A 143,000-nucleotide genomic window follows, 5' to 3' on the forward strand; every position below is an offset into this window, starting at 1 on the left:
CCATTTCTCCATGGTCCAGTTCCGATACTCACGTGTCCATTGTAGGCCCTTTCAGCAGTAGACAGTGGTCAGCATGGGCACTCTGGCTGGTCTAAGGGGGTGGTCCGATGGTGGTGGTCCAATTCCAGGCACCCCATTCAGGTGAGCCATGCTCATGACCCAGTTGCTGGTTCACCGGTTGCCCTTCCTTGGACCACTTTTGGTGGGTACTAGCGACTGCATACCTCAAACACTCCTCAAGATGGGCTAAAATCTTAGATATACTTTGTAAAATTGAATAGTATGCATATAAAAATATGCATATAAAATTTAATAGTATGTATTTTTTTGAATTTGAGGTTTCGTATGCGCTTCATTTGATGGACTTTGAGGCTTAGTTCTATGGACTGTAAGGTTTTGTTTCAACTTCGTTCTATAGACTGTGAGGTTTTGATTTAGTTTCATTCTATGGACACTAGACTGAGTCTGAGGACTGGCTGGAAGGTGTCCTTGAGGCGATAAGTGATGTTGTGTACCTAAATCCAAGGTATACTTCCTATCAACTCAGACGATTACCAGTAACTAGGAAGGTTGAGGGGGCAATTACAACCCCACAGACACTTCCCCAAATTGCATTGTCGAGTCCCCGACAACAAGGGGATTGAAAAGGAAGTATCCCCTATTTATATATAAGGTCCTATAGCAGGACGAAAACTTTGCAGCTGTTGACTGAATAATACTACACGCTTTTTAGAACCATTGGAGTGCTGTGGGATTTCTTCTACATATATATATATATGTGTGTGTCCCCTTTTTTTATATATATATATATATATATATATATATATATATATATATATATATATATATATGTATATGTAAATGTGTATATATATATATTTATATAATGTCCCATGAGCCAGTGCTGTGGAGACATGGTCATGAGTAACCGTTCCACAAATAAAGCAAGAGAATTAGTTATTGTCCTGCTTTGAATGGAACCGAAGGAGACAGGAGATACTGATTTGATCTCCTGTCTCTACTTTAAATTTCCCGCGCGCACGGCCATTCTCTCGCATGTGGCAGCGCTCTCATGCACGCGGCAGCGCTCTCGCGCTCATGGGTCGGCCGGTAACGTCATATCACCGCGCCGACCCATGTTAGCCGGGGCGAGCGCCACCCGTCGCTACGAGCATACCTCACCACTCCACCAACGCCAACTCACCTGTCCTGCCTCCTGTCTCCTGCCTTGCGGACCTCCAGCTCCTCTTCACTCCGGCTCCTGCCTCTTGTTCCTAGTCCTCACCGCTCCACCAACGGACCTCTCCTGCTCCCCGGCTGCATCCCTCACCGCTACCGCTAAATATCACCTCTTTCCCCCTACACAATGAAATATTTAACCCTTACCTCCCCCTACACAATGAACATACCCATTAACCCTTCCAACCCTCACATTACCTGCACATGCCCTGGTTAACAGTTATATGTAGGAGGGAGTGGGACAGAAATAGTGAGTATGTATGTATTGTAGGGCAATGTATATATGTATGTTTAGGTAAGTGGGCGGTGGTATACATTAGGATTGTTTATACTGTGCCACGTGTAGTGTCAGAGTATTCAATACATATTAAGTTATTATGTGTATTGAGATACACTGATACTATACTGTGATTATTTACTGTGTTTGGTGTTTTTTATATCTAAGAGTGATTACTGTTTGTAATAATAAATATTACCTTTTATTTACTAGGGAATTGTGTTCCCTTACTTAGTAGCAAAGCAAGTAGACTAATGTTAATACAGGAAAAAGGTAGGGGAACTAGGCATAACCCTAGTGACCCTGATATAAAAGAGGTAGAAGTAGTGGGCGACACTAGCCAGTGAACCCCGCTGATACACCCCCTCCCCCTTTACAGTAGCTGTATGAGAAAGAGTTGTATTTTTCAATGGCGCTTAGATGTAACAAAACATTTTTTGGGAGGGTAGGGTGCAAAAAAAACAACAATTATGCCATTGTTATTTGCGTGTTCCCCCCCTCGTTGTTTACAAGTTGACTTTATTCTAACGGTTGGTAATAATATGGCGATACCAAATAAGTATAGTTTTTTAACTTTTTAGTACTTGCAGAATAAAAAGGTTTTAAGTGAAAAAAAAAAGTCATATTTGCGTCGCCACATTCCGAGACCCATAACTTCTTTATATTTCTGTCGATGTCGCCATATGATGGCTTTCTCGAAGGAAGCGTGGTGGTCTTTATTGGTACATATTTTGGGTACATTTAATTTCTTGCTGAATTTTTAATAAAATGTTTTTGTATACATAGTATTCCAAAGCATTATTGCCTGCCAATATTATACTGTATAACTATTTATTTATTTGGACAATGAATGACACTATCTGCGCAATGTCCTCATTATTTTTTTACGTAAGTTTTATTGGAGTTTACAAATACAAATTTGTAAACATGCTTTGACATACTTCCCAAGCAGAATATTGCCGTAATACAAAATCACTTAAAAAGGTACTTTCATGTACAATATTCCAGAGACAAGCGAGTTAATAATAACAAGGTTATATGCATAAATGGGTTTAGAGAGCCGTAGTGCATATATTCATGAGTACACAATTTGTTAATCTGACAATAGGAAAACATAAGAGAAAAATTCCTATTCTCATAGACACAATAAAAATGTGACAATATTATATAACTACACTCTAATATACCATACATAATCCCAATATTTCCGACTGCATTTTTTGTAAGAAATATACAGTATGACGTTTTCCAGCTATAAGACGTCATAATTATTCCCATATTTAAGATATGACAAAAGGTTATACAAGGACAGCAGCACTCGGAAACTGGAGAGGAGACCTCCAGCTCACCTTACACACTCCAGTGTGGTGTGGATTATGGATGGCGCTCGGATCCTCGTGTCGGCACACGGCAGGCTAGCAAGAGAGGAAGGAAGAAGGTAGGATCCAGCGCTGGATGCAATTAAAACGGAATTTCTGTTCCAAGTTTGATGGAAATAGATTAAAAGGAAGTCCAGTTGCATGTAGTCCTGGGTAAGTGAGAAGTGGAGGTGCGTGTCCTCGGGGCCTACGCGTTTCGGACGACTACCGCGTCCTTAAACTTGGCTGTAGTGGTTTTTGAAATGAGCGCGCTGTCAGATTTATACTTGGTCAGCTGATTTATGCGTGTCATCGTCTGTATTGCTTTGGAACGCAAACCGGAAATGATCCATTCAATACTCAGTCAGCTGTGTATTGATGCGTGTCATCATCTATTTTGCGTTGGAACGCAAACCGGAAATGGTCATGAAATCCTGTGTATTCTGTCGGATCTCATCCGTAAGTAATAAGGTTGTTCCAAAACCTTATCTATCTGGACCAATAGGATTGAGTGATATGTTTAATCTGTTTATGATGAGTACTGTATGTTGATAGTAATTGTGTTTTGATTTAATTGTAACGTTTCAGATTTTTGAGTGGGTATATGGTACTCACGATGTCCGGCTTGAATATGTATCCAAGGTCTGAACGGTCTCCCAGAAACCATCATGAACGTTCATATTGGCCGTAAGTAATACTGGATCACTAATTCTACTCATGTACCAAATACATTATGTATAATATGGTTGTATTTATTTGTTGTTTGTAACGAAAACTGGGGGCCTTATCACGATGGTCATGTTAGATTGTCATATCATATATGGGTGGTAATGAAAGTTAAATTGTGACTGGTATTGTTACAAGACTGGTGTATGTTGCCTAATAATGAAGTATATATGAAGACCTGTTAATATGTGACAGCGCGATCTGTATAGAGGATGAGGATTGTGTGGGGAATGTGTAGGAAGGACACAACTGAATCTCTATGGGGATTGGGAACAAGAAATGAGACAACAAGACTGGGTGGTGTGTAGATAAAAAGTGTGCATGACAAAAAGCATATGTTATGCATGCATCACTTGGTGGACTTGTACCTTGATTGACTTTATATAGTTAGTTCAATTTTGGTTTTAGTGAGTCTTAACTCTATCTTGAAAGTTATGCTCATATATAACTGATAATACTTGTATGTATAATGATTGTATTAGTGACTGGTAATATATGTATGCATAATGACTGCTTAGTATAGATACATTAGTTCTTTTCTTAAGTTTAAGCCTTTTGGGTACCTTGTATTAAGTCTGTATATCCAGTATGCTTCCCTAAGATGGGTTTTGTGTTTTATGTCACCTCCCCGTTTGCAGGGATGAATTTTTTCTATGGCATAGCAGCAAAAAAATTTAGTGGATCTATGATGTTGGGAAATAAAATGCTTGGCAGCATTTGATATGTTTAGAATATTTTCATTTCTGATATAGCTGAGGTGTTCCAGAATTCTTACTTTAAACTTCCGATTAGTGCAGCCTACGTATTTTAAATTACATTCAGTGCACTCTATGATGTAAATGACAGCTTCAGAATTGCAGTTAATATAATTTTGAATATTGAAACTGTCTTTTTTTGTGGAGTCACTGAAAGTTTTGGTGATCTGGACAAAGGAGCACACTTTGCATGGGTGCTGCCCACATTTGTAGAAGCCCATAGTCTCTAACCATGTTGTTTTTGGTTTTTCATTGGCAGTAAATAACGATGGAGACAAAGCAGTACCTAAGGAGGAGGCTTTCCTTGCCACTATTCTGCATCCTCCGGACAACACCGTGCGTAGAGTATCATCTTCCATGAGAATAGGTAAGTAATCAGTTACTATTTTTTTGATTTGTATGAACTGATTACTCTGTTGTAGGATCAACGTTGGTTGGTTGTCCATCGATTGAGTATTGTATGTCGAGTTTGCTGTTTTGCTATGGTGACCTAGAAGTTGAGGTCTGGTTTTTTTGGTCATGATGTTGCTGGCCCGGTTGAGTGACCATTTGGGATAGCCTCTTTCTTGGAGTCTTGTTTTAATTACTTCTTGTTCCATTTCAAATTGTTTTTGTGATGTGCAGTTTCTTTTAGCACGGTGCATTTCTCCCACCGGTATGGCTTTGATAGTGTGCTTGGTATGATTGCTGTTCGCATGTAGTAAATTGTTAGTTGCCGTGGGTTTTCGGTGTGTTTTGGTCGAGATGTTTTGGCCATTGACACCTTTAAGTTCCAGATCCAAGAAGATGATGTTGGTGACATCAAAGTGGTACGTAAATTTAAGATTGCAGTCATTGTTGTTAAGAAATTGCGCGAACTTGGGGATAATGTTGGTGTCCTCTTTCCAGATAATCAATATATCGTCGATATATCTACCATACCATTCTATACAGTGGCTATATGTGTTTTCTGTCGAAAAGATGTAAAATTGTTCCCACCATGCCATGACTAAGTTAGCTATCGAGGGGGAGAATTTTGCCCCCATGGATACGCCTTTAAGCTGTAAATAGTATTTTGAATCAAATTGAAAATAGTTATGTGTTAGGAGAAAATTGAGTACCTCAAGTATGTACAATTGGAAGTTTACATCATATGTACTGTGTTTGGTGAGATGATATTCAAGGGCAACATGGGCGATTCGGTGCGGGATTGATGTATATAGTGACACGACGTCACATGTGAGCCAACTGTATTTTTTATCCCAACGTTTGTTATATAATAGATTTAGGACATGTTTGGTGTCTCTAAGAAAGCCAGGTGTAGTTTGTGCCAATGGTTGTAACAATGTGTCTAACCATTCTGAGAGTCTCTCTAAGATCGATCCAATGCCTGAGACAATCGGTCTCATTGGTGGAGGGAATATCTGTTTGTGAATTTTCGGAAGTGCATGGATGATTGGGGTGATTGGTTGGTCGATGTAAATAAAGTCCATTTGTTTTTGGTTGATGAACCCACCCTGAAGGCCATCATTGAGTAGTTTTTTCATTGACAATTTGATTATTTCTACTGGGTTTTTATCCAATTTTTTATAGGTGGTTTCATCCGACAGCATGTTTAAAATGGAATGTTTATAATCTTCTTTATTTAATACTGTGACATTGCCCCCTTTGTCTGACATTTTTATGATTAATTGTTTGTTTTCTTGTAATGATTTTGCTGCTTCTTTAAGTTTGATCGACATGTTCTTTATCGGACGTTGTCCTTTGAGGTTGTCAGCAAGATGGTGAAGTTCTTTTTCAATGACCATTTGGAACCGATCCATAGAATCTGTGCGTGAGCTGGTAGGATAAAATTTGGGGTTTGATGTTTTGAAATTGAGAGCTGTAGTCACTGTTTGATTTGGCGTTTCATTTCTCATATGATCAAGGCTTACTATCGTTGTAAGTTCTTCAAATGAAAAATTCGATGACTGAGACACCAATTCGGGCAATGATAGTGCCTGTCTTTCAATATCTATAGTTGAGGATGATGATAATATCCTAGAATCTTCTGGTTTTGGTTCGTGTTGGAGAAAAAAATGCTTTTTGACTGTCAAATTGCGAATGAATTTATTAATATCAAGTATAGTATTAAAGAGGTTAATGTTTTTTTTGGGGGCATAGTTTAGGCCTAAAGATAAGACCTCATTTTGTTCAGCAGTTAGAGGTATGGAGGAAAGATTGGTGACATTGGTGATTAATGTTGTTGGAATTTCCTTGAACGGAGGCGGCGGTTTTGTTCTGTATTTGATCGACTTGTGTTTTCTGCCGCCCCTCCTTCCCCGTTTTTTGACTGGAACAAATTGTTGTCTGATCTGAAATTTGCGTGGGGACGTGTTCGAATGTTTTCGTCCTCTGAGAAACCATCTGCAGACTCTGGTTCTGTGGAGCTAAAACTGACTCTGTTCGGTAGGTCCCTAAATTGTTTGTGAGTCTGGTTTCTTCTTTTTAGTATTGGTCTCGGTCTGTTGTAGTTCCTTATTTTGTGGCTCCAATTGTAAACTTCGTTGCATGAATAATCTTTGATGTCTCTTTGAAATTTGTTTTTCTTTATGTCTGCAATAGCGTGATCGAGTTTGTCAGTAGCAGATGACGTCCTGGTATAGAGGAGAGTGAAAGAAGGTGAGTTTGAAAAAACTTCCAATGATTTCTTTATGTCCGAAATATTGGTGTCCAATTCTTTTAGTTTGAGTTCCTCCTGTTTTGTAATTAGTTTCATTAAATTTAGCGAGCATGTTGATAGAATCTCATTCCAATCCTTTAAAAAGTCCTCTGTATAGATGAAGCTGGGTGTTTTGCGTAACCGTAACCCTCTGGGTATCATGTCCTTTGCAATATAGTTTTTTAGCGTGGTGAGATCCCACCAGATTTTTGCTTGTTGTGCTAAGTTTTTTTCTAGTTTATGAAACAGATCTTCCATGTCTTGGTTTTCTTCTGTATGGTTGTCATAGTTGCCGAACACTTTTTCAGCCAGTTCTATACGAGAAGCTTGAGTATCATGGGTCATAGTTACTTTGAGGCAAATCAAATATGGCTTGAACTGATCAAGGTAAAGTGCAATGTGCAAGTGAGTTAAAATCAGAGTATGCTTTATAGGTCAACCGGCTTGTTATATAACAATATTTACTTGCATTAATAATACTAGTATTTACTTGTAGATTAGTTGTGGCCACTTTCTCTAAGTAGCTGGCATGTAACACTTCACTTATCACAACACCCGCATGAGTTAGGACTTGTATTTGGACGTATGTCCGGACTTACTAGTGTTCTTCCTAGAACAACTAGTATTAAGGGAGCTCGAGAGGTATGAGTGACCGAACTTGCAGACAAATGGAAACTGGGGAGGAGACCTCCAGCTCACCTTACACACTCCAGTGTGGTGTGGATTATGGATGGCGCTCGGATCCTCGTGTCGGCACACGGCAGGCTAGCAAGAGAGGAAGGAAGAAGGTAGGATCCAGCGCTGGATGCAATTAAAACGGAATTTCTGTTCCAAGTTTGATGGAAATAGATTAAAAGGAAGTCCAGTTGCATGTAGTCCTGGGTAAGTGAGAAGTGGAGGTGCGTGTCCTCGGGGCCTACGCGTTTCGGACGACTACCGCGTCCTTAAACTTGGCTGTAGTGGTTTTTGAAATGAGCGCGCTGTCAGATTTATACTTGGTCAGCTGATTTATGCGTGTCATCGTCTGTATTGCTTTGGAACGCAAACCGGAAATTATCCATTCAATACTCAGTCAGCTGTGTATTGATGCGTGTCATCATCTATTTTGCGTTGGAACGCAAACCGGAAATGGTCATGAAATCCTGTGTATTCTGTCGGATCTCATCCGTAAGTAATAAGGTTGTTCCAAAACCTTATCTATCTGGACCAATAGGATTGAGTGATATGTTTAATCTGTTTATGATGAGTACTGTATGTTGATAGTAATTGTGTTTTGATTTAATTGTAACGTTTCAGATTTTTGAGTGGGTATATGGTACTCACGATGTCCGGCTTGAATATGTATCCAAGGTCTGAACGGTCTCCCAGAAACCATCATGAACGTTCATATTGGCCGTAAGTAATACTGGATCACTAATTCTACTCATGTACCAAATACATTATGTATAATATGGTTGTATTTATTTGTTGTTTGTAACGAAAACTGGGGGCCTTATCACGATGGTCATGTTAGATTGTCATATCATATATGGGTGGTAATGAAAGTTAAATTGTGACTGGTATTGTTACAAGACTGGTGTATGTTGCCTAATAATGAAGTATATATGAAGACCTGTTAATATGTGACAGCGCGATCTGTATAGAGGATGAGGATTGTGTGGGGAATGTGTAGGAAGGACACAACTGAATCTCTATGGGGATTGGGAACAAGAAATGAGACAACAAGACTGGGTGGTGTGTAGATAAAAAGTGTGCATGACAAAAAGCATATGTTATGCATGCATCACTTGGTGGACTTGTACCTTGATTGACTTTATATAGTTAGTTCAATTTTGGTTTTAGTGAGTCTTAACTCTATCTTGAAAGTTATGCTCATATATAACTGATAATACTTGTATGTATAATGATTGTATTAGTGACTGGTAATATATGTATGCATAATGACTGCTTAGTATAGATACATTAGTTCTTTTCTTAAGTTTAAGCCTTTTGGGTACCTTGTATTAAGTCTGTATATCCAGTATGCTTCCCTAAGATGGGTTTTGTGTTTCGCGCTGTCACATATTAACAGGTCTTCATATATACTTCATTATTAGGCAACATACACCAGTCTTGTAACAATACCAGTCACAATTTAACTTTCATTACCACCCATATATGATATGACAATCTAACATGACCATCGTGATAAGGCCCCCAGTTTTCGTTACAAACAACAAATAAATACAACCATATTATACATAATGTATTTGGTACATGAGTAGAATTAGTGATCCAGTATTACTTACGGCCAATATGAACGTTCATGATGGTTTCTGGGAGACCGTTCAGACCTTGGATACATATTCAAGCCGGACATCGTGAGTACCATATACCCACTCAAAAATCTGAAACGTTACAATTAAATCAAAACACAATTACTATCAACATACAGTACTCATCATAAACAGATTAAACATATCACTCAATCCTATTGGTCCAGATAGATAAGGTTTTGGAACAACCTTATTACTTACGGATGAGATCCGACAGAATACACAGGATTTCATGACCATTTCCGGTTTGCGTTCCAACGCAAAATAGATGATGACACGCATCAATACACAGCTGACTGAGTATTGAATGGATCATTTCCGGTTTGCGTTCCAAAGCAATACAGACGATGACACGCATAAATCAGCTGACCAAGTATAAATCTGACAGCGCGCTCATTTCAAAAACCACTACAGCCAAGTTTAAGGACGCGGTAGTCGTCCGAAACGCGTAGGCCCCGAGGACACGCACCTCCACTTCTCACTTACCCAGGACTACATGCAACTGGACTTCCTTTTAATCTATTTCCATCAAACTTGGAACAGAAATTCCGTTTTAATTGCATCCAGCGCTGGATCCTACCTTCTTCCTTCCTCTCTTGACAGCAGCACTCCTTGTGCAGTGGGATAAAGGTGAATAGATCGCTATAGTTTACTTATAGATAATAGGACAGCTATAGATAAATCCTCAGGTTGCACTGTTTGATAATTTCTTAGAACAAGATAATATTTTTGCAATTTTTACCTAACAAACAATCTAAATTACAAAATCATGATATTAGGGTCTGTTCACATTAGCGTTGCTTTTCCATTCATGGGTTCCGTTGTAGCTTTCCATCCGAGGAACCCATGAACGGAAAGCCAAACGTAAAATAAGGCTCACGTTTGCATTACCTCTTTGACTTTTGGCAGTGTTAGGATGTTGTGTGTGGCGTTGCCTGGATCTGTAGAAGAGCTGCATCTGCTAAAGTGAAGCAGAGAGTGGGAAGAAGTGAGTAATATCAATCGTTATCTATTGAATAAATCCAATAGATGATGGTCGATTAAAATAAAAACTGCCGATGTAGTTTGGTGGGATGGGATTCAATACTGTAGCAACTGAGTCAGTATGAGTGATGCAGGCTTATTCCAATTAACTCAAGTAGAAAAATAGTTTCACCGAAAACTGATTTAGACTCTTGCTATGCAACGGCCCCAGTGGGATCTGTAGTGATAGAATCAGCAAGAAAAAAAGTAGGTAAAAGACTGACAAATGGAATGAAACACATAGGAAACTGGTTGGAGATTTCATTATAAGTGGCCTATATTGTACATGATGTGATCGGCGCTGTAATGTAGATTACAGCAGTGTTTTTTATTTAGAAAAACAATCATTTTTGACTGAGTTATGACCTATATTATCTTTATGCTAATGAGTTTCTCAATGGACAACTGGGCGTGTTTTACTTTTTGACCAAGTGGGCGTTGTGGAGAGAAGTGTATGACTTTCCGACGCGGCTTCCGGCCATATGTTCAACGAAGCGAAGGCGCAAGGAAGAGGAGCGTAGACCAGTGGAGGCGGCGGCAGGAGCAGGTAATTTATGTTCGTGTATGTGATGTGTGTATTATGTTCGTGTATGTTCGTGTGATACTGTCTGCTGAGCCCTGTATCTAATCCTCCTAGCACTATGCAGTCGCCTCAGAAAAAGGCGGCACACAGTGTAGGAGGTTTGAAGACATTCAAACCCTTCCTTCTCCCGGCAGTAGCCAGAAGAAGAGAGGAGGGATTGTGTGAGGACACTAGAGGAGAGTCTGTCCACCCCAAATTTTCAGCATAAAACAATGAGGTTGCTTTACCGCAGTGACCATGCTGCAATTTCGGGAACTGCTCCCTCTAGTGGCCAGCACATGGAAATGTTATAAATTAGAATCTAATTTATAATATTTCCTGACTTGTGAAAAAATTAAAAAAATTAAAACAATGTGTAATCACTTAAATACTAATTGTTTAACTGAAAAAAATAATAATAATTTATAGCGACACATTCCCTTTAATGACACCTATAATCTGTACAATTCCATTTAAATAATGTGGTTACATAAGTGTGAGCACCCTCTTATAATTGGGGATGTGGTTGTATTCAGAATTAGCCAATCACATTTAAGCTCATGTTAAATAGTAGTCAGTACACAGCTGCCATTATTGAAAGTGAGTCTAAATAACCCCATATAAAGTTCAGCTGTTCTATTAGGATTTTCCTGACATTTTCTTTGTTGCATGTGACAGCAAAAGCCATGGTCCGTAAAGAGCTTACAACACATCAAAGGGATCTGATTGTTGAATTGCAGATGCAGTAAAATGCAGATACATTATAATGCAGATACAACACTTTGTCTGTGTTCTTGATTTCTTTATTAAATCAAGTCATATATGTCTGTCCAGGGTTGTAACTATAGGGGTGCAGTGATAGCAGTTGCATCTGGGCCTTCTCACCCGGGAGGGCCTTTGGTCCGCACTGCCACATAAGCAGACACCAGTATTATAAATGACCCATGGTAGGTGGGCGGCCTGCTACAGATTCTGCATTGAAACCCAAGAGCTTCAAATCACGTTTCTGTGTTTGTCATACCATAGACAAACAAGTTATCCAGCCGCTGTGCTCCGATGTTTCCTGTATAAAGGTTAGCAATTATTTGCATGTCCTATTATTAGTGACAGGGATTGATGAAGTACTGCATCAGATTAACTGGCTTCCAGTAACCTGAACATCTAGATTTGGAATGGGTCGGACCAGAGAGCAAAAGAAAAGCAGCCAATAAGTGTACAGCATATATGGGAACGCCTATAAGACTGTTTGAAAAGCATTCCAGGTGACGGCCTCACAACGTTAGTTAATAGAATTGCCAATTGTGCAAGTCTTTTATCAAGACAATGGGTGGCTACTTTGAAGAATCAAAAATATAAGATAGCTTTGACTTTTTTTGTATCAATTTTTAGTCACGGCATAACTTCACTTTGTATTATTTCATAGTTTTATCATTTTATAATTTTGAAAAGTGTAAAACTAAAGAAAAGCTTTCTAGGAGTAGGTATGCCCAAGCGTTCACCAATCTATGGTGGCATTGTTAGATTTCCTTCTGTGTACGTGATTTCACCTTGCTAATATACTAGTTATATTGCATGTTATTTATATCTTATCTTTTGACAAAGCCTTTGATGTCATGAGACATTAATGATTAGTCTTGTTTTATTACCGAAAAATCTGCTAATCATACCATTTATATTTTTGTTGTGTTCTTGCAGTAAATATATCTTGATATTAGTTATTAATTTTCAGTGATTTACAAGAAACATGTCACTTTGAAAGTCCATACGCATGTAAAACTTAATATACAAAGCCCCCCACACTACGTGGTTCAGTATTTCTATATGGGATAAGTGCAAACACAGGTTTTATTTTTAAAGAGAGGTTTCCAAGAGTGTTGGTGCCCACGACAATAATGAATGGAGAGAGCAGTGCACATGCGCGCCCACCTCTCTATTCATTTTCTGCCTGCATGCTGCGACCACATCCCCAGGCGTGTTGTGGGTTGGCTGAACCCAGTTCTGGAGGTAGGTTCAGGCCCCAGACCTGGGACCCGAATCTATCAGACATTTATGGCATATCCGGTGGATATGCCCTAAATGTTTACGTTGGGAATACTCCTTTAACCCCTTAATGACCGGGCCTGAAAAGACCTTAATGACCAAGCCAGATTTGTTAAATCTGGTATGTCTGACTTTATCAGAGAATAACTCTGCGAAAGTTTTGAATATCCAAGTAATTCTGACATTGTTTTTTCGTCACATGTTGTACTTTATTTTAGTGGTAAAAGTAGACTGATACGATTTGCGGAAATTAATGAAAAAATAGAAACACCTTAAGGTATTTATCTAGGGGTGTAGTGAGTATTTTGACCCCACAGTTTTTTGCTAAATGTAATGCATTGCAGGTGAAATAAAAAAAAAAAAACACTTTTTATATAAAAGTATCACTTTGAAGACCAATTTCTTTGTAAAGCGACCATCAGAATGAAGAAACACACCCCAAAATCTATCACCCTGTTTCTCCTGTTTTCAAAAATGCCCACATTGTGACCCTAATGCGTTGCCTGGACACACGGCAGGGCCCGAAAGGAAGGGAGCAACCGGAGGCATTCAGGTCTCATTTTTGCTTGAAAATGTTTTAGGCCCCACTGTACATTTGGAGAGGTTTTGAACTACCAGAACGATAGAAACTCCCCATAAACGACCCCATTTAGAAAACTAGACACCTTAAGGTATTTATCTAGGGGTGTAGTGAGTATTTTGACCCCACAGTTTTTTGCTAAATTGAATGTGTAGCGGGTGAAATAAAAAAACAAAACACTTTTTATATAAAAGTATCACTTTGAAGACCGATTTCTTTGTAAAGCGACCATCAGAATGAAGCAACACACCCCAAAATCTATCACCCTGTTTCTCCTGTTTTCAACAATGCCCACATTGTGACCCTAATGCGTTGCCTGGACACACGGCAGGGCCTAAAAGGAAGGGAGCAACCGGAGGCATTCAGGTCTCATATTTTGCTTGAAAATGTTTTAGGCCCCACTGTACATTTGGAGAGGTTTTGAACTACCAGAACGATAGAAACTCCCCATAAACGACCCCATTTAGAAAACTAGACCCCTTAAGGTATTTATCTAGGGCTGTAGTGAGTATTTTGACCCCACAGTTTTTTGCTAAATTGAATGTGTAGCGGGTGAAATAAAAAAACAAAACACTTTTTATATAAAAGTATCACTTTGAAGACCGATTTCTTTGTAAAGTGACCATCAGAATGAAGAAACACACCCCAAAATCTATCACCCTGTTTCTCCTGTTTTCAAAAATGCCCACATTGTGACCCTAATGCGTTCCAGGGCCCGAAAGGGAGGTAGCACCCGAAGACTTTCAGGACACACATTTTGCTTGAAAATGTTTCAGGTCCCATTACACATTTATAGAGGCACTGAGCTGCCAAAAAGATAGAAACTCCCCATAAATGACCCCATTTTGAAAACTAGACCGCTTAAGGTATTCATCTAGGTGTGTACTAAGTACACAGTTTTCGCAGGAATTAATGCAAAGCAGGTGTAAAGAAAATTTTATTTCACTTTTTTTCACAAATGTGTCATTTTAAGGTCAGATTTCTTGTACAGAGGACATGAGAATGAAGAAACACCCCCCAAAATGTATCACCCTGTTTCTCCTGTGTTCAAAAATATCCCCATTGTGGCCCTAATGTGTTTCCTGGACACACGGCAGGACCCAAAAAGAAGGGAGCACCCGGAGGCTTTCAGGACACACATTTTGCTTTGAAAATGGGAGGATTCTACTTTTCTAGATTGAGAAATAGATGTCCCTAACAGTTTCTACACCCTATGACTATGTCGTGCTAAGAGAGCAGATGTCCTGAAATCATGTCAGTCCATAGACATTATGTATATCAACCCGCTCTGATATATAGTAAGTTAGAGTGGGAAAATGTATTAAACTGTTGGCGGAAAAAGGCAATATATCCAAAAAAAAGGAGGAAGAATGTATCCAGCTATGTGGAAAACTAGAGCATGTTCACAGGATGAAAGAAAATTTGTAGGGCTGTAATGACTTTATTATTCAAATTGACTGGTCATACAACGTCTCTTTAGCTCCATCAATCCCTATATAAGGGACGAATGTGCCAAGTGACGCGGTACACCATAACAAGCCCCTGCCCGGCAAGGTAGGAACCGCCATGTGCACAAAACAACCAATCACCTGTAGAATATATAAAGGGGCAGTGTCCCACACCGTATGTATGGATACAGTAAAGGACCACTACTCCCCAAATTAATGTCGCTATTTCTAGAAGTATTGTCGGGTGTAAGAGGTCCACCAAAAACCCGAACAAAACTGTAATAAAGCCCATAGTGTATTGATAAGGACAAAACAGGGACTTATGCATAGACCAGGGTTGGAAGGACAAGCGGAACAATAATATCGTGACTCACTTCGCTGTCCTCGTTTGCTGCAGACCCGACACCGTTTTTTGGGGTATTTTTGGTTAGCTGTTGAAGGGATGGGGTGTAAAAAATGTTTTTCAACAAGTCGGTGTACATCCTCTGACTCATGGACTACTCTCTGGTCTGCAGATTGAAATAGGAGATCTTCAATCACTTTCTCCTGAAATTCAAAGAATGTCGCCCTGCCCGCTGATTTTTTGTACAGGACAAATGCGTTCTGCATCGCAACCTGAATTTGTTATAGCCGATGACACACACAGGCTTTTGTCTATCTGCAGAGGCCCCACGTTCTCTAATAGTTGCTGTTGCACTTGAATGGACAGTGCTGATCATGTAGACGTCCTTGCGGTCACGAAATTTATGCCTCGTTTTACGTCTGAAAATAGGGCTACAATACGTCGGCAAACATCTGCCCATTCATTTGAATGGGTTTGCCGACGTACTGTGCAGACAACCTGTCATTTACGCGTCGTCGTTTGAAAGCTGTCAAACGACGACGCGTAAAAATACAGCCTCGTCAAAAGAAGTGCAGGACACTTCTTTGGACGTTTTTGGAGCCGTTTTCTCATAGACTCCAATGAAAACAGCTCCAAAAACGGACGTAAAAAATGCAGCGAAAACCGTGAGTTGCTCAAAAAACGTCTGAAAATCAGGGGCTGTTTTCCCTTGAAAACAGCTCCGTATTTTCAGACGTTTTTGGTCACTACGTGTGCACATACCCTAAAAGCTCAACTTCAGATGCAGAATCCGTATCTGAGCATAGCATCTGATAGGCTTCCTCAACGCTGTATCTTCTGGCAGCCATAATGATAATACAGTCTAAACCGCAAATAATAAATGGAACTAGCGGTTTTTTTTTATCAACTAAGGCCTCATGCACACGACCGTAAAAACACCCGTTATTGCGGGTCGTAATTACGACCCGCAATAACGGGCTCATAGACTTCTGTTACCCACGGGTACCTTCCCGTTTTCTCACGGGAAGGTGCCCGTGCCGTTAAAAAAATAGAACATGTTCTATTTTTCTATTTTACGGGCCGTGCTGCTATACTTTATAATGAAAGCACGGCTCGCAAAAGCGGCCGGCTGCCCGCGGCCGGCCGTGCCCGGCCGTGCTCGTAATTACGAGTCGTAATTACGAGCACGGTCGTGTGCATGAAGCCTAATCAACTAAGAACACTAATAGAATTAAACTTTTTTTTTTTTTTTTATTGTTTTTTTTAAGTTTTTTTTTTTTTCAAACCTAAACCTAAACCCTACGCCTAACACAAACCGTAAACCCAAGCCCAGAACAGCACCCTACGCCGTCTAAGGCCCCATGCACACAAACGTGTTTTTGCGGCCGCAATTCCCCCGAAAATCCACGGGAGAATTGCGGCCCCATTCTTTTCTATGGGGCCATGCACACGACCGTAGTTTTTGCGGTCCTTGCACGGCCCGGGAGCCCGGACCGCAGAAAGAACGGGCATGTCTTATTACGGCCCTGTTCTGCGGTCCGGGCTCATTGAAAACAATGGTGGCGGCCATGTGCATGTCCCGCGATTTGCGGGCGGCCTGCGGCTGACAGTCCGCAGCCGGCCGACCCGAAAATCACGGCCGTGCACACGGCTACGGTCGTGTGCATGAGGCCTAACAGCGTACACGCCGTCTAACAGCGTACCCTAAAAAGAAAGTAGTTTATAGTACGATTCTTAGTATATACAGTAAATATATTTATATTTATATATATATGTATATACTATATACTATAAAATACTGAAAAAAATTTGTTTTTTTTTAATAAACTGTGTGTGAGGAACAAGTGATTTTGTGTGGGGACACTGACACACTTGTATCTGTTTCTCTCCACAGCTAGAACAGTGAGGAGAAACAGATACATGTTTTTACTTTTATTTTACAGTAGTGATCACTATGATTGGATCTCATAGTGATCACAAAAGATCAGGAACCAATACTATTGGCTACTGATCACTGCTCTAAGAACAGAGCTGCTAGCAACAGCTCGTTCTTAGAGCAGGAGCTGTCATTTAGACACTTCCGGCGGCTCTGTACGCAGTAACAGCATGTGACCGCTGTGATTGGCTGTCACAGCGGTCACATGCTGTTACGACGAAATCGGCAGGTCCTGATGGCTGCACTAAGGGTATGTGCACACACACTAATTACGTCCGTAATTTACGGACGTATTTCGGCCGCAAGTACCGGACCGAACACAGTGCAGGGAGCCGGGCTCCTAGCATCATAGTTATATACGATGCTAGGAGTCCCTGCCTCTCTGCAGGACAACTGTCCCGTACTGTCATCATGTTTTCAGTACGGGACAGTAGTTCCATGGAGAGGCAGGGACTCCTAGCATCGTACATATGATGCTAGGAGCCTGGCTCCCTGCACTGAGTTCGGTCCACTACTTGCGGCCGAAATACGTCCGTCAATTACGGACGTAATTAGTGTGTGTGCACATACCCTAAGAACCAGACCTGTTACTTACAGCCGGTTTTTAGTGCAGATGTCACCAGGGTGCCGTTAAACCCCCTCTACTCCATACACTGCATAGTGGGTGTGCTGTAGACTGAGTACATGCACCGCCTGACGTCAAAAGACGTTGGGTGGTCGTTAAGGGGTTAAATCAGACATTGATCTCAGTTATAAAGCAACACGTGAACACAAAGCTGCACCTTCATTATATCAAAAAGTACTGTATCTTTATTGAAAAACATCACTTAAACATTAATTTGTGCACAGACTACTGATTAAAACCATTTAAAACGCACATAAGCGTGCACAAATACGGTCCCGACTATTGATAGAGTCAAGAGGCTATTCACATAGCTTGAATTCAATTTCACAGACTACAGGCAGGGCCGGTTTTAGGCAAACTGCGGCCCTGCGTAAAATTACAAGAGGGGCCTCAAATTTTAAAATAATGTACCAACAACATAGTCACATTCAGTCAATTTGGTCAATGAACACAAATATAAATTTGGTATCGCTGCAATTGTATTGAACCACAGAAAAAAGTTAACATGTAATTTTTACCGCACGGTGAACAACGTAAAAACAAATCCCCCTCCCCCCAAGAAATGAAGGAATTGCTGTTTTTTTCACATTCCACCCCACAAAGAATTTTTCCCCAGTTTCCCAGTACATTATAGGGTACAATAAATAGTGCCATGGAAACCTACAACTCATCTCACAAAAAACAAGCCCTCATACAGCTATATTGATGGAAATATAAAAAAGTTATAGCTTTTGGAATGCAGGGAGGAAAAAACATAAGTGAAAATCCAAAAAATGTCTGCAGAGGGAAAGGGTTAATCAGGTCCCCTATTCACACTCACTGGTCTACAGAACACCCACTTCTTCTCTTCCATTACTTCACTTTGGCTGCATAGTATTATTGCACCAATATATATTAATAAATGTATTATTCATTATTTATTAATGATATAGAGGATGGGATTAATAGCACTATTTCTATATTTGCAGATGACACCAAGCTATGTAATATAGTTCAGTCTATGGAAGATGTTCGATAATTGCAAGCTGATTTGAACACACTAAGTGTTTGGGCGTCCACTTGGCAAATGAAGTTTAATGTAGATAAATGTAAAGTTATGCACCTGAATACGAACAAGAAGGATCTGGGTGTACTTGTAAATCATAAACTAAATAACAGCATGCAATGTCAATCAGCTGCTTCAAAGGCCAGCAAGATATTGTCGTGTATTAAAAGAGGCATGGACTCGCGGGACAGGGATGTAATATTACCACTTTACAAAGCATTAGTAAGGCCTCATCTAGAATATGCAGTTCAGTTCTGGGCTCCAGTTCACAGAAAGGATGCCCTGGAGTTGGAAAAAATACAAAGAAGAGCAACGCAGCTACTAAGGGGCATGGAGAATCTAAGTTCTGATGAAAGATGACTAAGGGGGGACATGATTAACTTATATAAATATATTAATGACACATACAAAAAATATGGTGAAATCCTGTTCCATGTAAAACCCCCTCAAAAAACAAGGGGGCACTCCCTCCGTCTGGAAAAAGAAAGGTTCAACCTGCAGAGGCGACAAGCCTTCTTTACTGTGAGAACTGTGAATCTATGGAATAGCCTACTGCAGGAGCTGGTCATAGCAGGGACAGCAGATGGCTTTAAAAAAGGCTTAGATAATTTCCTAGAACAAAAAAATATTAACTCCTATGTGTAGAAATTTTTCCCATCCCTTGGTTGAACTTGATGGACGTGTCTTTTTTCAACCGTACTAACTATGTAAGGGCCTGTTCACATCACCGTTCGTTTTACGTTCCGGGGTTCCGTCTGAGGTTTCCATCGGATGAACCCCACAACGGAAAGTCAAACTGAAACCACAGCTTCCGTTTCCGTCACTATTGGTATCAATGGTGACGGAAACATCTAATGGTTTCCGTTCGTCACCATTCCGGCAGGTTTCCGTTTTTCCGACGGAATCAATAGCGTAGTCGACTCCGCTATTGATTCCGTCGTTAAAACGGAAACCTGCAGGAATGGTGACGAACGGAAGCATTACCAATGTTTCCGTCACCATTAATATCAATGGTGACTGAAACGAAAGCTGTGGTTTCAGTTTGACTTTCCGTTGCGGGGTTCACCCGACGGAACCCCGGAACGGAAAGCCAACATATGCCACAATATCAGAATTTAAAAAAAAAATCAAACCCTACACCAGACAACTGCTGCAGCCAGGCCATATAGCATTTAAAGGGGGTTGTACGGGCACATACTACTAATGACCTATTCACAGGATAGGTCATCAGTATATGATCGTGGCCTGCCTCTGGGCATCGGATGTTATGCACTGTACGCAGAGTTCAGAGCCGGAAGCAGTTGGCTCCATACACTGCATAGTGGGTGTGCTGCATAACTGCAAATCTGCTCTTATTCACTTAAAGGGAAGGTGTCATGATTTATTTATTTTTTATTATTATTATATTGCTTTTAATAAAATATAAACAAACATTTTATTTATTAGTGTTGTGACTTTAAAATTTTTACTGTGTTCTTACTTTTACTTCTCTATCGGGGCTGGCATTTTTTTTTTCATCGATTAACGACACATACAGAGATGGAATACGGCACATACAACCCCATAGAGAATGCGAACGGGAGCCGTTCCATTCTCAGAAGCATACGCCGTCTGTGTGGGAACGGCGCATGCGCCACTCCCACACAGACCAAAATGAAACGCGGCGCCATTTTCACGTGGACCGGAAGCCGCTGCCGGACAGTAAGATGACGACTTCCAGCCGCGGCTTCCCGGCTATATGTTCAACGAAGCGAAGGCGCGTAGAACAGCGGAGGCGGTGGCGGCAGGAGCAGGTAATTTATGTTCGTGTATGTGATGTGTGTATTATGTTCGTGTGATACTGTCTGCTGAGCCCTGTATCTAATCCTCCTACACTGTGCAGTCGCTCAGAAAATGGCAGCACACAGTGTAGGAGGTTTGAAGACCTTCAAACCCCTCATTCTCTTGGCACTAGCCAGAAGAAGGGAGGGGGGATTGTGTGAGGACACTAGAGGAGAGTGTGTCCACCCCAAATTTACCACAGTGACCATGCTGCAACTTTAGGAGCTGCTCCCTCTAGTGACCAGCACATGGAAATGTTATAAATTAATCTAATTTATAATATTTTCTGACTTGTGAAAAAATTAAAACAATGTGTAATCACTCAAATACTAATTCTTTAACTGAAAAAAAAACAAAAAACATTTCTAGCGACACATTACCTTTAAATACTGCAGCTCAGCTGCTATTCTGTGACTCGAGCCATCTGCTGTGCCGGGAGGCAGCCAGAGCAGCTGATTGGTGCGGGGTCCAGGTGTCGGACCCCCACTGATCATATAATGATGACCTATCCCATGGACAAACCCATTAAAGGCTATGTACACCTTCGAAAGCAATTTATTTATTTATTTTCTACTAAAAGGCCAATCAGTGTGTTTTGTGCAACTTTATAATTCGTTTTTACTAAAAATTATTTTTATTTTTTGAGATACAGCTGCTTTGTATCCTGTATACAGAGCAGCTGTATCATGCGCTAAAACCTGAATTCATCGGGTCCATGGGACTCACGGGTTCCATTTCAGTGGGTCCTGCGTGTCCCGATCACAGGACCCGCTGATGCCGAATCAGTCAGTCCCGCGGACCTGGAAAGTAGAAATAATTTTTAATAAAAACGAACTATACAGTTGCACCAATCACACTGATTGACCTTTTTATTTAAAAAAAATTACTTTCAAAGGTTTACATAGCCTTAGGCCTCGTTCACATCAGTGTCGGTTTCACGTGGGGTTCGTGGACCCACTGGGCCGTACCGCCTTGGCGGTATGGCAGCTGGCCAACAGGGCGCAGGTCAAAGTCTATAGTTCGTATAGTGTACCTGTGGCAGCTCAGACAGTAGCAACGCAGGCTCGGCTGGGACTAGGCAGCGGGTAGACGTCATGCGTGGAGTAGCAGGACAGGCGTGGAATGCAGCACAGCACGACTACAGCACAGCACCGCACTTGACCAGGATAGCACGGGATACAGGCTACAGGATACAGGAAACACTGGGAACTGGAAAACACTGGGAGATCATTTGCTTAGACAAACTAGGATACGACAAACAACACTCAGGCATCGAAGCAAGGGTCTGGGCCCCTCTTATAGTCCAGGGCACTCATGGGATGATTAAACATTAAAGTCCAGTGAGCGCGCTGCCCCTTTAAGAGCGGGCACGAGCGCGCGCACCCTATGGGACCCGGCCGAGGTGAGTGGAAGTGAGCGCTGGCGTGTCCTGAGGAGGAGACTGGGGACAGTGCTCGCAGACCCATAGCTGCGGCCATCAGGAGGAGAGTGAACCTGACGACCCGCAGTCACAGACATGACAGTATCCCCCTTCTTACGCCCCTTCTTCTTGGGGCCAGAACGAGAGAGAAACTTCTTCAGAAGGGTAGAAGCATTGAGGTTCTCTGGCTCCCAGTACCTCTCTTCCGGACCAAACCCCCTCCAATGCACCAAATAAAAAAGTATTTTCTCTCACTCTCTTGGCGTCCAAGATCTCCTTAACCTCGAAGGTGTCTGAAGGGCCGCTGGAGGCAACCGCTAGGCTAGGAGTCTTGGTAAAGTGGTTCAGAACCACTGGTTTCAGGAGAGAAACATGGAAGGAGTTGGGGAACCTGAGGGTAGGAGGCAGCCGAAGCTTGTAGGCGACAGGGTTGATCTGCTGCAGGATCTTGAAGAGTCCGAGGAACATGGGAGCAAATTTGTACGACGGCACCCTCAGTCGAATATTCCTGGAGGACAGCCAGACCTTCGTGCCAGGAAGAAACTGAGGAGGTTCTCCTCTCCTTGTGTCCGTCTTCCGTTTCATGCGGTCGACTGCCAGCAGGATGGAGGATCGAGTCTGCTGCCAGATCTGCAGAAAGTCCCTAAAAGCTGTGTCAGCAGCTGGTGCCTCGGACGTATCAGGCAACGGGAGAGGAATTTGTGGGTGTTGGCTATAGACAATGAACAACGGTGTCTTCAGTGTGGACTCGCTAGTGTGATTATTGTAAGAGAATTCAGCCCACGGGAGCAACTGCACCCAGTCATCATGCTGCTTGGAGATGAAGTGGCGTAATTAGTTCTCCAAGATCTGATTGATCCTCTCGACCTAACCATTGGACTGAGGATGGTAGGCCAAGGAAAAGTCCAACTTTACACCTAGGAGTCCGCAGAGGGCTCTCCAGAACTTCGAGGTGAACTGAACCCCCCAATCAGACACAATATGCTGCGGCAAGCCGTGCAGGCGGAAGATGTGTTGGATGAACAGCTTGGCCAGTTGAGGAACAGAAGGAAGACCGGTCAGAGGAATGAAGTGGGCCATCTTCAAAAATTGATCCACCACCTCCCAGACAGTACTGCATGCAGCAGAGACAGGCAGGTCAGTGATAAAGTCCACAGCTATATGCTGCCAGGGAGCATCGGGCACAGGTAATGGCTGGAGCAGGCCAGCTGGTCTGGGGTGAGCGAACTTGTTAGCTGCACACACAGAGCAGGAAGAAACAAAGTTCAAAATGTCCTTTTCAGGTCAATCAGATCCCGGGTCTTACGGGTCCCCGCGTGACCTGCCAGTCTAGAGGAGTGTCCCCAGCGGAGGATTCTCCCTAGGTCAGCCAGGCGCAAAAAAATCCTCCCTGGAGGAATGTCCCCAACTTGCAGGGGATTGACAGAGACAATGCAAGACGGATCAATAACGTTCTGGGGAATTTCCATGGTGTCTTCTGTCTCAAAAGACCTGGACAAGGCATCGGCCCTCACATTCTTGTCGGCCGGGCAATAATGGAGCTCAGACTGGAACCTGGTAAAGAACAGCGACCACCTGGCCTGACGAGGGTTCAGTCGTTGGGCCGTCTGAAGAAAGGTTAGGTTCTTGTGGTCCGTAAAAATTAGGATGGGATGAGCTGCGCCCTCTAGTAGATGTCTCCACTCCTCCAGGGCCAATTTGATGGCCAGTAACTCCCGATCCCCAATCAAGTAGTTGCGTTCTGCGGAAGAGAAGAGCTTAGAGAATTATCCACATACCCTTGACTTGCCCTTGGAACTTCTCTGGAACCGGAGTGCATCAACACCGACAGAGGATGCGTCCACCTCCAACGAGAAATGTAGAGAAACGTCTGAATGATGGAGGATAGAGGCTGACGTTAAGGTGCTCTTCAGGCTATTGAACGCGGACTCTGCCTCAGGAGTCCACACCTTGGCGTTCATGCCCTTCTTAGTGAGGTCAGAGATAGGAGATGTCAGTGAGGAGAGGTTTGGAATAAACTGTCTGTAAAAATGAGCGAATCCCAGAAAGCGCTGTATGGCCCTCAAGCCTTGAGGGCGTGACCATTCCAGGACGTACTTTACCTTTTCAGGATCCATCTTGAGACCTCTATTCGAGACAATGTAGCGCATGAAGGGTAGAACATCCTTTTCAAACACGCACTTCTCCAACTTGGCGTACAGACGATTCTCTCTTAACCGCAGCAAAACTTGATGGACATGTCTCTGATGAGTCATAGGATCTGGAGAAAAAATCAAGATGTCATCAAGATAGACCACAACACAAACATAGAGGATGTCATTAACGAACTCCTGGAAGACCGCGAGAGAATTACACAGGCCAAAGGGCATTACTAAGTACTCATAGTGTCCATCATGGGTGTTAAATGCAGTCTTCCATTCGTCACGCTGGCGAATCCGGATTAGGCGGTAACCCCAAGCAGGTCTAGTTTGGAAAAAGTCTTGGCACCACGTATACGATCGAACAAATCAGAGATCAGTGTCAACAGATACTTATTTTTCACCATGATTTGGTTGAGGCCCCGGTAGTCAATACAAGGACGCAGGGAGCTATCCTTCTTTTTGACAAAGAAGAAACCGGCTCCTGCCAGGGAGGAAGACTTCAATATAACGCCCCTCTCCAAGTTCTCTTTAACATAGGCGGACATGGACAGAGTCTCTGGCAAGGAGAGAGGATATTGTCACGAAGCTGGATGTGGACCCACTGGGCCGTACCGCGTAGCAGGATGGCAGCTGGCCAAACAGGTAAAGTACAGAGTCTATAGTCCAGAAAGGGTACCTGTGGCAACTCGGACAGTAGCAAGGCAGGTTCGGCTGAGACCCAGCAGAAGGTAGACATCAGGCGTGGAGTAGCGGAAAACGACAACAGCTTCAGCACGGCACTAGACCAGGACAGCACGGGATACAGGATACACTTGGGAACTGGAAGACACTAGGGGACCATTAGCAAGACAAACTTTGGGTAACGAACAACGCTCAGGCAAAGAACAAGAGGGCAGAGCCCTTTTTATAGTCCAGTGGCCTTCTGGGCTTGATTGCAGACTTCCTGCCATTATGCACGCATTGGCCCTTTAAGACTGTGCACGCACGGGCGCGCACACCCACTGGAGACAGTCACGATACCAGGAAGTGAGTGTCGGCGCCTCACAGGGGGAAGATGCTGCAGGGAACTCACATGTCCATGGCCGCGGTCGTCGAGGGGTAAGTAAAAACGACGGGCTGCGGCCATAGATGTTACAGATATATCCTACCACGGGGAAGGGATGCACAAGGGATCAGCTCGATAGGACAGTCATACGCCTGGTGTCGGGGCAGCATCTCCGCCTCCCTTTTGCTGAAGCCGTCCAAAAATGCAGCATAATGACCAGGCAATCCTGCCAATGACCGAGGTAGAAGAGGCTGAGCCGAACGAATCTGCACCAGGCAACGGCTGTGACACTCGGGCCCCACTGGAGAACCTCTCCAGAGTTCCAGTCCAGGACTGGGGCATGTAGTCGGAGCCAAGGCAGGCCCAGCAGCACAGGGTTAACGGCCTTGGATAGGACATAGAAAGATAGAAGTTCGGAGTGGAGAGCTCCTACTTGGAGCCTCAGTGGCTTGGTCACAGCTATAACTGGGTCTGGCAGAGGTAGTCCATTTACCAATGCAACCATCAACTCTCTCTCCAGAGGGGTAGTGGGTAATTGAAGAAGGTCCACCAGGTCTCTACAAATAAAATTAGCCGTGGATCCAGAGTCCAGATACGCAGAGACTTGATGCGTTTTCTCACCGGACACTATGGTCACAGGTATGGACAACTTAGACGGGAGTCCTTCTTTGCCCAAGGTTGTCTTTCCTACCAACCCTAGGCTTTGGAGCTTTTGGGGACACAGATGCACAAGATGGCATCCGAGGCCGCAATAAAGACAGGGTCCCGAAGTGCGTCTGCGTTGACTTTCCTGGGTAGATAGTTTACATTGGTCCATCCTCACAGACTCCTTAGGAGGATCGGCATCTGAGGACGGCAGGGGTTGCTGCAAGGTAGGGACCATACTAGGAAGAGCTCCCTCCCGACTAACCTCTTGGAGCTGTTCTCGGAGCCTTCTATCAATCCGGGCAGCCAGAAGGGGTTGTTAAAATTAGAGTCGGTTCGCAGAACCGGGTGGAGCGGGAAACCAGATCCGGTCCCCTGCATTCAATTGTATTCGCGTCCTTAGGGGGCGACTATATATGACTATATAGGGGGCACTAACTACAGGGGAGGACTATATAGGTGGCACCAACTACAGGAGAGCAATATATAGGGGACAATAACTACAGGAGAGCACTATATTGGGGACAATAACTAAAGGGGAAGACTATATAGAGGGCACGAATTACAGCGCAGGACTATATAGGGGGCACTAACTATAGAGGAGGACTATATAGGTGGCACTAACTACAGGGAACGCTACTATCTACAGAGGACACTATGGGGAGCACTATCTATGGGGGGCTCTATGAGAGACACTATAGGGGCTTTTACACTGGGCAACTATCGTGCAGACCAGCATTCTTAGAATGCTCGTTGCCGATAATTGCCCTGTGTAAATAGGGCAGCGATCAGCAGATGAACAAGCAAATGTTCGATAATCTGCTGATCGAAATCGTCTTAAAAAAGTAAAATATTATTGTTGTCGGCAGCACATCTCCTTGTGTAAACAGGGAGATGCGCTGACGACATGATGGTAATGTATGGGGAAGAGTGTTCGGAGTAATGACCGCTCGTCCCCATCCATAGCTACTTGTGACAGGAGCAAACGAGCGCCTATCAACGATGTATCGTTGATCAGCGCTCGCTGCATCAGCCGAATATTGGCCGGTGTAAAAAGCTCTGTGTGTGGTGTATTATTTTACAGTGTTTGACGCAATTTTATTCATGGACATAGTATATAGTATTATTATATTCAGGAGCGCAGTGTATGGTACTATTATATTCAGCACAGTGTGTAGCACTATTATGTTCAGGAGTACAGGTTATAGTACTATTATATTCAGGAGCACAGTGTATAGTATTATTATATTTAGGAGCACAGTGTATAGTACTATTATATTCAAGAGCACAGTGTATAGTACTATTATATTCAGGGGCACAGTGTATAGTACTATTATATTCAGGGGCACAGTGTATAGTACTATTATATTCAGGAGCACATTGTATAGTACTATTATATTCAAGAGGACAGTGTATAGTACTATTATATTCAGCACAGTGTATAGTACTATTATATTTAGGAGTACAGTGTATAATACTATTATATTCAGGAGTACAGTGTATAATACTATTATATTCAGGAGTACAGTGTATAGTACTATTATATTCAGGAGTACAGTGTATAATACTATTATATTCAGGAGTACAGTGTATAGTACTATTATATTCAGGGGCACAGTGTATAATACTATTATATTCAGGAGCACAGTGTATAGTACTATTATATTCAAGAGCACAGTGTATAGTACTATTATATTCAGGAGTAAAGTATATAGTATTGTTATATTATGGAGCACCGTTTATGATACTATTATATTCATGAGTACAGTGTATAATACTATTATATTCAGGAGCGCAGTGTATAGTACTATTATATTCAGGAGTACAGTGTATAGCACTATTATATTTAGGAGCACAGAGTATAGTACTATTATATTCAGGGCACAGTGTATGATACTATTATATATAGGAGCTTAGAGTGCGGCACCATGAGAATTTTATCTTCGTTTATAGGTGCGGAAATGTTGGAAAAGTGAGAAGATGAAGCGGCAAACTGCAGAAATGTGTCGTGGCTGGGAGAAGTCATCATAGAGGACCAAAGAAAAGAGAAAAAGAACGGCTCCAATATGAGAAGTCGTCACCGGCGAGTCACTAAATGTAAATGTTTATTCTCCCTGTGACTGATCAGTACTATCGTTCTTTTTTTGTGAAACAACAACTCCCAGCATATCCTTACCATCATTCTGGCTATACTGGGAGCTGTAGTTTTATGCTGTACAAACTAATATGACAGTGCATAAACTGAATTTTCAAATGATCTCTGTACTGAGCTGCATTTGTGCTTGTACTGTATTTATATCCTGAGCTTTGTTCTGATGCTGTATATATGTACTGAGCTTTGTTCTGGAGTTATATACATCATAACAACCAAGCGCACTACATATAAACACCACCAAAGAGAAGCTCATAACATATATGCAACCCCCTAACCAAGTTCAGTACATATATACAACACCAGAACCAAGCTCAGTACATATATACAGCACCAGAACAAAGCTCAGTACATATATACAGCACCAGAACAAAGTTCCGTACATATATACAGCACCAGAACTAAGCTCCGTACATATATACAGCACCAGAACAAAGCTCAGTACATATATACACCAGAACCAAGCTCAGTACATATATACACCAGAACCAAGCTCAGTACATATATACTCACCAGAACCAAGCTCAGTACATATATACAGCAGTAGAACCAAGCTCAGCACATATATACTCACCAGAACCGAGCTCAGTACATATATACAGCACCAGAACCAAGCTCAGTACATATATACAGCACCAGAACAAAGCTCAGTACATATATACTTACCAGAACCTAGCTCAGTACATATATACAGCACCAGAACAAAACTCAATACATAAATACAATACCAAAACCAAGCTCAGTACATAAATACAGTACTGAGCTTGATTCTAGTGCTGTATATTTGTACTGAGCTTTGTTCTGGTGCTGTATTTATGTACGGAGCTTTGTGCTTTGTTGTGGTGCTATATATATATGCACTGAGCTTAGTTCTGGTGCTGTATTAATATGCTGAGCTTTGTTTTGGTACTGTATATATGTACTGAGCTTGGTTCTGGTGCTGTATTTATATGCTGAGCTTTGTTTTGGTACTGTATATATGTACTGAGCTTGGTACTGGTGCTGTATTTATATGCTGAGCTTGATTCTGGTGCACTTTATATATACTGAGCTTGGTTCTGGTGTTGTATATATGCACTGAGCTTGGTTCTGGTGTTGTATTTATGTAGTTGGCTTGGTTCTGGTGCTGTATATATGTGCTGAACTTGGTTCTGGTGTAGTATATATGTACTGAGCTTTGTTCTGGTGTTGTATGTATTTACTTGGCTTGGTTCTGGTGCTGTATATATGTACTGAGCTTTGTTCTGGTGCTGTATATATGTACTGAGCTTTGTTCTGGTGTTGTATGTATTTACTTGGCTTGGTTCTGGTGTTGTATTTATGTAGTTGGCTTGGTTCTGGTGCTGTATATATGTGCTGAACTTGGTTCTGGTGTAGTATATATGTACTGAGCTTTGTTCTGGTGTTGTATGTATTTACTTGGCTTGGTTCTGGTGCTGTATATATGTACTGAGCTTTGTTCTGGTGCAGTATATATATGTACTGAGCTTTGTTCTGGTGTTGTATGTATTTACTTGGCTTGTTCTGGTGCTGTATATATGTACTGAGCTTGGTTCTGGTGCAGTATATATGTACTGAGCTTTGTTCTGGTGTTGTATTTATGTACTTGGCTTGGTTCTGGTGCTGTATATATGTACCGAGCTTGGTTGTGGTGCTATATATATGTACTGAGATTGCTCCTGGCACCGTATCTGTGCATTAGATGGGAGAGTTGTCGCGGCTTACTGCACACGCCGCACTATCCTCCACCCTTCTCACAGTCCACAGCCGAACTAAATGGGCTGAGCACACTTAGGATATTGAATGTGAGCTTATAGGTTTATACGTAATGGGCGAGTTTAATATAATGAGCGTCGGTAGGTAGGTAGGTAGGTATGTATGTATGTATGTACGCTTATGTAATTATATGAATATTGTGGAAATCCACACTAAAACATTCTGGACAGGGAATTTCTTTATTTAAAGTCCACTTTAATATAGGGCGTATTTGGAATATTGATATTTTTTTATTTTATTATTAGAATAATATATCACATATATCTTTATCCGCAAAACAGGGAACCTGTTGTTAAAATTTTTAATCCCACCCCTGTGTGGCACTATATACAAGGGGGGGAGCGCTGTGTGACCCTATATACAGGGATGGAGCGATGTGTATGGTGCTATTATATTTAGGGGGACAGTGTGTGGCACCATGATAATTTCATCTTCGTTTATGGGTGTGGAAATGTTGGAAAAGTGAGTCGAAGACATCCGAGTGGCAAATTCTGCGGAAATGGATCATTGCCAGGAGAAGTCGTCATGAACTCTGGACCGAATGGAGGAGGAAAAAAAACAACAAGGATCTGGGACATCGTCATCTGCATTAATCACTAGATTTATAGAGAATCTGTCACCTCTCCTGACATGTTTATTATAGGAAATCCACGTATTTAACAAAAAGTCTTTGTGCAGTCCAGGACTGATAGACAAATGCGTGGTACCATTCCCATTGTCAGGAGGTTGGGGACTGTCAGTATGTAGGGATACAGCCCTTTGACAAGGGGAAACGTAACACCCATTTGTTAATGCTTGCACAAAAAGGTACTGTTTACAATAGTTAGGGTATGTGCACACACACTAATTACGTCCGTAATTGACGGACGTATTTCGGCCGCAAGTCCCGGACCGAACACAGTGCAGGAAGCCAGGCTCCTAGCATCATAGTTATGTACGATGCTAGGAGTCCCTGCCTCTCTGCAGGACAACTGTCCCGTACTGTAATCATGTTTTCAGTACGGGACAGCAGTTCCACGGAGTAGCAGGGACTCCTAGCATCGTACATAAGTATGATGCTAGGAGCCCGGCTCTCTGCACTGAGTTCGGTCCGGTACTTGCTGCCGAAATACGTCCGTCAATTACGGACGTAATTAGTGTGTGTGCACATACCCTTACGGCGCGGCAGGGCGGCGGTGGTGAAAGGGGGCCCAAGTTTGAGTAACAGCCCAGGGCCTATGGTCTACTTAATCCGCCACTGTATGAATGCAGCACACTGCCATAGAATATTATCTCTAGGCTCTGATTTATTTATTTTATGGTCTAAGGGAGTTCTGGCATTTGTTTCTGAGCAATGAGGAGGTACATATAATATGTGTGTATGATATGTGTATGATACACACATCTATTATATAACTGAGAAGGACGTGGTTTCCTTAGCTCACATAGAGCTCCACCCACAGCCCAACTGCCAGTTAGCTCCGTCCACAGCCTGAGGCCCCAGGCACACGACCGTAAAAAACCTCAGTTTTTGCGGACGGCAATTGCGGCCCGCAAAAACGGACCCATTCACTTTCATTGAACGCGGACACCTTTCCGTAGCAAATAATTAAGTCACTGTGGTTGTAATATATGGTCATGATATGGTGCCATTATTTGGCCCTTGCATACTCTGTAACCATAGAGTAAACAGTTGAAGCCGATAAATAAAAAGGGCGATGAAAACAGTGAGAGAGTCGACTGAGGGTATGTTCACACGCTAGACTAAAAAAGTCTGAAAATATGGAGCTGTTTTCAAAGGGAAAAAGGCTCATGATTTTCAGACGTTTTTGAAGCCACTCGCGATTTTCACTGCGTTTTTTACGGCCGTTTTTGGAGCGGTTTTTAATAGAGTCTATGAAAAACAGCTCAAAAAACTTCCCAAGAAGTGACCTGCACCTCTTTTTCGTGGCCGTTTTTCAAAACGGCCGTGTAAAAAAACGGCTCGTCGGAACAGAACGCCGTTTTTCCCATTGAAATCAGATGTTTGGAGGCGTTCTGCTTCAGATTTTTCGGCCGTTTTTTGGGCGTTTACGGGCCAAAAAATGGCCGAAAGTAGGCCGTGTGCACATACCCTAAAGGTAATATATGTATATTGGATGTTAAGACCTGGTAACAGGTCCTCTTTAAATGATAACATTCTGTCTTCAGCTGCCACTAGGGGGCATTCACTGCATACATATTTATACAGCTTGCATTGAACTCAATAATAAAATCAGTATGCAGGGACGATAGAAATTTTTCATTTGAATCAATATTTTCTTCTGAACTGATTAGAGGGGAGTTTTCCAGTCACTAGTTTTTCCCCAATCCTAAATTTGCCTATGCCCCTACTAAAATCCGGCATCAGTGCTTTACACTGAAGCTGCTATCATGGCTCCTCCAGGAGCGGAATCCCCAACCAGAGCATTGCCGACGCTCTTGCCGGGGATTCCGCTCCTAGAGGGAGCCCCTGTCTAGGAGCAGAATTTCCCCAGAGCGTTGCGGACGCTCTGGCCGGGGATTCCACTCCTGGTAGAAGCCATATATGGACATTGACAATAGGGGGCTCCTCCTGAAGCAGAATCCCCGGCAAGATCGTTGCCGACGATTTGGTCGGTGATTCCGCTCCTGGAGGAGACCCTGCCGTCACAACACTCACATGCCACTCCTAGAACGAGCCCCAATACAGGGAAGGGGGTTGTAGCGCTATCTACAGGGGGCGTGTGTCACACTATCTACAAGGGAGGTTGTATGCCAGTATCTTCAAGGGGATGTGCATGGCACTATCTACAAGGAGATGTGTAGCACTATCTACAGAGGGCACTGTGGCATTATCTAAAGAGGACACTGGCATTATCTACAGAGGACACTGTATATATGGGGGCACAAACTGGGGGCCTAACTTCTATATGGGGACATAGGGGGCCTAACTTTTATATGGGGGCACAAACTTGGGGCCTAACTTCTATATGGGGGCACAAACCGCTGTTTTCTGACGTTTTACTGCCGCCGTGAGATCACCTGCAAAGGGGCCCACTAAGCCTGTGTCGCCCAAGGGCCCACATACACCTGGAGTCGGCCCTGCCCCTACTGTAAATTATAGGAATATTAGAAGTCGCCAAGGATTTCTGTGTCCATATAAAAGCACGAGTCTGTAGACTGACTGCATTTATAAAGCTCACGGTACTCCAGAGTGACTTCCAATATTCTTTATAATTTATAGATGCCAGTTCATTATTCCTTATAATACACACCTCAGCTTCTGCAGAACTTCTTTCTAAAAGGGGAACTTCCTGTCCACCATACGAAACATCCTCATCCTTTTCAAAAAGGCCTGCATTATGTATTATAATAGATTATTCAACAACTATGTTAAAGAGGCTCTGTCACCAGATGATCAAATCCCTATCTCCTATTGCATGTGATCGGCGCTGCAATGTAGAGAACAGTAACATTTTTGTTTTTTTTAAAACTTTCATTTTTGGCCAAGTTATGAGATTCCAACAAGCCGCACGTAATCTCGCGAGATTACGAGGTAAACGAGATATTGTTTCCCTTGCTGGAAATCTCACAGAAAGGATTCAGAAGTGTTAGAATTCTGAATACACATGGACGTCCAGGCTGGAGGTTATGTGTATTCATTATCAGGACACTTGTGTATGTGGCTGCACATCGTTCTAGTAAGAACACTATGTGCTGTGTAAATGAATAGAGAGGAGTGCATGATGCTGATTGGTCACTGATTCGTCAGCATCATACACTTCTCTCCAAAACGCCCAGTTAGTAAAACAAGTAAACACGCCCAGTTAAAAACACAATACACGCCCAGTTGGACATACAAATAAAAACACGTCCAGTTGTCCATTTCAAAGCTCATTTGCATATATATATAAAATTGCTCATAACTTGGCCAAAAATGAACGTTTTTCAAAAAAACAAAAAAACTTTACTGTTATCTACATTGCAGCGCCGATTACATGCAATAGGAGATAGGGATTTGAGAATCTGGTGACAGAGCCTCTTTAAGGGCATTTCATGATTGGTAGTTTCAAGTGATCAAAACTTTAAAAAAAATGTATTCAAATTCTATTTAAAAATTTTTTATTCTGCCCTCCACTGGGGAGATATGGCATTAGTCTGTTCCTCTCAAGAAACTACAAGGAATAAATACAGCTCTAACAAGCTAGAGGATATACCTGTCCACAGGGAGGTGAAGCATCTGGAACCAGCTCAATCGGGTAGTCATAAGAGCGTTGTGCGGGAAGCATCTCAGTCTCCTTCTTGCTGAAGATGTCCGCAAACGGAGTATAATGAGTGGGTAATGCCATTAATGAAGCAGAGGAGTGTGAACTGGCAGCGAGGGGAGACATTTGGGGCCCCATTGGAGAATTTCTCCGGAACTACAGTCAAGGACTGGGGCATGTAGCCGGAGCCAAGGCAGACCCAGCAACCCAGTCATGCCTGTATGACTTGTGACGTCGTCAAGGTCTTGGGTTGACCAGCGGGGTCCATGGCCTAAAAGTATTGTCACAATCCATGGGTATGTGGACCCACTAGGCCGCACTGCCGTAGCGGAGTAGCAGCTGGCCAAACAACAGTATACACAGTCTATGCAAAGGCCTAGTACAAGAGTACCTGTAATAGTCCAGACAATAGCAGAGGCTTAGGCACAGATGGAACTTGACGCTAGATATCGCAAAACGTGGCGGATGATACCAGGCATTGCAGATGAAGCCAGACATGGCGTATGATAGCAGGCGTGGCAGATGGCACAACACGACTCCAACACTAGAAAGGGTACAGGAACAAACCGCACGGGATACAGGCAGCAGGGCATTGGAACAGGATACGACTAAGGGACCATTCGCAAGACTAACATGGGAATACACATCAACACTCAGGAAAGGAGTGAAAGGGTAGAGCCCTTTTTATAGTCCAGGGTGATCTGGAGATGATTTTGTAATTACTCGTGCGCACGCTGACCCTTTAAGGCTGGGCAGGAGCGCACGCTTTAGAGGTTCGTGCAGAGCCGGGCGGATGAGAGCACTGGCGTCTCCTGGGAGGGAGATGCCGGCCTGTACACGGAGGTCTGCGGTCGGGGGGGGGGGGGGTAAGTGACAGTGACGGTCCGCTGACGTTACATATAGCCCATACCAATTACCAATTCTACCTACCTGCCGCACTAGCGAACTTGTGGAGGCAATGGTGGAGCTGTAGAGGAGCATGACCTGCACATCTCATACAGGAATGTGTTCTCCATGCAGAAACACATTCAGTATTCTAAAATAGATGCTTCTACACAGAGGAGAGCACTTCTACGCTACTCATCCAGGACATGTTCTTCTTCAGCTCCAGTGTCAGCATGGGAAAGCAGAATAAGAATAACATTGTATATGAGAACGTTACACCCTATCCAGATTCCTGCCACTGGGCCACCAATTTCTTACTTATAGGGATATTCCTAACTTTTACATTAATGACACATCTACAGAATATGCCATAAATGTCTGATACATACGGGTCCCAGGTAACCTGCATCCAGGTGAAGAATGTATGGAGAGGTGGCAACGCAGTTCTCTCCATTTATTTCTATGGTAGTTACAGAAACAGCCCAGCAACACTTGCAACACTAATCCTGGGAATTAAGGGGCCGCAGCACGTGAATGGAGTGGTGCCGCAGTTCCCTGCAGAGTTAGGGGCCAGGAGCATCACTGTGCATGGAAGAACAGTAAAGGGGCTGCATCTCTAATCTAGCACTACAGCCCCTTCATTCTCAGGATCGGTGGGAGTACCAGTAGTCGTACAACAACCACCGATCAGAAACAGATGGCATATCCTAGCGATATGCCATCACTTTCTGTATTGAGAATAACCCTTTAATAACCAAACAGCACTAAACTATGAGAGAATACAGAGAATAGGTGCCAATACGCAGTTAGGATATTAACAGACTGACACAATAGGTGGAACAATATAGTGAATTTATTAATGCAGATCTGTTGATCAGAGCCAAAATAGAGATATTTCAGGAGTAAAGTGGGACAGACTCAAGGAACTATTTCTCCAAGAGAGTAAGAGCTCGTCCACACAGCGGAATTGCTGCGTATTTTCCCTCCGGAAATGCAGACAGAAAATACACAGTAGAATACAGTAGCAGCAAAGTGGTGAGATTTACCAAATCTCAACCCACACTCTGCCTAAAATTTCCAAACAGAAATTGACTTGCAGTTCATATTTCTCGTACCGCAGCATTTCAATTTCTGCTGCGGAAATTGGACTGAATTGCTGCGGTTTTCAGAGGAGATATCACCATCTCCCAGCATTGAGAAAAACGCAGCAAAATACGCATAATTTTCTGCAGTAGAAAACGCAGGAAATGGTGTGATTTTCCACAGCGGAAAGTCTGCTACTTTCTGCAGAATTGCTGCTTAAATTTTCTGCAGTAATTCCGCTACGTGTGGACAAGCCCTTAAACTAAAATCCTTAGCTCCGAAGTTTATTATACCCCTCGAATAACTAAATATTTATACTTTTCATATTTTTACTAGTAATATATTAGAATGATGTATGCATCTTAATAGTATCGGTTTTACAGACAACTTTGTACCCAATTATTTTTGCGATCCTTCATTCTTAATGGTTTATCATCTACTTCTGTGATATTGGATATGAATATAATTTATTATTGCATAGCTGTGTTTTGGAGATCTCCAATAGTTTGTTTTTGTGGGTTTTCCTGTCTGATTTAGGTCATATTTATTGGGACAGATTCTGGTGTAATTTACAAGTAAGGAATCTAATACAGCAAATGGACATATCAAAATAAATATTTATCATCATAGTTGCCAAAATTTCAAAACGTTTTTGGGAGACAATCTCATGAACCGGACCACATATGGGGTGGGTTATATGCCATTTTGCTGCAGAAGGGGCGTTTGTCAGTTTTTCGGGTGTTCCTGGGTGGAACAGGGCGGCGCTTACATTTTCCACAATTTGCTTTTCAATTGTAGGTAAGTTTGCCTCCTGTGTGAGTCTTCTTGATAATACAAGATTTTTACACTAATTATATATAGGAGTGTTTTTAGAATTTCTACAAATTTACTTGAACAAGACATAACCATCTTATGTAGAATAGAGCTTGAAGACCGAATACATAAAAAGCCCACACACTACGGAGTTTGACCAGAACAGTTGGGGGTCAGTTAAACCATGATGTGCTATCCAAAAGTTGTAGAGGAAAGAAATATAGTAAGAGTCGTTTAATGTGAAACCGGATAGTCCAGAATTATTTTTTTTAGAAAAACGTACACAAATCCTCATGTTACTTCATCTACTAAAGCTTTTCGTGGATATTTACAACCTAGTATTACATGATCACCCATTGGTTTTTTAAGCCACTCGCGATTTTCGCTGCGTTTTCTAGTCAATGAAAAACTGCTCCAAAAACATCCCAAGAAGTGACCTGCACTTGTTTCGCGGCCATTTTTTTTTTACGCGGCCGTTTTTCAAAACAGTCGCATAAAAAAACGGCCCGTCGGAACGGAACTCCGTTTTTCCCTATGAAATCAATGGGCAGATGTTTGGAGGTGTTGTGCCCCTGATTTTTCGGCCGTTTACGGCCCAAAAAACGGCCATGTGAACATACCCTTATACCACATTGTGCAGGTGTCGTCTGTTTCCTCTAAAATAACAGGTAATTACTGGGGGAGGGTTCAGTAGTCAGACCCTTCCAAGATCACATGATCACCAAGCGGGCTGCATTTCCCGTCATGAGCTTGGGATCCAATACTCCCCACTACAATACAGACGCACCAGGCAACTTTCACTAGTCCAGCATTTTTTTGCTAATCTGGCTCCTTAAAGGATTATGTTCTGGAATATTGGATTGTCGCTGTATTTACTAAAGGGGGTTAGGAATAGGAAAAGCTGAGTAAGACGAGTAGAGTGGCAGCAGAGATATATTTGTACAAATACTCACATGTCCAGATCACGATAGAAGCTGGGGTCGCTTGGTATTAGGGGTAACTGCAGGTAACCTGCTTGTATTACAGGGGCCATTTTTACAGGAAAGCACAGTGCCTTACTGCTACATTATTGTGTTTTCTCCTGTGCTACAAAACATCTAGAACATATCAGTGACACAATGTGTTATATTCAACTCTATACATTCCAAAATTAAAGGCCAGTTTTAATAAATTGTGAGAATAAAATAGTAAAATTCCTTTAGTACGACACCTGATATTCAGATTCAAATGTGTGAATAAAGCCTTAAAGTCTAAAGCAAGAAGCTTTAGTGTACCTCCAGAAATAGATCATTTAATTGCATATATAGCAATTCTCCAACACAATGTCAGTATGAGAGTGACTGCCTTTAGTCGTGTTACTTGTGGATAATATGAACTCAATCAGCAGATTCGGGCTGTGAATGTGATACAGACTACATACTATTGTAGAACAGCCTGTACTCTGCTGATGGGCTTACAGGGAAGATTTAGGAAACTTGCCCCCATGTCTATATAGTGGTCAATATATGGGTTCTATACGTGTGTATATATATGAAATATGCTTTTGTAGACCTGTAAACCATAATGGTAAATTCTTGGAATGTAAACAGTTTTAAAACCATCAGAATTTGTCCTCCCATTTCTTTTAGACATCAATGTGTATTCCGTGCTTCTTGGTCATCATTTCTCTCGTTCCAGTTAGGTACATGACAAGTGAGCATAGATTGGGCAACGAGGCAGTTATTGCCACATAAAGCCAATATGGAAGTGGACCAGTCTTTCCAAATGGGCACAGCCAGAGCCCATGGCGAATTCCATCGCGGACGTGATGGGAAGTCCAAGATATAAATAACATCCAAGGCAAGAAACACCAGGAGTCCTTCAACCTCAGGAGCTGCATAAGGAACTTTAGGGCAAGAGCCAGAATAGGAATCAATGTTGAACAGTGGAGAGGAGGGCGGTGGGGGAGGTGTAGAGCAGCCTATGGACAGGAAACAAACAAAAAAGTAACATTAGTAACTACAATTTAAATACAGGATATGAAATAAAAGGTATCATTGTAACTACCATGTTGTTATCTTACCACATGTTGTAAGGTAAAGCCTAACTCTAGGAACTGACTGCACTTGTCACCCTCTTCCCCATTTCCTACACACAAGGGTACAGGAAGCTGCGATATAGGGAGTAGTCTGACATTGTCCTCATAATGAAATGCTTGCGGTATTGGCTCTGGAAGGTAAAAAGAGCACAGCTCCAGGGGGTGAAACCCAGCTGCTATGATCATAGCTCCCAACCGTCCTGAATCCAGCGGGACAGTCCCAGTTTTTCACCGCTGTCCCGGGCGGTCTGAGCAATGTCCCGCCCTGCCCCGGACCCTCCCTGGTGCCAGCCACGCCCCCCCCTGCAACGACGCTGCCTGCGCAGCAGTCTGCCTGGAGCGAGGGAGCAGAGTGTAGCAGACACACCGGAGCGGAGCACTGCAGAGGAGAAGAAGCCACAGGACAGTGGGGAGTACAAGGTCTAAACAATCCAGTGCCTGGGAACACTAGCGTTTCGAAAATCATCAAATAAATGACATTATTTTATGATTTTAGAAACTCGTGTCTCCAGGCACATTTTTTTGCGGCTCCCACGAGGGACTACAGTAACTTCACTGGCAGGAGAAGGAGAAAAGTAATAATAATGGTAATTTAAAAAAAAACACATTTCTCCATTAAACATCTATCTATCTCATACCTCCCAACCGTCCCGGATTCAGAGGGATAGTCCCGGATACTGCGCGGTGTCCCGCTGTCCCGTCCCACTGTCAAACGAATTCTGAAGCAGGGAACCATCAGCTCCATGCTTCAGAATTAGTTCATAGCGGAGGAGCAGAGGGAGCTCCTCTGCTCGCCGAAGACTCCCCGGACACAGCGCTACTTTAAGCGCTGTGCTCAGAGGAAGCCCTTGACGGTACGGCCCATTTATGAGAGGAATCACCACCCAGAGTCGGCAACAGGGATTCCGCTCAAGTATTAGCCACTAACGTCACTGTCCATATATGGACAGTACCGTCCAGGGCTTCCCCGAGCACAGCGCTTAAAGTAGCGCTGTGTCCGGGGAGTCTTCAGCGAGCGGAGGAGCTCCCTCTGCTCCTCCGCTATGAACTAATTCTGAAGCAGGGAGCTGAAAATTAGCGGCTACTCCTTGAGCGGAATCCCCATTGCAGATGAGCTGGCCGAGGATTCAGCTCCAAGAGGAAATCCCTGAGGTCACTGTCCATATATGGACATTGACGTCAGTGGCTCCTCCTGGAGCGGAATCCCCTGCCAGAGTCGGCAATGGTGATTCGCTCAAGGGAGTAGCCACTGACGTCACTACACATATATGGACAGTGACATCAGGGTTTCCCTCTAAGAGCGGAATCCCCGGCCTATGCCTAGAGGGAGTCCGAATGGCGCCATCTACAGGGTGGGGGTAGCGCTATCTACAGGGGGTGGCACTATCAACATGGAAGCCGTGGCACTATCTACATGGGCACTGTGGCACTATCGAAGGGCATTGGCACTTTATATATGGGCACTGGCACTACGGGCAGCTTTGGGGGTATTATACTGTATAAGGGCAGCTATGGGAGCATTTTACTGTATGGGGCATCTGTATGGGCATTTTACTGTACGGGGCAGCTATGGAGCATTATGCTGCATAGGGCATTATGCTGTATGGGGGCATCTGTGTGGGCATTATACAGAATGGGAGAATCTATGTTGGCATTATACTGTATGAGGGCATTTGTGTTGGCCTTATACTGTATGGTGGCAGCAAGAGGGCAATATACTGTGGCACTACCTACATGGGCACTGTGTCACTATCTGCAAGGGCACTGGCACAAGGGGCAGCTTTGGGGGGTATTATACTGTATAAGGGCAGCTATGGGGGCATTATGCTGTATGGGGAATTTCGGCAAATTACATCTGAAACCACTGCGTGTGAACATACCCTAATACCAGACACTATCAGGGTGGCGCTGTTTCTGGGAAAATAAGCACGGTTTTTCAAAATCTTTTTTTTCCTTTTTGTTTGCCGCACTTTTTGTGCTCTCCTCCAGCTGTGACGTCTCCAATACATGTTTGGACATTAGAGCCAACGCCTTATGGTCTTCTAGATGCAGGTTCACTGTCTTATGTGGGACTTTCAGAAATTTCGGAATATACTTCACGTCATAGAAAACTTTAAAGACAATATTGGCCTTCCGCATAACCTGCTGGTTTACAGCTATAATATTTATCTCTACATAACAAAAAAACAAAAAGCCCACTTTTCCCCTGATGCAGTTACTGTACCGAAATTAATTCGATATCCGTTCTGGCAAGATACACATACAATTTTCTTCTTTGAACCGGTCCTCTGTTTCTATGGAAACCACCCACACGGCGCATCAATAGGCTGCTGCTTTCCTTTTGCTACAAACGCTTAATTAACATTTAACCTCTTCTCTGCCTGACCCCGGTAAAAAGCAGGTTGAGATCTTTTATTCGCAGTACGTGGCCAATCTACCATCATTACATCTTTTATAGGAGCAGAAAGCGGAGATATATGGTAAATATATTGTTTTCTCATCCGCTTGCTCTGGCGCCTGGTATATATTTTACCAAGTACAATCTTATAAGCAGCAAGAAACACGCTTTAAAACGAAGAAGCCAGCACAGGGAGCATGCAAAACTTGGGGTATCACCATTTCAGGCTTGGGGTTTTTCAAGACTTAAGTGACCTGGAATGAAAAGGCCTTAATGACCAGCAACATTTTTCTGGTTTTGCCTCAGCAGCCATAACTTTTTAATTTTTCAGCGACGTGGCTGTAGGGGGGAGTAGAAAAAAACAATTCACTGTCGAAGTTATACAATTTATTTTTACGGCGTGAATATAGGAAAAAGCTATTTTTGGTATGTTTATTTTATTTTTATCCCATTCACTTTTCACACTGAATAACCTGTTAAATGAATTCTTCCGGTTATTACGGTCGTGCAGGTTTTTTGTTTTTTTGTAATGTATGGCAATAAAATATATATTTTATGCAAAATAATGACTTTTGGGGACTTTAATTTATTTATGGTTAAATTTTTTTTCACCATTATGGGGTAACTTTATTTACAAATTTTATACTTATAATGGATTAGCATACTACTGTATGCTAATACATTACACTGTGTCACGATGACAGAGTGCGCCCAAACAGCAGGCAAACTGAACAGACAGCCCTGGGGTCCTTTCTAGGTCCCCAGGGCTGACTGCAGAGGGATTCCCCGATCTTCGATCACTTCACCGACTTCCAGTGATGCGGTCAAACAAAGGTGATCCCTTTGATCTTGCCGCAGTCACGGACTGCAGCGATCAGAGATAAACAGCTGGGGTCCGAATGTTTTCTGATCCCAGCTGTATTTAGCAGGCTGCTCTAAGATTAGAAGCTGTAAATTACAGCTCCTGCTTAGAGGATGAGCGCTCATCAGACTCATCTATAGCAACGCCAAAAGACGTCACTGTAGACGAAGTACCTGCACCACCTGCCGTCAAAAGATGTGGGCATTCGTTAAGGGCTTAAAGGCTACGTACACCTTTATAGGCATTTATAAAGAAAATGTAAATCAATGTTTTATTTCACTTCAATGTGGTCAAAAATAGCTGGATCCTGCGTGTCAGAGACAAGCAGGACCAGCGCCCACCAATGCCGTCAGTCCCGCTGACCTGAGGGATTTGCCTGTGACCACAAGATACAGCTTCTATGTATAAAAGATGAATAAAGGCTGTATTTCAGAAAAACGAAAAACTTTTTTTTGTTTAAATAAAACCCAATGCAAACTTGTTTCAAATAAAAACACACACAGACAGAAACAAAAAAAAACAAAAACGTTTTAACGTGTACCTAAATTTTCAGTTGACTTTTTAGGATAAACGGTCATATGTGTGTACATGAGGAACAACACTGTTTCTGGTCATTATATGACTTGTATTCTGCATTATTTTGCAATTGTCCCCTCTGCAGGCGCTCTCTCTAATTCTCGGTTGTTTGTGAGCTAGCGGGCGGAGCCTAACTGCTATTATGTCTTTCATACACAGCACACAGAAAAGGAGAGCAGGATTCTCCCCTTCGATCACACACACATGCATTATATATATATATATATATATATATATATAGAGATAGATAGATACGGGGTATATTATAAAGCTGCAGAAGAATGAAGATTATAAAGCAGTAATAAGTGTAGCTGAGAATCCAACACTAGGGTGAAAAATAACACCTATCAGAAGCTGCAGCACGTTGTGTCTGTCTCTCTCATTCTGCTCCTGCTCCCCTCCCCATAAACTTCTATGGGCAGGTAGTGAAGAGACACACCCCCACCTTCTGTAGTCTGCCTCCTCTGCTCTGTAACTAGGGACAGACTTTGCTTGACAACAGGGGGGCGGAGAGCAGATTACAGGAAAGGAGACACCTAGTGGCAGTAACTTTCCACAGAATTTGCAAGGATAAAACAACTAAATTTTAGCAGTAAGTAAATTACAAAGTTGATCTATATCAAGCATACTATTAGATTGCCATAAGAGGTTTGAAAAGTTAGTGTCCATTTAAGGAATTAATCTGGCTGCAGAAGGTTATAAAATAAAAATAAAAAGAAACTATTCAGCTGCTAAATCACAGCTTCTTATATGGCTTATGACTGGCTGCAGCAGTCACAAAAGATGTAAAAAGACTTAAAAAAACAAAGACCGATGGGGACCACCTGAGCATTGGCACTGGAGAGGTGGGAGATAACAGGTGAGTAGAGTTTATTTATTTTTTTTATAACATATCCTGCAGCCAAATTAATTTTGTACAAGTCTCAGACAATTTCCTCATTGAAATCCACACGTAGCGAAAGAAAACCGCCAACGATTTTGCCAGACGTTTGTGACTTTATCTACTACATGCGCATGGGGTTTTAAAAACTTCACTCACATGTATTGTACTGTTCTTTTTCTGTGGATTTGTGGTGCAGAATCCGCACTGAAAATCCACCAAGTTTGTGCTTGGCTTAAGGGTATACCAATCTTCAGCCCCTCTCTAGCTATTGTCTAATTCCCTGTTTGGTCAAACCACAGCTAGACGACAATCGCGTGTCTATTGGAGCAGACGGATAGTCCCCCCTGATGTCCGCCATCAAGTGAAACCGGGCTCCTATGGATGGATTTCAACAAGTCCAATCCTAATGGTTTCCATACAATAAGCAACAGTAGAGGTGTCTGGCAGCCATTTATCCATCTCTCTCCCTAGTATATGCTTTAAAATCAATCAGGCATGTTTATAAGGAGTGGGGGATGCATTGTTCAACTGACAGCTATCTTATGTCTATGGCTAGTTTGCCAGTGTGCAGATTAGGGAATGCCTTGGCACAGCTGGCTGCTCATGGGAATATATTTAGGGGTAAATTCTAATTTAGCTTCTGAGGGTTAATTATCAGTGGCATTGCTAGCACAGGGCCTCCGGGGCGGAAGCCACAGACTTTTGGTCCTGTCCCCCAAATCCCCAGGTGACCGCCACATTCAATTGTATCTGCGTCAAAAATGGAGTACTATGGCTTCACCATTCACTAGGCCACATTAGGCCTGCAGTCTATAAGATGCTGGGACTCAATTCCTGCGCAATCCTGCTTGATGATGGAACTGCATCGCGCCGGTCTACGCGAGGGACCCGTCTCTGTGTCTCATAGGCTGAAAGGGTAACGTGGTTGAGGAGGCCTGTTTGCTTTGGGAACGGGTCTAGGTGAGCACAAGTTTTTTTTATTTGTTTGGGGGGTCACCATCTACAGGGGGCACTGTGTGGCACTATTGACAAGGTGGGGGTTTGGCACCATATACAGGAAGGCACTATGTGCGGCACTATCTATAGGGGGACGGTGACACTATTTACAGGGTGCACTGTGCGAGACAATATCTTTGCTTGGGGCCCGAGACATATCTTTGCTTGGGTGTAAGTACAAGGAGTACTGGCCTATCATGTGTAATACTGTCTGTTGAGCTGATGTATCTAAGCCTATCATGTGTGATATTGTCTGCTGAGGCACTGTATCTAATCTTATATGTGATACTGTTTGCAGAGCTGCTGTAGCTAATCCGATCATGTCTGATACGATCTGCAGAGATGATGTATCTAATTCTATCTAGTGGTGTAGCTACGGGGGTCGTAGCCTTAGGCTGGATTCACACGAGCATGTTCGGTCCGTGAAGGACGGAACGTATTTCGGCCGCAAGTCCCGGACGGAACACACTGCAGGGAGCCGGGCTCCTAGCATCATAGTTATGTATGACGCTAGGAGTCCCTGCCTCTCCGTGGAACTACTGTCCTGTACTGAAAACATGATTACTGTACGGGACAGTTGTCCCGCAGCGAGGCAGGGACTCCTAGCGTCGTACATAACTATCATGCTAGGAGCCCAGCTCCCTGCAGTGTGTTCAGTCCGGGACGTCGGTCCGTAAAGGACGGAACGTATTTCGGCCGGATCATACTCGTGTGAATCCAGCCTTATAAATATGCTGTCTCCGAGAGATGATGATGATGATAGATAGAAAATTTTTTGGTGGGGGGCAAAAATGTGTATTGGGGCAACGCCACTGGTTATGATATAAAGCTACATGTAATGTATACATGCTACATAAATAAAATATTAAAATTTGTCTGGGGTGATTACATTATGTAAATAATACAAGATGTCAATGCGCTCCCGGTCTGCCCACTTAGGAGGCAAAAAAGCTTCATGAATTATTTTCACAGAGACTTGGGATTCAGCGTGCTTTCTATGTGGTGAATTATTTTATTTCTTTGTTACAAGTACAGACAACTTTAACAAGGTCAAACAAACGCTCAAAGCTCAACGGTTGTTCAGTGGCAACCAAATATGTATCATAGCTCCGGTGCCGAGACTATGCCAGCGGCACTTTTATTATGGCCTCCCCACGGAGGTAAACAACCTCTATTACTACATTATAGGCTTGTTATGTGTACTGGTGAGAAATAAAAGCACAAACAACATCATTCACACAATGATGGGACAGAGATGAAGCAGTAACAGCGGGTCCCTATACGGCACTGTCAAAATCATGACTGAGCCAATAAAGAGAACCTTACAGCAAACAAGCCATTATACTGTAGATATTGTAAGCCCGCAACAGGAAAATAACTGGAGGGGGTATATATATTTCACTCAGTTTATTAAGATGGGTGAGATAAAAGGAATCTAGGAAACCTGATCTTTGCTGAGTTTTGTCAAAGAGACCCTTTCACCTGTGCAGATTGTAATAGCCGGGCTTCACAAACACTGTCTCACTTTACATTTTTTTCCTATCTTCCTCCATTATTTACATATCGGTGCCGTTATATTTGGCGCCCGATATGTAAATAAGCGCCTGAACTGTCAATGGGGCGTTTCTATCTAAATGGTAAGGGGGCGTGAGGTCTTCTCTCGGACACTGTCCAATCAGCTACGGACAGTGTCAGGGCGGCTTGTGCCGTGTTCCCTCCCGCGAGAACACACACAGACTGGTGGTTCTGCAGAGAGCGCTCTCTCTGCGTGTGTCCTCGCGGGAGGGAACGCAGCGCAAGCCGCCCTGACACTGTCTGTAACGGATTGGACAGTGTCCGAGAGAAGAGCTCACGCCCCATTGACAGTTCAGGGGCTTATTTACATATCGGGCGCCAAATATAACAGCACCAATATGAAAATAACAGAGGAAGATAGGAAAAAACGTAAAGTGAGACAGTGTTTGTGAAGCCCGGCTATTACATGCTGCACTCAGCTGCACATGTATGGGCAGGTGAAAGGTTCTCTTTAAATGTATGTTCTGGGACTGGATTTCTATGGAATCGCAGAGGGACCTGTCACTCCTTCCCCACTCCAGTACAGGCGTTACCCCTAGCCCAGTTACTTCACGTGAAGCTACTGGGATTGTTACTGGTCCATAAATGCTCTGCAGTTAGTGCAGAGAGGGTCAGAGCCTGGGAATCCACACAAGGATAGTGTGGAAAGCCTGATCCAAGGAACACTGAACTCATGGTTTATAATAGGTGGGGAAAGCTGCTGTTTAGTAAGTGCCCAGACTAGGAAGGTATTAGTTTTGTTTATATGCTGCACGTCTTGTATGCTGGATAAGCACCGGTTTATTTTTTAACTACAATTAACCAAGTTAGAACTTTAAACCTGAACAGTTTCTACATTTTTATTGCAAACCGCAACCCTCCATGTGCACGGATCCTGACAATATATATTCTAGATTGCCATAGTAATGGACTTACATAACCTACATACAATACATAATAGGCTGTGGCTGTTATGGCAGCTCGGCAATTTACGTCAGTGCCATAGACTTTGAATAGAGCTGCATGTCCGACCTGCACTCCATTTATTGTCACCTGGCAGCGGACTTGCGGCTGGGGGGAGGAAGGGGGACACAGGAACCCTATTCTGGCAATTGGTGGGGGTCCCAGTGGCCAGACGACCAACGGTCTAACAGTTTTTAAATAATTTGTTATGACCCTAATACCCCTTTAACCCTAACTAGGCTATTCATTTACATGAAGCGGGGGCAGGAAAAGGTTAATTTTACTGTAAAGGCCATAGTATCATTTATTCTGTACTTAAACATAACGTGACACGTAAAATATATTACCTTTCCCTAGTGACACCAGGATAACGCTGTGGTACGAGATGCAAACTAAATACTCAGCGATCAATCAGAACAGTAATTTGCAGATTAGTAATTAAGAATAGCGTGCCCTTGTGTAAACGAGCGTTCTTTACCAGCGCAGAATTCTGGCACATCCGTCTGTATGATAGTGTTCCCCATTTATCGGATGACTGAAACGTTACTCTCTATAGCGCTGAACCACATAATATTAATGACAACCTTATGTGGTGCCAGTGAGAACACTGCTTGGAAACCGGTAAAAAAAAAAAATCAATGAATACAAATACTTGTATATCAGGTCATTTAAACTCACAAGTGTCAAATTTCTATGGGCATCATAAAGAAAATTCAGGCAGGGAAACACAAGGTCTCCCCTTTTGTCCCTCTTTCCAAACTGCAGCAATACTAAAACACTGCTCTACTGCGGAAACCACTTCCCACTGCGTATTCATATGTACTACTGATTCATAAATTTTTTTATTCTACTGATAGTGACACTTATTTTTTTTTACATTTTGTGCATTTTACTATTGACACTAGGGGAGTTAGAGATAGATGTAGAGAAGTATCGAGAAATGGCAGCGTATTATGCCTATGTATAACAATATGCAAAAGGCATCCAGCAGTATTCCCTAACCGGCGTTTCTAATACACAACCCTGAAGTCTATACTAAAAATCTGGGCTGCCTGTGTAAAAGGCCCGACAGCGAATGTTCTCCCACAAGTGCATATGAGGTATATCAGGAGGAAAATAATGTTGAGTCGAAGACTACGTTCACATGGAACCATTTATTTTGTGGTTGTGGCCTCTGCAGTAATCTACAGCAGCAGCCGCACAATGTTACATTATTCAGAAAAATCTGTTTTTGCCCAGGTTGTGAGGTTGTGGCATACCTCACAACTTTTGAATTCGGAAAAGAGGGACATTTTTAAGCCACGCCCCCTAACCACGACCAATATCCCGCATCAGCACATCAAATCACGGCCAGATCCTTCTTCAAATAACAAGATCATATTCTCACTGCGGATCTCTAGACTTACAAAAAAAAACTATGGATATCAGCAATATTATGGGTCAGGTTATATCATCTATATGTTACTTTTCCTAACTTGGGTATAATATTTGCTCATCATGGCAGCAGCAGCGGCAGGACAAACCAAAAGGCTGAGAACAATGAAAGTCAAGAGGGAGACCCTGTGGTGGATGACTTTTCAATTGACAGGTAGCAGAGTTACATGATGGGGATTTTTTTTTTTTTCAGTTTTGTAACTGTGCTACAGGTCAATGGAAAAATCATCCACCAGCCCCCCTGTACATAGCTCCACACACAGCCCCCCTGTACATAGCGCCTCGCACAGCCCCCATGTGGATTGCTCCACACACAGCTCCCCCTGTAGATAGCGCCACACACATCTCCCCCTGTACACAGCGCCACACACAGCTTCCTCTGTACATAGCGCCACACACAGCTCCCTCTGTACAGCTCCCTCTGTACATAGCGCCACACACGGCTCCCTCTGTAGAAAGCGCCACACACAGTCCCTCTGTAGAAAGTGCCACACACAGCCCCCTCTTTTTTTCAGTTGTGTAACTGTGCTACAGGTCAATGGAAAAATCATCCACCAGCACCCCTGTACATAGCTCCACACACAGACCCCCTGTACATAGCGCCACACACAGCCCCCATGTAGATTGCTCCACACACAGCCCCCGTTGTACATAGCGCCACACACAGCCCCCTCTTGTACATAGCGCCACACACAGCCCCTCCCTCCTTGTACATAGTGGCACACAACCAACCTCCCCCTTTGTACATAGTGCCACACAACCCCCTTATACTTTGTGCCACAATGCCGCCAGAGCGGAGAGCGGTAGAGGTAGCCTACTGCTGCCACTCTCCGCTCTGCTTTGCTTTGACGTCACTCACCGTCAGAAGAAGGCAGGCGGTCTTGCAGCGGCGTTCTCACTGGTGTTGATGCCGGCCCGGGAGTGGACCAGTCCAGTCACCTGACCGGTCATCTGACCGGTGAGGTCAGATGACAGGTCAGGTGACTGGACTGGTCCACTCCCGGGCTGGCATCGATCCCAGTTAGAAAACCACCGCAAGACTCCTGCCTTCTTCTGATGCTGATCGCTGCTGCAGTCTTCTGGCATGCAGGGCGCCTGTCAGCAGCGATCAGCTATTTTGATACAGCTGCAGCGCGCAGCGGGACATTTTGCAGACCGCCTCGGACGGCGGGACATCGGTGAGAAACCGGGACTGTCCCGTCGGATCCGGGACGGTTTGGAGCTATGGTTGTGGTGAGATTTTGAATGCAATATGTCAATGAGTGTTTGAAGTATCTAATTTCCTTGTGTGTCACTTTGGGCACAGCACAGTGGAGAAACTGCAGCAAAGTGTGGACACGGCCTATGTGAGAATCCCCCCCAATTACCACTACGTGATGATAGAATGGGGCAGCATATTTTGGATTACACAATACCTTTCACATCATTGAGTTCTCAGTGCAGAGTCAGTATTTCGCTTTTTCTGTGATGCTTTACATAATTCAGAACATTGGAATCTCAAGGACAACTGGAAGTCACACTCGCAAGTTACTTTCCGCAAGGCTTCTCTATTAAATATTCAGCAGCTATGAGGAAGGATGACCTATTTTTGGCGACTGAACATTCAGTGTTTCCATTGCTGCAAACACGCTAAAACTATGACACTCATTCTATAAGAATGGATAACCCCCACCCTGGAGAATAGTAAAGCGCATCTGTCACGGAACCGACTTCATTGTTTTAGGGAATTCATAAGCCGTCTTGCTATCCACCCCTGATGTTATTGGGGGAAACAGAAAGGTTATTAGTTTGGTATGTGAAAGGTGGCCAAGTAGTTTTCCGGACTTCTTACTGGCTAAGTGGGCCCATGTGAGGGTTTCTTTTGTCTGTTCAGATTCATTCAGTCTTGTAGATACCTTATCTGGTGAAAGATGCTCTTAAATAGAAATCTAACATAGAATCATCTTCAGACGCGGAACAGTGACATTTCAGAAGATGTTAACAATGAGAGTCAATTGAAAACACTGCAGTTTTCTAGATATCTGTGACTGGAAATCCCAGCTAGTGTACAATTGATGCCGATTGCATGGGAGAGTTCAAGTTACGTAAATCTTTGACCAGTTTGGACGTTCTTCTGAGCCCCGCAGCATCTTCAACCTCTCACTATGTCCAAAGGGGTTTGGGTGGTCTTTCAAAGGAGGGGGGAGGCGTTGTTTTAAACTCATAGGATCTACTAACTTATGACATGTCACCTTCTGACTGCGTGCTCAGTTAGCTAAGGCCCCAGTCACATCATGTTAAGGCACCACGTTTATCTCGTACGTCGGGAAAGCTCCCGACATACAAGATAAAGGTATCCATAGGGCTCCATTATCCCCACGGAGACCAAAAGATTGTCCTTTTGGCCTCCGTCGGGATGGTATACGTCGGTATACCTTTTTTTTGAAGGATGGAGTAGCGTAGTAGACTACACTATTCCATCCTGAAGGATCCCGCAGAAAAGACGTATACCACACAGTGCACGTTTTCTTTTAATGGGAGCCTATAGGTGACAGATGCCACTGTATGGCATCCGCCAGAGGTATACGTTAAATGTATACCTCGGGGAGCTCCCGACATCACTGTCCATATAGGGATAGTGAAGTCAGGAGCTTCCACAGTGTTGGAGTCCCCAGGCAGAGCTCTATTAAATGGCTCCGTCTGGGGCTCCGGTCCCCTGAAAACTCCTGAAGTCTGTATGGACAGTGATGTCAGGTGGAATGCTGGAGTACCCGAGCAGAGCATCAGCCGACACCCTGAACCCAGCGATAGGGAAGTCCTGAAGTCACTGACCATATATAGACAGTGTAAGTCAGGAGGAGTGCTGGACTCCTAGAGCAGAGCATCATCCGACACCCTGAACAACGAATCCAGCAATAGGGAAGTCCTGAAGTCACTGTCAATAAATGCACAATGACTTCAGTTGTTTTGCCAGTGCCGGTCCCCGGGCAATGTATCCCAATATATGCCATACAGTTGGATACGTTTGGGCCTTTTGTCTGAGGTATACGTCGGGGGTCTTTCCGACGAATACCTCCGACGGAATGCCCTAATGTGATGTGAATAGGGCTTAATATTGCTAATTTAACCCCTTATTGTGGCCTATTTTGGGCCTTCAGGATGCAGTGATTTGGTTTCTTTTTGTAACTTTTGCAGAATAGCAATCGGGGAGCCATAACGTTATTATTTTTCTACTGTATCGACAGTTTTTTTACGAGACATCTATAATTTTTCAACAGCACCATTTTGGGAGACATATAATTTGATTAATTTTTATAGATTTGTTTGGGAGGGGGAATGGAAAAACAGCAATAACGCCACGGTTATATTGGGGATTTTTTTTTATGCTCTCCAACGCGTTAACTTTATTTTTTGGGTGGTTACGGGGATACCAAATGTGTATAGTTCTTTAACATGTTTTAATACTTTTGCACAGCAAATGGATTTTTGAGACAAGAAAAATGGGTATTTGTGGTTTGTTTTTTATAAACTAACAGTTTTTTTATTTTTAGTCCAGCTAGGGGATTTAAACATGTGAACCTGCAATACTGTATGGCAATGTATTACACCAACAGACAACCTATTAGGCTCAACCTTAGACAAGGCCTAATAGGAATATGGCATGACAGCTTCTACAGAAACCCATTGTAACGTTGCTGCGGCACCAAAGGAATGAGAGAGAGAGAGCCCCCTCCCTCAGTCAAACGACTTTGGTGCTGCGGTTGCTATTGACTGCAGAATCTAAGAGGTTAAAGGGGTTATTTGGGGACGAAAAAGTATTAGCAGTATAATCACTTCAGTATGTGAGTACACATGCTAATATACATTCTGTTCCCCTGTCGCGCGGATTATGAGATTTTAATCATTTTTATAGCGCTGGCGGGGGGGCGGAAGTCTAGTGGCACAATCTTCCTTCATAACGACACGACTCTTGGTCATGTGACCAGTCCTGCTGTACTCTATGTAATCGCCGTAGTAGTACAGCCAGTACAACGGGGTTGGTTCACGTGGCGAAGAGTCGTATCGTCATCAAGGATGCAACTAGACTTCCGGTCCCCTGGCTATAAAAATATATTTAAATCTCATAATCAGCGTGACGGGGAACCGGAATGTATACTAGCAGTGTACTCACATACCGCAGTGAGTACACCACGAATACTTTGCGGTTCCCACATAACCACTTTAAACGGCTAGGATTAGAGTCATATCTCATCTTGGCCATTGTAGCAGGAGGTCGGCGTTGACCGCTCCATCCCCGCGTTGTACATGTACGGCTCTGTGTGGGAACTACCACTGCAACAGTACCTCACAGCATCTCTCCACAAAATAACAGGAACACTTTAGTAACAATGTAAAATGAATACCGAGGTGACACACCGTGTAATTGTATTGATAAATCTCCCATATGCATGCCAGTATATCTATTTTTAGGGACTTAATTATTTTCCAACACTATGCAGAGCCATACAGTTTGAACAGTGTTCTATTCCGGCTCAATGGAAATCACTGACCTGTAATGAGAAGGTACCGGCAAGGAAGAAGTGATCCAAGTCTATGACGCAGGCAAAGAATCCAGCAAGAATAACTTCACAGAAGTCACTTCTCTTCCGGAGGCCGATGACGATGGCCCACGACCACATGCCAATCACACCGTGGGTTGCATTGTCGGACAGAGCTCGAAGCCAATCATTTTGCTGGATGAATAGCGCTTGCTGTACTTTGTCTGCCAAAAAGCAGAAGATGCCCAATCCTAGACTGGAGGCCACGGACGCAGTGCTGAATGTCTGGAGGAGCGCATCAGCCTTCTGCAACTCTGAAGCCATTGCAACTTACAAGGCACGAAAAACCCGGGATGCAACCAGCCCATGTCAACGCTGATTCATTCTGAAAAACATGGGACACGGGATAAGTAAAGCAATTAAAGTACAGATGTTTCTATGCAGTAAAGATAGCTTTTTAAATATACATGGAACTGAACAGGTCTGCCATATTTCTAAAGCACATATGGCCAATAGTTTTCATTTTAGGAGTGTGCAAAATGTCAACCGGCCTACGTCATGTCATAGCAGTCACATATTTTAGAGGGGTTTTCTACTTGTGCCAAATTCACATAAGTCTGTGTGACAATGGTGAGAATAGAGCAACTGCCCCATTTTTGTCTATGAAAAACTGTTGGCAAAACTAAAATTTGTTATAAATATATGCAATGTCTGTCTTCTGTATACGAGGCCTGCAGCCGGCAATATTGTTACTAAGCAAATTACGGTGATATAATACTACCGCAGATTATTACACTAGTGTGAAAGAAATTAACTAACGCCACCGTTTTGTCTGATTGTTCTATACTCGATTTTAGCTTTAATATTAAATTGATGTTTAGAGAAATATGTTCCTTCTGTGTGTAAGAGAAAACTCTGCTGGATAACCCAAAAATGTCTCGACAAAAATAAGAGACGACGACTAAGGCCAAATTCAGACGAACGTGGGCAAACTTCGGTGTGAAAAACAGCCGTTTTTCACATCAGAGTTGTCCCTGTGCGGGTCCCGTTTTCACGGATCCCCATAAAGGTAACAAAATAGGACATAGTCTATCTTTAAAAGGACCCTTCACACGGTCCGTTGAAACAGCCGTGTGAACGGCCCCGTTGAAATACATGCATCCATGTGACGGCCGTTATTTTAACAGCCGTCACAAGGACGTATACTGCGGTCGTCTGAATTCGACCTTAGGGAAAACAGAGGACTTAAGACCACAGCCTCCTGTTACAGAAGACAACATGATAAGAAGAGATGGCTACATAAAATTAATATCATCCTAGATAATGAATTGCTAGAAAATATTGCAACGCTATGAAAATACTGTCAATGTAATGTCATTTTGGTTTTGCAGACGAAAGAGAAAATATTGTAACGGATATGTAAACGTCCAGTTTAAAAGTACTATATGTAACGTCTATGGCCACGGCCCGTCATTTTGACTTTAACCTCGACGGCCGTGGCCATTGACATCCTACTTGTGTGCAGTGTCGTCCTTCTGTGAGGCGCCGGCACTCACTTCCGGACGGTCTCTGGAGGGTGCGCACGGCCTTAAAGGGCCAGTGCGCGCATATTGCAGGAAGTCTGCAATCTAGCCTAGGATGCCCTGTGCTATAAAATCGGCTCTGCCCTCTTGCTCTTTGCCAGAGCGTTGTTTGTTACCCGTAGTTTGTCGTGCTAATGGTTTACCAGTGTTTTCCAGTTTCCCAGTGTACCTTGTTCCTGTTTCCGTGTTACCAAGTTCTAGTGCCGTGATGTTGCCGTGTCGTTGCTGCGGTCTATGCCTGTTTGCTACGCCTCACCTGACGTCTTCCCGCCGCCTGGTCCCAGACGTGCCTGCCTTGCTGCTGTCTACGTTGCCTCAGGTATCCTCACTGAACTATTGAACTCTGTACTTTACCTGTTTGGCCAGCTGCCATCCCGCTACGCGGTACGGCCCAGTGGGTCCACACCCCGCATAGTGACACGATATAAGCTTCCTTCTATTGTATGGAGAGGAGCATTGGCCATTTCCTTCCATGCAAAATGACACGTATGTCATTTCTCCGTAAAGCCTCTTGATTAAGCAAATAAATATACATGAATCTGGAGCAACTGTAGTGATACAATACTATTTCTCCTAAGGCTGGATTCACACAGCGCAGCGTGCCGCGACTTTGAAAATCGAGGCAAAAAAAAACCTCATTTTGACCGTGACGTGAATACCCAGTCTAATCCAGAGAGGATATACATCGCAGATGCAGCATTGAAGAGTGGATTAACAGCCTCACAATTAACCACAATCTATAATGAATGAGTAATAAACCAAAACAGTAATGTGAACGATAGGAAAAAAACACAAGACAAAAGGAAATGTTCCTTCTGAAGATCGAAAATAGGAGAAAGAACTCAACACATCCCTGAGTCATTGTGCTGCTAATGGAAGTGGAAGCCGGAATGACTCCCTCACCTGTAAGTAATAAGTACTATTGTATAGAGCCATTTCTATAGGTCAGCCATACATGTGATGGGCTCATCATTCTCTAAGACTATACCACAAGATCTAGTAAATGATCAAGAGTGGAATGTCTATCAAAACATTTTAGCATTTGAAACATATAAGTTTGATTCCTGAGCACTTAAATCTTGCACATACGATACATCTGGATAAATTTTTTTTAGTTATTCCATTAAAACATTACATATCTTGTAGTGAACCTGGATTACAGTCCAGAGCTGCATTCATAATTCTGCAGGCCTCGGAACTCAAATCACTCTTTTAGACCAGACTCATACTGTATGAGAGAAATTTATCAAAACTTGCACAAGGGAATGCCCACAAGCATTAATCAGATTCCCCCTTTCATTTTTTTTTAAATGCCCTTTGTAAAATGAAAGCGGCATCCTGATTGCCACCTATGGGCAACTGTTTCAGTTTTTTCTTGCACCAGTTCGGATAGTTCCCCCTCATTGTCGATGCAGAACTTGTTCTGATGATTTGGCTTCTGGGAAGTGAATTTATAAAAGGAACTGTAAATCTAAAGCATGAAGTACTTCTGGTCTCACAGCTGAGCTGTTAGGGGTGTGTCTGACAACAAGCTTGTTGACTGTTTCCAATGACAAACAGCAGAATTGTGAATGGAGCTCTGGACAGTAATGCAGGCTATAATTCAGCATAAGTTAAGGAATGTATTTCCAAAGTTAGGCCCTCTGCACACGACCATGCCCATAATCACGGTCTGTGATTACAGGCACGGCCGGCCGCGGACAGCCATCCGAATTTGCGGACTGTGCTCTCATATAAAAAGTATAGGAGCACGGTCCGTAAAAAGCAAAAAAAAACACGACATGTCCTATATTTTGCAGAGCCTTTCTACGGCACAGACACCTTCTCATAAATATACGGGAAGGTGTGCATGGGCAAAAGAAATTAATGGGTCCGTAATTACGGATTAATTCTACGGTCGTGTGCATGGGGCCAACTTATTATATAGATTATGTGTGAATATACACTGTAAATTGGTGTTATAATGTTTTACTGAAGTGGGCACGGGTAGGATCTGAAGTATTACAGCGATGAGGTAGAGGTAAGAAGCCAAGATGGAAGTGAATACATAGCAGATTATTATTATTGGTAGCTAGTGGCTTATATAGACATAAAATCAAGACAAAGAGATTTTTTTTACTTCTAGGACACTCATTCAGATCTATTGTGGGGCCCTGAGCAATGATGACATCAGCACATGACATCACATCCTGCATTGCCTTACATTGGTTTGCAAACAGGGAAAACAGCCTGACACTACAACAGAACAGGACCTTAGTCCTACCGAATGCCCCATGGTTGTGGCATCGCTGAAAGAGTTGTAGACCACACAAGTGACCATGCAGCCCAAATACTACCGGAGCTACTATATCAAGCCACTGCCTCTCTGCTGGGTCCTCACCGAACATTAATGGAGGAGATTTGTGTATTGTGACTGTCCTCACTACGGAATGGCGCAGGTTATGTCTGGTCTGCACCAACTCGCTCTATTTTCCATGCATGAATAAAAAGTATTATTAGCCAGCCTGACACTGACCAGTTTATTGGATATTATAGGTTTCTGTATTACACAGCCTCATGCCGGATATTGTATGGATCCGTAACGGAGCACAGCGTACTCCCGCATGCATCATTTTCTGTGCTTATAGGGGAACATACGGTGCCTGACAGGGTTACCATACGTGGGCACACACAGTACCTACAGGTCAGTAAAACCACTTTGCCTGTGCATGATGTCAATCAATTCAAACTATTCACTGCACTTGTGGCTGTCGCAATTCCGGTCAGCACTACTCTATACAGAGAATACAGGCTGCCATAAACAGCATCTATTTCTGACAGCAGGGATTGCTGGGCAGTTACAGGGAAAATGAGAGAGAACACCCACAATGACATTTTAAGACCTGAATGTCAATGTCACCCATCCCCCTCATAGGCAACTAACTATCTGGGAGGCAGGGAAGTAATTTTGCCCTGCCATGCCAACTGCACAGATGTCTTCATTGAACGGGGTCTGTAAGGTGGAGGTATATAAGGATCACATCTACATAACTTCATACAATGCAAATCGCACGCAATCACATGACTTCTATGGGGAGGATTTAAAAGTTGCACGACCAAAAATCGTGATCGTGAGTCATAAATGTGATCGCGCATCTCAAGCTGCTCAGCACTGCGGATAGCTCAGCTCAGCATTATTATTTTCTATTTTTTCTTGCATTGATATTGAAGACATCTCTTGGCACTTGAAATTAAATTAGCGACCTTGGGGACCGTGATCATTATAAAGATAACAAGCAACCTGTGGATCCTCAGACCAATACAAGTCCCCGGATAAGATTCTGAACATGGCATGCTGGGATCTGTAGCTCTACACCAGACAGGTTGTATTTTCCTGACTAAAAGCTACAATGGCGAAATTGCTTCTTACCTCCACCCCTCCATAGGACAGCGCCCCCCGCAGTCTGGATGCAGAGGTCGCTTTGACACCAGACAACAAGCGGCTCCGGTGACTGTGCTCAAACCACTGCAGGGAACGTCAGTACACTTTGCACCTGCCCGGCTCTTCCGGGACTCGCAGCTGTAAACGCTGAGGGGGCTGGTCTAAAAAACAGACAGTCATTGGCTGCAGTTGCTTTACTCTACCGTGTGATTGGCTAAGACGCACCAGTTCCCATCTCCACGCCCATGCCCGGAACGTCACTGCAGAACGCAGCTGTCAATCATAGTGATTCACAGAGTATAGATAGCAGTGGTATAGGCTGGTACCGGAGTATACCATCAAAATGTCATAAATCATCTCATATTCTGACGAGTTATTCTGCACCTGCCGAGCAAATGTCAAACTTTTCCATAATATGTATGAACCCAGTTTCTAAAATCTTCAGTTTATAGAAGGACATGATATTAAAGGGGTTGTCCCGTCTAATATAAATAAACCTTGGCATAGTATAATAAGGTAATGCCAGATAAAAAGGCTTGTGTTTATATTTCTCACAATTTTCAAGACATCTGCTTGCTGTCAGGGACTACAAAAATCTTGTTGGCCAGAACCTGTTTCAGCCTTTTAATGTAAACAATAATACTAACCTTTATTTGTATAGTTGCAACATAATTTGTGTGTAATACAGTCCCAGGGGTGGGGTTCAACCGACTCTCCCCAACCAATTGTTAAAATAATGACCTGTTTGAAGAATCGGAGAGAAGTAGGATGCAGACCCAGTTCCCCCCTAATTTTAATTGTATCCACATCCTTAAGACACAAATTCAAAAAGTCAGGCAATAGGTACAAGGGTGACCTGCTATACTCCCTGATTCCTATTCGGTGCCTTTCTGCCATTTTTGGGGCATGTGTGGCACTATTATTTTCAGGGTGCACAGTGTAAGACACTTATAATCAGAGGGCAGTGTGCAACACTTATAATCAGGGGACACTGTGCAACATTGTTATATTCAGGGGCACAGTGTGTGACATTGTTATATTCAGGGGGCACAGTGTGTGACACTATGAGGAATTAGTAATTTCAGAAACAAAGAAAAACTCCACTCAGCGAAGACATCACCTGTGAGTCACTGGATGGAATTGTTTATTCTGCCTCTAACTGTATCTCATCAGTGCTGTAGTTGCTTATAAGGTCTGCAGAATGATGACTGGTGCTGCCATTCTTGATGTGAAACAACAACTTCCATTATTTGCTTACCATTGCTCTTTAGATTATTCTGGGAGCTGTAATTTCACATGGTACAAAATGTAAATAGCATTAAGCTTGAATTTTATACTCTATCTGTACCCTAAACTTATATAATAAGGAGGGGTGCCAAAAAGCTGTGCGATTTGCCGTGGCACACTTCATGCTTTCTCCTTCTCACAGTGCACACATGACCTTTGTCTGCTGCCTGAGATCTCGGAGTTTCAAAGCTTTCGTGTTGACACCCACACAGTATGAGAGGGGAGCATCGATAGATAGATAGATAGATATATGTAACCATGAGTCAACCGCATAATCCTTCACATGTTATTGCTCTTTAAATGGCCTTGAAATAATAAAAGGAGTGTATGAGAAAACCAGGGCCTGCACCCCCTCCTGTCCATGGGCTGTGTCTGCATATAAGTGAATAGTGCGGAGCTGCAATACCATTCACAACACATGCACAGGACTGGCGCTGTGCTCATACTCCCTTTAACCCCTTAGGGTATGTGCACACGATAAGTGGCTTTTACGTTTAAAAAGACAGACTATTTTCAGCAGAAAACAGCTGCGTCGTTTCAGACGTAAAAGCTCCTCCTCGCATTTTGCAAGGCGTCTTTGACGCCTGTAATCTTGAGCTGCTCTTCATTGACTTCAATGAAGAACGGCTCAAATTACGTTGCAAAGAAGTGTCCTGCACTTCTTTGCCGAGGCAGTCAATTTACGCGTCGTCGTTTGACAGCTGTCAAACGACGACGCGTAAATCAAATGTATGGGCAGATGTTTGCCGACGTATTGTAGCCCTATTTTCGGACGTAAAACGAGGCATAATACGCCTCGTTTACGTCTGAAAATAGGTCGTGTGAACCCAGCCTAGAGGACACACCATGTTTTGCCCTTCAGGACATAGCCAAGTTTTTCAAATCTGACATGTATCACTTTATGTGGCAATAACCTTGGAATGTTTTTATGTATCCAAATGATTCTGAGATGGTTTTCTCGTGACACAATGCACCTTCTGTTAGTGGTAAAATTTGGTCGATATATTCAGTGTTTATTTGTGAAAAACACCAAAATTCAGAGAAAATTTGCAAAAATTTGCATTTTTCTAAATTTAAATGTATCTGCTTGTAAGACAGATCGTAATACCACACAAAATAGTTACTAGTTAACATTTAGCATATGTCTACTTTAGATTGTCATCATTTTTTTTTTAACGTACTTTTATGTTTCTAGGACGTTACAAGGCTTAGAACTTTAGCAGCGATTTCTCACATTTTCAAGAGCCTACTTTTTCATGGACCAGTTCAGTTCTGAAGTGGCTTTGACGGCCTTATATATTATTAGAAAGTCCCCATAAATCGCTCCTTTATAAAAACTAGACCCCTCAAAACATTTAAAACAGCATTCAGAAAGTTTATTAACCCTTTAGGCATTTCACAGATATAAAAGCAAAGTGGAGGTGAAATTTCCAATTTTCTTTTTTTTTGCCAAAATTCATTGCTCATACATTGTTTTTATTTAACACAGAAAGTTTTACCAGTTAAACGCAACTTAATACTTATTGCCCAGATTCTGCAGTTTTTAGAAATATCCCATATGTGGCCCTAGTGTGCTAATGGACTGAAACACAGAACTCAGAAGCAAAGGCGCGCCTAGTGGATTTTGGGGCCTACTTTTTTTTTAGAATACATTTTAGGCACCACATCAGGTTTGAAGAGGTCTTATGGTGCCAAAAAAGTGACCCCATTTTGTAAACTACACCCCTCAATAAATGTATCTAGTGGTATAGTTAGCATTTTGACCCCACAGCATTTTGACCCCACAGTTTTGTTTTTTTTGGTAAACTTATTGCAATTAGTCCGTAAAAATGAAATATCTTTTTTCTGAAAAAAAAAAACATAGACATTTTTAATTTTTACAAGGAATAAATGAGGAAAAAGCACCCCAAGATTTGTAAAACATCTTCTCCCGCTTACGGCAATGCTCCACATGTGGTAATAAACTGCTGTTTGGACCCATGGCAGGGCACACAATGGAAGGAGCACCATTTGGATTTTGGGGAGCAGATTTTGCTGGAATAGTTTCAAGTGCCATGTCGTGTTTGCAACACCCTGGAGGGAGCAAAAGAGTGGAAACGTCCCACAAGTGACCCCATTTTAGAAACTACACCCCTCAAGGAATATATCTAGGGTTATAGTTTCCAGTTTGACCCCACACGGTTTTTGCAGAATTTATTGGAATTATGCCGTGAAATTGAAAATTTACATTTTTTTCTAATAAAATGTAGTTTTAGCTCAGATGTTTTCATTTTTACACTAGATAAAGGAGAAAAAGCACCCAAACATTTGTAAAGAAAACTCTTCTAAGCACAGCAATATCCCATATGTGGTAATAAACTGCTGTTTGGAACCACGGCCGGGCTTGGAAATGACGAAACGCCGTTTGACTTTTGGAGCTCAAGTTTTGCTGGAATGGTTTGCGGCACCATGTCTCATTTGCAAAGCCCCTGAGAAGCCAAAACAGTACAAACCCCGCAAAAGTGACCCCATTTGGGAAAGTACACCCCTCACGGAATTTATCTAGTGGTATAGTGAGCATTTTGACTCCGCTGTTTGTTTGCTTAAATTATTGTAATTAGGCAGTGAAAATTTAATTCTACATTCTTTCCACAAAAAGGATGATTTTTTTTTTCATTTTCACAAGGAATAGGAGGAGAAAGAGCACCCCAACAATATTGTAAAGCAATTTCTCCTGAGTACGACAATACCCCATATGTGGTAGTAAACTGCTGTTTGGACACACTGCAGGGCTCAGAGTGGCAGGAGTGCTACTTGGAATGCAGATTTTGGTTGATTGGTTTTTGGGCGCCATATCGCATTTGCAGAGCCCCTGAGGTACCAGTACAGTAGAAAACCCTGACAAGTGACTCCAATTGGAAATTACACCTCTCGGGGCATTCATCTAGGGGTGTAGTGAGCGTTTTGATCCCACAGGTGTTTCATAGATTATATTAGAATTAGGCAGTGATAACGAAAAATTATTTTTTTTCCATAAAAAAAAATGTAGTTTTGCTCCCAATGTTTTATTTTCACAAGGGGTAATAGGAGAAAAAAACAACACCACAAAATGTGTTAGCCAATTTCTTCAGAGTACGGCAATACCCCATGTGTGGCCCTAAACTGCTGTTTGGGCACATAGCAGAGCTCAAAATGGAAGGCGCGCCATTTGGCTTTTAGAGCGCAGATTTTGATGGACAGGTGTACGGATGCCATGTCACATTTGCAGAGTTCCCTTAGGTACCAGAGTAGAGTGGAATACTCTGAGAAGTGACCCCATTTTGTAAACTACACCCCTCAAGGCATTTATCATTTGCCTGGACATATGACAAGGGTTAGGGTATGTTCACACGGGCAATTTTCTGACGTTTTTCGGGCCGTAAATGCCCGAAAAATCGGACGCAGAACGTATCCAAACATCTGCCCATTTATTTCAATGGGAAAAACGTCATTCTGTTCCGACAGGCCGTTTTTTACGCAATTGAAAACAGCTCCAAAAACGGCCACGAAAATCGCGAGTGGCTTAAAAAACGTCTGAAAGTCAGGAGCTGTTTTCCCTTGAACAGCTCCCTATTTAAAGACATTTGAGTTTGCACATGAACATATCCTTAGGAGTAAAAGAGCACAATGCGCATTTGAGGTCTATTTTGGTGATCTCCACAGCATTGGCCCACACTGGCAGGGCTGAGGCAAAATAGTAAAATAAACCCCAAGGTGTGACCCCAATTTTGGAAACTGCACTCCTCAAGGTTTGTTTTTTTATTAGAAATCATTGCGCAGCGGATGGTGCAAAGTGAAATTTGCCATTTTCCACTGATATGCCATTTTAGTGCATAATATGTTGTGCAGTTTGTGCCACTGAAGACAAATATCTCAAACTGTTAAGCGGGTTCTCCCGGGTATGGCGATGCCAGATCTGTGGACGTAAACTGCTGTTTGGGTACGCTGTAGGGTTAAAAAGGGAGGGAGCGCCATTTGGCTTTTGGAGCGCAGATTTTGCTTGGTAGTTCTGTTTGGGATTTTGCTGGTATTTCAGTTTATAATGTGGGGTCATATGTAAGCTGTGCGGAGTACATCAGGCCATAATAATGCAGTAAATAAATAATAATCCGCAGATATGTGGCCAGTGTCACACTGATAAATGGCGCCCGATCTTATCCGCTTTTGGAACACTCAGCACATTTTGCATCGCCATATTCTGAGAGCCAGAACTTCTTTATTTTTTTTCTCCAGCGGAGCCGTGTGAGGGCTTATTTGTTGCGGGACAATCTGTAGATTTCATTGGTACCATGTTGGAAAAATAAGCATGGAAAAAGGTCTCCAAATAAAATTCTATTTTTCAGAGAACCATTTATCATAATAAACACAAAGCAATGATCTAGAAGATGTAAAAGTGCAGCTGAATACCGCAAGTACGTTCCCACACAAGAGACACTGAAAACATTTTCAAACGGAAAATCTGCAGCAGAATCGAAAAATAAAACATGTAATTCAGTCGCAGAAAGCAGTGCGTTTTTTGCTTCACATATTGTTGCGGAAAAGCTGCGGTTTTTTTCCCCAGCGGATTTAGTGTCTAGCATTGATTAGAGATACCAATATGTGCACCAGCGGATTTCCAGCAGTTTGTACTGCGTTTCCACTGCACAAACCACAACCAAAACAAAATGTATGCTCCCAATTAACCCCTTCAAGACCCAGCCTGTTTTGGCCTTGTGGACACAAATGATTTTTCCAAATCTGACATATTTCACTTTATGTGGTAATAACTTGGGAATGCTTTTACCTATCCAAGCGATTGAGTGTTTTCTCGTGACATATTGTACTTTAGGTTAGTGAAAAAATGTGGTCGATAAATTAAATATTTGTGGAAAAACTTCAAATTTTAGAAAAAATTTGCATTTTTCTAAATTTAAATGTATTTGCTTGTAAGACAGATAGTAATACCACACAAAATAGTTACTAGTTAACATTTCTCATATGTCTACTTTATGTTTGCATCATTTTTTGACCGTCCTTTTATTTTTCTAGGACTTTACAAGGCTTAGAACTTTATCAGCAATTTCTCATATTTTCAAGAAAGTTTCAAAAGGCCATTTTTTTCAGGGACTAGTTCAGTTCTGAAGTGGCTTTGAGGGCCTTATATATTAGAAAGTCCCAATAAATCACCCCATTTTAAAATCTGCACCCCTCAAAGTATTCAAAACCGCATTCAGAAAGTATTTGAACCCTTTAGGCGTTTCACAGGATTAAGGCAATGTAAAGGTGATATTTACAAATGAAATTTTTTCGGGCTGAAATTCATTTTTTTCTGTAACACAGAAGGTTTTTCCATACAAACGCAATCAATATTTATTGCCCAGATTCTGCAGTTTTTAGAAATATCCAACATGTGGCCCTAGACTCCTAATGGACTGAAACACCGGCCTCAGAAGCAAAGGAGCACCCAGTGGATTTTGGGGCCTCCTTTTTTTAGGAATATATTTTAGGCACCATGTCAGGTTTGAAGAGGTCTTGTGGTGCCTAAACAGTCATAACCCCCCCAAAAGTGACCCATTTTGGAAACTATACTTGAGACATTTTTTCTAGGGGTATATAGTTAGCATTTTGACCCCCAGTTTTTTTTTGCAGAATTTAGTGGAATTAGTCTGTGAAGATGAAAATCACCTTTTTTTCTGCAAAAACATAGAATTTTTTCATTTTTGCAAGGAATAAAGGAGAAAAAGCACCCCAACATTTGTAAAGCAATTTTTCCCGATTACGGCAATACCCCATATGGGGGTCATAATCTGCTGTTTGGCTACAGAGCAGAGCTCAGAAGTGAAGAAGCACCTTTTGGATTTTGGAGCGCAGATTTTGCTGGAATGGTTTTCGGTGCTATGTCAGGTTTGCAACGCCCTGGAGGGACCAAAACAGTGGAAACACCCCAAAAGTGACCCCATTTTGGAAACTATACCACTAAAGAAATTTTTCTAGGGGTATAGTTAGCATTTTGACCCCACAGCTTTTTTTTGTAGTATTTAGTGCAATTAGGCCGTGAAAATGACTATCAACATTTTTGTCCACTATAATGTTTAATTTTCACAAGGGATAAAAGAAAAAACTCCTCAACATTTGTAAAGCAATTTCTCCCAAGTACGGAAATACCCCATATGTGGTCATTAAATGGTTTTTTATTTAAAATTAATTATCCCTTTCAGGACGGATCTTTTTTTGCTTTTTCATTTTCGTTTTTCACTCCCCACCTTCCAAGAGCCATAACTTCTTTATTTTTGCATCAATATAGTAATGTGAGGGCTTATTGTTTGCGGGATGAGTTGTAGTTTCTATTGACACCATTTGAAGTACCATAAAATGTACTGGGAAACTGAAAAAAAAAATTGCGGGCTGAAATTGGAAAAAACTGATTCCGCCACTTTTTTTGGGGTTTTGTTTTTACGTCATTCACCGTGCGGTAAAAACGACAACTTTCGTTTTATTCTGCGTCTCAATAGGATTACGGTGATACCAAATTTATATAGTTTTTTTTATATTGTACTACTTTTACAAAGAAAATAATATTTGTTAAACAAAATAAATAACTGTTTTGTATCATCACATTCTGAGCCATAACTTTTTTTTGATTTTTTGGTCGATTGAGCAGTGTGAGGGCTTATTTTCGGCAGGACGAGCTGTAGCTTTTATTGGTACATACAACTTCTTGATCACTTATTAAATTTTTTTTTTTTAGAGGTAAGGTGACCAAAAAAAGTGATTTTTGCGGTTTAAATGCTTTATTTTTACGTTTACATTTTACTAAATTCTGCGGGTCGGTACGATTACAGCGATACCATATGTATATCGTTTTTTTTATGTTTTGCAGCGTTTGCACAATAAAGTTACGTCATATTCTGAGAGCCGTAACTTTTTTTTATTTTTTAGTTAAAAAAGCTATGGGAGAGCTTGTTTTTTTGCGGGACGGGTTGTAGTTTTTATTGGTACTATTTTGGGGTACCGACACAGTCACAGTCTCTGACAGTAAGTCTTCAAGGACCAGCCAGAGGCTGGTCCTCATAGGCTTCCATACATGGCAGACCCGGAGGCCGTTGTCTGGCCTCCCGATGCCATCACAAGCATCAGCAACCCCCACAATTGCATGGGAGCTGCCGAAGTGCCACAAACCCCCTAAATCGCAATCGATCGCCGCATTTAAGGTGTTAATTGCCAAAATCAGCGGCGATGACCTGCTGATCGGCAACACTGGACCTCCCGGTTCCCGATGCACACCTTGTCGCCGACAGTGTGCATCGGGAACGCCAGTGACTTCCTGTTACTCTGACAGGAAGCCAATCAGGACGAGCCGGAGGTTGGTCCTGATAGGCTTCCGTCCATGGCAGACACGGAGGCCATTGTTTAGCTTCCATTTGCCATGCTATCGGCAAACCCCGCGATTTCAGACCGGCATCTGCCGATATGCTAGAAACCCCTAAAATGCGGTGATCACAACCGATCACCGCGTTTAAGGGGTTAATTTGCCAGAATCAGAGGCAAAGGACCACTGGCCGGCAAGAGTGGAGTGTCAGCGACAGCTGACCTCCCCGTTCACACGGTCGCCGACAGTGTGCACCGGAAACAACTCAGTAACTATACGTCCTTGTACGGGAAGTAACCTCCCGCGACGACATATAGTTACTTACTCGTGCGGGTAGGGGTGCGGGTAGCGGCTATGGGCCAAACCTGCAGCATCTCCGCGCAGAACTCCGCAGAAGCGTAATTGAGTTGCACCGCAGAACACTTTTCTGTGGGTTTTTTTTCGCAGCGTGTAGCTGATATTTGCTAAACCTCATTCAGTTCACTGTAAATGCGCAGACAGACGATGTATCTTAATCCCTTCCCAACATTTGATGTATCCATATGTCACAGCCGGGTAGGGGAAAGTATGGAACAGGCTCACGGAGTGAACCCGCCCCACACGATGTGGGTGTCGGCTGTATGTTTCAGCCAACACTTCAGAGTAACGAGCGGAATCCCTCTCGTTTAACCTGTTAAATGCCACGGTCAATAGTGACTGCGGCATTTAAATAGTTGGACAGAGGGGCGACCCCCTCTAACAGCTCATCGCGCCCCTCGCAATACAAGGCCCCCAGGTCCGCCATCTTTGTGCTCCTACTAAGCTTAATAGAAGGGCTACAGGGCTTAACAGAAGACGGTCATAAAGACGATATACTGCAACACATTAGTATTGCAGTATATAGTGCAAGCGATCCAACGATCGCTGGTTAAAGTCCCCTTGGGGAACTAATAAAAAAAAATAATTAAAAAGTAAAAAAAAAAAAAAAAACCTTTTCCCCCCTAGAGCATAGTAAAAAAAATAAAAAATAAACATAATTGGTATCGCCGCATCCATAAAAGTCTGAACTATTACAATATATCATTATTTAACTCACACAGTGTACGCCGTAATTGTTTTTTTGTTTTTTTTAATTGTAAACATCAGAATCGCTATTTTTTGGTCACCTCATCTCCCACAAAAAAATGGAATAAAAAAAAAAAAATTATCAAAAAGTCGCATGTACCCCAAAATGGTATAATTAAAAACGACAGCTTATCCTGCAAAAAAATAAGCCCTCATAGCACATAAATCGACGGGAGAAAAAAAAAAAAAGTTATGGCTCTCAGAATTTAGCAACACAAAATAAATTTTATTTTTTACACTTGTTTTTTTACTTGTAAAAGTAGTAAAATATAGAAACTATATATATTTGGTATCGCCGTAATCATATTGACCCGCAGAATGAAGTTAACATGTTTTAGTTGCACAGTGAATTTTTTCCCCGTTTCCTAGTACATTATATGGCACAACAAATGGCGCTACGAAAAACTACAACTCGTCCTGCAAAAATCAAGCCCTCACTAGATCGACAGAAAAATGTAAAAAAAGTTATGGCTTTTGGAAGGTGGGGTAGGAAAAAACGAAAATTAAAAGTCAGAGGAAGGGGTTAAAGTTGATCATTTACGCATCCAGAATTTCTCCTCTAGAAATAGAAGAGAACTGAGATTAAAGTAGTTGTCTCGTTTAGAAAACCCCTTTTCATACACCCGATTAGGAAATTCTGGGTTAATAGCAGGGGGTCCACTGGTCAGTATCTCTCGACCAGAGTAGAGAGTGATTACAAAGAGCGTCTCTCGCTGTCCTGCATTACACAAACACATTGATACAGTGTAACGCTTAATTTCCCCTGTGGTGGCGCTGCAGAGAAATGGAACACTTACTGCCATAATTCCACACAGATTACAGCTGATCTCTGGGGGTCCCAGCAAGGAAAGGGTTTGTGATCTGCTTATTGGCAATAGACTTTTCTAACAAATAGAGATTGTCCAAAGAGGCGAACCCCTTTAAGGGTCAACTTGTTTTAGGCTTCAGAGCTGAAATCTCTTAGAATAATTTACTGGCATATTTTGCAGTATAGGAAGTGACAGCTTTACACCAGGCACTGTACAGTAATCTGAAAAAGGAAAACATTTTCAGTCTGCATTAAAGACAAAGCTGTTGGGCTGGGTTCGCACAGTGTGGTCAAAACGCTAAACTACGTCTCCCCAACTTTGCAATTGCAACAAAAAGCTGCAGTTTTGGCCAAAAAATACATTTTGGCCACACGATGTGAATGACAAGCTTGTTGACTGTTTGCAATAAACAACCAGCAGGATTGTGAATGCAGCTGTAGATATAAAACCATGCATTTATCTCAAGACCAGTCCAATATAAATAATGCAATATATTTACAAAGCTTCTCTACTTTTTCTGTAGATTTGAGGTTATGTACCCCCTACTGTAGAGTCAACGAAATTACATGTTTCATACAAGTTACTAATCTGTAAACTGAGGAGACTTCCAAATTCCTTAGCAGTTTATAGTAGAAGGTAGTCTATTATTCCTTCGAATACACACTTCAGCTGCTGCAGAACCTCCCCCTTCCACCCCTTTTAATCAAAAACAGGAGCTTCATATAAATCAAGGATTGGATAAGTAGGATCAGTTTATATTCAAAAGGTGTATGGTGGGTATTCCCATCTCAGGGTGTGCCTCCATACAGTGCTCGACGGGTTCCTTTGCCCTCAAAATCTAGCCAAAATGTCTCTCGGAGTTTGCCATATTATGCCCCTATCTCCAGACCGTGAAAGTTTATTCCCCCACATCATTCGAATAGTCTTAAAAAGCAAATATCTGTATGTTACCAAAATGAAAAGGCAGCTGAGGCAGACTCACTCAAAAAAGGAAAAAAGCGGCCAGGAATGACGACTCGCAAAAAGAAAACCGCTAGTAAGGTGGAAAAGTCTAAAAAAGGAGGGTGACATGAACAGCGCTATGTAAATTATTTTTCAATTTATTTTTTAATAAAATTGCCCCACCTTAGGCAGGCACCTAGCCTTGTTCTCAAACTTTGTGTAGCTAGCACATTGTCCCTGGAAAAAATTGTTCTAAGAGTTACAGTGAATAACAAAATCGCACAAATCTAAAAAAATTCTAGGGAGATAAGATGAATAAAAGGCTAGCGCTAGGGACAGGTAGGGTAACAAAAACCAATAAGGGACACCAAGAAATGTTTTATGGTATGCTCGATCCAAAGTCCAGCTCAGTGTCTCTCCCTCATGGACCGTTCTGATGATACAAATTTCATCATCATTTGGTTCACTGAACAACTTCCATGAATAGGACGGAGCACCAAAAACACACAAAAAAGTAACAGTCAACATCTTTAATAAACGTAGTTTGATATAAAAATAGTGTTTATATGAATATATAAATCTTCAGGGGAACCAATCACTATGACCGGCAGCTGTAGATAAAAGCATTTAAAGTATGCCTAACCTGTATTTATATCAACTAAAGTCCAAGGTCCTGGGGGATGGGGGACGGGAAGGGTAAATGGGTACAGGCATTTCTTTTTAAACTCTGAAGAGCACTGTTGGAATTTGTACAATGGGCACAATGAACTGGGTTCACATATAATCAGTTGTGTCCGGCCAGTTGGTTTAGCGATGACAAAGCTGTGAACTGGTCCGCAAGCAGCGTCTGTCCGGCGCACGGAGACATCGGGCATCACAACTGATGAATAAGATGCCAAAAGTGCTCCCATAGGAAAGCATGGGCTCAGTGGGCACGGGCATCGTTTCTATACCACGTCTGAGGAAAACAAAAGCGTAACACCAGACATAGGTGAAGAGGGCCTAAAAGTTGACTACAATTTGGAATCTATAAAATGTTAAATGAAGATCTGCTTGTGTCTGGACTATAAGACGGTGGGTGAGATTTACCGTGTATATTAATGTTTAATCTAATACAATTTACAGGATTTCTTACATCACCAAATTTAGAAACCACGATAAGAAAAACATCCCACAAGTAAAAATCTCCTGCCTGCCTTAAAAGTATCTGAAGAGTCCACTTGTAGCTATAGAGCACAGCCCGTAGTGTGATATAAGCCATAAAGTCATTCAGCAGAGCTGGAGGTTACACCAGGAGGATGTACGCGCCATCACGTTAGTCAGAACCTCGCGGAGAGAAAAGATCACCTTGTACGCCAGAATTCTACATGTAATTAGACACATTGACATCTCCAGCACTGCAAATATCATCTCCACCCATACAACCCCCTCCAGTGCCGGGTATAATAAACACGTTTCTCCGCAGGACTCACATCTGAAGTGATTACTTTCTAGAAGAAAGCAGGCAGTCAATATCTTGTATGGCTTTTGATGTTTTCTTCAGAATAGACTCTATATTCATTTCAGCGATGCCGTCTTGCCCGCTACCAGCATTATCTAGCCGACCAGGAAGTTTAATATCATGTCTGTGACTCTGTGTGCTGCTGCTGCTCTCCGAAAGAACTGTACGTATACGTTAAGGATAGAATGGAAAGAAAACTGAAGATAAAGTCATGTTCTCAATGGCTACAACATGAAACTAAAATCATTGCAGTAACATTGCATTACGGCTCAGTTTACACCTGGTCTGGCCACATTGTCTATGGCCGGATGGTAATGGGCACCAGTGGGAATCACTAGTGACGTGAACAAAGGGGCCCCCTGAGCATCGTGCCCCATCACCATTAGACTCGGAGATCTGCAAATGAAATATTGATGGTGCTCCGTCATAGTGTGACTGCTAGTGTTATGGGCGGGGGTCACTGCAGATTCTAAAACAAGGGGAATGGGGAGCCTCATATGAGTCACTGATTTTTAAAAAGAGGTTCTGCAGCAGTGGCAGTGCGTAATATACTGTAATGTTAAAGTGCTGCTGCGGAATACTGTACTGTACACTTACACTACTGAGCAGAACAGGACACTTCATATCAGTCTATAAGTGCATTAATAACCAACATGGAGCTCCCCCATAGGCTATGTTCACACATCATAATTTGTTGCAAATTTTTAAGCCAAAATCAGAAGTGGATCTAGGAAGGAGGGAGTATAAATTCTTCCTTTAGATTTCCTATTCCTTTTGAAACCACTTCTGGCTTTGGCTCAAAAATCTGCGATAATATCTGCACCAAAACGCGATGTGTGAACATAACGTTACGCTTCAAAAATTGTTCATTATTCTGATCACAGAACTCCAGACTGCCAACGCTTATAGTTTACAGGATGGGGTACATGTGCCCCTTGAATAAAAACACAACCTATTACCACATTGACAGGTAAAAAGCAGCTGCTATTAAAGGATACAGTTAAATCTCTGAATCTTCTCAAGTTCACGTGCCACAGCCCTAGATAAAAACAAAAACACCACACCTTTATACAAAAGAACTATAGCCATCTCGTAGTCTCTAGTGCTTCCCAAAACAAAATACATTTTGTAAAATGACCGCAAAAAAAAACCAAAATGTAAACATTTTTTTAAAAAAAAATCAGCCAGTTGTATTGATCATTTCTAACATAGGCATAAAAATACACTGGAAATTAAGTTATGCGTTTTTTTTTTCTAAATATGCAAAGGAGGCTATACTAGACAAGTGGGAGGTAACAGCAGCGATTCTCCTGAGGCGGAGCCTCCTCACAGCCGCTGTCCTATCAGCATGAAGCTGCTTCACACAGTGTGAGAGACTGAGGCTGGAGGGAAGGGGAATCACTTCAAATAGTCATATCTCCGACTGTGGACCACCAAGGACAGAGATTCCGGCGGCATATGAAAGAGATAGTAAATCGCAGCTCTATTTGTGAAACAACCAGAGATATCTCCAGTTGAAAACACAGTTGAGAATAGAAGCTGCATACTATATGATCACGCTGTGTTGTGGGCTGGGAAGAGGAGAACTGTATGACGCGGATTGGACAGGTTCATACAAAAAACCATTACACGGTCCAGAGTGAAAAGAAAGAGTCACCTCCCATTTGGCAAGTATAGCCACATTATCATATTTAGAAAATTGCTCATAAACTTTGCAAATAATAAAGGTTTTTGGGAAAAAATAAAAAAAATCACACTGTAGTTATCAGCATCATAGCACCTATTAGATTAGTTAGGAGATAGGGCATTAATAAACTAGTGACAGATCCTCTTTAAATAAAATCAGGTTTTCGCCATGGGGGGTGGGGAGGGGATTCCTGTTTTATGGTTTGTAACACATGCTGCTTTTTGATTATGTGGCGTCAAATGGGTATTAACCCCTTCCCGACATTTGACGTACATGTACGTCATGGAAAGCATTGACTTCCCGCAAAATGCCGTACATGTACGTCAAATGTTTGGCACCGGCTCAGAAACTGAGTCGGTGCCATCATCACCGGATCTCAGCTGTATCTTACAGCTGACATCCGACTGTAACGGCGGGGACCGAAATTAGCTTCGATCCCCGCCATTAACCCCTTAAGTGCAGCGCTCAAACGCGATCGCTGCACTTAAGGTGTTTGCAGCTCATCGGAGTCCCAGCAATGAAATTGCCGGGGTTCCGGTGGCTGCAATGGCAACCGGAGGCCTAATACTGGCCTCCCGGTCTGCCTAGCACCGAAGCCGGTCAAGATCCGCCCGGCGGCGGAGCCTGATCGGCTTCCGTAGCTGCCGGCAAGATGGCGCCGGGTCAGGAGCTGATCCGGCGTCATCAGCGGTGGAAGTCAGCTGTACTGTACAGCTGACATCCACCTGTAACTGCAGGAACCGGAGCTAGCTCCGATCCCTGCCATTAACCCCTTCGATGCAGCAATCGAAAGCGATTGCTGCATCGTAGCGGTTACTAGCAGATCGCCAGCCCTGACAGGCAATCGGGACTGGCGACTGCTGTTATGGCAACAGGAGACACAATGGTCTCCTGCTCTGCCATTACGGAAGCCTATTAGGCCCCGCCGGGAGGCGAAGCCTAATCGGCTTGCTGTCAGTGAATGACTGACAGATCTAATACATTGCATTACATAGGTAGTGCAATGTATTAGAAAAAAAAAAATCTAACCGTTGGACCTTCAAGTCCCCTAGTGGGACTTGAAGAAAAGTGTAAAAAAAGTATAAAAAAGTGTAAAAAAAGTGCAAAAAATAAAAGTTTGAAAACAATAAAAGTTTCAAGTAATCAAATAAAACACAATCCCCCTTTTACTCTTATCAAGTCCTTTATTATTGAGAAATAATAATAAACCATATGTATTTGGTATCGCCACGACCGTAACGACCTGAGGTATCAAAATATTGTATTATTTATTGCACGCGGTGAACAGCGTAAAAAAAACCGTAAAAAACGTTACCAGAGTTTGTTTTTCAGTCACTTTGCCCTACAAATATTAGAATAAAAAGTGATCAAAAAGTCGCACGTATCCAAAAATGGTACCTATAAAAACTATAGCTCGTCCCGCAAAAAACAAGCCCTCATACACCTCCGTCGACAAAAAAATTAAAACGTTATGGTTCTCACAACTTTGCGACAGAAAAAAAATACATTCTTTTTACAAAAGTAATTTTATTGTGAAAAAAGTTGTAAAACATAAAAAAATGCTATAAATTAGGTATCGCCAGAATCGTACTGACCCACAGAATAAAGTTAACATGTAGTTTATAACGCATGGTGAACGCTGTATAAAAAAAACGAAAAAAGCTGTGCCAGAATTGCGTTTTTTTGTTTACCTGGCATCCCAAAAAATAGGATAAAAGGTGATCAAAAAGTCACATGTACCCCAAAATGGTACCAATAATAACTACAGCTCGTCCCGCAACAAACCAGCCCTCATACCGCTACGTCTATGAAAAATAAAATTAGTTATGGCTCCAATAAGTCAGGAAATAAAAAAATATGGGGGGAACATTTCTTCAGTTTGAAGAGGCGATTTATCAAGGACCTAAAATTAGGGAACCAGGAAAGGGAGGGCCCAAACATATCCGCTGGAAGCGACGGTGCCCGTATTATACCAGGACAACACTTCCTAGCAAAATTCCCCAAACTACAAAGGTGCCGAGTGTGGACCAAAAGGGGGATAAGAAATTACACCATTTATCAGTGCGACACTGGCCTGTGCGGAAAGGATTGCTTCACAGCGTAACACACATCTATGGATTATTAATTTTTTTTCATACCACCTGACTATGCCCCTTATATACTCCGCCCCGCTTACATGTACCCCCACATTATAAAACACCAGCAATACTCAAAAAATTTAGTACCAAGCAAAATCCGCTCTCCAAAAGCCAAATGGTGCTCCCTCGGCTCTGAACCCTACAGCGTGCCCAAACAGCAGTTTCCTTCAACATATATGGCATCGTCATACCCGGGAGAACCCTTTTAACAATTTTTGAGGTGTGTGTCTCCAGTGTCATAAGCTTGGCATGACATATTTGCCACTGAATGGCATATCTAGGGAAAAATATAAATTTTTAATTTGCACCATCCGCAGTGCATTCATTTATGGAAAAGACCTGTGGGGTGAAAATGCTCACTACACCTCTTAATAAATGCCTTGAGGGGTGCAGTTTCCATAATGGGGTCACTTCTCAGGGGTTTCTTTTTATTATTTCACATCTGAGCCTCTGCAGTTGTGAACCAATACTTTGTAAATCGCCAAATTAGGCCTCCACTTCGCATGGTACTCTTCACTCCTGAGCCCTGTCATATGTCCAGGCAAAAGATTAGGGCCACACGTAGGGTGTTTCTAAAACCGGGAAACACTGCATAATAATTAGAGGGCTGTCTTGTTATGGTGGCACAAGCCGGGCACCACATATTGGCATATCTATGGAAGAAAATCCCATTTTCACTCTGCAACATCGAGTGAACACTAATTTCTACAAAACACCTGCAGGGTTAAAATGCTCACTACACCCCTTGGTAAATGCATTGAGGGGTGTCGTTTCCAAAATGGGGTCACTTCTGGGGGGTTTCCACTGTTTTGGGCCCACAGGCGCCCAGAAACCAATCCAACAACATCTGCACTCCAAATGGCGGTCCTTTCCTTCTGAGCCCTGCCGTTTGCCCAAACAGCAGTTTATGACCACATATGGGGTATTGCCGTACTCGGGAGAAATTGCTTTACAAATTTTGGGTTCTTTTTTTCCTTTATTTGTTGAGAAAATGAAAAAATTTGCGCTAAAGCTACGTCTTATTGAAGAAAAAGGACTGTTTTTATTTTCACTGCCTAATTCTAATAAATTCTATGAAACGTCTGTGGGGTCAAAATGCTTACTACACCCCTAGATGAATTCCTCAAGAGGTGTAGTTTCCTAAATGGAGTCCCTTTTTGGGCGTTTTCATTGTTTTGTCCCCTCAGGGGCTTTGCAAATGTGACATGGCCTCCGCAAACCATTCCTGCTAAATGTGATCTCAAAAAGCCAAATAGTGCTGTTTCCCTTCTAAGCCCTGCCGTGTGTCCAAACAGCCGTTTATTACCACATGTGGGGTATTGTTTTACTCGGGAGAAATTGCTTTACAAATTTTGTGGTGCTTTTTCTCCTTCAGTCCTTCTGGAAATGAGAAAAAATTAGCTAAACCTAGATTTTTTTTGAAAAAATGTAGATTATTATTTTTAGGGCCTACTTCCAATATTTTCTGCAAAAAAAGTGTGGGGTCAAATCGCTCACTATACCCCTAGATAATTTCCTCAATGGGTGTAGTCTCCAAAATGGGGTCACTTGTGGGGGGTTTCCACTGTTTTGTCCCCTCAGGGGCTTCGTAAATGTGACATGGCCTCCGCAAACCATTCCTGCTAAATGTGAACTCCAAAAGCCAAATGGCGCTCTTTCCCTTCTAAGCCCTGCCGTGTGTCCAAACAGCCGTTTATTACCACATGTGGGGTATTGTTTTACTCGGGAGAAATTGCTTTACAAATTTTGTGGTGCTTTTTCTCCTTCAGTCCTTCTGGAAATGAGAAAAAATTAGCTAAACCTAGATTTTTTTTGAAAAAATGTAGATTATTATTTTTAGGGCCTACTTCCAATATTTTCTGCAAAAAAAGTGTGGGGTCAAATCGCTCACTATACCCCTAGATAATTTCCTCAATGGGTGTAGTCTCCAAAATGGGGTCACTTGTGGGGGGTTTCCACTGTTTTGTCCCCTCAGGGGCTTCGTAAATGTGACATGGCCTCCGCAAACCATTCCTGCTAAATGTGAACTCCAAAAGCCAAATGGCGCTCTTTCCCTTCTAAGCCCTGCCGTGTCTCCAAACAACCGTTTATTACCACATGTGGGGTATTGTTTTACTCGGGAGAAATTGCTTTACAAATTTTACGGTGCTTTTTCTCCTTCAGTCCTTGTGGAAATGAGAATAAATTAGCTAAACCTACATTTTCTTTGAAAAAATTTAGATTATCATTTTCACAGCCTACTTCCAATAATTTATGCAAAAAACCTGTGGGGTCAAAACGCTCACTATACCCCTAGATAATTTCCTCAATGGGTGTAGTTTCCTAAATGGAGTCCCTTTTTGGGCGTTTTCATTGTTTTGTCCCCTCAGGGGCTTTGCAAATGTGACATGGCCTCCGCAAACCATTCCTGCTAAATGTGATCTCAAAAAGCCAAATAGTGCTGTTTCCCTTCTAAGCCCTGCCGTGTGTCCAAACAGCCGTTTATTACCACATGTGGGGTATTGTTTTACTCGGGAGAAATTGCTTTACAAATTTTGCGATGCTTTTTCTCCATTAGTCCTTGTGGAAATGAGAAAAAAAATCGCTAAACCTACATTTTCTTTGAAGAAATGTTGATTTTAATTTTCACGGCCTACTTCCAATAATTTCTGTAAAAAACCTGTGCGGTCAAAATGCTCACTACACCCCTAGATAATTTCCTTGAGGTGTCTAGTTTCCCAGATGGGGTCACTTTTGGTGGATTTTCACTGTTTTGGCACCGCAAGAGCCCTTCAAACCTGACATGGTGCCTAAAATATATTCTAACAAAAATAAGGCCCCAAAATCCACTAGGTGTTCCTTTGCTTCTGAGGCCGGTGCTTCAGTCCAGTAGCACGCTACGGCCACATGTGGGATATTTCCTAAAACTGCAGAAACTGGGCAACAAATATTGAGTTGAATTTCTCTGGTAAAACCTTCTGTGTTATAAAAAAAATTGTATTAAAAATTTATTTCTGCAAAAAAATATGAAATTTGTAAATTTCACCTCTACTTTGCTTTAATTCCTGTGAAATGTGTAAAGGGTTAAGACATTTTCTAAATGCTGTTTTGAATACTTTGAGGGGTGAAGTTTTTAAAATGGGGTGACTTTTTGGGGGTTTCTAATATATAAGGCCCTCAAAACCACTTCACAACTGAACTGGCCCCTGTAAAAATAGCCTTTTGAAATTTTCTTGAAAATGTGAGAAATTGCTGCTAAAGTTCTAAGCCTTGTGAGGTCATAGAAAAATAAAAGGATGTTCAAAAAACGATGCCAATCTAAAGTAGACATATGGGGGATGTTAATTAGCAACAATTTTGTGTGGTATTACTGCCTGTCTTACAAGCAGATACATTTAAATTGAGAAAAATGCTAATTTTTGCAATTTTTCACTATATTTTCGTGTTTTTCACAATTAAATACTGAATGTATCGACCAAATTTTACCACTATCTTAAAGTCCAATGTGTCACGAGAAAACAATCTCAGAATCGCCCGGATAGGTGAAAGCATTTCAACGTTATTACCACATAAAGTGAAACATGTCAGATTTGAAAAATGAGGCTCTGTCAGGAAGGTCAAAAGTGGCTAAAGAGGGAAGGGGTTAAAAGTTGTGGGATTTAAAAAATATATATATACCTAGTTATGTTTACTAGGAAAGCAGAGTCACAAGCCTATAGGTAGGCAGCTTTTTTATACAGGATTGTAAGAAAGCTGGGTGACAACCAACATGGCCATCATTACAGCTCCCATAGGGGTAGTCACTTGGCTTTCCAAATAACGTATCCAACTAATAAACAGATGAACAGATATTTTTGACAGAAGAGAAACATTGAGGATTTATTTTTGTTTAGGGTGGAAATGTTCAGGGCAGATACCCAATATAGAATGTAAGTGTGTATAGGGAGTCAAATAATAGTACACATTGATTAAAGTAACCCGTACATGACTGTTAAATCTGAAAAGAAAAAAACACACTTAAAAGGTAATGTGTTGCTAGAAATTATTTTCTTTTTTTTCCAGTTAAACAGTTAGTATTTAAGTGATTAAACATTGTTTTAATTTTTTCACAAGTCAGGAAATATTATAAATTAGATTCTAATTTATAACATTTCCATGTGCTGGTCACTAGATGGAGCAATTCCCAAAATTGCAGCATTGGCAATGTGGTAAAGCAACCTCATTGCTTTATGCTGCAAATTTGGTGTAGACACACACGCTCTAGTGTGCTCACACAATCCCCCCTCCCTTATCCTGGCTTGTGCCAGGAGAAGGAGGTGGTTGAATCTTCTAATCCTCCTACACTGTGCATTCGCTCAGAAAATGGCGGCACACAGTGTAGGAGGATTAGATACAGTGGTAATCAGACAGTATAACACAAACATAATACACACATCACATACACAAACATAACTTACCTGCTGCTGCCTCCATCCTACTCCTCGCGTCTTCGCTGCCTGGAACATATGTCCGGAAGCCGCGACCGGAAGTAGTCATCTTACTGTCCGGCCGCGGCTTCCGGTCCACATGAAAATGGCGCCGGATGTCGCTCTGCAGAAGACCTTCCGTTTGGACTGAGTCGGAGCGGCGCATGCGCCGTTCCCACACAGACAGCGTACACTATAGTGAATGGAACGGCTCCCGTTCGCATTCTCTATGGGGATGTATGTGCCGTATTCCATCTCTGTATATGTCGTTAATCATAGTGAAGTAAAAGTAAGAAAAAAGAAAAAACACAAAAACACAAATAACTAAAATTTATTTTAATGACATACTAAAAGCAAATTTATATAAAAAAAAAAAATTTTTCGCGACACCTTCCCGTTAACACTATTTCTCAAAGGCTATGTTCACATACAAAAATAATCTGCATTGTGACTCTGCACTATCCTTGTGCAGACTGATGAAGATTTCACGGTTTGTAATGGGGAGGATGAAATCCGCCACCTCGCTTGAGCAGAATAGAGGGGGGATGGAAAGCAGCTGATGAGCATGTGGCATAACGTTTCTTCTACCTGTCAGCCCTCCGATATCCAGAATAGCAAGCATCATGTTACCTGTTTAATAATGCCTAGGAGTCATGGGAGGGGAAATGTGACACACCGGGGGAGAGATCTGCTCATGCTGCCAGCTCTAGATCGGCAGTTCTTAATGCATCCACTAGCAATCACTGACTTCTGTTGGATCCTCATTTAACCCCTTCAAGACCCAGCCTGTTTTGGCCTTCAGGACACATATGATTTTTTCAAATCGGATGTGTGTTACTTTATGTGGTAATAACATTGGAATGCTTTTACTTATCCAAGTGATTCTGAGATTGTTTTCTCGTGACATGTTGTACTTTATGTTAGTGAAAAAATGTGGTCGATAATTTCAGTATTAATTTCGGAAAAACACCAAAATTTAGAAAAAAATTAGAATTTTTCTAAATTTAAACGTATCTGCTTGTAAAACAGATAGTAATACCACGCAAAACAGTTACTAGTTAACATTTCCCATATGTCTACTATATGTTTGCATCATTTTTTGAACGTTCTTTTATTTTTCTAGGCCGTTACAAGGCTTAGAACTTTAGCAGCAATTTCTCATATTTTTTCAGGGACCAGTTCAGTTCTGAAGTGACTTTGAGGGCGTTATATATTAGAAAATCCCTTTTTGAAAACTGCACCCCTCAAGGTATTTGAATCAGCATTCACAAAGTGTTTTAGGCGTTTCACAGGAATTCAAGCAAAGTAGAGGTGAAATTTACAAATTTTATTTTTTTTGCCGAAATTCATTTCTGAAACATTTTTTTTTGTAACAGGTTTTACCCGAGAAACGCAACTAAAAATGTATTGCCCAGATTCTGCAGATTTTAGAAATATCCCACATGAGGCCCTAGTGCGCTAATGGACTGAAGCACCGGCCTCAGAAGCAAAGGAGCACCTAGAGGATTTTGGGCCTCCTTTTTTTTAAAATATATTTTAGGCACCGTGTCCGGTTTGAAGAGGCCTTGTGTGCCAAAACAGTGGAAACAGCCCAAAAGTGACCCCATTATGGAAACTACACCCCTCGAGGAATTTATCTAGGCGTATAGTTAGCATTTTGACCACACAAGTTTTTCACTAAATATATTGGAATTAGTCTGTAAAAATAAAAATCTACTGTTTTTCTGAAAAACATAGAAATTTTTAATATTTACAAGGAATAACGAAGAAAATGCACCCCAATATTTGTAAAGCAATGTCTCCCGATTACGGCAATACCCCATATGTGGTAATAAACTGCTGATTGGACCCACAGCAAGGCAAAGAAGGGAAGGAGCGCCATTTGGATTTCGGAGCACAGATTTTGCTGGATTGGTTTTTGGTGCCATGTCGCATTTGCAACACCCATGAGGGACCAAAACGGTGGAAACCCCCAAAGTGACCCCATTTTGGAAACACCCCTCAAGGAATTTTTCTAGGGGTATAGTGAGCATTTAGACCCCACGGGTCTTTTGCAGAATTTATCAGGGTATGTTCACACGAGGGCGTCCGTAACGGCTGAAATTACGGCGATGTTTCAGCCTGAAAACATCCCCGTAATTTCAGCCGTAACGGCATGTGCAGGCGCTTGAACGCCGCGTCAATTACGGGCGTAATTAGCGCTGCTATTCATTGGAGTCAATGAATAACGGCTCCAATTACGGCCAAAGAAGTGACAGGTCACTTCTTTGACGCGGGCGTCTATTTACGCGCCGTCTTTTGACAGCGGCGCGTAAATTACGCCTCGTGTGAACAGACAAACGTCTGCCCATTGCTTTCAATGGGCAGATGTTTGTCAGCGCTATTGAGGCGCTATTTTCAGACGTAATTCGGGGCAAAAACGCCCGAATTACGTCCGTAAATAGGCCGTGTGAACATACCCTTAGAATTAGGCCGCGATTATTTTCCACAAAAATGTTGAATTTTCTCACTTTCACAAGGGATAAAGGAGAAAAAAAACACAACCAATTTTTGTAAAGCAATTTCTCCCGTGTATGGAAATACCCCACATGTGGTCATAATTTTTTTTCATTAGAAATGAATTAACCCTTTCAGGACTGATTTTTTTTTTGCTTTCTTATTTTCGTTTTTCACTCCCCGCCTTCCAAGAGCCATAACTTTTTTCTTTTTCCGTCAGTAGAGTGGTGTGAGGGCTTATTTCTTGCGTGAGGAGTTGTAGTTGACACCATTTAAAGTGCCATAAAATGTACTGGGAAACGGAAAACAAATTCTTGGCGGGCTGATCTAGGGAAAAAAGATCCGATTCCACTTTTGGGGTTTTCGTTTTTACAGTTTTCGCCGTGCATTAAAAACAAAAACTTTACTTTATTCTGCGGCTCAATACAATTACGGTGATACCAAATTGATATCGTTTTTTTTTTTAAATTATACTAATTTTACAAAAAAAAAAATCTAATTGTTAAAATAAAAATGGTTTTGTTTCACCACATTCTGAGAGCCGAAACTTTTTTATTTTTCGGTTGATTGATCAGTGGGAGGTCTTATTTTTTGCGGGACGAGTTGTAGTTTTTATTGGTACCATTTTTTGGTACATATAAAGTGATCCAAAAGTTGTATTTCATTTTTTTTTTTTTGAGAGCTAAAAAAAAACCCCCCAAAAAAACCCAGTGATTTTGGTGGTTTAAATTATTTACGTTTTTTACGGTGTTCACCGTGCGAGTTAAATAATGGTATATTGTAATAGTTCGGCCTTTTACGGACGTAGCGAATCCAATTTTGATTATTTTTTACATTACTTTAAAAGAAAAATGGGAAAAGGGAGGTTTTTTAACTTTAAACTTTTTTCTGTCTCACTACTAATAACTAATTCTTCTACACATTTTATTAGTCCCCTTAGGGGACTTGAACCAGCGATCATTGGATCGCTGGTACAATATGCTGCAATACTAATGCATTGCAGTATATGGTTATTTTTACAGGTTTCTGTAACAGCACGATCGCTGTTGCTGTCCGTTAGTCCCGGGTGTCAGCTGTAATACACAGCTGACACCAGGAGCGTATGGAGCAGGCTCAGCACGTGAGCCCGCTACCATACATCACCCCCCACACCAGGACGGGCTATTAAGTCAGTGCGCAAAGTGGTTAATGCACAGCGGATGGTGTGAATATTGCAATTTTCCACCGATATGCCATTTTAGTGCATAATATGTCGTGCCCAGTTTGTGCCACTGAAGACAAATACCTCATAACGTTAAGCGGGTTCTCCCGGGTATGGCGATGTCATATATGTGGGCGCAAACTGCTGTTTAGGCACGCTGTAGGGCTCAGAAGGGAGGGAGTGGCATTTGGTTTTTGGTGCGCAGATTTAGCTTGGTGGTAGTTCTGTTTGGGGTTTTGCTGGTATTTCAGTTTATGATGTGGTGGCATATGTAATCTGTGCGGAGTACATCAGGGCATAATAATGGGGTAAATAAATAATAATGCATAGATGTGTGGCCGATGTCGCACTGATAAATGGCGCCCGATCTTATTTGCTTTTTGAACACACTGCACATTTTGCATCGTCATATTCTGAGAGCCAGAACTTTTTTTTTTTTTCTCCACCGGAGCTGTGTGAGGGCTTATTTGTTGCGGGACAATCTGTAGTTTTCATTGGTACCATTTTGGTGTATATGCGATTTTTTGGATCACTTTTTATTCAATTTTTTTGCAAGCCGGGTGACCAAAAACAAACAATTCTGACAATGTTTTTTAGTTTATTTTTTGCAGCGTTCACCGTATGCTATAAATGACAATTTTACTTTATTTTGCGGGTCGGTCCGATTACGGCGATACAATATGTATATAGGCTTTTTTTATGTTTTGCAGCGTTTGCGCAATAATCACTTTTTTATAAAAATAATTTATTTTCTGTGTCACCATATTCTGAGAGCCATAACTTTCTTTTTTAGTCAAAAAAGCGGTGTAAGGGCTTGTTTTTTGCGGTACGGGTTGTAGTTTTTATCGGTACTATTTTCAAGTACAGGCGACTTTATCACTTTTTATTCTCTATTTTGGGAGGGGCGGTGACCAAAAATAGCGATTCTGGTGTCGTTTTTTATTGATTTTTTTTGGGGTGTTCATATAGTTTTATAGTTTTATAGTTTGGGTCGTTACGAACGCGGCGATACTAGATATGTGTACTTTTTTTAATGTGTTCATTTTTTTCCTATAATGAAAGTCTTAAAAATATATTTTTTGTTTATACAACTTATTTTTACACTTTTTTTAGAACATTTTTATAACTTTTTTTTACTTGTCCCACTAGGGGACATTTAGACTTGCAGCTTTGATCACTGCTAGAGTACGTTACACTGCACACGTAGTGTAATGTGTTCTAACTGTCATTGTGACGTGACAGGCACACCGACAGGAAGCCTCGGAGGACCGGCCAGAGGCTGCTCCTCCGAAGCTTCCGTACATGGCAACCCGGAGGTCATTGTCTGACCTCAGATTGCCACGACAAGCATCGGCAGCCCCCACAATCACTTCGTGGGGGCTGCCGATGTGCTTCAAACCCCTTAAATGCGGCGAACGCAATCTGTCGCCGCATTTATGGGGTTAATTGCCGAAATCAGCGTCGATGGTCCGCTGACTGGCAAGACTGGAGTGCCAGCTGTCGGGGACAGCTGACCACCCGGTTCCCGGACACTGTCCATTAAGACAGTGTGCGCCAGGAACTACTCCGCAACTGTACGTCCTGATGCGGGAAGCAAGCCCTCTGCAGGACTTACAGTTGCAGCGCAGCGCGTGAAGAGGTTAAAGGAGCCGGTAAGAAGGATAGAATAAAATAAAAAAAGCAAACCCACCTAAATCCCTTCACCATGTCAGCTGCTGTAGTAGTTGGTGTCAGCATTTCTCCCAGGGACTTCTCATCCAGTCGTCGGCACCAGGCCACTGCAGTTCTGATATAGCTACGGGGAGGGGGACACATTACAGAAGGCATGAGATCCTAAACTAAAACAAATATAAAAGATTGAAATTTTTAGACAGAATCTAAAGCTGCTTTTTTTGTACGGAAGATTGTCCTTCTTTGTGGACCTGCACAGTATATTTGCACGGATCCAACAAAGATCAATTCAATATTGACAATTAAGTTTACAAATTTCAAATCTACTTAAACTTCTCATATTATTTCCTCCCATTTAAAGAAAATATGTCAGCAGTTTTGAGGCCTTCATAACTGATGAAAGCGCTATATAAGGGAGGGGACGGACGGATGTTGTAACGATAAGTTTGGTCTCCGTCGAGAAATTTATATTTAATTCCTCCGGCACCAGTCGCAAGTGCCACGGATGTGGGCACATGATGTGCAAGTGCCCCTGGCTTCTCCTCACTGCCAGCTCCACCTCTCTAATCTGAGTGACGGCTCTATTGGTCTCCTGATTGGCTGCTAGACGTCCCACAGAGCAGAGAGTGGCACTTGCGATCACTGTGTGGGGGGAATCAAACGCAGATTTCATTGCATGTAACTTGCGGGACCGAGATAAAATGTTTACAATGCCCTCCTCCTCATGGCTCGGTCAGCAGTTTTGAGGCCTCATATCTGACAATTTCCCTTAAATGCTGCAGCAATTTCTGTGTCCCAATGTGGTCGGTGTTTACATTGTGGTATAAAGACGTGATGTCACTTCATATGACCGTGGCAGCCAATCACTGCTCACTGTGATTACATTAAGTCCAACACAGTGGGCCACGATTTGCAGCTGGTGTTAGTGGTCCCCACTCCATAACGAAAAAAACACGGCAGTGAATGGGAGATTTAGTATTAAAGTTATATTTGAAAGTTGGATCGTTTCATAATATAGGCACAATGCTGGAGTTTACCCCTTTACTCTTGCACTGAGGTGACCAAAAGAAAGAAAAGCACATAACAGCACAACATGTCAATCACACCTTGCATGTTCTCCAGGATCCTCCATTTCTACCAGTTTTGATGATCCATTAGGAAAGCGTAAACAGCACCAACAGAACTGCTCATGTCTGACAGCGTTGGAAGATTTCTGTAGAGTTGTGCTGTCTGGAAACTAACAACAGGGAGGAGACACTAAATAAGGATTCATGTTCTAAAAAGCATAATCACTAAATAATTGAAACGTTATACAACTTTCTAATAAATTTTATATACTAATGTTATAAGTGGAGGACCCCAGGGATCAGTACGGGGCCATTACGGTTTATCCTGTTTAGAAATGACGCAGAAGTTGGACTTCATAGCACTTTGTAGATCCGAGAAATGGAGAGAGTTCAACGTAGGGCAAACAAATAAGAGGTATGGAAGATCTCAGTTATAGAGAAAGAGTGTCAACACTAATTGTATTTACCCTTAAGATGAGACGGCTGAGGGGAGATATGTTATCTCTTTATAAAAAAGAAAATGGTTCCTATAATAGCCAAAGCGACAAGTTATCCTTTTTACCGACTTAGCAGTTAAGGGAAGAGCGGCTTAATCAAAGTTATGGAACATGCTCCTATAGGATTTGGTAGTGGCTGAAAGTGTGGATATATTTAAAGACGGCCCCAACCAAACAAAATAACTCCCCAAACACATACAATATGCCTAACTAAAGTGAAAACATGATCTAAAGAAATAGTACCATTTTTTTGTCTGTCACCTACCCCCAATCTCACGTCCGAAACACTCCCACTCTTCCGGTTTGTTGGTGAATCATGCATTACTGCCCTCTCTGCAGCCTATTTGCCACCCACAACTCCCCCGTTTGAAAGGGGCTGGCATAGGAAGAGATCAGTCCCAGAGCGAGCACCTTTTGATCACATGTTTGATGAGGCACCGACACCGCGGCAGTTACGTGGAGCTGTGTCAGCGCGTCATCATGTAGGTGAAAACAGAGGTTCAGGAACACGTGACTGCTGTTTTGGGGCAAAAAATAAAATACAGCTATATTGGTAAGCGATTTTAAATCTTCTTACAGGCTTACTAGTAAACCCCTTCAGGACTGAGCCGGTTTTGGCCTCGAGGACGAAGCAGATTTTTTCAAATCTAACGTGTGTCCCTTTATGTGGTAATAACGTGGGAATGCTTTCACCTATCCGAGTGATTCTGAGATGGTTTTCTCGTGACATATTATACTAGGTTAGGAAAAAAATTTGGGTCGATAAATTCAACATTAATTTTGAGAAAATTTGCTTTCTAAATTTAAATGTATTTGCTTGTAAGACAGTAAGTAATATTATACAAAATAGTTACTATTTCATATGTCTACTTTATGTTTGCATAATTTTTTGAACATTTTACTTTTGTAGGACGTTACAACATTTAAAACTATAGCAGCAATTTCTCATATTTTCCAAAACATTTTAAAAGGCTATTTTTTCAGGGACCAGTTCAGAAGGGGCTTATATATTAGAAAGTCCCCATAAAATCACCCCATTGTGAAAACTGGACCCCCCCCCCCCCCCTCAAAGTACCCAAAACAGCATTCTGAAAGTGTTTTAACCTCATAGGCGTTTCTCAGGAATTAAAGCAAAGTAGGGGTGAAATTTACAAATGTATTTTTTTTGCCAAAATGTATTTGTACAGTTTTTTCTGCAACACAGGAGGTTTTAACCGAGAAACACAATCAATATTTTATTGCCCAGATTCTGCAGTTTTTAGAAATATCCCACATGTGGCCCTAGTGTCCTAATGGACTGAAGCACCGGCCTCAAAGGAGGCACCTAGTGGATTTTAGGCCTTTTTTTTGGGGAACATATTTTAGACACCATGTCAGGTTTGAAGAGGTCTTGTGGTGCCAAAACAGTAAAAGAAAAAAAAAAAAGTGACCCCATTTTGGAAACGACACCCCTCAAGGAATTTATCTAGGATTATAGTTAGCATTTTGACCCCACAGTTTTTTTGCTAAAATGTATTTGAATTAGTCTGTGAAGACGAAAATTAATTATTTTCTGAAAAAACTTGGACCTTTTTACATTTTTACAAGAAATAAAGAATAAAAAGCGCCTCAACATTTGTAAGGAAATTTCTCCCGATTACAGAAATACCCAATACATGGTAATAAACTGATGTTTGGACCTACGGCAGGGCTCAGAATAGAAGGAGCATCATTTGATTTTGGAGCACTGATTTTTCTGGAATAGTTTTCAGTGCCCTGTCGCATTTGCAACACCCAAAAGGGACCAAAACAGTGGAAACACCCCAAAAGTGACCCCATTTTGGAGACACCCCTTAAGAAATTTTTCTAGGGGTATAGTGAGCATTTTGACCCCACAGGTCTTCTGCAGAATTTATTAGAATTAGGCAGTGAAACTGAAAATCAACATTATTTCCACTAAAATGTTGAATTTTTTTTATTTTCATAAAGGATAAAAAGGTGGAAATAAGCACCCCAACATCTGTAAAGCAATTTCTCCCGAGTATGGCTATACCAAACATGTGGTCATAAATGTTTTTTTTTATTTAATCAACCCTTTCCGGACTAATCCATTTTTTGCTTTTTCTTTTTCCCTTCCCCGCTTTCCAATCGCCATAACTTTTTTTTCTTTTTCGGTCAATAGAGTGGTGCGAGTGCTAATTTCTTGCGGGAGGAGTTGTTGTTTCTATTGACACCATTTAATGTACTGGGAAACTGAAAATACAATTCTTTGCAGGCAGAAATTGGAAAAAACTGCGATTCCTCCTTTGTGTTTGGGTTTTGTTTTTACGGCTTTCACCGTGCAGTAAAAACAACTAACTTAAAGTGTAGCTAAACGTTTGACAAACTTCTGACCTGTCATAGTGACATGTCGGAAGTTTGGATTGGTGGGGGTCGGACCACTGGGGGTCACTAATCACTAGAATGAAGCAGCTGAAGCGCTCGTGTGAGCACTCAGCCACCTCGTGTCTGTTCGATACATCGGCTTTCTGGAAAAAGCTGGAGTACGGTCTCATAGAGTTTCTATTGAGTCCGTAAACGATACATTAATTTCGGGAAAAAGCCAAACAGACTTATAGCGGCTGAGCGCTCACACGAGCTCTTCAGCTGCTTTGTTCTAGCGATTGGTGGGGGTCTCAGTGCTCGGACCACCACCAATCCAAACTTCTGACATGCCAGACGTTTGTCAAACGTTTAGCTACACTTGAATTTTTTTCTGCGACTCAATAAAATTACGGTGATACCAAATTTATATATATCTTTTTTTATCTATTTTACTACTTTTATGAAGGATTTTTTTTTAAAAAATTGTTTTTTGTCACCACATTCCGAGAGGCATAACTTTTATTATTTTTTGGTCGATTAAGCGCTGTGAGGGCTTATTTTTTGCGGGGCGAACTGTAGTTTTTATTGGTACCATTTTTTGGTACATACAACTTTTCTTTTTTTCTTATTCAAAATTTTTATTAAGTTTCAGAACACAAAAGTTACAAAACATAGTGGAGGGGAGACCTCCACACCTTAAATAAAAAACAAACAAGGTCAGTGGACCAAAGCAAAAACAAACAAAACACCAAAGGGAAAATCAATAATGTGCATCACATCTCAACATGCAAAAGAATGGTCGGTGTCCAACAGTAGCATGAGTAATCCTTGAGGCATAACAACAGGAGGTACAGCAAGACCACTTAATTCAAACAGAGAAGAAGAGGCACATTACCCTAGACAGGGGAAGAGAAAGTATAGAGAAAGGCCCCAAGAGAGGGAGGGATAGGAGAGGACAAGGGGATCCTGGACTCCAGTTCCGGCGTATTATGAATGAAAATCAGCAACGAGCAAAAGCCATAGTACATTTCACAGGGGCATAGGCCGACTCAGGTGACAGCCGTGAGGTAGGAAGGAGAAGAAAGAAACACTATCCAGGGAGACCATGTAGACGTGTATTTTACCACAGCTGCCGGGGAGTGAGCCACCAAGTGTTCCATTCGCTGTATCAAGGCAACTTCCCGAAACCACTCATCTAATGTTGGGGGTATGGCCGTTTTCCACCTGCGCGGGATCACTGATTTTGCCGCCTGAAGGAGATGTCTAGTTAGGGAGCTTTTATAAACTTGTATTGGCATCGGGAACATGAATAAAAGAGCTGCTTCCGGGGAGTTGGGGACAGAGACTCCAGTAACCTCCAATATCAATTTAAGTACCGCATCCCAAAAACTCCTCAACAAGAGAACTCCACCAGACATGTGACATGGAGCCTCCCGCAGCACCACAGCGCCAACATTTGTCAGGCACAGACGGATACCATTTATGAAGCGCAGCCGGGACCCTATACCATCTAGAGACAATTTTGTAGCTAGTTTCCTGGGCCCTAATGGCTCTAGAGGCTTTTTGTGAGAGGGAGAAACACCTCTTCCATTGTGCGTCAGTAAATGTAGTATGTAATTCTCTCTCCCAGGCCCCACAGAAGGAGGGGAGTTGTTGGGAACGCTGTGAAAGGAGTAATTTATATATTGTGGATATGGTATGGGTAGGTGGCTGGGAGGAGACACATAGGCGCTCAAAGTCCGTCAACCCCCTGTGAAGATGTGCGCGCTGGTTAACTGTTCCATAAAAATATGTTTTAACTGGGCATACTCATATATATGGCGAGTTAGGGGCACGGCATCGGGGTAGATGGAGGTTAGAGGGAGAAGAGAGGAAGCGGATAGGACCTGGGCAAAATACATGGGGCCGGTGGACGACCTGCCTAGGAAGGAGCGACCAGCTTTACCAGCAGGAAAGTCTGGATTATCTGTGATAGGAGTTAAAGGACCCAGAGGGTCTACAAGCGTACTTCCAGGCCCTAGGGACCTCAACGCCATGAGGGTATGGTAAACAACAAAGGAGGCTTGAGTCGGTCTATTCCCGGGCAGGATCCACGGCAGGGATGATAGGGTACTGGGACATAGTTGTTGAGCCAAACGGACCCATAATTTTGATTCACGGTTATGAAAAAAATCTAAAACCCGTGCGTGAGTTGCCGCCAGATAGTAGAGCCGACAATCCGGCAGACCAACCCCACCCGTACCCCTGGAACGAGTCAGCAGAGCCCGGCTCAAACGTGAACGACCAGTTGGCCAAATGAAGGAGCCGAAGCATCTCTGAAGCCGCAACCAATAGGAGGATGGGATAGAGATGGGGATCGTCTGCAGGAGATAAAGTAAGCGGGGGAGGAGAGACATCTTAATAATATTGATACGACCAAACCAGGAAAACTCAGTCTTATGCCAGGAATTAAGATCAGTGCGAAACTTGGCCAGTAGGGGGATAAAATTATTTGCAAACAATTGTGTAAGATCCCCGCTTATACGGGCACCCAAATATGTAATACCTCTGGAGGGCCATGAAAAGGGGAAATTACTTTGGAGAAGCGATACTAACGGCCCTGGGAGAGAAACATTTAACGCCTCTGACTTGGAGAAATTGATTTTGAAATTAGACCATGTTCCAAAACGAGACAACTCGGACATCAGTGAAGGCAGAGAGACATGAGGGTCTGTTAGATAGACCAATAGGTCATCAGCAAATGCTGAGCACTTGTATTCCTTCCCTCCAATATTAATACCCTTAATATCCGTGTTGCTCCGAATGGAGGCCATGAGGTGTTCCATAACCAGGACATACAACAGGGGGGATAGGGGACAGCCCTGTCGTGTGCCATTGTAGATAGGGAAAGGTGCCGAGAGGGAGCCATTTATTTTTATTTGGGCCGAAGGCGTGCGATACAATGCCATAATTTTTGCCAAAAGAGAGGGTCCTATTCCCACATGCCGAAGGGTTTGGTAAAGGGCAGGCCACGATATTCTGTCAAACGCCTTTTCAGCATCTAGGGACAGGATCATGAGCGGGATTCGGTTAGTCTGGGCGTGGTGAATGATATCGAAAGTTTTAAGGGTGTTGTCACGGGCCTCCCGACCAGGCACAAACCCCACCTGGTCTGGGTGGATTAGGTCAGGCAGGTATTTATTCAATCTATTGGCGAGCAATTTAGCGTAAATTTTTAGGTCTACATTGAGCAAGGAGATGGGACGATAACTGGAGCATAGTTGAGGGTCCTTACCCGGCTTAGGGATAACCACGACATGAGCCAAGGTGGAGCTAGGAGGAAACAGGACCTCCGGGGAAATAGAGTTAAAAGCTAACAACAAAAGCGGTAGCAACCGGTCCGCCAACACCTTGTAAAACTTGGCAGTGTAGCCATCCGGGCCAGGACTCTTTCCCCCAGGAAGCTCGGTTATAACCCTGAGGAGCTCCGAGGAAGTGAAATCCATATCAAGTTCCTCAGCTATCTCCCCCGACAACTGTGTGAAGGGAGATGGGAAAGAATCCCGGTCCGGCGGGTGGGAGGGTCAAGGTTGTAAAGATCAGAGAAAAAGCTATGGAAGCACTCCGCTATCTCTGGGGTCGAGTGAACAACTTGGCCAGAAGGAGCCTTAGTATTTGGGATGTGTGACTGGGCGATTCTATTTTTTAAAGCTCTGGCCAACATACGTCCGCTCTTATTGCCAAACTCGTAGAATTTACTGCGACAGACTTGGAGAGCGCGCTGCTGGGCAGAGTCCAACAGCTGTCTAGCGTCCTGTCGGGCAACCTGTAACTCCCTTAAAATCGGAAGAGACAGCGCACGCTTGTGAGCCAGTTCAAGAGCGCTAATTTTTTGGAGAGCAATTTTAAGGGAGTGGGCCCTTTCTCTTTTAAGGCGCGCCCCGTGTTTTATGAGGACTCCCCTGAGAACGCATTTAAGGGCTTCCCACCGAACCAATGGGGACGTGTCATCCTGGGCATGATCAAGTGTGAAATGTTCCACCGTTTGAAGGTACATACAACTTTTTGAATAGTCTATAAAAAAAAAAAAATTAGAGCTAAGGTGACCAAAAAAAACAGTGATTTTGGCGTTTTAAATAGATAATTTTTTACTGCGTTCACGGTGCGAGTTAAATAATGGTATATTGTAATAGTTCGGACTTTTACAGACGCAGCGATACCAAAATCGGTGTATTTTTTTTATTTTTTACATTACTTTAGAGAGAAAAAAAGAAACGGGGAAAGGGTTGGTTTTTGGACTTAAAGTTGTTAGTGAAAAAAATTAACCAAATATTAAATTTTTTATTATTATTATATGTTTTACTCATTTTATTAGTCCCCCTAGGGGTTTTGAACCAGCGATCGCTGGTACAATACATTGCAATACTAATGTAGACATATACCTCATAAAATGTTAAGTGGGTTCTCCCGGGTATGGCGATGCCATATATGTGGATGTAAACTGCTGTTTGGGCACGCTGCCTGGCTGAGAAGGGAGGGAGCGCCTTTTGGAGCGCAGATTTTGCTTGGTGGTTGTTCTGTTTAGAGTTTTTACTGGTATTTCAGTTTATAATGTGGGGGCATATGTAAGCTGTGCGGAGTACATCAGGGCATTATAAGAGGGTAGAATAATGGGGTAAATAAATAATAATTCATAGATGTGTGGCCGGTGTCACACTGATAAATGGTGCCCAATCTTATCCAGTTTTGGAACATAGAATACGGCGACACAAAATGTGGAGAGCCAGAACTTACATTTTTTCTCCACCAGAGCTGTGTGAGGGCTTATTTGTAGTTTTCATTGGTACAATTTTGGGGTACATGCGATTTTTTGAGCACTTTTTATTCCATTTTTTGACAAGCCACGTGAACAAAAACCATTAATTCTGACAATGCTTTTTATTCTTTTTTTTTTTTTCACCCTGGGCTATGACAATATTACTTTATTCTGCGGGTCGATACAATTACGACAATACCATATGTATATAGTTTATTATGTTTGGCAGCGTTTGTGCAATAAAATAATTTATTTTTTGTGTCACCATATCCCGAGAGCCATAACTTTTTTATTTTTCAGTCAAAAAAAGCGGTGTAAGGGCTTATTTTTGCGGGACAGGTTGTCGTTTTCATTGGTACTATTTTGGGGTACATGCGACTTTTTAGTCTATATTTTGGGATGACCAAAAAAGTGATTCTGGCATTGTTTTTTTACTTATTGTTTTTGCTGTGTTCACCGTGCGGGAAAAATAATGTTAAGTAGAACACAAGAGAAAGCAGGAGTCAAAAACTATTGAAAAAAATATATAAATTGCCAAAGGCATAAAAAAATACAAATTTTATTGGACAATACAAATAACAATTAAAAATAGACTACAAATCGGAAGAACTGTACATCTCCAATGGTATAGGAGGGGAACTAGGGTCACAGTAGTTGAACAAATAACAGTACAAAAAACAACTTCTATCAGTCACTTTAGGTAGTTACAATGTAGTTAATGCAAAAAGAACGAAAGTTGTCTCCAGACATATACAGTGTTACTACATATCATCAAAAACGATACTTCTAATAACAGGTAGTGAGAAAGGAACACAGTGGTAACCAGAGAAAATCTCCATATAGTCACACCTGTTATCTAAATAGACATAGGGTATATAGACTGAGCCTGTCTTGAGCACAAGCAGAAAATAAGTGTATCGATAGATATGTAGATAGTGTTACAGGTATTAAGTTTGCAGTAAAACCAGCACTAGTACTAACCCATCTAGTTCCACGGATGTAGTAACTCCCAGGTGTGGAGAGACCCCAACGCGCGTTTCGCGTGGATGGCTTTTTCAAGGGGTGTTCTTAATCATTTAGATTACACCTCTTATGTACGATAGGTCGCGGAGTCAGCTGATCGCATCAGCCAATGAAAATGGATTCGGCCGTGCGTGTCAAAAACAAGTATCGCGAGACTCCTGCATCTGAGCCGTCAAGACCCGACCACGCATGCGCGGCTCCGGAAACCGCGCACGCGCAGACGCGTACAATCGACAGTCCAGGCAAGGTCCAGCGATGACAGGGTCGACACACAGGGTTGAAAACAAGCTAAGGTAGGGAAAGGGAGGCTAAATTCATCACTAAAGAGATACCTGTACCCAAATAGGTGCTAATTACGTTATAAACAAATAGTAAGGATATCGCAGCGACTTAAATACCAGCCGTAATCTACCATATAGATATTTAGACACATCATTCATATATCATCGAAATAAATACAGTAAATAGACAAATCCAAACTACAATGAACAATGATATAGTCGGTTCAAAGAGACCCAAGTGCTCAAACATAAAAAATTAATACAATTACAAGTGTTGTATAAACCTATAATAAACTCATAATACATGAGCTACAAAATATTAGTGATGATAAGTATTAATAAATGGGACAATATAAAAGTGAAAAAGGAGAACAATAAGGAATAAATAAAATGAAAGATAAGAAATAAACGAAACACATAATCATGGTATCAAACACAAATAACAGTAGTAGGATGCTACCAATTAGAGAAATAGCAGCAATTAATGAGATACCAAAAATAGAAAATAAAAAATAATAAATATAAAAAATAAAAATTTATTTTTTTATTTATTTTATATTTATATTTATTATTTTTATTTTCTATTTTTGGTATCTCATTAATTGCTGCTATTTCTCTAATTGGTAGCATCCTACTACTGTTATTTGTGTTTGATACCATGATTATGTGTTTCGTTTATTTCTTATCTTTTATTTTATTTATTCCTTATTGTTCTCCTTTTTCACTTTTATATTGTCCCATTTATTAATACTCATCATCACTAATATTTTGTAGCTCATGTATTATGAGTTTATTATAGGTTTATACAACACTTGTAATTGTATTAATTTTTTATGTTTGAGCACTTGGGTCTCTTTGAACCGACTATATCATTGTTCATTGTAGTTTGGATTTGTCTATTTACTGTATTTATTTCGATGATATATGAATGATGTGTCTAAATATCTATATGGTAGATTACGGCTGGTATTTGAGTCGCTGCGATATCCTTACTATTTGTTTATAACGTAATTAGCACCTATTTGGGTACAGGTATCTCTTTAGTGATGAATTTAGCCTCCCTTTCCCTACCTTAGCTTGTTTTCAACCCTGTGTGTCGACCCTGTCATCGCTGGACCTTGCCTGGACTGTCGATTGTACGCGTCTGAGCGTGCGCGGTTTCCGGAGCCGCGCATGCGTGGTCGGGTCTTGACGGCTCAGATGCAGGAGTCTCGCGATACTTGTTTTTGACACGCACGGCCGAATCCATTTTCATTGGCTGATGCGATCAGCTGACTCCGCGACCTATCGTACATAAGAGGTGTAATCTAAATGATTAAGAACACCCCTTGAAAAAGCCATCCACGCGAAACGCGCGTTGGGGTCTCTCCACACCTGGGAGTTACTACATCCGTGGAACTAGATGGGTTAGTACTAGTGCTGGTTTTACTGCAAACTTAATACCTGTAACACTATCTACATATCTATCGATACACTTATTTTCTGCTTGTGCTCAAGACAGGCTCAGTCTATATACCCTATGTCTATTTAGATAACAGGTGTGACTATATGGAGATTTTCTCTGGTTACCACTGTGTTCCTTTCTCACTACCTGTTATTAGAAGTATCGTTTTTGATGATATGTAGTAACACTGTATATGTCTGGAGACAACTTTCGTTCTTTTTGCATTAACTACATTGTAACTACCTAAAGTGACTGATAGAAGTTGTTTTTTGTACTGTTATTTGTTCAACTACTGTGACCCTAGTTCCCCTCCTATACCATTGGAGATATACAGTTCTTCCGATTTGTAGTCTATTTTTAATCATGTTATTTGTATTGTCCAATAAAATTTGTATTTTTCTATGCCTTTGGCAATTTATATATTTTTTTCAATAGTTTTTGACTCCTGCTTTCTCTTGTGTTCTACTTAACATTGATTGGAGTTTCTATTGTTACTGGGGAGTCCAATAATCCGCACTTGCTGGTGACTTAGCCCACATATTTTATAGTCCCATGAGACATATGTTGGGAAAAATAATGGTCGTTTTATAGTTTGGGTCGTTACGAACGCGGTGATGCCAAATATGTGTACTTTTTTTAACGGGTTAATTTTTTCCTAATAAAAGGCTTCTTAAAGGGAAAAAAAAGCATTTTTTGTCCTTTTAACTTATAACTTTAAAAAAAATAAATAAAATGTATTATCTTTTTATTACTTGTCCCACTAGGGGACATGAAGGTTTGTAGCTATGACCGCTGCTAGAATACATCACTCTACCTACTTAGTGTAATGTATTCTAACTGTCATTGTGCCGTGACAGTCACTGACAGGAAGTCTGAGGAACAGCCGGAGGCTGGTCCACATAGGCTTCCGTACGTGGCAGCCCAGAGGCCATTATCTGGCCAACCATCAGCAGTCCCCGCAGTTTTATGTGGGGGCTGCCGATCTGCTCTAAACGCCTTAAATGCGGCGATCGCAGTCGACCGCCGCATCTAAGGGGTTAATTGCCAAATTCATCGGTGTTGGGCCGCTTATCGGCAACAGGAAATGCATGGCAGACATTCTGCACAGTTAACCGCCGCTGTGTATCGCCGCGTGACGGTTAACTCTCAAAGACTAGACATAACTGCACGTCAAGGTGCGCCAAGTTACTGCTCACCTTCACATGCAGTTATGTCAAGATGTGGGAAGGGGTTAAGGATCTCATGCATCCATTTCTTTACCTTTACATTTGTGAATTACTATTATTATTTTTTTTTTTACAATCGTGATTTACAAGATAGAAAAATACATGAAAGAACGTAAGTAGTAACTACATGAATCCCCAGCATCTTATTAGGAATAGAGTTTATTTACAAGGACGATAAAATTTTAATCCTGTAATCTGACAGTCCAAACAACCACTTAGTCCGGCCCTTTTTTCTAGCATATTAAAATATAAATATAAAAATATTCCCATCAAAGTTTAACCTACCCTTATTATAAAGTCATTATCAGTCATGATGTACAGCAGTATTATCAGGAGAGGCAATATTCTCAATGGATGGAGAAATATTTTATTAGAATTACCTCTTCATTTTTATTAAAGTTGGCGAAGTTCCATATCATGGATAGAAGCACACCATCCAAATAGCGGGCCAACACCATATTATTAGAGTACACTGCAAATCTTCCTTGGCTTGGGATGAAGGATTGCTCGAGCAGCGCAGGAAATACAGCTCTGGAGTCAGACCCAAGTCCCTAGAATAAGAAGTATACAATAAGAGAACGTGTCTGGACAGTCCCCAGTCACATCCATTTATCTCTGAGAGGTATGCATGGTGGATGGAGAAAACTGGCATGGGAACATATGGAGGACATAGCTGAAGAGATATTCCTACACTATATTATATGCCGCCAATAGCTCCTAGAGTGACCAGCTAGAAATGGCAAAGAAGGACTATTAATATTAACCCTTTGCCACCAATCATTTTTCGTTATTTCCTCCCCACCTTCCAAAGCCTAACAATTAATTTTTCCATTGACATAGCCGTATGGGGGCCTGTTTTTTTTTTTTTCCGTGAAGAGTTGTAGTTCTTCACGGGCCCATTTAATATACCATATAAAGTAATGGGAAACTACAAATATTTTCTTTGTGGGATGGAATGGAAAAAAAATACAATAAACAAACGATTCAACCATTGATTTCTTAAAAAATATTTTTTACGCCATTCACTGTGCGGTAAAAACGACGTGTTAAACTATATTCTGCAGGTCAATACGATTAGTGCAAAACCAACATTTTTATAGTTTATTTTGTGATCCACTTTCACAAAGAAAAAAAAATAATTTGTCCAAATTTTTTCTTCCTCATTACTCAAAGGGGAAAATTATAAAAGGGTTTTTTGTTTAACTTAAAGTTTTTACTAATATTAATAAAAAAACAAATAAAAAATTAACTGGTTTTTCCATTTTTTTTTTGTGTAAATGAGTCCTGCAATTTTTTTTAGGACGTTTTTTCAGAATAAACTACGTGTCGCAAAGAGGAATCTTTGGATCACAGGATTTGCAATCTGCTAAAGTCTACACAAAAAAAAAAAAAAAAATGCAGGTACTATACCAGGATTTTGAATAAAATCTTATATTTGCGCAGGTCATGTGTTTGTTTTTTTTTTTAAAACTTTTTTCCGCAAGTCGGTTTGAGCGCTCGCGGTAAAAAACAGCCTCCGCCTCCCATTGAAATCAATGGGAGGCGCTTTCAGACGTTTTTTTGGTGGGTTTGCCGATGCGGTTTCTGCGTCAAAAAAACGTGTGCCTTATTGTATCAGTATTTTGAAGACAAAACCAGTAGTGGAACAGAGAATAATAGAAAGATTTGCACCTCTTCCATGTTTTGGACGCCCTCCTGGTTTTAGCTTACAAGTACTGATGTAAAATACTGCCGTATGAAAGTGGCTTTATGTAGATATCCAATATCCGTTAGATAAACTTGAATATCAAAAAAAGTTGGATTGTTAAAATGAAATTGCCTGACAGCCTGGTCCGGCCACAATAAGGACAGAGAAGTCATCCCACATATTTACCCATTGATGTCCATAACCTTCCGGAAACGAATATATTCAGAAATAAACCTTTTCGTCTGAGCATTTTGCATGGTGGCAGGAAAATTCTTCTTTAATAAAATACATATGGAAATAACCTTTAAATCTGTCAAAAACATACCGTCTTCCAGCAACAGGTGTGAGAAAGTGGATTTATGGAAAGCTTGTGCTTGCAGCAAAATTCCAGAAACCTGGAGGGAAGGGAAAATTAAAAAAATAAATAAATAAATAAATAAATTATATATATATATATATATACATATACACATATACACACACACACTACCGTTCAAAAGTTTAGGGTCACTTAGAAATTTCCTTATTTTTGCAAGAAAAGCACAGTTTTTTTCAATGAAGATAACATTAAATTAATCAGAAATACACTCTATACATTGTTAACGTGCTAAATGACTATTCTAGCTGCAAACGTCTGGTTTTTAATGCAATATCTACATAGGTGTATAGAGGCCCATTTCCAGCAACCATCACTCCAGTTCTAATGGTACATTGTGTTTGCTAACTGTGTTAGAAGGCTAATGGATGATTAGAAAACACTTGAAAACCCTTGTGCAATTATGTTAGCACCGCTGTAAACAGTTTTGCTGTTTAGAGGAGCTATAAAACTGACCTTCCTTTGAGCTAGTTGAGAATCTGGAGCATTACATTTGTGGGTTCGATTAAACCCTCAAAATGGCTAGAAAGAGAGAGCTTTCATGTGAAACTCGACAATCTATTCTTGTTCTTAGAAATGAAGGCTATTCCATGCGAGAAATTGCCAAGAAACTGAAGATTTCCTACAACGGTGTGTACTACTCCCTTCAGAGGACAGCACACACAGGCTCTAACCAGAGTAGAAAGAGAAGTGGGAGGCCCCGTTGCACAACTGAGCAACAAGACAAGTACATTAGAGTCTCTAGTTTGAGAAATAGACGCCTCACAGGTCCTCAACTGGCAGCTTCATTAAATAGTACCCACAAAACGCCAGTGTCAACGTCTACAGTGAAGAGGCGACTCCGGGATGCTGGCCTTCAGGGCAGAGTGGCAAAGAAAAAGCCATATCGGAGACTGGCTAATAAAAGGAGAAGATTAATATGGGCAAAAGCACACAGACATTGGACAGAGAAAGATGGGAAAAAAGTGTTATGGACAGACGAGTCGAAGTTTGAGGTGTTTGGATCACACAGAAGAACATTTGTGAGACGCAGAACAACTGAAAAGATGCTGGAAGAGTGCCTGACGCCATCTGTCAAGCATGGTGGAGGTAATGTGATGGTCTGGGTTTGCTTTGGTGCTGGTAAAGTGGGAGATTTGTACAAGGTAAAAGGGATTTTGAATAAGGAAGGCTATCACTCCATTTTGCAACGCCATGCCGTACCCTGTGGACAGCGCTTGATTGGAGCCAATTTCATCCTACAACAGGACAATGACCCAAAGCACACCTCCAAATTATGCAAGAACTATTTAGGGAAGAAGCAGGCAGCTGGTATTCTATCTGTAATGGAGTGGCCAGCGCAGTCACCAGATCTCAACCCCATAGAGCTGTTGTGGGAGCAGCTTGACCGTATGGTACGCAAGAAGTGCCCATCAAGCCAATCCAACTTGTGGGAGGGGCTTCTGGAAGCATGGAGTGAAATTTCTCCCGATTACCTCAGCAAATTAACAGCTAGAATGCCAAAGGTCTGCAATGCTGTAATTGCTGCAAATGGAGCATTCTTTGACGAAAGCAAAGTTTGAAGGAGAAAATTATTATTTCAAATAAAAATCATTATTTCTAACCTTGTCAATGTCTTGACTATATTTTCTAGTCATTTTGCAACTCATTTGATAAATATAAGTGTGAGTTTTCATGGAAAACACAAGATTGTCTGTGTGACACCAAACTTTTGAACGGTAGTGTATATGTATGTATGTATGTATGTACATACATATACACAGTTGAGTCATATTATTATAACCACCTCCTGCTTTAGACGTCGGCAGCGCGTAGCCCATGAAGGAAGTAATGTGTAGGGGGCTGGCTTGATGGGTATATAAGATGTGTTCAGACAGCCTATCGCACACATCACTTGTTGCTGCCATTGTTAAAGGGGTGATATTTCATAGCTGCAAAAAAGTAATGATTATTGGCTTCAAGGCAAAGTGTGGCAGTATTTCTCAAACAGCGCAGTTTGTGAACTGTTCGCAAGCTGCTGTGGTGAAAGTGTATCGGGAGTAGACAAATGGCACCATTGGGAACAACTGAAGTGGAAACTGCTCAGCACGACGTGCCAATAACGTGAGAAGTGAACGTCGGCTACGAAGGTGCGCGATGAACGACACGCTACAGTGGAGCAGCTCACCATGAAAATCATCCAGCGGGCTAAAACAGTTCAGCGAACCCTACTGCATTTGGGGTTCCGAAGCAGACGGATGGTCACTGCTCCTATGCTAACAAAGGTGCTTCAGAAAAATTGCTTCAATTTGTATGGCCATGTCGGAATTGGACCACCGATTGGCAAAGGGTTGTCTTCTCCGATGAGTCACGTTTTCTACTTCATCGAACCAATGGAAGTTGGTGTGTTAGGTGAGAAACATCAGAGAACGAACACCCTGCATCCATTCCTGGAAGAACACAAGTTGGTGGCGGCAGCGTTATGTTCTGGGGATTTTTTTTTATGGCATTCTCTGGGCCCACTCATCCATGTGGAAGGCACTCTGAACCGATTTGGGTATGAATCCATCTTTGCAGATCACGTCCACCCATACATGCCGTTTGCCTTCCCTGGGGCAGATGGAATCTTCCAGCGAGACAATGCGACATGTCACACGGTTAGAAATGTCCGACAGTGGTTGGAAGAGCACGACCAAGACTTCCAAGTACTTCCCTGGCCCCCTAATTCACCAGACTTGAACCCAATTGGGCTTTTGTGGGACCACCTGGATCCTATTGTTCGCTCTATGGATCCTCCCCACGCACCCTGCAGCAAATGTGGGATGCACTGCAGTCGGCATGGCTCCAGATACCGGAGACATCCTACCAGCACCTTATTAAGTCACTCCCAGCCCATCTAGCTGCTGTCCGTGCTGCACACGGCAGTTACACTGGATATTAGCTGCTGGTCATAATAAAGTGGTTAATTCATCCAAGTGAATGCTACATCTCAGTCCTTACTCCAAATATATAAGTTATAGTAGAAGAATGTATAGGTTATGGATAGCATAAGAAGGTGTTGTTGTAGAAAGTTGTGTTGCAATCCAGCTTTTCTAAGTAGGGATGAAGCGATACGGGAGTAGATCATACGTCGCTGCATGGCTACGCAAATCTTCTATTCTAGAGCTCGGAAAGGCTGTGACAGCCCCTGTGAGAGCTGTAATGGTGGACATTAAGTGGTCATCCAGCTTTCACAGAAACAAATAGTTTTTGGTATATTTGAACATTTGGTTTAGCATCGGCATATGGTTCGTTTCATCAGCAGAGCCCGAATGCAGAAAAATAAGATCACACTAACCTTCTAGCCACAGATATGACCGAGCGCACAGAATACAAAGCTCGAGGCGTGTCAGGAGGGAGATCTCTTGCAGTATACAGCCGGTCTTCTATCTAATGTCATACAAAAAATATAAAATGTGTTCAAGTTAATTTAGAGGGGGTTTTCCCATCTTGAACATCTTTTATAGTATATCCACCACTGGGACCCGCACCTATCTCTAGCAAAGGGCCCCCTGACACTCGTCAGGCTCCTCCCCGGCTACTGTGACGAGGTGGTTGGAAACTATGGAAAGAGTAGCTCACCGTGCTACGCCGTTTCAATAACCCGTTCAGTTCTATGGAAGTTCCAGAAACAGATAAGAATAGCTTGCTCGGCTGTTTCGGTACTCCTGATCACTCGTCATGCAGTGGCCGGGGAGCCGGACAAGGTAGGACGGTGGCCCCATACTAGAGATAGGTGGGTGTCCCAGAGTTGGGAGCCGTATCTATCCGACACTTAGGCCTCATTCACACGGCAGGGTTTCCCGGCCGGGTGCCGGCCGTTCATAAATCGGCCGGCACCCGGCTGCATTAGGAATAATAGACCCCTAATGGGGCTATTCACACGACCGATTTTTTGACGGCCGGGAAATCCGGCCGTCAAAAAATAGGACATGCTCTATCTTTGCCCGGGTACCCGGCCCCCATAGAAGTCTATGGGGCCGGGTATTACACGGCCATCACCGGAATGTGTTCCGAGTGATGGCCGGGTTTCCCGGCGCTTGCGCTCTATCTCCTCCTCCTCACAGCGCAGAGTGCATGTGAGGAGGAGGAGTTGATGCCATTCTGACGAATGGCATCGCTTTACACGGTGTGGCAGGGCCGGGGTGTACAGCAGGTGAAAGGGAGCGCTGCGCTGGCTCCCTTCCCCTGCTTGAAAAGCACCCTGGCCCGGCGACACCTTCGATGGCGCCGCTAGCAGCTGCAGCTGCTACTACCGTAGCGACGCCACTATAGCAGAGCGGGGAGGTATCTCCCCGCTCTATGTGCTAGCCGCACTTTAGCTCCTTGAAGGAGCGGAATCCCCGTGTTTTCGGGGATTCCGCTCCTGGACAGAGCGCTTGATGTCTCTGTCCATATCTGGGCAGTGACATCAGGGGAAACTCCTGAAGCGGAATCCCCAAACACATGGGGATTCCCCTTCAGGAGTTGCCGCTGATGTCACTGTCCGGATCTGCCCGGCCCGGCACGGATGCAAAACTTTATGCAAACCGGCCGATTTTACCGGCCGGCACTCGGGCTCGGGAACGACCCGTTCGTGTGAATCCCGCCTTATGCAATATCCACAGAATACGCCATAAGTGTCTAAGATGGGAAAACCCCTTTAAGTACAAATAACCAAGATTGACAATTACATTATAGGGGTACTAGTAAGAATCACAGAAGACATAAGAGCTTGTTTAAAAGACTCATTGGTATGCAAAAACCATTTAGGATTTATTAAAGAGTTACATAGTTAAATAAAAACCATACATTTGAGATAGGCGAGCGATTATTCAGCAAGAAGGTATTTCTCCCGACTCCACCATAAACATGCAGGCTTGGTTGGGCTTGCAAGTTTATTTTGGAAAACTGTCTGCCATCAGCGGACAGCCAGGCGGTCCTCATAAACATGTGATAGCCGGCCAATATAGTGGCCAGCTGTAGACCTGGGCTACTCAACATGAACCTGGTAACTCAGAACATGGGACTCACCACCAGTGGTCGAAGTCCATGTTGCCCATTAAGAAAGTCATTAGCATAAAGCGAAAATAGGTCATAACTGTCAAAAATGATAGTTTTTCTAAATAGAAAAACAAACACTGCTGTTCTCTACATTACAGCGCCGATCACATCATGTGCAAGATAGGCCACTTATAATGTGGTGACAGAGCCTCTTTAAGTTCTCACATGTCCAGTCCTGAAAACCTTCAAAAGATTTACATACAAGTATATGAATATTTGCATTTCTTGACTTTTATACTGGCCCTTTAACATGTGGTTTGACATATCATGACTGAACCTAATACTATAAGCCATTATTACTTAGTTATATTGAATACACAGAATAATTTTAGACGGGCTTAATGTACAGAAAGGTCTCATCACCTACGTACCTGTTTAGTATCTTCCTTCATGAAGTAATGTTTGAAATATCTTCCCATGCAATCTCCCTCAGAAATAAAAACGGACCCATCACCTGGGTGAATTTCCACCAAGTTGGTCCCATCCAAAATGAATCTGATACAAATAAAATAGATGATCAAGGCTGTGGCTATATCAGAACACTACATGGCGTCCTTAGCCTGGAACAGAAATCTAACACACTGTTAACCCCTTAGTGACCAGCCTATTTTAGGCCTTAATGGCAAAGCTATTTGAAGTTTTGTATTTTAGCGCCGACACAGCTGTATAAAGTCTTGTTTTTTGCGGGACAAGTCATATTTTTTTTTAATGCCACCATCTTGGGGTACATATTTTAAAGGTTGATCAAAGTTCACATTTTTTGGGGGGGGGGGGATATAACAAAAAACAGCAATTTCGCCACACTTTTTGGCTTCCTACATTTACGCCGTTGATTGCGTGCTGTAAATAACAACTTTATTCAGCGGGTCGATACGATTCTGACGCTACCAAATTTGTATTTTATTATCTTTTACGCAATATAAACACTTTTTTTAATTTGTTTGTTTTGGGTCGCCATATTTTAAGAGCCATAACTTATTTTTCTGCTGACGCAGCTCTGAGGGTTTTTTTTTTTGGCGGGACAACTTGACGTTTTTAATGGTACCATTTTGTGTACATGCAACTATTAGATCCCTTTATTTTTTTTTAAAGCAGGATGAACATAAAACAGCAATTCTGGCATATTTTTTTACTTGATTTTTTACAGTTTGGGGTTATTATGGATTCGGCGATGCCAAATTTGTGTGACTTTTTTTGTTTTTTCATAAAGCATTTTATCAGGGGAAAAAGTGGGTTTTAATTTTATTTTTTTACACTTGTGATTTGTATTTATTAACTTTATTAAAAAAACTGAAACTTATTTTTGTAGTCCCACTAGGGGACTTCTAAAAGCGATCAAATGATCGCATAGTGAATACACTGCAATACTTCTGTGTTGCAGTGCATTATTGCCTGTCTGTGTAAAACCGACAGGCATTCACTAGAGGCAGACCTGGGGGCCTTTGTTAGGCCCCCGGCTGCTATAGAAACCATTGGCACCCCACGATCGCATCGCGGGTGTGCCGTTGTGCTGAAGAATGGTTGGTTCCCTCCTTTTAAAACCACTGACAGAAGTGTTGGAAAATCCATGAATTGTCCTAGGCCATCTGAGCATCAGAGTATGGTCCCTTGCTCGGGAGAATTTGACACAACCATTGTCTTACATGAGCTGCATTCAGAAAGGGGTTGTCCAGTTGAGAAAACCCTCTGAAAATTGAGAACCAAAGTCAAATTTTAATATATAAAAAGCAATTAACACCTACCCATATCTGGGATCTCTTGCAAAGTGTAAAATAAAAAATATAAAAAGACCATGAGTGCAATAAATAATAACTCACCTATAGAGGACGCCATTGTAGATCACCACTTTCAATGGCAATGGATTTATTACCAACATGTTTTCTTCTTCCAAAGAGAAGTTACAGAAACTCCATCTATAATAAAGCACACTGTGGTTAGGAATATGGATCGCACTTAGGACACTTTCACACTTGCGTATTTTGGATCAGTAATTGGAGGCTAAAACAAAAAAAGAAAAAAAAAAAAAAAAAAAAAAGGGGAGGAGGAAAATAGACAGCGAAAACCTCATCGTGTTTTTTTGGATCCCCTCCTGGTTTTGGCAAATACTGAGCAAAATACTGCCGTGTAAAAGTGGACTTACTCTATATTGACCGCAGATTGAATACAAGAAAGTATTTGAAAGACAGGATTAACCAGTTAGTGACCGCCAATACGCCTTTTAACGGTGGCCACTAATGGGCTTTATTCCGATGCAATAGCATTTTTACGGCGCTGCATCAGAATAAACAGAGCAGGGAGCCGTTAAATCTCCCTGTTGTCAGATACCAGAGGTAGCGGAGGGCTGGGGGCGTCCCTGCTCAAACGTGTGAGATCGATATAAGTATCGATCTCACCCGTTTAACCCCTCAGATGCGGCGCTCAATATCGTGCGCCGCATCTGAGTGGTTTTGGAGAGAGGAAGGGAGCTCCCTCTCATCCCACTGACACCCGGCGATAAGATCGCCGAGTGTCGGTGCCTCCGATGGCAGCCGGGGGGCCTAATAAAGGCCCCCAGGTCTGCCTTTAGAGAATGCCTGCTAGGTCATGCCAGAGGCACGGCCTAGCAGATGCCGGTTTGTTTTAAACGGACAGGCAGTAATACACTGCAATACAAAAGTATTGGCGTGTTTTATAATAGCGATCGGTGGATCGCATATTAAAGACCCCTAGTGGGACTAGTAAAAAAAAAAGTTTAATAAAGTTAATTTAAAAAAAACGTTTAATTTTTTTTAAAAAAATCCACTTTTTCCCCTTACAAACTGCTTAACTATTAAAAACTCAAAAAAAGTTACGCATATTTGGTAACGCCGCGTCCGTAACGACCCTGACTATAAAGCTATTACATTATTTAACCCACACGGTGAACGCCGTAAAAAATGTAATAAAAAACTATGGAAAAATTGCTGTTTTCTGTGAATCCTGACAAACAAAATGTGATAAAAAGTGATCAAAAAGTCGCATCTACTCCAAAATGGTACCAATAAAAACTACAAGTCGTCCCGAAAAAAAAAAAAGCCCTTATACAACCGCATCGGCAAAAAAATAAAAAAAAGTTATGGCTCTTCAAATATGGAGACACAAAAACAAATAATTTTGAAAAAAAAAGCATTTTTACTGTGTAAGGGTATGTTCAAACGACCAATTTTCGGCCGTTTTTCAGGCCGTAAACGCCCGAAAAATTGGAAGCAGAACGCCTCCAAACATCTGCCCATTGATTTCAATGGGAAAACGGCGTTCTGTTCCAACAGACACTTCTTGGGATGTCTTTGGAGCAGTTTTCCATAGACTATTGGAAAAAGCTCCAAAAGCGGGCGTAAAAAACGCTGCGAAAATCGCGAGTGCCACAAAAAACGTCTGAAAATCAGGAGCTGTTTTCTCTTGAAAACAGCTCTGTATTTTGAGAAGTTTTTGACTCTGCGTGTGAACATTCCCTCAAAGTAGTAAAACATACAAAATCTATATAAATTTGGTATTATTGCAATCGTAACAACCCGCTGAATAAAGTTAGTGTTATTTATTGATGCAGTTCCAACTAAAAACGTCTTTATATCATGACACCTATAAAAAGGTCCATAATAACGCTGTGCCATTGGATGGAATTGCTCCCCATCCACATTTTGAATTGGGGCGGAGTGGAAAATCTAGCTAGCTGCAAAAGAGTTTAGTGCTATAGCTACCACTAGCTTAGCACTCTTACGTCATGTTATAGGTCACATTGTCACTAACACAGCTCCTGGTCTGTAGTATACCACTATCTCCCACCCATCATTCCTCCACATCACTGATCCATTCCCAACGGCAGACCTGACGTCTTACTACGAGCAAACATTACAGACGAGCGCCTTCAGAAGAAATCTTTCCTAAAAGAGCCAAACCCAAGACAGCAGTGTATGACAGCCACAGGTTACATGGCAGATGTGGACTGGCCTATATATTAGGGTTCTTCAAAAGATTGTGAGTGTATTGCCCTGCTTCAAGGGATCCTGTAGATCCATGGATGACTGCTACCATATATAAATAGCAAAGATGCACATAACATAGAGACAGCCCATGTAGGTATTATGGGACCCCCTGCGAGATAGGGGCCCAGCCCTCGTTTGTCCCATCCCCTTTGCTATTGGCTGGGAGTACTTGTAAAGGACTCACATCTACAGAGGAATGAATTATCAAACAAGCTGACAAGGAATTGTTTGAAGGGTCATGAAAAGGGTGCGGAGAGGAAAATCCAACACTAGGTTCTAATGAGGGGTCCAGCTTGATCTTAGAGACCCTCTTCCCTCTGTGTGCCGGGATGTGATCTGACACCTACCTGTGCATGTGTCCGGCAGGACATGTTAAAGGCAACGCTCTTGGTAATACAGACACTGTTCTTTTTTCTGGGAAATCAGAGTCCGTTGTAGTCTCCAGTGTGTCCACAGGTCGCCTTAGTTCACATAGTCTATCAGACTCTCTGTGGAAGTGAAGAGCCAAGTCCATTGGGTACTGAAATGAAGGCGGACAGTCAGCCACAGAGAAGCGCTGTTCCAGCCAAGCATACTGGGTGGCGTGCTTTGTCGGACATGGCGGAGACGCCTCTTGGAGAACACAGGATGAGTATTTAGATCTGTACAGGTTTCTTTTAATCCCTGCTGCTTTGGGGTCAGTGTTCATTGTATCGTGGGCTGGCAACCCTGGCGCACAGGTGGCGTAACTGAGCTGACATAGAAACTTCACAGTGAATTCTTTCTGTAGAGCGGTCATGTACAAATGAGCATGTCCATCCAACGAGGAAACTTTTGCAATGCCGTGCTCCAGGTGGGCCACACAACCAGAATCATCCTCCAGAGACGGCCATGTAACTTCAGAGATCTCAGACAAAATAGTCTGATGAAAGAAAAATGTAAAGCGAGCTTTGAATATTCATCTAAACTTAGGAAGGGTAATGAAAAAAAAAAAAAAAAAAGTGCCTCTCTTGTTCGTAGATCATGTTCAGCATTATAGCGTGCCAATTATGATTGGGGCTGACCTGCAATATCACACACAACCTTTGGACAAGAGTGGCACTGTTTCTGGAAGAAAGCGAGCAGGTTTTATGATCTTATACAACACATTTAAAAAGGAGCTTTGGATAAACCTGTCTCATCTTACAAGCCCCTCTAACAGTAGGGTTTCCGTCTAGAACAGAAAATACAACGCAGTCCGGTTCAGTCATACAACAGATAACACCAGAGCCTGTCGGACTCCATTGACCTACCATGGAGCATAAAGCGGTCTGTCGTGGTGTGAATCGCTTCGACGGGAAAAACAGCTCTGCGTGCAGCGCTATTATTCTTGTCAAATCTGACGGAATCTGTGATAGACTGACGCGGTTGTGAACAGAGCCCAAAGGGATCAAAGCATGTGAACCTACAGTCAGTGCTTGACATGTAAACGCACGGTCAAACCAGAATACCACGCGTGCCACATGACAAGTTGCAATGATTTTGTGTAGAACCAGGGAGATTCACTAAGCTAGAATTATGGCTCAATTTGCACCCAAAAAAACAAAACAACTTGTGTACACCGTTGTGCCAGATTTATTATGCGTTTTAGACACTTTTTGCACCTCACAATACAGTTTTGAAAAGTGTCTAGAAAAGGGGAATAGCTTAAAACATGCCAAAGTTAAACAAAATTTTGAGACAAAATATTGGTCTAAAGTAAGCCAACCAAGAGGTGGTGTAAGGAAGAGAAAGGGTCTAACCGGTCTAGCAAGATGCGCCAAATTTATCATAGAGCGTGAACTACTGTGATAAATTGGGTAAATCTTCTGCCTGCGTGGTCTAGTTTAAAGGGGTTATTCAGATTTTAAAATTGTATGTAAAATCTGTAGGGAAGCCAAGAGTCAGACCCCCACCGATTTAATATTGATGGCCTATCCTAAAGAGAGTCCATCTATGTTAAAACCCTGGATAGCCCCTTTACAGCGACTCAAGTTTACGACAGCAATAATAAATCTGCCCCATTGAGTTCCTTCACGGCTCAGAACGTTATCATTGCAATACATACCACGTTTTCCTCTGAAGATACCAGGCTTGAAGGTAAAAACGGACAGCTTGAAAAAGTGTTGCGAAAGTTTAGCGCCTGAAGAACTTGCTCCTAAAGATGCATTAAAAATAAAGCTCAAACAATGCACAATTTTTGAGTAGAAGAATAAGATTGTCAACGTAGTCAGAAGTTTAGGCTTGTGAGGAGGTTTAAATGCACCGGTCAGGAGACAAACAAAGATACCAACAGAGTGAACCTAGCGGACAATACTCAGGCTTTAGGAGCCATTTACTGCATGGTCAGATGACGGTATTAGGGGAGACAATGACAGTAAGGCTGGGTTCACACGCAGTGACCAAAAACGGCTGAAAATACCGAGCTGTTTTCAAGGGAACACAGCTCCTGATCTTCAGAGGTTTTTTTTTAAGTCACTCTGGATTTGCGTGGCGTTTTTTACGGCCGTTTTTGGAGCGGTTTTCAATGGTGTCAATAAAAAACGCATCCAAAAACGTCCCAAGAAGTGTCCTGCACTTATTGAGTCATTTTACGCACCGTATTTTGATAGCGACGCGTAAAATAAGGGCTTGTGGGAACAGAACATCGTAATTCCCATTGAAAGCAATGGGCAGATGTTTGTAGGCGTATTAGGGGCGTTTTTCAGGCGTAATTCGAGGCGTTAAAATGCCCGAATTACGTCTGAAAACACTGCGTGTGAACATACCCTTATGGTTTCCTTCTCAGGGCACATGGACACCCCCCCCCCACCCTATTAACTGGAGTATTCAGCACAGACTCGCCCATAAAAGTCTATGGCGCTTCCGCAATTGCAGGCGGCTACGGATGTGCAACCATATTTTTCAGACAATAAAACCCTTACGGGCGTGTGCATGAGGCCTTCGTGTCCACTTTTAGGGTATGTTCACACGACAATGCAAAATACATCTGAAATTACAGAGCTGTTTTCAGGCGAAAACAGCTCCTGAATTTCGGATGTTTTTGCAAGTGCACGCGTTTTTCGCGGCGTCCATTACAGACGTAATTGGAGCTGTTTTTCAATGGAGTCAATGAAAAACGGCTCCAATTACGTCCTAAGAAGTGACATGCACTGCTTTGATGCGGGCGTCTTTTTACACGCCGTCTTTTGACAGCGACGCGTAAAAATACACCTCGTCTGAACAGAGCATCGTAAAACCCATTGCAAGCAATGGGCAGACGTTTGCAGGCGTAATGGAGCCGTCTTTTCAGGCGTAATTCGAGGCATAAAACGTCCAAATGACATCTGAAAACACCCTCACAGGCAACTATAGTCTTGTCTGTCGTATGCCAGGGGCAATTCAAAGAGCATCGTCCATTCAAAACCATCAATAGTAAACAAATGTTTGACAAGTCTTCTGAAAATTCCCTTCAGGTGGTTTTTTAGGCTCTGTTCACATCTTGTTTTTGATTTCTGTTGGAACGTCTAATATATTACTCAGAAGGCAGGCTATAACGTATGCCACTATATATTATAGACACACAGTGGCATACGTCGCCCATGAAGTTTCATTGTAAAAAAAAAAAGTATACGAAGTGGTATACGGTTCACCTCTGTATAGGGAGGGGCAGCAGACTACGCCTTCCTATACAATGAAAAAAATTATAAAGTAATAGTAATAAAGTTACCGGCACACACTAGCCCAGCATATGACACTTGTTTTTAGCATACGCTAAGTGCCCTATGAATACGTCCAGTGTATGCGCCAGGACACACGCTGAACGCAAGGCAGATATGAGATGTGCACAGAGCCTTAGCTGCCTGCTTTATTTGAGAAAGCCGAGTACAAACCATATGCCCTCCATTATAAGGGTATGTTCACACGGCCTATTTTCGTCTGTTTTTCGGGCCGTAACTGCCCAAAAAAAAAAAAAAAAAAAACGGAAGCAGAACGCCTCCAAACATCTGCCCATTGATTTCAATGGGGAAAAACGGCGCTCTGCTCCGGCAGGCCGTTTTTTTACGCAGCAGTTTTGAAAAACGGCCGCGAAAAAGAAGAAGTGCAGGTCACTTCTTGGGTCGTTTTTGGAGCCTTTTTCACGGACTATTGAAAACAGCTCCAAAAAAGGCCGTAAATAACGCGAGTTGCTCAAAAAACGTCTGAAAATCAGGAGCGATTTTCCAATGAAAAACAGCTCCGGGTTGTCACCCAAGTTCCCAAGACTCCTGAATGGGAAATGTGACCGGGACCTGACAGAGATCCTATTCACTTATACCGGGTCCCTCAGGTTGTTTTCCTTTACCTCGTCCATGGCTGTGCTGTTCATACGGTCACGGGGATCTTGCCACTAATACATTACAGCGCCCTTTTCAATCAACTTTATTTAGAAACGTTCAGATCAGTGGCGTAACTACCGCGGGGGCCCGTGCCGCCAGCCGACAAGCCCACCCAAATGCCCGGTGGCGCCGCTAGCAGCCGTTATGGCTGCTACAGCGGTAGCGCCGCTACTGTGGGGCCCGCGCCGCCGAGCCTTACACAGGCACTCTCATGCATGTAGGTGTCGCTAGCACCGGAGGGGGCCCCAGTGCTAGCGGCAGCCAAATACATGTATTAGCACTGAATGGCCGGGCATGTTCCGTGCCTGACCATCCAGTGCCTTACAATGACACTGATTGGCTAGCGGCGCGATGACATCATCGCGCAGCTTCCATGCTTGGAAGGTGCTGATTGGCGGGGCAAGCCATTCTGCCCCGCCAATCAGCGTCATTGGAGGACTCTCGTTCAGCTCCTGCAGACATGCTCAGAAGAGAGCATGTCTGCATCGCCAGTGAACAGCGTGGGAACGGGATCATGTGAGTATGTCAAGTTTATTTATTTTTTTCCTCATAAAAATGTGAATGGCATTTTCTATAATGGGGGGGTCTATCTACAGGGGGGTCGTCTTTATGTGGGCTATTATATATAGGGGGTCTATATGTGGGGCAGTAGCTACAGGGGGGTCTATATGTGGGGGTGTGGGCCACTATATACAGGGGGCTCTATATGTGGGCCATTATATACAGGGGGCTCTATATGTGGGCCATTATATACAGGGGGCTCTATATGTGGGGTTGTGGGCCACTATATACAGGGGGCTCTATATGTGGGCCATTATATACAGGGGGGGGTCTATATGTGGGCCACTATATACCGGGGGGGTCTATATGTGGGCCACTATATACGGGGGGGGATTATATGTGGGCCACTATCTACAGGGGGGTCTATATGTGGGGCAGTATATGTGGGACACTATACAGGGGTGGGCTATATGTAGAGCACTATCTATAGGGGAGCTATTTTTTTAGGGTACTTTCTATAGGGGTGGGCTATGTGTGGGACACTATATACAGGGTGGGCTACCTGTGGGGCACTAGCAACAGGGTGGCTATATGTAGTGCACAGTCTACAGGGGTGGGCTATATGTGGGACACTATATACAGGGGGAGCTATATGTGAGACACTATCTACAGAGGTGGGCTATACGTGGAGCACTAACTATAGGGGAAGCTATATGTAGGGCAGCACGGTGGCTCAGTGGTTAGCACTATTGCCTTGCAGCTCTGGAGTCCATATGTGGGCACTATCTACAGGGGATTCTATGTAGGTCACTATCTACAGGGGGCACGGTGTGTGTGTGTGTGTGTGTGTGTGTGTGTGTGTGTGTAAGACAGTTATATTTAGATGTGTTGAGAATTTTAACTTTGTTTACAGGTGCAGAAATGTTTTAAAAGTGAGAAGCTGAAGACATCTAAACGGAAAACTGCAGAAATGGGTCATGGCCGGGAGAAATCCATCATAGATGTCTGAACCGGAGGGAGAAGAAAAGAACTAGAATCTGAGACGTCACCGGTGAGTCACTTAATGTAAATGTTTATTCTGCCTCTAATCAGTATTGTAGTCACTGTATGATCTGCAGCGAGATGATGGTGGTATGATTTTTTTTTTTGTGAAACCGCATCTCCCAGCATATCCTTACCATTGTTCCGGCCATGCTGGGAGCTGTAGTTTTACGCCGTACAAACCTATACGCAGTGGCGTAACTACCGCTATAGCAGCCGTAGCTACTTCTACGGGGCCTGCAGCATGAGGGGACCCGTGGCACCCGCCGGCACGGCCCCCTCCCATGGCCGCAGGCTCCGCTAGCAGCCGCTATGGCTGCTACAGCGCGACGCCACTGAAGGGGTTGTTCCTACAAAAGACATGCATTCCCTATCCACAGGATAGGGGATACATGTGGGATCGCTGGGACGCCCAGCGATGAGGAGAACGGGGGACCGAAAGTCCCCCCTAAGTTCTCCATGACAAACCTCGGACTTCCGGGGTCTGTGCCGGCAGCTCCGTAGAAATGAATGGAGCGCCGGGCGCGCTTGTGCACATGCGTGACCAGCACTCCTTTCATTTTTATTGAACTGCGCAGACGCCGGAAGTACGAGGTTAGTCATGGAGAACTTCGGGGGACTTTCACACATGTATCCCCTATCCTGTGGAGCTGTATGGCGTTATCTACAGAGGGGGTCTGTACGGCGTTATCTACAGAGGGGGTCTGTACGGCGTTATCTACAGAGGGGGTCTGTACGGCGTTATCTACAGAGGGGGTCTGTACGGCGTTATCTACAGAGGGGGTCTGTACGGCGTTATCTACAGAGGGGGTCTGTACGCCGTTATCTACAGAGGGGGTCTGTACGGCGTTATCTACAGAGGGGGTCTGTACGGCGTTATCTACAGAGGGGGTCTGTACGGCGTTATCTACAGAGGGGGTCTGTACGGCGTTATCTACAGAGGGGGTCTGTACGGCGTTATCTACAGAGGGGGTCTGTACGCCGTTATCTACAGAGGGGGTCTGTACGCCGTTATCTACAGAGGGGGTCTGTACGCCGTTATCTACAGAGGGGGTCTGTACGGCGTTATCTACAGAGGGGGTCTGTACGGCGTTATCTACAGAGGGGGTCTGTACGGCGTTATCTACAGAGGGGGTCTGTACGGCGTTATCTACAGAGGGGGTCTGTATGGCGTTATCTACAGGGGGGTCTGTACGGCGTTATCTACAGAGGGGGTCTGTATGGCGTAATCTACAGAGGGGGTCTGTACGGCGTTATCTACAGAGGGGGTCTGGATGGCGTTATCTACAGAGGGGGTCTGTACGGCGTTATCTACAGAGGGGGTCTGTATGGCGTAATCTACAGAGGGGGTCTGTACGGCGTTATCTACAGAGGGGGTCTGGATGGCGTAATCTACAGAGGGGGTCTGTACGGCGTTATCTACAGAGGGGGTCTGTACGGCGTTATCTACAGGGGGGGTCTGTACGGCGTTATCTACAGGGGGGGTCTGCATGGAGTTATCTACAGGGGGGGTCTGTATGGCGTTATCTACAGGGGGGGGTCTGCATGGAGTTATCTACAGAGGGGGTCTGGATGGCGTTATCTACAGGGGGGCTGTATGGCGTTATCTACAGGGGGCTGTGTATGGTGCTATCTATAGGGGGGCGCTGTGTGGTGGAATCTATAGGGAGGCACTTCTACAAGGGGGGGGGGTTGTGTGATACCCAGCAGAGGGGGGGCCCCAGTCAAAAGTGTGCTATGGGGCCCAGTCTTTCCTAGTTACGCCCCTGGTTCAGATCTCACTTTATAACAGATTTGTGGCAAAATCTCAGGGAATGCCAGGAATAAATATGCATCTTTCCTTGTCATGTTCAGGATAAATATTTCTACCTAGTCATTCCCGATAAAATGTCAGTATAACAATGTGGAGTCATGGAGCTTTTCACCTTGCAGCTGCTCGTCACGAACTCCGTCCTATGACGTCCCCTTTCCGGCCCCTGCACTGGGTGACCTCCAGGCTGAGGCCTCTCGTACATGAACTCCGTCCCACATGGAGACAGAAAGAGCCTCGCACCATCCCAGTACTGAACCTGCACCGAATCATCCGCATACAGAGCGCAGAGAGAGGACATCCTGCACTACCGACACTGCACAGTTCAAACGGCCCGGCCACACCGAGCACCGCCCAGGAATTCGCTCATTGGCCACGGTGCAACCCAGCAAGGATTTTAAATCTCCTGATTGGATATCGGCGTCGTTGCCAAGGTGGCTGCGGGACGATCAATGTTTCTGGTAATACGAAGTCACCTGACCATAGTTGACGGACAGCGAGAAACCTTTACTGCGCATGCGCATATGAACATTTATGACTTCGTTATTCCTTCTCTGGGCTATGAGGTGGAATTACTACTCTAAGCACGTCCTGTACTTCATGGCTGAACATTGCTGCACGTGTTTATAGTCATACAGTAGCATAACATTGACAGCCCATTCATTACTAATAAAAGCTATATATATATATATATATTTAAAAAATAAATAAATACACTTTTGTCTCTGTTCACATTTGCGTTAGTTCTATAACATCAGGTTTCTGTTTCTTCACGGTCAGAGTAATGTTGAATTCTAAGAAGTAAAAAAAAGAAAAGGGAAATCTGGCAGATTAAAACCCCTTATAAGTGGCGGTGGGTCGTAATGGCTACGCCGTACCTGTAGAATGCATCATGATGGTTGAAGCCGTCGCGCACTGCACTTGAGCTCACTGGGCCACGCTGTCTCCGTAACTGCCATAGGAGATAATGGGAGTTATGGAAACAGCGCAGCACAGCGAACACCACTATTTCCGTAATGCCGACCACTTCTCCACTGAGACTCCACCTGGATGCAGTGGCCAGCTGCTGCCTCACCAGACGGGGTCAGAGTACCCCTGTTCTCGAGACAGGCACCGGTCCCAGAGCCGGGACCCGCATCTACCAGATATTTATGGCATTTTTTTACTTTTTTTTAGTACATTTTTAACAAACAAATTAAGGCCTCATGCACACGACCGCGATTTTCGGGTCGGCCGGGGGCGGAGTGTCGCCCGCAAGCCGCCCGCAAATTGCGGGCCGTGCACATTGCCACGACCATTATTTGCTATGAGCCTGGACCGCAGAACACGGCCGTAATAAGACTTTCCCATTCTTTCTGTGGTCCAGGCTCCGGGCCACGCACGGACCGTGAAAACCACGGTCGTATGCATGGCCCCATAGGAATGAATAGGGCCACAATTCTCCCATGGATTTTCAGGGAAATTGCGGCTGCAAAAGCACGTTCGTGTGTATGGGGCCTTAGATAGTTTAAAGAGGCTCTGTCACCAGATTTTGCAACCCCTATCTCGTATTGCAGCAGATAGGCGCTGCAATGGAGATAAGAGTAACGTTTTAGTTTTTTTTTAAAACGAGCATTTTTGGCCAAGTTATGACCATTTTTATATTTATGCAAATGAGGCTTTCTAAAGTACAACTGGGCGTGTTTAAAGTAAAGTACATCTGGGCGTGTATTATGTGCGTACATCGGGGCGTTTTTACTTCTTTTACTAGCTGGGCGTTGTGAATAGAAGTGTATGATGCTGACGAATCCGCATCATCCACTTCTCTTCGTTAACACCCAGCTTCTGGCAGTGCACAGACACACAGCGTGTCCTCGAGAGATCACGCTGTGACGTCACTTCCTGCCCCAGGTCCTGCATCGTGTCGGACGAGCGAGCACACATCGGCGCCAGGCGACAGAGGCTACAGTTGATTCTGCAGCAGCATCAGCGTTTGCAGGTAAGTAGCTACATCGACTTCCCTGCAAACGCCGATGCTGCTGCAGAATCAACTGTAGCCTCAGGTGCCGATGTGTCCTCGCTCGTCCGACACGATGCAGGACCTGGAGCAGGAAGTGAGTGACGTCACAGCGTGATCTCTCGAGAACACGCTGTGTCTGCACTGCCAGAAGCTGGGCGTTGTGAAGAGAAGTGGATGATACTTCTACACACAACGCCCAGCTAGTAAAAGAAGTAAAAACGCCCAGATGTAACGAACACAATACACGCCCAGTTGTACTTTAGAAAGCCTCATTTACATAAATACAAAAATGGTCATAACTTGGCCAAAAATGCTCGTTTTTAAAAAAACAAAAAAAACGTTACTTTTATCTACATTGCAGCGCCGATCTGCTGCAATACGAGATAGGGGTTGCAAAATCTTTTGACAGAGCCTCTTTAAGACCTATTCCGTGCAAATGTCTGGAAATTGTTTGGTTTCGTCTGCCCATTGACTTCCATAGCATGTAATTTTTTTATTTTTTTTTTGCAAATCACATTCTAAGGTATTCTATGTAGCACCTTGAAAAAACTGTATCCTTATGTGAACCAGATCAAATGTCTGCCAAAAGACACTCGAGAGGAAGCCATTCACAGTGACTCATGCTACCCTCCGCACTTTATACCTGAAAAAGTGGATCATTTGCACAATGAAATAGCAGTAAGAGAAAACGAATAAGGGGCTTCATAAATTACTTGCTCGAAATGATAAATCTGCCCTACTCATTACAGGCACTCCTCAATGGGACAGTCTATGGATAGCATGTCAGGGACTGAATATTTAACCCCTTCCCGCTTTGGCCACTTTTGACCTTCCTGACAGAGCCTCATTTTTCAAATCTGACATGTGTCAATTTATGTGGTAATCTTCGGAATGCTTTCACCTATCCAATAGATTCTGAGATTGTTTTCTCATGCATTACATCACACATTGCACTTTATGTTACTGCCAAAATTGGCTCGATACATTCGGTATTTAATTGTTGAAAACACCAAAATTTAGCGAAAAAATGAAAAATTAGCATTTTATTAAATTTAAATGTATCTGCTTGTAAGTTAGGCAGTTATAACACACAAAACTGTTGCTAATTAACATCCCCATATGTCTACTTTAGATTGGCATTGTTTTTTGAACATTCTTTTATTTTCTCGGATGTTACAAGGCTTAGAACTTTAGCTACAATTTCTCACATTTTCAAGAAAATTTCAAAAGGCTATTTTTACAGGGGCCAGTTCAGTTGTGAAGTGTCTTTGAGAGCCTTATATATTAGAAACTCCCAATAATTCACCCCATTTTAAAAACTGCACCCCTCAACGTATTCAAAACAGCATTTAGAAAGTTTCTTAACCCTTTAGACTTTTTTTTTTTTTGGGGCCTTCTTTTTATTAGACTATATTTTAGGCACCATGTCAGGTTTGATGGGCTCTTGTGGGGCCAAAACAGTGGAAACACCCCAGAAGTGACCGCATTTGGGAAACTACACCCCTCAAGGAAATTATCTAGGTGTATAGTGAGCATTTTGACACCACAGGTTTATTGCATAAATTATTGGAAATAGGCTGTGAAAATTAAAATCTAAATTTTGTCAAAGAAAATGCAGGTTTAGTGATTTTTTTTTTTCTCATTTGCACAAGGACTAAAGGAGAAAAAGCACGGCAAAATTTGTAAAGCAATTTCTCCCTAGTGAAAGAATACCACACATGTGGTCATAAATGGCTGTTTGGACACACGGCAGGGCTTAGGAGGGAAAGAGCGCCATTAAGAGCTCAAATTTAGCCGGAATGGTTTGCGCAGGCCATGTCACATTTGCAAAATCCCTGAGGGGACAAAACAGTGGAAAACGCCCACAAGTGACCCCATTTTGGAAACTACACCCCTTGATGAATTGGTCTAGGGGTGTAGTGAGCATTTTGACCCCACAGGTGTTTCATAGATTTTATTAGAATTGGGCAGTGAAAATAAAGACAATCCTTTTTCTTCAATAAGACATAGCTTTAGCTCAAAATTTTTGATTTTCACAACAAATAAAGTGAAAAAAACCCACAATATTTGTAAAGCAAGTTCTCTACAGTAGGGAAATACTCAATATGTGATCATAAACTGCTGTTTTGACACACGGCAAGGATCAGAAGGGAAGGCGCGCCATTTGACTTTTGGAGCACAGATTTTCTAGATTGGTTTCTTGATACCATGTCGCTTTTGCAAAGCCCCTAAGGTACCAATACAGTGGAAGCTCCCAAAAGGGACTTTATTCACAAAACTACACTTCTTGAAGAATTCATCTAGGGGTGTAGTGAGCATTTTGACACCACATGTGTTTCATAGATTTTATTAGAATTGAGCAGTGAAAATAAAAAAAAACACCTTTTTCATTTTATCAACAAATAAAAGAACCCCGACATTTGTAAAGCAATTTTTACCGAGTACGGCAATACCCGAAATGTGGTCATAAACTGCTGATTTGGGACACAGCAGGGCTCAGAAAGGAAGGAGCGCCATTTGGCTTTTGAAGTGCAGATTTTGCTGGATTGGTTTCTGGTCGCTATGTAGCATTTGCAAAGCCCCTGTGGGACCAAAACAGTGGAAACCCCCCAGAAGTGACCCCATTTTGGAAACTACACCTCTCAAGGTATTCACCTAGGGGTGTAGTGAGCATTTTAACGCTGCAGGTGTTTTGCAGAAATTAGTGTGCACTCGATGTTGCAGAGTGAAAATGGGATTATTTCCATAGATATGCCAATATGTGGTGCCCAGCTTGTGCCACCATAACAAGACAGCTCTCTAATTATTATGCTGTGTTTCCCGGTTTTAGAATCACCCTACATGTGGCCCTAATCTTTTGCCTGGACATTCGACCAGGCTCAGGAGTGAAAGAGTACCATGCGAAGTTGAGGCCTAATTTGGTGATTTACAAAGTATTGGTTCACAATTGCAGATGCTCTGATGTGAAATAATAAAAGAAACCCCTAAAAGTGACCCCATTTTGGAAACTGCACCCCTCAAGGCATTTATGTAGTGAGCATTTTCACCCCAAAGGTCTTGTTCATAAATTATTGCGCTACGGATGGTGCAAAGTAAAAATTTACATTTTTCCCTATATATGCCATTTCGGTGGCAAATATGTTGTGCCCAGCTTATGCCACTGGAGACACACACCCCAAAAATTGTTAAAAGGGCTCTCCTGGGTATGGCGATGCCATATATGTGGGAGTAAACAGCTGTATGGGTTTGCTGTAGGGTTCAGAAGGGAGGGAGTGCCATTTGTTTTTTGGAGTGTGGATTTTGCTTGGTAATAGTTTTGTTTGGCGTTTTACTGGTATTTCAGTTTATAATGTGTACATGTAAGCTGGGCAGAGTACATCAGGGGCATAGTCAGCTGGTACAATAATGTGGTAAAAACAAAACCAATAAAATAATCCATAGACGTGTGTTACGCTGTGGAGGAATCCTTTCTGCACAGGCCAGTGTCGCACTGATAAATGGTGTCCTAACTTATCCACCTTTTGGTCCACACTCCGCACCTTTTGCAGTTTAGGGAATTCTGCTGGGAAAGTGTTGTCCTGGTATAATATGGGCACCCTCACTTCCAGCAGATATGGTTGGGTCCCACCGTTCCTGGTTCCCTAATTTTCGGGCCTTCATAAATCGCCTCTTGAAACAGAAGAAATGTTCCCCTCAGGCCGGCACAACTGCATATTTTTTATTTCCTGACTTATTGGAGCCTTAACTATTTCTATTTTTTCATAGACACAGTGTCAATAATAAAGGACTTTATAAGGGAAAAAGTGTGATTGTGTTTTATTTTATTACTTGATTAGACGAGAAGTCTCACAGGACATATACGTATCAAGGTGGGAGACAAATCTCAACCACCCATACAGATAATTAGAGATAAAGACTCCAACAATAGATAATATAAACTAGAGAAAAAAAGAGTCCATACATATCAAAGTATGAAAAAATTGAACATCTTTATTGATAACATTAAATACAAAAAATAACAAAAACAGAGAATCTAAAATAAATCCTTGTCTGGATCACCAATATATACGTTGATTACAGTATATATATACATTACGCTTCTAGTATGTAAGATTAATATAGCTCAATGTAACTCCAGCACGGGGTGCATCTATATTAGTAGTTTAAAGTACAAGTGGTACAAAAAACAGAGTATACAAAACTCAAGAGTCAAAACCTGTAATTACTTAACCCCTTAATGACCGGGCATGTTTGTACCTTAATGACCAAGCCAGATTTGTCAAATCTGGTATGTCTGACTTTATCAGAGAATAACTCTGTGAAAGTTTTGAATATCCAAGTAATTCTGACATTGTTTTTTTCGTCACATGTTGTACTTTATTTTAGTGGTAAAAGAAGACTGATACGATTTGCGGAAATTAATTAAAAAATAGAAAAATGGAAGAAATTTTGTAAAAATTACCATTTTCCCCTATTTTTAACTGCAATATGTCACATATGTACACACATACTGTACAATTTTTTTAATTAAATATATATTTCTATCTCTTTACTCCATTTTGGCAGCACTTTTGAAAAAATAAAATACATTTTCAGCAATTTAGAGGACTTACAAATTGAATAATAATTTTATAAATTTTGAAGTACATTTTGTTTTCCTGCACCAAACCAGGTTTTCAGAGGCTCATAGGTCTCAGAGTGATCGAAACCCCCACAAATGACCCCATTTAGAAAACTAGACCCCTTAAGGTATTTACCTAAGGGTATAGTAAGTATTTTTACCCCACAGTTTTTTGCTAAATTTAATACATAGCAGGTGAAAAAAAGAATAATTTCACTTTTTTTCATAAAAGTATCAGTTTGAAGACCAATTTCTTTGTAAAGCGACCATGAGAATGAAGAAACACACCACAAAATCTATCACCCTGTTTCTCCGGTTTTCAAAAATACCAACATTGTGGCCCTAATGCGCTGCCTGGACACACGGCAGGGCCCCAAAGGAAGGGAGCACCCGGAGGCTTTCAGGACTCATATTTTGCTTGAAAATGTTTTAGGCCCCACTGTACATTTGGAGAGGCTTTGAGCTGCCAGAACGATAGAAACTCCCCATAAACGACTCCATTTAGAAAACTAGACCCCTTAAGGTATTTATCTAGGGGTATAGTTAGCATTTTGACCACACAGGTTTTTCGCTAAATATATTGGAATTAGTCTGTAAAAATTAAAATGTACTTTTTTTCTGAAACAACATAGAAATTTTTATTATTTACAAGGAATAACGAAGAAAATGCACCCCAACATTTGTAAAGCAATGTCTCCCGATTACGACAATACCCCATATGTGGTAATAAACTGCTGTTTGGACCAACAGCAAGGCTCAGAAGGGAAGGAGCGCCATTTGGATTTATGATTTTGCTGGAATGGTTTTCGGTGCCATGTCGCATTTGCAATGCACTGGAGGGACCAAAACAGTGGAAACCCCCCAAAAGTGACCCCATTTTGGAAAAACCTTCAAGGAATTTTTCTAGGGGTATAGTGAGCATTTACACCCCACGGGTCTTTTGCAGAGTTTACTGGAATTAGGGCGCGAAAATTAATATCAACATTTTTTTCCACTAAAATGTTGAATTTTCTCATTTTCACAAGGGATAAAGGAGGAAAAAAACAACCATTTTTTATAAAGCAATTTCTCCCGAGTACGGAAATACCCCACATGTGGTCAAAAGTTTTTTCATTAGAAATGAATTAACCCTTTCAGGACTGATCCATATTTTGCCTTCTTATTTTAGATTTTCACTCCCCGCTTTCCAAGAGCCATAACTTCTTTATTTTTCCATCAATAGAGCTGCGTGAGGGCTTATTTGTTGCGGGACAATCTGTAGTTTTCATTGGTACCATTTTGGGGTACATGCGATTTTTTTTTATCACTTTTTATTCCATTTTTTTGCAATCCTGAGCAAAAAACAGGAATTCTGACACCGTTTTTTTAGGTTTTCTTTTTGCGGCGCTCACCGTACGCTATAGGTGACATTTTTACTTTATTCTGCGGGTTGGTATGATTACGGCGATACCATATGTATATAGGTTTGGTCTTTTTTTTTAGCGTTTGCACAATAAAATGACTTATTTATAAAAACAAAACATTTCTGTGTCACCATATTCTGAGAGCCGTAATTTTTTAGTCAAAAAAGCTGTGTAAGGGCTTGTATTTTGCGGGACGGATAGAAGTTTTTATTGGTACTATTTTCGGGTACATGCGACCTTTTGATCACTTTTTATTCTTTATTTAGGGAGCGGTGGTGACCAAAAAAATTGCGATTCTGTCGTAGTTTTTTATTGATTTTTTTTGGGGTGTTCATCGTGCGGGAAAAATAACATTATAGTTTTATAGTTGGGTTCGTTACGAACGCGGTGATACCAAATATGTGTACTTTTTTAACGTGTTCATTTTTTTTCTATAATAAAAGTCTTATTATAGGAAAAAAAGCATTTAGTGTTTATAGAACTTATAACTTTTATTTTTACACTTTTTTTAAAACATTTTTATTACTTTTTTAACTTGTCCCACTAGGGGACACTTAGACTTGCAGCTTTGATCGCTGCTAGAGTACATTACACTACACACGTAGTGTAATGTACTCTAACTGTCATTGTGATGTGACTGTCACTCTGACAGGAAGCCGAGGAGGAACGGCCGGAGGCTGTTCCTCCGAGGCTTCCGTACATGGCAACCCGGAGGTCATTATCTGACCTCCGATTGCCGTGACAAGCATCGGTAGCCCCCACGATCACTTCGTGGGGGCTGCTGATGTGCTTCAAACCACTTAAATGCGGCGACGGCAATCCGTCGCCGCACTTAAGGGGTTAACTGCCGAAAGCAGCGGCGATGGTCCGCTGTCCGGCGAGACTGATGTCTCAGCTGTCTAGGACAGCTGTCAGCGCGGATCTGTCACTCTGTGTTTACACAGAGTGACAGTTTGAAATGCGGACGAAAATGAACGTCATGGTGCGGGAACTAGCAGCCGACCATGACGTTCATTTTCGTCCTTGGTCGTTAAGGGGTTAAAGTGACTAGTGCCTTTGAAAAACGGCATAAAGCCAGATTAGGTCTAACAGATGCACTTACCCATGTATGGGAGATTAGTGTGACCCAAGGTGTAGAAGAGCGGGGGGGCTCTGATACTTCCATATTTTAATCTAATATATACCTCCGTTGCTCCTCATATGTGTCAGTTGTTTGACTCGCTGGTCTGCAGTCGCGAGCACCATTGAATGCAATACATATATACATGGTCAAATGTGCACAGCTCTTACATACCTTAAACGGAGGTGATGTTACTCATTTTAACCATTCAGTGTAGTCAGTCTTTTTGCTCTTAGAAGCACAATAAAATTTGTTTATTTATTTAGTCATTTATTTGTTCATTGGCAGTTGGATTTAACCCTTTCACGACCAAGGACGAAAATGCACGTCCTGGTCGGCTGCTAGTTCCCGCACCAGGACGTGCATTTTCGTCCGCATTTCAAACTGTCACTCTGTGTAAACACAGAGTGACAGATCCGCGCTGACAGCTGTCCTAGACAGCTGAGACATCAGTCTCGCCGGACAGCGGACCATCGCCGCTGCTTTCGGCAGTTAACCCCTTAAGTGCGGCGACGGATTGCCGTCGCCGCATTTAAGTGGTTTGAAGCACATCGGCAGCCCCCACGAAGTGATCGTGGGGGCTACCGATGCTTGTCACGGCAATCGGAGGTCAGATAATGACCTCCGGGTTGCCATGCACGGAAGCCTCGGAGGAGCAGCCTCCGGCCGTTCCTCCTCTGCTTCCTGTCAGTGTGACAGTCACGTCACAATGACAGTTAGAGTACATCACACTACGTGTGTAGTGTAATGTACTCTAGCAGCGATCAAAGCTGCAAGACTAAGTGTCCCCTAGTGGGACAAGTTAAAAAAGTAAAAAAAAGTAATAAAAATGTTTAAAAAAAAGTGTAAAAATAAAAGTTATAAGTTCTATAAACACTAAATGCTTTTTTTTTCCTATAATAAGACTTTTATTATAGAAAAAAAATTAACACGTTAAAAAAGTACACATATTTTGTATCCCCGCGTTCGTAACGACCCCAACTATAAAACTATAATGTTATTTTTCCCGCACAATGAACACCCCAAAAAAAATCAATAAAAAACTACGACAGAATCACAATTTTTTTGGTCACCACCGCTCCCAAAATAAAGAATAAAAAGTGATCAAAAAGTCGCATGTACCCGAAAATAGTACCAATAAAAACTTCTATCCGTCCCGCAAAAAACAAGCCCTTACACAGCTTTTTTGACAAAAAAATAGAAAAATTATGGCTCTCAGAATATGGTGACACAGAAATTTTTTGGGTTTATAAATAAGTCATTTTATTGTGCAAACGCTAAAAAAAAGGACCAAACCTATATACATATGGTATCGCCGTAATCGTACCGACCCGCAGAATAAAGTAAAAATGTCATTTATAGGGTACGGTGAGCGCCGCAAAAAGAACCTAAAAAACGGTGTCAGAATTCCTGTTTTTTGCTCAGGATTGCAAAAAAATTGAACAAAAAGTGATAAAAAAAAAAAATCACACGTACCCCAAAATGGTACCAATGAAAACTACAGATTGTCCTGCAACAAATAAGCCCTCGCAGCTCCGGTGGTTAAAAAAATAAAGTTCTCGCTTTCAGAATATGGCGATGTAAAATGTTCAGTGTTCCAAAAGCGGATAAGATCGGGGCGCCATTTATCAGTGCGACACTGGCCACATATCTATGAATTATTATTTATTTAACCCCATTATTATACCATCTTATTATGCCCTCATGTACTCTGCCCAGCTTACATATGCCCCCCACATTATAAACTGAAATACCAGCGAAACCCAAAACAGAAAAACTACCAAGCAAAATCTGCGCTCCAAAAGCAAAATGGCGTCCCTCCCTTCTGAGGTCTGCAGCGTGCCCAAGCAGCAGTTTGCGCCCACACATATGGCGTCGCCATACCTGAGAGAACCCGCTTAACGTTTTATGAGGTATTTGTCTTCTGTGGCACAAACTGGGCACAACATATTATGCACTAAAATGGCATATCAGTGAAAAATTGCAATTTTCACTTTGAACCATCCGCTGGGCATTAACCCCTTTGCGCACTATGACTTAATTGCCCGTCATGGTGCGGTGGTTGATGTATGGAGCCGGCTCACATGCTGAGCCCGCTCCATACGCTGCGGGTGTCGGCTGTGTATTACAGCAGGCCCCCTCGGTACTAACGGGCAGGAACAGCGATCGCGCTGTTACAGAAGCCTGTAAGAATAACAATATACTGCAATACATTAGTATTGCAGTATATTGTACCAGTGATCCAATGATCGCTGGATCAAGTCCCCTAAGGGGATTGATTAATAAAATGTGTAGAAGAATTATAGTTATTAGTAGTGAGAATTTTTTTTTGAAAGTTAAAAAAACAAAACACCTTTTCGCATTTTTCTTCTAAAGTAATGTAAAACAATGAACAAAATTGGTATCGCTACGTCCGTAAAAGTCTGAACTATTACAATATACCATTATTTAATTTGCACAGTGCACACCTTAAAAAAATTTAATAATTGAAACCGCCAAAATCTCAGTTTTGTTTTGTCACCTACGCTCTAAAAGAAAAATGTAATACAACTTTTGAATCACTTTTTATGTACCAAAAAATGGTACCAATAAGAACTGCAGCTCCTCCCGCAAGAAATAAGCCCTCCCACCGCTCTATTGATGGAAAAATAAAAAAGTTATGGCTCTTGGAAAGCGGGGAGTGAAAATCTAAAATAAGAAAGCAAAAACTGGATCAGTCCTGAAAGGGTTAATTCATTTCTAATGAAAAAACGTATGACCCCATGTGGGGTATTTCCGTACTCGGGAGAAATTGCTTTATAAAAAATGGTTGTTTTTTTCCTCCTTTATCCCTTGTGAAAATGAGAAAATTCAACATTTTAGTGGAAAAAATTTTGATATTAATTTTCGCGCTCTAATTCTAATAAACTCTGCAAAAGACCCGTGGGGTGTAAATGCTCACTATACCCCTAGAAAAATTCCTTGAAGGTTTTTCCAAAATGGGGTCACTTTTGGGGGGTTTCCCCTGTTTTGGTCCCTCCAGTGCATTGCAAATGCGACATGGCAACGAAAACCATTCCAGCAAAATCATAAATCCAAATGGCGCTCCTTCCCTTCTGAGCCCTGCTGTGGGTCCAAACAGCCGTTTATTACCACATATGGGGTATTGTCGTAATCGGGAGACATTGCTTAACAAATGTTGGGGTGCATTTTCTTCGTTATTCCTTGTAAATAATAAAAATTTCTATGTTGTTTCAGAAAAAAAGTACATTTTAATTTTTACAGACTAATTCCAATATATTTAGCGAAAAACCTGTGTGGTCAAAATGCTAACTATACCCCTAGATAAATACCTTAAGGGGTCTAGTTTTCGAAATGGGGTCGTTTATGGGGAGTTTCTATCGTTCTGGCAGCTCAAAGCCTCTCCAAATGTACAGTGGGGCCTAAAACATTTTCAAGCAAAATAGGAGTCCTGAAAGCCTCCGGGTTCTCCCTTCTTTTGGGGCCCTGCCGTGTGTCCAAACAACGCATTAGGGCCACAATGTGGGTATTTTTGAAAACAGGAGAAAGAGGGTGATAGATTTTGGGGTGTGTTTCTTCATTTTCATGTTCGCTTTACAAAGAAATCGGTCTTCAAACAAATACTTTTATGAAAAAAGTGAAATTATTTTCTTTTTCACCTGATATGCATTAAATTTAGCAAAGAACTGTGGGGTCAAAATAATTACTATACACCTATATAATTACGTTATGGGGTCTAGTTTTCTAAATGGGGTCGTTTATGGGGAGTTTCTATCGTTCTGGTAGCTCAAAGCCTCTCCAAATGTACAGTGGGGCCTAAAACATTTTCAAGCAAAATAGGAGTCCTGAAAGCCTCCGGGTGCTCCCTCCGTTTCGGGCCCTGTCGTGTGTCCAAGCAATGCATTAGGGTCACAATGGGGGCATTTTTGAAAACAGGATGATATATTTTGGGGTGTGTTTCTTCATTCTCATGGTCGCTTTACACAGAAATCGGTCTTCAAAGTGATACTTTTATGAAAAAAGTGTTTTTTGTTTTTTTTTCACCTGCTATACATTAAATTTAGCAAAAAACTGTGGGGTCAAAATACGCACTACACCCCTAGATAAATACCTTAAGGGGTCTAGTTTTCTAAATGGGGTCGTTTATGGGGAGTTTCTATCGCTCTGGTAGCTCAAAACCTCTCCAAATGTACAGTGGGGCCTAAAACATTTTCAAGCAAAATATGAGTCCTGAAAGCCTCTGGGTGCTCCCTCCCTTTCGGGCCCTGTCGTGTGTCCAAGCAATGCATTAGGGTCACAATCGGGGCATTTTTGAAAACAGGAGAAACAGGGTGATAGATTTTGGGGTGTGTTTCTTCATTCTCATGGTCACTTTACACAGAAATCGGTCTTCAAAGTGATACTTTTATGAAAAAAGTGAAATTTAATTTTATTACGCCTGCTTTGCATGAATTCTTACAAAAAAACTGTGGGGTCAAAATACTTACAACACCCCTTAATAAATACCTTAAGGGGTGTAGTTTTCAAAATGGGGTCACTTGTGGGGGTTTCCACCATTCTGACAGCTATGAGCCTCTGAAAACCTGGCTTGGTGCAGGAAAACAAAATGTACTTCAAAATGTATAAAATTATTACTAAATTTGTAAGTCTTCCAAATTGCTCAAAAAAAATATTTTTTTTTCAAAAGTGCTGCCAAAATAGAGTACAGAGATGGAAATATATATTTAATTAAAAAAAATTGTGCAGTATGTATGTACATATGTGACATATTGCAGTTAAAAATAGGGAAAAATGATCATTTTTACAAAATTTCTTCTATTTCTCTATTTTTTAATTAATTTCCGCAAATCGTATCAGTCTACTTTTACCACTAAAATAAAGTGCAACATGTGACGAAAAAACAATGTCAGAATTACTTGGATATTCAAAACTTTCACAGAGTTATTCTCTGATAAAGTCAGACATACCAGATTTGACAAATCTGGCTTGGTCATTAAGGTACAAACATGCCCGGTCATTAAGGAGTTAAAGGAATTTCTCTGCTGGTAACAGCTTTTTGTAAATACATTATACCTTTATTACAATTTTAAGGCAGTACTTTAAAAAAACAAAAAACTCAGCTCTGCTGCTTAGTGACCCTAACTATGTGCTGCTCAACATATAAAAAAGAGTCCCTCTGGAGACAGGGAGGGAGGGGGGAAAGCAGTGAGCAGTGGGGATAAGAGGAAGGTGATGTACTACAGGGAGGAGCAAGATGGGAGGTTAACAACGTGTTCAGTGTATGGGTCGTCACACAAACAGGAGAAGCCACCAAGAGCATGGTTATAAGCACAGCATTTTAGCTAGACAGCACGTAAGTGACTCCATTCACACGACAGGGTCCGAGTGTCGGCAGACAAAAACGGCCGTTTTGCATCCGTTCCGTTTCCATTGCAGACCGTTTTTAGCGGCCAATTTTGACCCGTTTTGCATTTGTTTTTTTCCCTGTCCGTTTTACAAACGAATGAATTTCATTTGTAAATTTTTTGCCACACACTTCCCTCTGTAGATAATGGCCCATACACCTACACGGCGCCCCTATAGGTAGTGCCACACAGCCCCCCTGTAGGTAGTTCTACACAGCACCCTTTTACATAGCACCCCTCCATAGATGGCACCTACCTACCTTCCTGCAGATAGCGCCACCGTAGGGGACCATTCCAGGAGAAGTACCTGACTTCAATGTCTATATATGGAGAGCGAAGTCAGGGACTTCTCCTGGAGCGGAAACTTCGGCCAGAGCGCCGCAGATTCCGCTTGAGAAGTCCATGATGTCATTGTGTCCATCTATGGACAGTGAAGTCAGGGACATCTCCTGGAGCGGAAACACCGACCAAAGCGCCGCGGATTCCGCTTGAGAAGTCCATGATGTCATTGTGTCCATATATGGACAGTGAAGTCAGGGACTTCTCCTGGAGCGGAAACACCAGCCACAGCGCCGGGGAATCAGTTTCAGGAGTAGGGGACCGCTCCAGGAGAAGTTCCTGACGTCACTGTCCATATATAGACAGTGAAGTTAGGACCTTCTCCTGGAGTGGAATTCGGCAACGCTGTGGCCGGGAATTGGGGATTCCGCTCCTACAGGGAGCAAAAAAATAACCTCCTCCTCACACGCACTGTGAGAAGAGAGCGAACGAGCGGCAGAAAGCTCAGCCGTCACTCAGATCACATCCGAGTGACAGCTGTGCTTTACACGGCCCCATAGAGTTCTACGGGAGCCATGCGGCTGGGAGGACGGCCGAAAATAGGACATGCTCCATTTTTTGACGGCCCCGTTTACCGGGCCGTCAAAAAATCAGCCGTGTGAATAGCCCCATTTAGAATCTATTGTTCCTACTGCGGCTGTAAGACGACCGTGAATCCCTGTCGTGTGAATAAGGCCTTACTGTAGTTAAACCTTTTGACAACAATTTTCAAAGATCAGAAAACACCTTTATACACACAGTTTTTTTTTTAATGCAGCCAGATATTATATTAAAAAGTCTATAGTAAAATGTAAACTGCACTATACACAACTGTCTTTTGGTCAGTGGCAGGTTTATTTTTCAGGCATTTACCTCATAAGCTTCTTTATAGGACCTCAAAAATGCCATAAAAAAAGGCATCTACAGAATGACACCAAATAAAAAACCACCACTAAAAACGCTTTAAAAAAATGCATGTTTTATTTGAAAAATGCTAGCGTTTTTTGATGCAGTTTAAAACGCCAGAAATTGTGTGTGTGTAAAATCAGCACGGAATTGTGGACCTATTAAAATTAAAAACCCTGAAAAATAGTGTTCAAGGGTGGATGTTAAAGGGATCGTCTGGTTGTTAAATGAAAATAAAGAAATAAGACGAAAATGTTAACAAACAACAAAAAGACACTATCCACCTCTTCAATCCCCCGCTGATGCAACGCAGATGCCTGCAGGTCTTTGTTTATAAGACGCCAGCCTACTAATGCTGTAGCGGCTCATGACCACTGCAGCCAACCAGTGGTGTTAGCGGTCACGTGCCACACTTAATGGCATCACTTTGTAGCAGTGACGTGCAGCTTGTAAACAAAGACCGGTGGAGGACTAGAGCAGGGGTTTGAAGGGGTGAGGAGTGTTTTTTTTAAAAATTATTATTATTAATGTATTATAACATTTGCGTTTTTTTTTTCAACAACTGGACTAAAACTTTAAAGAGGCTCTGTCACCAGATTATAAGTGCCCTATCTCCTACATAATCTGATCGGCGCTGGAATGTAGATAACAGCAGTGGTTTCTATTTTGAAAAACGATCATTTTTGAGCAAGTTATGAGCAATTTAAGATTTAGTTTCTTAAAGAGGCTCTGTCACCAGATTTTGCAACCCCTATCTGCTATTGCAGCAGATCGGCGCTGCAATGTAGATAAGAGTAACGTTTTTATTTTTTAAAAACGAGCATTTTTGGCCAAGTTATGACCATTTTTGTATTTATGCAAATGAGGCTTGCTAAAGTCCAACTGGGCGTGTTTAAAGTAAAAGTCCAACTGGGCGTGTATTATGTGCGTACATCTGGGCGTGTTTACTTCTTTTACTAGGTGGGCGTTCTGACGAGAAGTATCATCCACTTCTCTTCAGAACGCCCAGCTTCTGGCAGTGCAGACACACAGCGTGTTCTCGAGAGATCACGCTGTGTCGTCACTCACTTCCTGCCCCAGGTCCTGCCTCGTGTCGGACGAGCGAGGACACATCGGCACCAGAGGCTACAGTTGATTCTGCAGCAGCATCGGCGTTTGCAGGGAAGTCGATGTAGCTACTTACCTGCAAACGCTGATGCTGCTGCAGAATCAACTGTAGCCTCTGGTGCCGACACGATGCAGGACCTAGGGCGGGAAGTGAGTGACGTCACAGCGTGATCTCTCGAGAACACACTGTGTGTCTGCACTGCCAGAAGCTGGGTGTTAACGAACAGAAGTGGATGATGCTGATTCGTCAGCATCATACACTCCCATTCCGAACGCCCAGCTAGTAAAAGAAGTAAAAACGCCCCGATGTACACACATAATACACGCCCAGTTGTACTTTTACTGTAAACACGCCCAGTTGTACTTTTACTTTAAACATGCCCAGTTGTACTTTTGCAAGCCTCATTTGCATAAATACAAAAATGGTCATAACTTGGCCAAAAATGCTCGTTTTTGAAAAATAAAAATGTTACTGTAATCTACATTGCAGCGCCGATCTGCTGCAATAGCAGATAGGGGTTGCAAAATCTGGTGACAGAGCCTCTTTAATGCCCAACTGGGCGTGTTTTTACTTTTGACCAAGTGGGTGTTGTAAAGAAGTGTATGAGGCTGACCAATCAGTGACATACACTTCTCATTGTTCCAGCCCAGCTTCTTTCACTGCACAATCTCACTGTGCTGTGGCTCATGCTGGAACAATGAGAAGTGTATGTCACTGATTGGTCACTGATTGGTACACTTCTTTACAACACCCACTTGGTCAAAAGTAAAAACACGCCCAGTTGGGCATTAAGAAACGAAATCTAAAATTGCTCATAACTTGCTCAAAAATGATCGTTTTTCAAAATAAAAACCACTGCTGTTATCTACATTCCAGCGCCGATCAGATTATGTAGGAGATAGGGCATTTATAACCTGGTGACAGAGCCTCTTTAAGTCTGGTACATTTTTCTTTTTTAACCCTGTACAACAGGCTTTCCTTAATAAAGACAGCGCACAGCAGGGTCTCCAGCTTTCAGTTACATGACCTTTTTGTCATCATGTCAGGTCCGTATTTCACACCGAATAACCACCTCTGTAAATTGAAAGCTGAAGGCATGCCTGGAAAGAAGTAAACCAGCCAAAGATGTTTGGTACACAGCTTCCCTAGATCAGCCAGGAGGAAGCCTGAAACTTTATTCAGAACAAAGAAACACAGAAACCCCCCCCCCCCTAGGGATGTGGGAGTGCCCAAGCCCCCACCGGCTTCTCAGCTGCAAATTCTTTTGTACACTCTTCTTGCATTCAAGGGGGCGGTGTCTTCCATAGGTGTGTCCGACATGAACAAAGAACTTGTTATATATATCAGTATATTACACAAAGAACTGAAATGTATATACAGATGTGTGAGGATAATATTTTTCAAACAATATACATGGTAATGATCCCTGACAGTCCCCCCTAAAAATATTATTACTCTATCCCTGAGTCTTGCCTATCAACCTACCACTGACAACTCGAACCAGGCGGGTAGGGGTTTTGGATTTCTTCACCAGCTTGAGACGAGCTACTCCTTATAAGTAACCCCCCTTTGTACCTGGACTTCCAAGGTTTCGGAGTGGTCCTAACTGTCCCTATTCTCCTCAGGATACAGGATGGTTGCCTCGATATAATCTACAAGCCGCTGCTGGTTGTAATATATATAATTAATCCAGTCTACATTTTATTAATGGTAACAATTGTCGCACTGTCACTTACTGTCCTAATGGGACTTTTACCCCTGAGGATATGACAGGTCATGGGCAGCACAGTGACCTTCACATAAAACTCCTCAGATTGTAATTTGCAGCACCGTGGCATATTTACACACATTATAATTATAAACCTCAGACATTATAAACAATAGGGCCTCAACTAATAACATAATGCTATCACCAATCTCATGCTATCACCCTCAGGTTTCGGGTCCCATCAGTTCATTGCCAGTCCTGTACATCATCATCCCCTTCTTCTCCTGTCTTCTGCTCTTCACTGACTGTCACCCTCAGGGTAACCCACAAAATTGTGGAGTCAGACTACGTCAGTGTCCAGTGGGGGAGTTATTATTACCCCCTCCTAGCCACTTATCAAAACACTTGACACTGCTGACGGATTCAGTCAGGTCTTTGGTCTTTACTTTGATCTTTGCTGATGTCATCAGGACTTGGTTTGGTCCTTCTCATCTGTCCGACACCGTCTCCTTTAGTTTACGTCACCAGGCTGTACATAGCACCTCATGCTGTGAGCCTGGGGTGAGATCCCACGTAGGCGGATTAGTGGAGTTGTATTGTGACTACCACAAACCCTCCGCATCTGTACTCTTCCATAGGTGTGTCCGACATGAACAAAGAACTTGTTATATATATCAGTATATTACACAAAGAACTGAAATGTATATACATATGTGTGAGGAAAATATTTTTCAAACAATATACATGGTAATGATCCCTGACAATCAGTCTTCATCTCTTGCATATCTGCAGTGAATGATTAGAGGCAGAGCCATCTGCAGTAAAGGCCCTTTTACCCTGGGCGATAATTGTGCAGACGAGCTTTCATATAACGCTAGTTGCCGATAATTGCCATGCGTAAAAGAGTCAGTGATCAGCAGATGAACGAGCAAACACTCGATAATCTGCTGGTCGTATCGCACAATTCCTTGTGTAAACAGGGAGACGCGCTGCCGACATGATAATAATGGATGGGGACGCGTGATCGGGAGTAACGACTGCTCGTCCCCATCCATAGCTCCGTGTGACAGGAGCAAATGAGCGCCGATCAACAATGTTTGACAGAAACAACATGTGATATAAAGAATGTAATTCAGAAGAGATTGGAATATAGGCAATCGTGAAAATACAGTTTAAAAAAAAAAAGCTTAGCGGTTGACTAAAGGTCATTGAAATGAGCGCTGCTTTTTAACACTGGTCTTGCACTAATTCACTACGTAAGAACAGGAAACCAGGTGACGGGCAGTCATCAGGATGTACAAGTTACGGGTCAATGGTCTGTGCTTTATGAGAGGCTGTAGACACCAAGATCTGCTGTGCGGAACCAAGGAGAAGAAGCCTTAAGCTATGTCTTAATCATCACCTATTTTTTTTTACTCCTTGACCCTTTCAGGACCAGGGGTCATCAATGCCTCAATGACCAGGCCTAAATTTAAAGTTTTGGCATACATTCTTTTAAACGGTCATAACTGTTAGGCTGGGTTCACACAACCTATTTTCAGACGTAAACGAGGCGTTTTATGCCTCGTTTTACGTCTGAAAATAGGGCTACAATACGTCGGCAAACATCTGCCACTCATTTGAATGGGTTTGCCGACGTACTGTGCAGACGACCTGTCGTTTACGCGTCGTCGTTTGACAGCTGTCAAACGACGACGCCTAAAAATACAGCCTCGTCAAAAGAAGTGCAGGACACTTCTTTCAGACGTAATTTGAGCCGTTCTTCATTGAACTCAATGAAGAGCAGCTCAAAATTTACGGCTGTCAGAGAAGCCTCGCAAAATGCGAGGAGGAGCATTTACGTCTGAAACGAGGCAGCTGTTTTCTCCTGAAAACAGTGTCTTTTCAGATGTAAAAGCCACTTCTCGTGTGCACATACCCTTAAACTACTTTGGATAACTTAACAATATTTTTTTGTTGTTTTTTTTTTTAGAACAAATCACACTTTCAAAAAATATATAGTTTTACTACATATGCAACACACATTTTATATTACAAACAAACAATTGATCAAAAATTTGGAAAAAAAATCTCGTATAATGAATTGCGATTTACTCGCCAAACCGCACTACAGATCACTCCTCAGAACAAATTAAAATAAATTAATTGTGAAAAAAATTATTATATGACACTAAATAATTAATGTATGAATTAATTAACTAATTAACTAACAATTTGTTATCAAGCTAACTAACCTACTATTCCTGCCTGCCTATTCTAAAACTAAGGGGCACAGGGAATACTAAGTATATAGTTTCTATATACTTTGTAAATATATACCGTATATATCGGCGTACAAGACGACTTTTTACACCCTTAAAAAAATTTCAAAAGTGTGGGGTCGTCTTATATGCCGGATATTGTCTAAATTAGGGATGCACATTGCAGCCGCACAGCTCAGTATAATACACATGAATGTATGGGAGCGCGGCTGCGGCTGTGTAATTCAGCCACAGCCCCGCTCCTGAGTCATAAGTTCGCGGGGTCAGGATGATGCGATGCGGCCAGCGCTGCACTAATGAGCGGCGGCACTGGAGACAGAACATGGCGGGCGCGCTACAAAACACCCCCATGTTCTGTCCTCAGTGCCTGAACTGCCGCTCATTAGTGCAGCGCCGGCCGCATCACCTCATGCTGACCGCGCGCGCACTTCCTGTCAGGAGCGGGGCAATGGCTGTATTACACAGCCGCAGCCCCGCTCTATAACGGCGGAGATCAGAGAAACCGCTCATCTCCGCCGCTATTCCCCTGAATGCTGCGATCACAGCTGACTGCAGCATTCAGGGGAAAGTGAGAAGGGGGGATGCCCCTGGATCGCGTCACAGGGAATTCCTGTGACGCGACCGAGGGCCATACCATATATGGGCAGACAGCCCAGGGTCTATTGACGGACCCCAGGGCTGTCTTACCATATTTCATGTTGTTAGGACATACCCAAGTATGTCCTAACAACTGCCTGTGTGCTATCCGTCCACAGGTTAATGTACTGGCATATATCTGATATATGTCAGTACATTAAAGTTTAAAAATAAAGTAAAAACAAAGTATTGTTAAATTGTAAAAAAAAATACACCTTCACCTTTTTTACAATAAACATTAAAATAAGTCTCAATACATAAAATACACACATTCAGTAATGGCGCGGACAACAATGTTTTTGCATCATTTATGATGTGTACGCTGTAAAAAGGGCCCGCCCTTTCCTCTCATTCCCTGCCTCTCAGATCTCGCGCGATGAAGCAGCCTATCTGCGCATGCGCGAGTTCAAAGAGACAGAGAGTCCTGGGTCCTGCCGCCGATGGCCATAGTGAAGCGCTCCTGCACGAAATGGTGAGTATATCTTAAATTCTATATTTTAAGGGTAAAAGTTGGGGGTCGTCTTATACGCCCAGTCGTCTTATACGCCGACATATACGGTATATATATATATATATATATATATACATACACACAATTGTATGTATTTATGTATGTCTTTTTCATTGTCTTCTCCCGATCTTCTTCTCTCTAAAACGCTGTGTCAGAGTGAAGGAGGCTGACAGAAGATGACAAGCGGGAAAAGTTTGTTTGTAAACAAACTTTTCAGAGATCACCATGATTGGTTAATCATGGTGATCACATGCTTACCAGCCAAACCGATCGGTTCGGCTGTCAGTGAGCAGGTTGCTGGGGAGCCGGGGACACTGACACAGCCGGAATCCGAGCGCTTTTCACATCGCTATGCCGGCTGGAACAGAGATCTGTATATTCACGCCCCGGCAGCACGGGGTATGTGCGAAAAGACGTGAATCTACATATTGTCGGCATGAAAGGGTTAATCAAACCTCAGAGACCCCCTTTATATCACAAGCTGAGCTTTATATGGTAAACCACTGTTTTCGTGACGCACGGTGTTCGAATCCAACCAAGGACATCGACATGGAGTTTGTATGTTCTCCCCGTGTTTGTGTGGGTTTCCACTCACTCCAAAAACATACAGATAGAGAATTTTGATTGTGAGCCCCGCTGGGGATGGTGTCAACTTCTGTACAGCGCTGCAAAAAATGGCGCCATATACATTGATGCTTTGCTGCACTGGGTACTGACTCCGGCTCCAGGGCACATTATAAAGAATTATATTCATACGCCAACCTGTCAATGCATTTTTTCAGATTAGTTTACAGGGGTTTTCCATGGAAATTTTTGTTTTAGTTTTTCAAAAAACTAAAATACATTATAGCATTATCCATCAGCTCTGGTGCACACAGAAGACGTCACGTGGTTTATACCGGATGTGGCCTTTACGCAGCAGTGAACGGGGCAGAAGCTAGAAAGGTGGCATATTGCTTAGTAACTTTTTTTGAAGGTATGATGTTTTCAGAGGAAAGAAAAAGATTTTAGAAAACTCCTTTGGATAAAACCATGAGAAGAGGTTTCTGTCCGCCCCATAGACATTAAATAGAGCGGCAGTGCGACTGCGTGATGGCCGCTTCAATCTCCTCCTTACTGAGGTTGTTCAGTGAGGAGGAAGAGGAGGCTCGGGACCCCCATTCTAGTGATTAGTGGGGGTCCCAGCAATCAGACATTCATCCTGTAGACAGGTGATAAATATCCTCCATGCACAACTGTAAAAGGAAAGATTGTGAATATATTAATTATTTCAACTAAACTCCACAGCCAGGCAAGATAATGTAAAATCTTTTATTTACTTTATTTATACAAGGTAGAACCCCCAAAAAAAGTTAAATAGACACAACAATGAATGTACAAAACAAGTTAAGTGCTTCTACAGAATCCAGGCGGGCACTTGTACCAATCATTAATGATACCGGGGTAGACAGGCTCTGCCGAACGTAAAGTAAGGTTCATGGTGTGAAAAAAACACATTTAGTTGTCAAATTCCAAGTCTGCAAGAGTTAAATAATAATACCTGGAATCAATACTTGCAAGCAAAATAGTACAAGGCCTTGCCACAGGAGGCGAGCGCCCGCCACCAATCTAAAGACCTGTCTATCAATGGAAATCTGCCTCTTGTGACAGACCATCCTAAATATAGTAGTCATAGCTTTTCAGACACACAATATTCAGGGGATGGACCTGACCAATTCAGAGCATCTGTGATGTCAGCACAACTTCATTTAATACAACTTACAAAAAGATAGATCACCCATAGAATCTAGGGTTTTTTCCGCCCAAGAATAGCACCGCTCTAGTCCATGGGTGGGTTTCTGGTATTGCAGTATTCACTTGACTAAGATTGAGCCGCAATACCAGACACAACCCACAGATAAGAGTGGCACGGTTCCTGCGGGGGGATAAATAAAAACAGATCCCTTTTCCAATCTTATACAACCCCTTTGAGGATATGGCAAATTGAATTTGGATATACACATGGATGCTACAATGCTATTATGAGGCAAGGACAACCCGCCGCTGATTTTGGTAGTTATTAGGCCCTGTTCACACAGTGCAGATTTTGCATGTATTCTTTAAAGCAAAACCTAAACAGAATAGAAATATTTAAGGGAAGGCCTTAGGAGTCTATTCAGACGTTGCCGTTGAGGTGCGGGTAGAACCGCATCCAAAAACCACGTTTTTACTGCGATTTGGTGGGTTTATGCGGTTGCGTTTTTTTACCGCATCAAAAAACCGCACCTCAACATCTGAATGGACCCTTTAGGTTTCCTCTCCTGGATCCAATTCTGTTTTGGCTTAAAAAACTGCATGCAAAATCTACAGCAAATCTGCACTTTGTGAACAAGGCCTTTCAGTCTAGAAACTGCAACTGGCTACAAACATCTTGTTGTACCATCTTTAGCACATTGTACTGGACTCAGCGAATGCATTTCTATGGACGGATGTTACAATGTGTCAGACGTGCCAAAACACATGGCTACAGTTATCAGACAACCCGAGCCCAGTGAAGTGTCTCACGAAAAAGGATGCTTTTTAGGCTATGTTCACACGGGGTATTTTGCCGAGTTTTTTGACGCGGAAACCGCGTCGCAAAACTCGGCAGAAACGGCCCGAGAACGCCTCCCATTGATTTCAATGGGAGGCGTCTGCGTCTTTTTCCCGCGAGCAGTAAAACTGCCTCGCGGGAAAAAGAAGCGACATGCCCTAACTTCGGGCGCTTCCGCCTCCGACCTCCCATTGACTTCAATGGGAGGCAGGAGAAAGCGTATATCTCGCTGTTTTATGCCCGCGGCGCTCAATGGCCGCGGGCGAAAAACGGCGCGATAATTGCCGCGAAAATCGGCGTGCAGGGAGAGGAATATCTGCCTCAAAGTTCCAAACGGAATTTTGAGGCAGATATTCCTCCCCCAAAATACTCCGTGTGAACATAGCCTTAGTGTCCGGCCATCCTGAAATCAAGCGTACCAGGTAAAGGACGGCATTTCCATAGACGGCAAATTCTGTTCTAAATGGTATTACAGTTTCAGCAAATAAATGATATTCACTGTATATGGAGATGTTATTGATGTTTTCCAATATACTTTCTGTATTAATTCCATAGGGTTTTCAAGAACTCTGCTTGCTGTCATTCAGTAGGAACCTTCATGGTTTACTTTCAGTGAATACAAATCTCCTGGTCATGTGATGGACACTCAGCTGCGGAGATCCTTACAAGACACAGCTCTGCTGCACAGACTAACGAACTGAGCACCTGTCTGTCCAGCACATAACCAGGACTGTTTAGCCTCTGGAAGTAAATAATGAAGGTTCCTATTGAATGTCTGCAAGCAGAGATTTTGAGCTCAGTTTAAAAAAGTTATAACATTTTCTATCATACAATGAGAATAACCTTTATTTGCTATACCCGTAATTCCCCTTCTAAGTCTATCACCCTTTAAAAACAGGCCACCTACTAATATATAGCTGGGACGGCCAAACTGTGATCTGAAGCAGCGTTACTACGATTTCATCAGGTACTTTGCAGTAGTGATGTCACTAGTATCTAATGAAGGGGTTGGCTATATCCTCATTTCAGCTTCTGTGTATAGTATATACACAGTTATTCTGCGTGAACACCTTACTTAAAGAGGCTCTGTCACCAGATTATAAGTGCCCTATCTCCCACATAATCTGATCGGCGCTGTAATGTAGATAACAGTGGATTTTATTTTGGAAAATTATAATTTTTGAGCAAGTTATGAACAATTTTAGATTTATGCCAATTAGTTTCTTAATAGACAACTGGGTGTTTTTTAACTTTTGACCAAGTGGGCGTTGTGAAGAGAAGTGTATGACGCTGACCAATCCGTGACCAATCAGCGTCATACACTTCTCTCCATTTATTTCCATCTGTACTCACAGCACAGTGTGATCACGCTGTGCTGTCACATATACTCACAGTAACTTTACCGAAGTGTCTTGAGAGCGAATAGACATCACCTCCAGCCAGGATGCGATGTCTATTCACACTCCCGACACTTCGGTACAGTTTCTGTGGGACTTACTCACAGCATAGTGTGATCTCGCGAGATCACGCTGTGCTGTCAGTACAGATGGAAATGAATGAAGAGAAATGTATGACGCTGATTGGACAACGTCATACTCTTCTCTTCACAACGCCCACTTGGTCAAAAGTTAAAAAAACGCCCAGTTGAGCATTAAAGAGGCTCTGTCACCAGATTTTGCAACCCCTATCGGCTATTGCAGCAGATTGGCGCTGCAATGTAGATTACAGTAACGTTTTTATTTTTTAAAAAACGAGCATTTTTGGCCAAGTTATGACCATTTTTGTAGTTATGCAAATGAGGCTTGCAAAAGTCCAAGTGGGTGTGTTTAAAAGTAAAAGTCCAAGTGGGCGTGTATTATGTGCGTACATCGGGGCGTTTTTACTACTTTTACTAGCTGGGCGTTCTGACGAGAAGTATCATCCACTTCTCTTCAGAACGCCCAGCTTCTGCCAGATCACGCTGTGACGTCACTCACAGGTCCTGCATCGTGTCAGACGAGCGAGGACACATCGGCACCAGAGGCTACAGTTGATTC

The 143,000-nt window shown here is 42.4% G+C and overlaps 2 protein-coding genes and 1 long non-coding RNA gene across 3 annotated transcripts; 1 reads left to right on the forward strand and 2 right to left on the reverse strand.

Moving 5' to 3' along the window:
* Window positions 1–35,916: 35,916 nt before the first annotated feature.
* Window positions 35,917–58,391, reverse strand: TMEM267 (transmembrane protein 267). Its single transcript, XM_075839639.1, has 3 exons — window positions 58,230–58,391; window positions 53,250–53,622; window positions 35,917–38,937 (listed from the first exon to the last, which is right to left on the reverse strand). Exons 2-3 carry the CDS (start codon window positions 53,559–53,561, stop codon window positions 38,602–38,604), a joined length of 648 nt encoding a protein of 215 aa, XP_075695754.1. The 5' UTR covers window positions 53,562–53,622; window positions 58,230–58,391; the 3' UTR covers window positions 35,917–38,601.
* Window positions 54,312–57,319, forward strand: LOC142746268 (uncharacterized). Its single transcript, XR_012881702.1, has 3 exons — window positions 54,312–55,139; window positions 55,399–55,725; window positions 56,946–57,319. It is a non-coding gene; the product is annotated as an uncharacterized LOC142746268 (long non-coding RNA).
* An 11,873-nt stretch (window positions 58,392–70,264) lies between the features above and the next one.
* C1H5orf34 (chromosome 1 C5orf34 homolog) lies at window positions 70,265–116,873 on the reverse strand. The gene is made up of 12 exons (XM_075854905.1): window positions 116,512–116,873; window positions 110,755–110,844; window positions 109,037–109,590; window positions 106,506–106,601; window positions 105,060–105,183; window positions 102,944–103,035; window positions 99,577–99,646; window positions 97,945–98,115; window positions 85,995–86,125; window positions 84,908–85,012; window positions 72,249–72,289; window positions 70,265–71,411 (listed from the first exon to the last, which is right to left on the reverse strand). The coding sequence occupies exons 1-12, from the start codon at window positions 116,695–116,697 to the stop codon at window positions 71,233–71,235; spliced, it is 1,839 nt and encodes a 612-aa protein (XP_075711020.1). The 5' UTR covers window positions 116,698–116,873; the 3' UTR covers window positions 70,265–71,232.
* Between the last annotated feature and the right edge of the window lie 26,127 nt (window positions 116,874–143,000).

This window comes from Rhinoderma darwinii, chromosome 1 (genome assembly GCF_050947455.1).
Source record: "Rhinoderma darwinii isolate aRhiDar2 chromosome 1, aRhiDar2.hap1, whole genome shotgun sequence".
Classification (NCBI taxonomy): domain Eukaryota; kingdom Metazoa; phylum Chordata; class Amphibia; order Anura; family Rhinodermatidae; genus Rhinoderma; species Rhinoderma darwinii.

Excerpts from the sequence above, each read along its gene's own strand:
- TMEM267 (XM_075839639.1), bottom strand. The coding sequence starts at position 53,561 with ATGGCTTCAGAGTTGCAGAAGGCTGATGCGCTCCTCCAGACATTCAGC. Across the intron at positions 38,938-53,249 it reads CCGGTACCTTCTCATTACAG|GCTGCTCTACACCTCCCCCA; the intron begins GTCAGTGATTTC and ends TCCTGTCCATAG.
- C1H5orf34 (XM_075854905.1), bottom strand. The coding sequence starts at position 116,697 with ATGTCCTCTCTCTGCGCTCTGTATGCGGATGATTCGGTGCAGGTTCAG. Across the intron at positions 110,845-116,511 it reads TCGTGACGAGCAGCTGCAAG|GAGCAAGTTCTTCAGGCGCT; the intron begins GTGAAAAGCTCC and ends ATGCATCTTTAG. Across the intron at positions 109,591-110,754 it reads TATCTTCAGAGGAAAACGTG|ACTATTTTGTCTGAGATCTC; the intron begins GTATGTATTGCA and ends TTCTTTCATCAG.